At 41.5% G+C, this 121,896-nt stretch overlaps 1 protein-coding gene and 1 long non-coding RNA gene across 3 annotated transcripts; both read left to right on the forward strand.

Annotated features, from left to right (window-relative positions):
* Nucleotides 1-80,841: 80,841 nt before the first annotated feature.
* On the forward strand, nucleotides 80,842-99,895 carry LOC115355251 (uncharacterized). Its single transcript, XR_003927862.1, has 4 exons — nucleotides 80,842-80,852; nucleotides 84,243-84,248; nucleotides 98,693-98,696; nucleotides 99,827-99,895. It is a non-coding gene; the product is annotated as an uncharacterized LOC115355251 (long non-coding RNA).
* Nucleotides 99,896-102,419: 2,524 nt separating this feature from the next.
* pthlha (parathyroid hormone-like hormone a) lies at nucleotides 102,420-117,834 on the forward strand. Of its 2 annotated transcripts, none has more exons than XM_030045970.1 (4): nucleotides 102,420-102,477; nucleotides 111,244-111,365; nucleotides 115,157-115,684; nucleotides 117,049-117,834. In XM_030045970.1, the coding sequence occupies exons 2-3, from the start codon at nucleotides 111,259-111,261 to the stop codon at nucleotides 115,659-115,661; spliced, it is 612 nt and encodes a 203-aa protein (XP_029901830.1). In that variant the 5' UTR covers nucleotides 102,420-102,477; nucleotides 111,244-111,258; the 3' UTR covers nucleotides 115,662-115,684; nucleotides 117,049-117,834. The 2 variants fall into 2 exon arrangements, with proteins under 2 accessions (XP_029901830.1, XP_029901829.1); XM_030045969.1 differs by lacking the exon at nucleotides 102,420-102,477 and adding an exon at nucleotides 110,471-110,869.
* The last annotated feature ends 4,062 nt before the right edge of the window (nucleotides 117,835-121,896 follow it).

The raw sequence follows: 121,896 nt of genomic DNA on the forward strand, positions 1-121,896 counted from the left end.
AAGTACTAATGTGAGTCGAGGCTAATCTAAGCCCTAGTCTTGGCTTTTTTTAGGCTGAGGCATGCCCCTTTAACAATTTCGTCATCAGAGGAGACACCCTTTTTGGTGAGTCGGTGTAAAAAATGTAGTCAGTGTTATCTTGACCCAATGGCCAGTCTTCCCATGACATTTCATAATGTTCCATGAGGCGTGTTGTGGTGTTTCATTGTTTATAACTGTGGTTCTGTTGGCGCTTAGCCCTGCCCATGGCCACGCCCCCTTGAGGTTGATTGGCCCAAAAAGGCAATCACTTCTTTGTTGACCCTTGACCACCTTCTCCACTTGGTTTTGTTTTATAACGTGGAAGCACGTGCAAACTACGGTCCTGTTTTTACCAAGCCCCGCCCACCTCAGGCAGTGTTGTCATAGGACACATGGCAAGTCTGTCCAAGTTGTGAAGCTGAAATACACATTACGGATTGAATAGGTAATGCACGTTTTCTCTGTGATATTCATAAAGTCCTCAAAGGAGACTAAACAGTTGAAAAAAGAGACTCGGAGCTCTACTCTGCTCACAGTGTTCTTTGAAATGCAGCACTTCACACACAGAAATGGCCAAAAAACATTGGCACTGTTCACCTTTTCGCTCAGAGCTTTATTACACTGAAGTACAAAAGAATCAAACGTGGGTACAGTACTCAGAATGATTAGCTACTCAAAATACTGAGAAACATTATACTGTCATTTAGGGACGAGGCTGAAAAAAAAAAAAAAAAAAAAAACACATTACAAAATGTGCCAACTCCAGAATGTGTAGAAAGCCTTTTATGTTGGGAAATAATGCTCGCCAGTGCATTTACATCTTCCACGGCTCGTCGTTTATTTGTCTTTTCATTGCATTAATCCCGTCCCTTTTTTCATCTTTAATCCTTACAACAACACAGGCTATGAGAACTAATAAATGGAAGGGTTTGATTTCCGTCTTCGATGCCAAAGACCACAGGCTCACCTTCACAGTGCAGGGGTCAGGACGAATCACACCGGCCCCAAAGGCTGAGGCCAGAGGGAGGGTGGGCGAAGAGGATGGGGTGGGGGAATGTTTACCCATGGGGCGTTCCCCTATTGATCTTATATATCACTGCAGCGATGGTGCACCCAGGCAGGGCGGGTAACCATAATAGATAAGCAGAGGGTGAGTATCATAACATGGATCATATCAAAGGAGCTCATTTTCCCCTGTCTTTTTTTCACACGACCAGGGCGAACTCCTTGGGCCTCGGGATTGAGAGGGACTCAGGAAGGCGGTGGGAAATGAATTCTCGGTTGCCTTCCTCTTTAAACAGCCACACAAACGCAGATGCCATCTCCCAGCCGTGCCGTGTTTGCTCAGTTTTTACATAATGCTTCAAAAGCGGCGGGGACCTGCGAACGTAAGATCAGCAGTGGCCCCTGAGAACACCCTACGGAGAGGACCCGATCGAGGGCAGGGTCCCGTCATACATTACCTCATGGCTCAGCCTGCAGATTTCAGAGATGTGCATCCGTGATCCATGAAATCGGATTTCAACCAGTAGCCAAAAGTGTGCTTTGTGTTAAAGCAGGGACAAAAACCCTCTGTTCCCCTTTCTCTGACTTACATTCCCATGTGTCAACACTGGTTGGAATCAGAACTGTGAAGCTCTGTCGTTCGATGAGATTTCGGCAACAGCTGGGCAGAAATTACAAAAACAAACTTTCATTACTGAAAAGCTTGCTATCCTTCCCGAAGAGATTGTTCCTCAGACAGGTGTAGAGATATCGAGCTAACATCTTTTTGAAATCCTTCCTAGTGACTGTTTTCCTTTCCTTGAACGTGCTTTGTTTTCCAGGGAAACATCAACACTGGCAAAATTCACCGCATCACATTCTGCCATCTGCCATCAGGACTATTGCATAACCCCTTTGTATGAAAGACCCGTGAGAACAGAGCGTGAAAACACACTGATGGAACAACAGAAACATTTGAACAACTAACAAAACACACACATATAAATCAAGGTTATTAATTTTGGTGTTTATTACATTGTCAAGGCAAATTCTCATATTAGGAGCACTTCTCAATTTGCTTCTGCTGTAGAAATAGCTGGGATAAAAACATGTCACTCTTAAAGGACCATACCAGTGATTTAGATGTTCAACCCATTTATTTCAATTTTCCCACATTTTACATGTCAACAGACCATTTTGTAAATCATGTGGGGGTACTAAAGATTTCACAACACATAATTAAAATACATTTTCAAATATGAATTTTTGTTTGAAACACCCACCTTATAATGATCTGCTTCTGCGGCTAACAAAGACGTCACCATTCACAAACCACAGAACTGATAATTGGTAGTGCAAAGCAAACATTTACCCAGGGACTATTTTCCCTGGTGGAGGGAGCATTTCACTCCGCCCAATCTCAACTCATCAAAACACAACAGAGCTGTTTCGTTTAGGAAAACTAATGCGGACAACATTATTGCAGTGATGGAATACTGGTGTGAAGAAAGTCTGAAGTCTCTGAAAGTTCATTTTCATATTGTAGTGGAATGAATGGAAACCAACGTCTGGATAAAGGGGAGGAAAAATGATATCAGAGTTATAAAATAAGACCGCTTGCTGTGGGAACAGATGAGCAGAAACGTGTGATCTAACCGTGTACTAATGTCATTCACACTTGTAGTAAACACAGGCCAGGTATGGGTTCAGAGCTGTTTACATGGCACATTTTTAGCCAAACGCCGAAAGTGCCACGTCCTCAAACATGCTTCAAAGCCTGAACATCAACACAGCCATTTTGACACAATGAGTATGAAAAACATTCTCCACCTTTCCACAAGTCCCATCGCAGGATATGAAAGTTTGTTTCAGTGACTGTCTGAACCATGTTGGTGTTTACATGGCACACAGATTTATTCACTGGCATGGGAGCGCTGAAGGGAAAACTGCAAGTATTGTGGCTGATAAATGAGGCCAGAGTTTATACATCATTGGTCCTTTTACTTGTTTGATGAACATCCAAACCTCTCAGGCCAGACGAATGCATACAATGGTTAGCATCACCAATTCCTTCCACATCTGCTAAAAAAGGTGTGCAAAGTGCCAGAAGGGTCTAGCCATGCCGAGGAATTTTCCTATCCTGGCTCATCCAGGCGTCCCGTGCTGTTTTCCGGCCAATCTCGGTGCTGTTTATTTGCAAAAAGACATATCAGGAAGTGAAACTCCAAACAATGGCCAGGCATTGTAAATCTAAATTGGGTCCTTTGTGCGAGCCAACCTGGCCCGGGCTAGCTACTCCTTCAAGGAGGTGAACAGGGAAGAAAACAGAACAGTCCAGATGACTGGATGCCTGTGGACTCGTAGGTGGATGTTTGTGTCAGACTGAGGTCTATGCGAGGGCATAACAGGCCTCCAAATCCCCACAGCCCAGGACGAGGTTTCTTGGTGTTTATCATGCCACCCAGTAGGCACACCTGCTGCTATAGAGGACTGCAAGGTAGACAGAATGGATACCTTGGATCGATGTTAAAGGGATAGTTTGGTGAGGGAAAGAGAAATCAGATTTCAAGTTGCATAGTGGAGACTAAAATCTCATTAGCTGGGGAGTGCCTAATACAACCCAACACGGCCAACAAACACTCCAAACTATGGGGTCCTTTCTCCATGTGAAATCATGTAAAATGAACAGTGACAGATGTGGTTGTGGATGAACTGAAATGTAAATGCATGTCTCATTTCTACAGCAGTGTATTGGTGCCACTGTAGGGAGAAAAGGGAGGGGGAGGTGTAACATTCTGAGAAAAAAAAAGCACGACATTTACGAAATTTACGAGATTAAAATCATAAATTTAAGAGAAAAAAACTAGGATATTCTCTTAGATTAAAGTAGTACATTAATGAGAAAAAAAAAAAACAAATTTTGAGATTATAAAGTCACAAATTTGCGAGAAAGAAAATCAGATTTAGTGAGAAGGAAACCCCGTGATTTGACCCCAGAATCTCAGTCTTCTCATCAACAGCTGGACTTTGAAGAGACATTGTTGTGACTTGGACCAATTCAGAAGAAAACAATCATGTGATTCTGAGCTAAAATCAGCAGGATCTCCTTGTTCCTAAATCCCATGTCAAAGTAGAATTTGATGAGGTCATCAGCTGCAGGCCTGATACATGGCAAGCGACAGCGTCTGCAGAGTGTGGCTGATCAGCACATGTGCTTCTTATATAAGTTTAAGAGTATAAGAAAGATAATTATAAGAGTATAAGAAAAAAGATGTCCTCGTAAATTTGAGACTTTATAATCTAAGAAGTTTTTTTTTTTTTTCTCGGAATATTACCCTCTTTTTTTTTTCTCCCTACAATGGCTCTAATACACCATCATACATTACAGAGTGATCACTGAATATGTTAAAAAACAAATGCTTTGGATTAATATACTAGTAGATTTCTGCAGTTCTATAATGAAGCGATTGGTGATATTTTGGTTGAAATAATTCTCAAATGGTGAAAAAAACAGGAAAATGGCATCTACGTTAAAAATGCATGGAGTTCTGCTTTAAGTCCAGGTGGAAAAGCAGCCACAGAGGCCTGACTGTGATATACTGTTGGACTTGCTGTTGGTTAGGATTTGTTGGGACATCATGTTCCTACTCAGATGAGCATTATCACCTCAGGCTGTTTCCTATATGGTCGCAGGCCCACAGGGTTTCGTGGGTTGGTGATGTTATGACCTTTTCGTTCTCTCTGACCTGTGCTGTTCTTTGTTCACTCCAGACTGACTGTAGCATAACTGCAGTCACTGAACGTCTGTGGCATTTCCTTACGGCAACTGTTGGCATTCTGCTGCTGTTTGAATGGCATCCTGAACTCGCTCTCACTGCACACAAAATCGTGGTGATGTACTCAGAACGTACGCAATCACAGAGATGAAGCCAAGTTTCTACACATTGACGCGTGGCCAAGTTACATAACAGGTTCAGACAAAAGGAAAGAAGCTTTTTTTGAAATTTGTCACTTGGGGCATTAAAGTTTGTCAAATGTCGATTTAACAAAGAACAGGTAAAGGTCTAAATACTTCAACATATCTTTAAATATTTCCTTGATGAGCTAGTCTGAACATAGCCAGTGGAAAACTCTGCCTAACATTATGCAGTTATACATGTTTTTATGAGTCAGTAACATAAAGCAAAACCAATTGCTATCGATTTATGTCCTCTTAGACAAATCCAGGATAAGGAAGTCTCCACTGCTCCGGGCTGAGAGCTGGGTTGGCAGAAACACACTGTACAGTCAGTTTGCTCATACTTTCCAACTTAGCTGGGGAGAGCAAGAGATTGATAGATGGCATCAGTCATTCAGTAATATTCGCTCACCAGCAGAGTAGGGCCCATCGCACTGCACTGCAGCACGGAGCAAAGAAAACAGCCGCTGAAAAAGAGCCGGTCAAGCTCACCCTCATATGTGCTCTTGAAGCTGATTTCTAATGCATCGAATTTGAGTTTTCACTTTCATTTTTTCAAATCGCCTCGCAAATGTGGCTGTGGCTGTGTCTTTGGGGCTGTGGAGAGACATGCCTGAGGCTTGCTGGCTGTGTGTCACCATCAGTTTGTACATCAGCTCTTAAACAGCACGTTTACAGGTTTATAGGTTTATAGGTTTGCTCATCTGTAAATGTTATTGATTCTGCTCACTTTTAGTCTCATGTGGATGTTTGGTTTATCAGACTTCCTTCATTTCTTCTTTGAATATATTTCTTCTTTTTTGTGTGCTTATTATTTTATCTCCTCTTTATGTATTCAACTGTTCTTGTTTTTGTCTTCATGTAAAGCACTTTGTAAACTCTGCTTTTGTAAGTACCAAATAGGCCAAATTTATTGTTAAGTATTACATCAGAATTTGTATTGTAGATGTGACCAAAGGCTTATTTCCTGGCAAAAAGTGACACTCACAAATTGTGTCTCTTATTATTCTTTATATCCACAATACAACTGCATGGAAAAATGAGGCCACTGGCAGGTAGAGCCAGAGCACATCTCATTTCACGTCTTGAAATGAGATATGGCTATTCTATTCTGTGGGGCTCGGTGCTTTTTAGCTATCGACTGAGTACCATCATTACAACCAAGCCTGGAAAACCGCTCAGATGTTCAGTGTCAACATCAGGTATGTTACTTATGACCGGCAAACCAATAACGTAAAGTATGGAATACATTCAAGGCTGGTGGCTACATGCTAGACAGATTAAAGCATGCGTTGCCAAACAGACACATCTTGAGTCTGAATGTGGACAATGTAATATTTTGACAGCACACCCTGTGGTTATAAGTGGCTGCTCAGAAAGAGAATCTAACACAATACAGTCTGATATAATATTCAACATCCTCTGGGATAAGGAATGCCGATGCCTGTACGGGAGTGGAAAAGTATCCGAAACCACATTTAGACCGTCAGTACGCCCCAAACTAATTACACTCTTTTAAGATTAGCTGCCCCTTTACAGTTGGCTGAATCCCCCATACACTCTGTACGTACACACACCTATTTAATGGTGAGCTGAATTGAGCTCAGAAAAACCTTAAAGGTTTTAGGAGCTGCATGTTCTGCAGTAATCAGTTTTAGCAGGGCGGGCTGGGCTTTACTTCCCCTTGTAGTGTAACAATATTGTCTGGACCCTGAGGACCAACCTGCTGTCCAGCAAAGAGGCGCAGCTTGTAATGCATCTAATCGTTTGTGTAGAGCATCTTTGGGCAGGAGAAATGAAAACGGAGGTCATGTTCTGATTTGATTGTTCCACTTTACACCAAATCTGAATTTCAGCACCAAAAGAAATGCACAACAAGCTTCTACAAGGAACAGTGCATCTTTATGAGCTCCTTCACTCTTTTGATTTATTTTACTTTATTTTATTATATTTTCTTTTTTGTCAGAAGCTTAGAGGAAACTAACCAGCAGTCAGATTAGCTATTGGATCACGTGTCTGTTTGAAAATAGGCTAGAGATTTGACGAAAGCCATAACAGCTATACGCAAACGGAACAAAAAGAACTAATATGGTTATCAGCTGCTGACAAAATGGGAATCTATGACAGTGAGTTTGTCTGAAAACTGCCAGCTTGTATCTACAGTGTAGATTCTGCAGCATTACCAAGGCAACATCTGTCTGCTGTGAGGGAGAAGATTCAGCTCGGAGTGGACACTCAACATTTATAATTTCATGTTGTTTATTGACACGGGTTTCCGTATGAATTGGTGTTTTTGAGTGAAAGTACCCATTAACCCTCAGCAAAAACTCAAAAACTCAAAGTCAGCCAGCAGGGCCTCTCTCTGCATAGAAATGACTTCAGATTCTCAGTTTCACAAGATTTTCTACACTCAGTGATATCAAAGTACATATTTTAGTTTGCCTTTTTTTAATAGAGCTACGTTATTTTCTCATTTTTAGAATACTGATAGAGTACATGTTCTGTGCCAATCCTCTCATCAGATAAATGACCAATGGGTCAAACTGCCGAAACGTTAGTCTGTTCATCAGAATATGACCAAGAGTCAGGATAGTGTGACCTGGCTGACACACACACAATCACCACAGATCAGGATGAAGAAACAAGGCGACCGGATTCCTCCAGTGTGTGTGGTGCTTCTCTGTGAAAGCCCTATCAGAGGTTTACAGGAATGCCTCACATAGCTGTTGTTTTTTTGCACGGCGGACACAGCCGGGGTGTTCCAGTAACCTGCCACTGTTGGGAATGCTTTCCACACCTCATTAAACACTTCAAACAATTTGAGAGTATATAATGGCAAGGAGGGCAGGACACACACATTCCTTCACACACAGAGCGAGCTATTTTTAGGACTTGCCCCCATGAGAAGGTAAGGTAAAGGGTCATCTTTTCACATGCCCCCTGTTGCCCAGATGTGTGTCTCACACAGCGTCTGAGGCTGCTGTCCCGGGGCAGTCCAAACACATTACTTCACCAGACCTGTCCCTCAGATCCTGTTTTCTATTTAAGGCAAAGTTTCCAGAAATATACCAGACGTCTTCACCTCACACCTGTTTGTTTAACCAGAACCCCGCTGGATTAGGCCAAGTAAAAGATAATTGAAAATATCCTTCAAAGTTTAAGGTTTGGAGTCCTGAGTTCCTTTTTGTTCATTTTCAAGCCTGGGATTTTATTCCCACCATCCTATTTGACTGCAAGCTTTCTGGAGGCCCTTAAAATCCATGAAAAGTAAAGAAAAAAAATAAAAAGTAAATAAATAAAAAGTAAAGAAGTTAAGATCTTAAAAAAATAATAAAATAAATGCAGCTTTTAGAAGTATAATTTGTTTTCATCATAATCATATCAAGGAACTGTCAAAAAATAAGATACTGGAGACAACATATTCTTTCTATGAGTCTTAAAGTATATATCGCTTCACCAAATTACATAAATATTACCCGTAGTAACACTGGTAATATTTTCTTATGTTGTGTTACATTGCCACACTTCTAGCTGGTCACCTCAAATTTGACCCACATGCATGATGATTCTACATCCAGAAAAAGAATTAAAAGAATACGTCAAATAGACTGGACTCCGTGAAAGTACACAGAAGATTTTATAAGTTCATCATCTTTTAAAATAGCTTATTTATATATTCATAATTTGCATTAGCTATGTTCAAATTTTAGTCATTAAATTAGGTTTAAATCCAGTTTAAGCATTTCACTTCCCCCCAGCTGTTCTGTAGGACAGTAGTGGTGCTATCGTCCTCTCATTGTTACTGAGTGCTGGATTCTAAATGTAAAATATACTGACCATTCAAAGCGCTTTACAGTGCTTGCCTCACATTCACCCATTCACACACTGATGGCAGAGGCTGCCATGCAAGGTGCCAGCTGTCCATCAGGAGCAGTGAGGGCTTCAGTGTCTTGCTCAAGGACACTTCAACACACTCTGGAGGAGACGTGGATTGAACCGGTAACCCTCCGGTTACCAGACAACCGCTCTACCTCTTGAGCCATGCCACCCCATGCTCCACATGCTAACTGTTAGCCTCCTGCCATTGAGCTGGACTTCCCCCCCAGCTAACGCTCTTCAAAATAACTGCCTTAAAAAGTTTCATTTGGCTTTCTGACACGTCTTTAAACTGAAGCTCTTTTGATCACATGGATCATCGTTGACAAACAATGACTGAATAATTTTTTAAATGTGCAGCATGCTATCCTCTACTTTTAGTAACCCCACTGGCCTTTACAGTGTCATCATTATTCTATTTCCATCAGTGAAATGTGTGTTAGTTCACTGCGACCCCTCGTTTCATGTCTGTCCATCGACACCTACCTTTCAACAAGAATCACAAATTACACTTTGCAATCAAACGTCTGGGCACTGGGCTTGTTCAAGACAAACATGCGGTCACCTCAGACATCTGTGTGATTGAGGATTTGGACGAGATATCAGCCAATTATCAGCCATCTGCACGGGAGCGTGCCAATCTCTGCTGAAATAATTATAACAAAGCAGAGCTGCGGTTGACATTTACTCAAACCAACATATGTAACAGAATAGTGGCCCGAGAAAGAGAGAGAGGGTCTGGAATGAAAACAGTAGTCCCGCGAAAAAACCATTTGGCTTTGAAACCAGCCACTATTTCCTCTTCCTGCTATTACTGTATTTTGATTAATTTCCTTGTGAATTCTCTCCTGTAGTGTCCCACGAGCATCCACGCTGCTTCGTTATGAGAGTGAGATAGTGTTGCATGTCAGGTCTGGGCGGTGCACTGCTACAGAGAGTGTGGTTTCATGGGTCTTTGGAGGTTGTGTTTATTTCAAATTGCTGGACAAGGTTTAGTTAGTGCTTTCTCCTCCAGAGCAAATGCAGTGAAAAAAAAAAAAAAAAAAAAAAAAAAAACACCACAGAGGAAGGACCAGTTCTTGCTCCACTGAAAGGTTATGTGCAGCATTTTTGAACATTAATATAGCTTTGTCAGATTAATTGTGATGCTTTGGTATGATGACTGCAATGAAAAGAGAGCATGTCGGAGATGACTGGTGGCCTCTCGCATCACAGGTAATGTTCCTTCAAATTAAACCCACTTTTCCCTTTAAAGGGGTAGTTCACCCATTTTGAAACATTTGATATTATTTCGCTTATCCCTTGCTGGTATGTAGAACAGTAGTGGTGCTATCTTTCACTGAGGTTGACTTTCCTTATCCCTATTAAGCCATTTGTATCATATATGATACACGTTATCAAATAACACATTCCGTTTCAGTTTAATTACAGGAATGATGTGTGGGTTGGTTGGTATTCGAGAGCCTTATATGCATGCGGTATGTGATTGTGCTGTTGTATTGTATTATATGTTTTATGTTCGACCCCCTTGAAAATGAGATGGTTCATCTCAAGGGGCTAGCCATTAATAAATTTCAAATTTCAAATTTAATCAATACTTGACCAAAATACTGTTGTATACCTTTGAACACTTCCCCTGTTCACCCTGGACCATACCATTGGCACTTCAAGTACTATCATATATGTTACAACAGAAGAATCGTATAAAGACATATTTTTTGAAACATTTCTCTTTTTTTTTACATTTTGTTATAGGACTATAAAAAATTGGAATTTTATCCCAATTCTTTCATAGTTCAGGCTTTATAGGGTTATTCTGAAAAATTACTGCCTTCATCCTCTCAAATGGTGAAAGGATAAATTCACAGCTACAAAGATGATCTTTTCATAAAACCGAGCTGTCTGTGCAGTGGAACAGTGCAAATGTTTGTTGAAAATTGTGCTACATAATCAGATAAAACAGAGAAGAAGGTGTGTGGTATTCCCTTTGGCTCAAAAGATAGAAAACCTACAACAACCAGAGAGCACTGGATCAAATTAGGGCAGTGTATGTGCTAAACTAGTCTCATATAAAACAGGCCTTATAAAAAATGTAGACTGCTGCTTTACCGCATCTTTTTGGATGATGATGACAGGAAAAAATATTCTAATAAACACTAAGCAAAACTATCTACTGTGTGTACTATACATTTTTTCTAAATAGGTGAACTATCCCTTTGACACTGCTACTTCCTGTCCACTTTGAGATTTACTGTATGTGCAAGTTCAATATAGAAAATGTGTATTTCTTTCTATATTAGGTTAGCTACTTTTTGTGACTGAAGTTTAACAAAGGGACTCTGTTTGAGTCCCCGCAGAGGGAAATAAACGGGCTTGGAAACAAGGCTCAGCTCAACAACAATACAATGTTTGTCATGTCAATTTTTACAGCACAGTTGATGTACAGCCACAGGGAACTAGTTAAATATGGACACGTCCTCCAGTTGTAATGGAGACATGGCAACTTGGGCCGAACCTCAGTAAGCGTAGGCAAAAGACCCCCACACATGCACGCACATCCACAACCCCCCCATCTCTGGTCGGATTGAAAGAATTAAAGCAAAAACACGGAATAAGTAAAATATACATGGAACCCACAAATTGTTCAACATTGTGCATAAGGTAGTTACTCTCCTACATTTCCTTCTACTGACAGCCCCCAACACTCCTTGGAGTGACCCGAAAGAGTTATTTGTGGTTGATCTGTGAATAAAAGGCCACTCAAAGTGCAGGAGAGTTATTCCTTTGATTATAATCATTAATTCAAAGTTCACCACTTCATTAAAATTTAAGTCATAAATCATTCTTCTCACTGATAAAGAATAGTAATGTACAGGAGAACTGCCCACACATTTACCACCATTTCCTTTTTAACGGCTTCCAAAGGCAATAAAGTACTTCTGCAGGCTTGATTATAAAGCTGTCAGAAGTCCTGGGCTGGGAGCTGGTGGTGGTAGAGAGAACTCTGATGAACAGACTGTATGTTGGGTGCCCTGGGCCTGGAATAGGCCATCCATTCATAAGACAAATACCTAGCTGTCTGCACACACTTAAGCCTGGATGTATATGTCTACAATGTGACAAATGGATTGGCAGGCAGCGGGTCGGGCAGTGTTGTGTAGCGGTGACATGGCTGGCTAGGTACAGGGAGCTGACTTGTTTGACTGCCTCTGCAGAAGAGGGTGATAATAAGGCATGACGAGCTAGGAGGCTCTACAGCAGTACACAGCACCACCATCGCTTTCCTGATGCACTTAAACTTAGCTCTTTTTCTCTCAGTGCAATCAGTGCATTGCAATGGGAAATACGTGGATAGGGATAACTATTGTCTGCTCTCTATCAACAGTGGTTCTCCAACCTCACTATAGAAATGGGTACGTCTGTCATCACTGGCCGAGCTTTAGTCAAACCTACAGAACTTCATTTGAAATTCTAATTGAGATGCCAATGTTTCAAAAGATCCCAAATACATCCCACTGAATTCAAAGAAATGCGTATAAAATGATGCACAAGACATGTAGAAACAATGGCATCTTGGCTTTGAATATTTTACTCAGTCTAAAATGTGTTGTAGCTCCACTGCAAGCAAAAAACAAAACAACAAAAAATACACATTTTTTTCTAACTTTGAGGGAAAATTTAAGGGGATATTTAAGAGTTCAAGGGATTTTCTAAGTGGTGTTCTAAACTCATTGACCTTGATTTTGAATGCTTGAGTGAAGTAAAAAAAAAAAAAAAAAAAAAAAAAAACTGTTTTGGAATCATGAAAGACACACTGACTATGGTCTCCATTCTCAAAGTTTTGTTTAATAAGCACAATTTAATACAAAAAGTAGCACTTTAGCACTTTCAGAGCTGACATTGCTTATTTGAGCATGCATCATTTTTCTTCTGGTTGTAAAGGAGGGAAGAAAATGTCGTCCACATCCCAAAATATTGTCCAGTATTTCCTCAGCAAAGATTGGATTTGCCATCGTTGGCATAGCTAGTGGTAGAGACTTAAGCATACAATATCCAAAAATGGTGAAAATTGGCACAGGCACGAATGAGCCATATCTGCTCAGTCTTGTTTGAATGTCATGTGTTGATGGTGAAAAATGAACTCCAGTCAACACAAAATAATCATTTCAAACACGCCACTGTTTATTAATGCTTTGCTGCTGTGTTTACGTCATGCAAAGGCCCAATAGATTTGGACAATGTAGAGCTGTTGGCAAGAGGAATATGGAAGAACTTTTTTTTTTTTTTTCCCTGCTAACACTATTGCTGGCTGCAGGCAAAGAGGAGAAGCAGGACCCTCCCTCCATGGCATTTCTCATGGATTGGCAGATTGGTACTGCTACCTGTATATTGTAGTGCCCATTGGAATGTCTATCACATTGCCAAACTTGTATCAAGTTTTTCATCTTTTTTTTACAAAATCCAAGAAAAAGATACAAATAATACAAAGAAACTACAAAAAACGGGTATAAAGTGTGCAACTCGGCTCTCTGACTTGGTGCATTATGTTTGTGTTATATGTGTGTGTAGTGTATTTTAGAACATGGTGTTATGCCATGTGCCTCTGCAGTCATACAGAGCTCCTGAACATCAGATTATGATGTCAGGCCTCAGTTATGAGCAACTTCCAGCGGACCCACAACATCCCGCTGGATATAGTGAGACCCCCGGAGTTTCCTGGGATCGTGGCTGAAGATCAAGACTGACGAACTGGAGCTACATCTTGCAACAACCTCCTCTGTTCACAACTGCTGTGTGCGGATCATTACAGAAACTAGAAATGGAGACTCTGTTAAGAGCAGAGGAGGGGGACTATGTGTATGTTCACAATGACCGGTGCACGAACAGAGAGATCACAGACACCCATTACTCCCCCAACACAGAAGCAATGACGGTTGTTTGCAGATCCTTCTATCTGCTGCTGTTTATATCCCACCAGATGCTAACGTTAGCTTAGCTCTCGCCTATCTGCACGAAACTGTTAATGGACAGGAGCAAGGTGTCTGGATTGTGTCTATTCCAATCTGAAGCATGCTTACAGAATTGTCCCCATCCCACATCTGGGACATCCTAGACTACACGAGGACAACCAAGCCGGCCACAAGTCCTGTAAACCCCTGGCCAGAGGGTGCACTCTCCCAGCTGCAGGACTGCTTCGCTCTCACAGAATGGAGTGTCCTTGAACAACAAGATCTACAGGGCTTCACTGACACGATACTGTCTAATGTCAGGTTCTGCACTGACAATGTCACATTTGATAAGCACATCCGTGACTAGTGAAGTTCAGTAACTTCACTAGTGGTTGGAACAGGCATATGCCAGGGGTCTTATTCGGAATATGACCTTAATCGGGTTCGGTGCGTGTTTACATTACTTGTGTGCAGCCGGAATATTGAGGATATTCCAAATAATACAGGAATATGGTGTGCATGTAAACGTGCTCACTGAGAGCAAACGTAAGGACAGACATCAAAGATGCTATGATGGCCTACAAAAATGAAGGTGTGGGACCATCTGTCTAACAACAACCCACGTCAAGTGTGGCAAGGATTAAAACACCTCACCAACTATAAAGATAACACCCCTGTGACTGTTAGTGCTGACGCCTCGCTGACAGAGGAATTAAATCACTTTTTTGCTCTCTTTGAAGTAAAGTGGCCCTCCACAGTCTCACTGCCCCCAGTGACTGCAAACCCACACACACTCATTCTCCAGGAACATCAAGTGAGCCGAGAGTTCAATACTATCATCTCTGACATCCTTGTGGACACGCTGACTGCCCTGGACTTCCCCTCTGCCACCTCTGCCTGGATTACAGACTTTCTAACAAACCGCCCACAGACTGTCGAGATCAGCGCCTGCAGCTCCTCCACCCTCATGCTCACACCGGCTCTCCACAAGGCTGCGTGCTGAGCCCACTCCTATATGCCATCTACATGCATGACTGTACTCCCACCCACCAACACAATAATTAAATATGCAGATGACACTACCTCAGTAGGCCTCATAACTGGTGAAGACGCGTTGGCCTACAAGGATGAGGTGCAGCGGCTGGCAGAGTGGTGTGCCAGAAATCAATTTTATTAAATTAAATGTACTTATCATTTTAGCCAGCTAATCTAGCCATCTCGTTTTGTTTGTCTGTTTGTTTGTTTGTTTGTTTTCCTAATCTGTGAATTGTGTTTTTTCCCCCCATGTTTTGAAAAATTGAAAAAATCTTTTAACAATTAATTAATCCTGGTGTAATTTTCTTATTCTGCCTCTTCTTAATTCCAGAGCTTTAATTACTTATATGTTGTTTCTTTGTTTTGATTTTAAAATGCAATTTTATTTTTAAGTGGTGCTGAATGGAGTTCCAGGTAGATTAAAAAAAAGAGAGAGAGAGAGAAAAAAAAAGTCTTGGTTGTGGCCTGCTGAAGCCCCCAGGTGTCCTGGCACAAGGGGAGCCTTCTGGAGACAGGGCTGGTGTTGGTGCTGCAGTGATTGTTGACTCCATGTGGGACAGACAGACGGACATGTTCTCACACAGAGCTGAAGCATGCTGGAGCAGCCACTGCGAGGCCACTGCTCCAAGCTGCTCTCCATTGTTCGGCCTGTTCCATCGCCTCCGTCTCTTTCAAGCCACAGTCCCCTTGAAACCACAAGTCTAAACACACTTAGCCCCATGGCCAGCCACAAAAGCCTGCTGTTCACCTCTTCCCTGACCAACATGCACCCGTCATGTTTAGAAAATAGCCCTGCGGTCCAAAACACACAGCCAACTTCACCACTGAAATAAATCTCAATTTCCTTCAGCCACTTTCTTCATTTAGCAGTTATGTAATGAATTACTAATCAAAGCCTTCTTGAAATAGCCTCTTTCTTAGGGACTTGTATGTTGGACAGTCCTGCTCGACCCAATTACGATTATCCAAGTAAAGACAAAAAGGAAAGTCCATTTACATGTGACACTCTCTCACCAATGTAGGTTAACCATAATATTCAGATGTGGGTAATTTAGAGTGACATCCCTTCGTTAAACAGTGAGCCGTGTGGCACACAGATCATTATTCCTCAGCGCAGCACACCCACGTCAAATTTAATGGGGCTGTCAGAGGAGGCTAAGGTGTGGTCACCAGCTATTTTCCAAATAATTACCCCTTACAACAGAGACGTTATTGTCTATAACTGTGGAGCTCAAAAATTAGGTGAAGTGTACCCTCAAAAAGGCACAGAAGAGCAATTTGAACTTCACACAGCTTCCATATGCAGTTGAGAGCATTTACTTAGTGACCATAACATAGGATTTTATATTACGGCTATCTTGCTACCAGGGATGTAGTGCCATTTTACTAAAGTGTATCCACTTTTTTGAGTTTTGTGAGTGAACTGATGTAAGTTATAAGAACATTTAAGGGAAAACAAGTATAAAGTCATGTTTTCTCGCACATTTTGTATTTACCACTACATCACTGGTTGCTACTTTACCAATAACATACAATAAATCCAGTGTCAGCTACTTTCCACTGGAGAACTTTGTGTGAAAAACATCGAACATGTTCCATGGTATTTACATAACTAGGTTAAAGGGAGTGCAGGCAGTGGTCATCTCCATTTCCAGCTTGTTTTTTTTTTTGTTTTTTTTTTTTAAGGATTGAAAATTCATGCTCATTTTCCAATGAAAGGTAACAGAGCAGCGTTGGTGGAAATAACCAATTACAGGTAATCTTGTTACAGGTACGTGACTGGCTTTTTGTGTCATTTGACGTTTAGGGCTATTTTTTGAAATCAGTATTTTTTTTTTTACTTTTGAATGTGTTGACTTGACTTCACTACATGTTAAATCACATTACAGAGAGCAGATTTCCTCTCCATTAGCTCTTGAAACTCCAGGAGTTTTTGTTCCAAAACAGAGTAGAGGCCATAAAGCCAGTTTTTTGAAAGCGCCCTGGCTCAGTAAACAAGACACTGGTACTGATCAATAACCCTATCAACCACGTGCACTTAAAACCCAGCAGAATTACAGCACCTCTACTCTAGTGGGATATTTGGGGTTGTTTTCCACCCCTGAAGAAGAAGTGATTGATTTTCATGTGTTTCTGGACAGCCAGCTATAACCTGCTGGATGAAACCTCTGCTGTGATATCATAGGGCGGACAGAGGAAGTTTATTTATTTTAATAAATAAACATGAATAAACATTATTAAAAAAAAAAAAAAAAAAAAAAAACACAATCACAACTCTTTTTCCTGGGGGCTGATATGTCAATTAAATAACCCTAGATAAATAAATAAATGTAAAAATATTTTTTAAAAATACATAAATAATAAAATAGATCATCACAAGTGATAACACCCCCCAACAATAAATAAGTAAAAAAATATATATATATTTCCAAAATAAACATTATAAAACAAACATTATGCAATACACAAATTAGAATCAATGCATTTGAGGAGCTTGTAGTGGCATCCTATCCATCCTATACCTCACAGTCAGTACCTGGAAACCATGTGTATGTGTGTGACTGTGTGTGTGTGTGTGTGTGTGTGTGTGTGTGTGTCATATGCCAGTCAGGAAATGCCTTTCTGTGGTCCACCTACCTCCCAGAGAAAGACTAGACAGCTACAGACGGGCCTTGAACTTACTGTATGAGTCAGAGGCCTTTAAATGTCTGTGGAAGAACATCTTGAAGAGAATTGCTGAGCTCTAGTTATTTTTCCTGCGCTTACTTTAAACAAACTTCATGTTACAAAGAAAGAAAATATTTGGGGAGGACAATCCAGGTGATACCTTGGGAAGCGATGTGTGTCAGTGGCAAATGTTTGCAAATGCCAAGGATACGCATACAGAATGCAAATGCAAGTGTGTACCTTTCTTTTAAGATGGGGATTTTTTTCTGACCGTCATCTGTGATATCATCTGTTAGAATCCCATGGGAAAGTGCTCTGGAAAAGCCAGACTTCCAAAGGCAATATTTCACTGTCACTCTGCCTAAAAGTACCAGGGGAAACACTGAATCCATGACTTTTATTTATTTTATTTTTTTTATTTTTTGTATAAAAATAGTCATATTTTAAGATATTGACCACTAGCACAAAGTAATTGCTTTTGGGGAAAAATATTGGTATTGGTCTTCAAAAAACCCGATCTCCGCTCCAGTTTTACTGGGCGTCTTGGTGCTTGATTGTTCATTTCACCGAGCTTTATTAAGAGATCAGCTCAGCAACAAGATCAGGTAAGAGGACCATAGCAGTGATTCTGACTGTTTGGCCCATTTACTACAATTAACTCATATCATTTCACTCCGCCCAATTTCAGGTCATCAAAACACAACTGTGCTGCTGCTTTAGGAAAATTAATGTGGACGACTTTATTACAGTGATGGAATACTGGTGTGAAGAAAGTTTGAAGTCTCTGAAAGTTCATTTTCATATTGTGGTGGTATGAATGGAAACCAACAGCTGAATAAAAGGTAGAAAAAATATATCTTATTATATATCGTGTTGTAAATGATATTGCAGTTTTAAGATACAACTGTTTGCCTTAGATAACAGCACAAATGTGAAGTTTATACATTTTGTAGATATTACACTACACATGCAGAATCACTGGTATGAACTGTATTGGGTTAGAGGGTGGACCTAACCTGACCCAGGCCGGGCTCAGAAAAAAGTTTTAAAATTATGTTCAGGTTTGGGTCGGGTTCAGTCACGTCAGCATTATTTTTGTGAAAAATGATGGACCTATTGTTTACATGACAACACTGAAGACAACACGTAGGCTATTTCAGGTGCTAAACATAACCTAGTGATGGAGGACATGCAACTAACAATAGGATAAGTCAAAGGCCATAAGTAAGAATAGGGGTAATCTAAACCCACAGAATCCCACTATTCCAACATGTATGAATTTGTATGTTTTAATAAAACATTTGTCAAAAAACAGCCATGTTTTTCAGCATTGATTTTGTAATGACTTTTCCATTATAAAAAAGGTGGAGAGATATAAGAAATGAGTGCTCATGTGTGGGAGTTGTTGGAGAGAACATCTCCTCTGTGCTGAGCATGTCACCTCCCAGTCTCCACGAGGTTCTGTCTGACTCTCCCACGGGACGGGCCCGCGACTCAGGAGGTCATCCCGCCTGTTACTTTTACGGCTCTGCAGCAGCATCAGTCACTTTTTTTTTTTATTCCTGTCATGACATCATGGAAAGGGGAAAAGCTGGTTGGTTGTTGATGTCTGAGACTGGGTCATCACCAGTGTAGGTCCAGTCATACTCTTGCTGCTGAGTAATTCGGACTTGCACCCATGAAGCAAGCAGCTGTGGTGTTTCTGGGAAACATGCCTTGCTGCTGGGTTTTCAGAGTGAAGCTTGTGTGGGTGTGGAAGGCTCCTTCTTCTCTTCTGTCAAAGTGTTTAATGGTCCAAAGGCCCTGAGGGCTGCTGGCTGGAGCCTCTTCCATAGCCCTTTGATGATCATGTAGCCTGGAGCTGGGATCTTAAGTCTTTGTCCTTAAAGGGATAGTTTACTCATATTGAAAAAAATTATAACTGTTAGCCTCTTGCTATAACCACCTTAATCCTCTAAAAGAAGGTTTTATCATCACCTTACATGTGTTGCATTATGGAAAAAAAAAATGCACGCACAACTACTGAGTGTACATACACAATAGTTTTTCTCAAATTACTGTTTAATTTTTGTAACTCCTGCACTTCCTGTATCACTCCACACCAGAAGAACAGCAGCCACCACACACACAGAAGTAGATTGCCTGTTTGCCGTCATTTGTTTACTTTACTGAACATATCTCATGAAGGACAAAACTAATAATTTTCTCCAGAGTACTAAAAGATAGCTGGCAAGTGATGTTGTGGCTTCTTCTTTTCCTCCACTCCCCTCTATATTGGACATGTTAGTAGCGCAGAGAGCTTAGACCAGATAAGAAAACACTTGTACTTTTTACAACTTACAACTTTTTTTTAATGGTATTTTGGACTGAAAAAAAAATCTGTTACACATAATCAAACTCAAACTTTGTTTATTTAACAATTTGAGTGGTTTATGGTAGTTATTTTTCAGAATGTTAGCTGGGGGGAAGTCCAGCTCAGTGGCAGGAGGCTAACAGTTAGCATTTGGAGCATTCAGCCAGTATCCAGCACTCAGTAACAAAGAGAGGAAGATAGCACCACTACTGTCCTACAGAACAGCTGGGGGGGAGGTGAAATAATATCACATTTTCCAAATTGGGTGAACTATCCCTTTAAGATCCAGAGTACCACTGGTGTTCTATCCTACCAGGTAGCAGAATATCCCATGACCAGCTGGTAAAGTGTGAATGGGGAAAGCAAATGAGACACACCCTCCTCTTCTTCAGTAATTACTGCCATGGTGCCCTTGAGCAAGGCACTGAACTCCCAGCAGCTAGAACACTGTGGTCACACTGGGCAGCTCTCTGTGTGAAAGTGTGAATGTGAAGCAAGGTGTTGCTGGAAAAGAGCAAAGAGTTCAGTTTACTTTCCCTGAATAAATACAGGTTATGGAGGAAAATATGAAGATTAATCATTGTGGGTTCATAATGAGGTTGGTTCAGGTCAGCTTTCATTGGTTGTAATGTGGCAGTGGGGTTCATTTGGCCACAGCTCTTCTACCAAAGATGTTGGACAAAAACAAAGACAGCGGGCTTTTCTCTGAGAGACAAGCATCATCACCAACTGATGTCACTGTCTGATCCGGCTGCGTGTTGAAGACAGATCATCATTTGCTGCAATGACTCCATGTGTGGTTCCAAGCTAAATTTAGAAGTACCATGTAAAACTTGTTCAAATTAAGTCTTATTTCCCACTAATGATATCATTTTTAGGAGAAAGCCTGTGTTACAAAAAGTTGGAAATCAGTTAATGTGTCTAATTTTGACAGTAAATCCAGACTCTCAAATTGGTCTCTTTTATTCAAACAGTCATTTTTTGTCAATAACTATTAATCAAAACACTATTATGGGCCACACTTGCAGCAGCTGGAAAATCTGGTTTGCATTGTGCTGAGATGTTGCTCAGTGCAATATTTCCACTAATATGTCAAAATTCTCACATTTTTCCATTGACTCCAACAACCATGAACAACAAACCTACACGCGCTGAACCTTCTAGCTTGCCATACTTGTCTGATTTGCAGTTTCCTGCCTGATCAATGCTATGATATTGTGTCAAGAACCTGGCACAGAAGAGGAATAATATCCCCATGTGTGTTGATGTATATGCACATATTTTACCTAACATGCATGCCTGCACTACATATGAGTTTGTATGTATCCACTGCATGCATATGCTTCTGCGTATGTGTGTGTGTGCATGTGTGCGTGTGGGGCCAAGCCTCCACACATGGCAACCCCCTGCCTGCGCTGGCTCTCAACATGGCTGTAAAGAAACACTCACTGACATGGCCAGTGGAGGCCCTGCTGACGGGAGGCCCCCGCTGCCAGCTCAGACAAGTTCCAGAAGTTTCCATGGCCCAGCAGCGCCTTGCCAAACGGCTGCTGGCTGGCTTCAGTGGCCCTCTAACAGCCCACCTGGCCCACCAGGAGCGCTGCAGCGACGCCCCTGTCACAGCAAGACGGACAGCTCCCTTCACACATTCACCGCCTGTATTTATCCAGGCTCAGGTGGGTGAACTGACGAGGGTGTCGGGGGGAGGCGGAGGTGGGGGCGGGTGGGTTGAAAAAAAAAATGCACTTCCAAAATAATCAGCCTCCAAATATTTGTACAAGTTAGAGCAACATAATCACTCAGAGGCTCTACCTGTGGCCCAGCACTTAGAGGCGGCGTGCATCATGTTTCCTGTGCTAATCAAACCAGGCTTATATAAGGCTTCTCAAGGCTCTGACCTCCCTAGTCAGCAGACACACACACACACACACACACACAGGTAAACACATACACAGGCACACACTCACACATGCAGAGCTTACTGAAACAGTGTCTGCTGTTGTGATTTCGGCCATTGGAGGGCAGTGTGCTTAGGTGAGTCCGACTCATCTGGGGCTCAAGAAGCGATTACATAATTCCTTGGAAAGTTTTGCTCTGTGGAGGTGTGGAAAATTTAATTGAAACTCCCTCGGCATAAAGTTATTTTAAGACATGCTCAATCAAAACCAAGGTATGTGCTTTCAGTGATACAAACATTCAGCAGCCCACCTTTATGATGGATAGGATTTTTTCCTGGGCTGATGGCTAAGGATATTGAATATACTTAATTGTTCAAGCGGAAATGTTGAAAATCTCTTCAAGGGATTCGAGGTCCAAATCTCGCAAATGAGAAAATAAGTGATGCCTTGTATGCCAGACTGTCATTTTTACAGTTGGCTGTAATTTTTTTCAGGAGGATAAAATACACCTACTTTTTATTTAGTTGCTAGTCTGAGGGGGTGAATATTAAATCATACATACTCACTGTATGTGCTGGGACTATACCAGGGAATTAGTGAAATTTGCAAAGCAACTTATGTGTGCAGAGGCATGTGCTGAGGCTGTGTAACAGGTTGCACCAGGGCTGTGGGGCCCACTGGACATATCAGGCACAGTGCCAAGGGCCCCCACCTTCCCCAATATAGGGCCCCAACAACCAATCAGTATTTTTTTTTTTTGTTGTTGTTGTTGTTGTTGTTGTTCTGGAAAGCTCAAAAAACCTTTTCAAACCTGTATAAAATCCCTTCATTTCTTTCAAAAACATAATGATTTTTTTTTTTACTAGCACATTGCCCAGAAAAGACAAAAAGCAATGTTTGTAATTATTAAAATGATATATTTAAAGGCTAGGTCACTGATCAGATCAGATTTCTTGTGTATAAATGTTCAAACACCTTTCACAAACCAGTGAAACCTGTGAAACCTGAGAAAATTCACTTGGTTGCTTTCAAAAACCTGGGAAAAAGGTGACGAGCAATTGCAAAAACTGGACCAACACGGATCAACTCATTGTAAAACACAGGGGCCCTCAAATAACTTTTTGCCTAGAGCCCCCTGATGTCTAGGAACGGTACTGGGTCACTTACATCTCTAGTTAGAGCTCTGACGCCGATGACAGGTAAAGCACTGTTTCAGGATGTGGTGCAATACTTTTAACACCTGTTGATTTCTTTCCAGGTTATTTTTTTATTGCATTTCTGCTTTACAGTCATGTACAGTGAAGAGAGACAGGCAAGGTGACATGGTGAAGAGTTTGGGTCAGAAAAGAAAGGAAGAAATACTTTCCGTTTATCAAATGTTAGAATATTGAATATTACAAAATATCAGCAGCTAGCAACCTCTGTCTAAAAATACTGGTATGCTGTAGGTATTGGCCTTCTAAAAGCCGTGTTGGTCAAACTCTTGTTGACACAGGCTTTGGTATCACAAATCTTCCAGCAGAGCATCAATCACTTGGATACCTGACCTCAGCACCTTGCCACTTCCTCCATCCCCAGTCCAGCTCGAGGAGCATTGCAGGAGGGTCAGGGCGGGGGCACAGACTAATGGCTTCCATACTGGCTGTGCTGGGTCAAGGTGTAGGCTGAGAGTGGTGACAGGCCAAGTGTCGGGCCTGTCCACAGACCGACTCCATCATATCCACGACCCCCCTCTGCGCTGCAGGAGCTGGATGGGTAACATGAGCCACCCGGCTCAGCTGTAACAAGGCAGAGGAAGCAGGAGTCCTCCATCCCTCCTTCCCTCCCCTGGCAGCAGCTATTCATCATCCAGGCTGTGTACCGTACACACTGCTAATGTCCTGGAGCTTTGTTCAAAGGAAAGATCCACCCTAAAAGATCTTAACCCTTTGACACCTGAGCAAATTCACTTGATTTCTGTCAGAAACTTGAGGGAAAAAAAGAAAAGAAGGAAAGAAAAAGAAAATAGTGAATAAAAAATTAGCAAGAAATAACCAGAAAATCAGAAAAAAAGTAAAAAGTTATGATAAATTTTCCAGTCATCCCAAAAATGTGTTTAAAAAGTTGAGGAAATTATTTACAATTATTTTAAATGCATTCAAAATTTAATCACAAGAATAATACCACAAAATTATCACAAAATTCCCCCCCAAAAAATTAAAAATAAAAAGACATTTTGTTGTGGATGAGAGGTGGAGTCAGCAGGTGATTTGAGGGGGGAGGAGGTGCACTGCTGCCTGTAATATTCCTATAATATCCTTTTATATTTCTATGATCATTCCATAGCATCTGTGCTGCTGAAAATACACACACAGATTATACCACCTCTATAACCAAATATTTTTGAGGAGACATGAGCACAGACATAGTTTTTGGTGTAACGTGGGAGCGGAGCAGGTCATGTGACTGAGGACAGTCTGCTACAGTTGCATAGTAAGAGGTAAAGTTTATACCTGCTACTCTGTATTTTGAAAAATAAACATTATTAGCATTATTAAATGCTTAATGTCCACATCCAGTAAAAGACTAGGCCTACACAAAATGTGTATTCATCCTAAAAGCAGCTCTATTAAATCAAAACAATAATTGCAATTGTAACATAAAGAAATAGACTATGCCTATATGATAATCCTGCACTGCTAATATAAAGTAGCCAGACATAATTTCTATTTCTGCTATTGTTATTTTTCCATCAAGACAAATCTTTTTGCCACAGAGTGTTTATTTGGCAGCATAATGCAATAATTATTTACGAGTTTAGTGAATGCCCCTAAAATCAGCTCAAGGGGCAAAAAAATCATCAAAACACAAAATAGGCTACCCTCCCAAAAGAAAAAAAAAAAAAAAGGCACAAGGAAGCGCTCCTCCCCAGTGTTCTTTAGAAGGTGTACATGGTACATGAGTGTGTGTGTTGATTGGTGATATGGGACTCGAAGGGGGGGTAAGGGGGTGCTCCCATTGGGCCATCCCCCCTGTTAAGAAATAACAAATTGCCTGCTGGGTGAGGGTAAGTCACGTGGAAAAGGAGCAGCCTCACAATCTGTGAGGTAGAGCACCAGCAGCCAGCACAGATTACCTCCATAACAGAAGAATGGCACAAATGCAGGTTGTCATGAATAAAGGCCCATTGTTATCTCCATGCAAATACAAGTCAGCATGAAGAATGCACTCCTACACTTTCATCTGTTGTTCTGCTGCCATTTGATCAGTCCTACCCAGTCTCTCGCACACGGACAGACACCCAAAACATGTATTACAGCATACGAGGGGAATTCTGACCTGGGATTGGCTGCTGGGGGTCGGTGCGTCTTGGCTGGGATGTGTGATGTATTCAGACCACACAGGGCCTTTGCACTCACACTTCATGTCGCAGCAATTTCCTCTTGTAAATATTTTGTGCTGTTCATGTCTGCCAAGCTTCGCTTTGTGTGTATGCGTGTGCACAGACCCTGGCACACTTTCGAAAGTAAAGCCTTGGGGCCTACTTTAATTACAATGTTGCTGGTAAAGGGGATTGCCTTTTATGTGGTGCGTACCTGTCTCCAGGTATTTTGGATGGGTGCAGTATGGGGGAAGGGAATGTCAGTTAAATTAAATGTGCAGTACAGCAACCCCTCTTTATGAGCCTCTATTCAGCTTTATGGGTGTACCACTGCTTGTAATTGAGAAATTTGATGCCTACCTTGGGTTGGTATTAATTTGACATTTTAACCAACATATAGAAATGATACTAATTACACATGCTATTTACACAGTCTGTGTCAAATCCAAATTATATTTGTTATTGTGGTTTTGATTGATGTTTGAGGACAGCTTGTTGCTTGTAGACACACTAAATCTGTCTGGTCTTTGAAGAATACATGCCTCTGCAACCAAAGACATCTCACGCAACCCCACCAATAGTGACTCTTTTGTCACTCCACAGATGATGGCATTCATGATTAAATAGCATGACATCTCTTAGCTGTGGAGACCACACTGCAGTTTTGTGCGTGAGAGCTCATCCCTCTGCTGGATGTTGAATAAACAATATTTTCTAGCCAGACAGGCATATACCAGCCATAAATTATTTATTATCTAATTTGTAGGCTTGCAATGGAGGAGTTGGAATATAACCTGTACAGCAACACAGAGACAAAAATGAAAAGAAAACAGATGTGCATCTCTGGAAGGAGAAGAAAAGAACTGAGATACAGCAATGCTGTTAGAAAAAGTCTGACCCTATTTGCACAGCACTAATATTACCTGAGCGTGTCCAATGATTTTGTTTTAATAACTGCAGAGATCATCAGTGATTCCAGTCTGCTCTGTAGGGAAGGTTTTCAATGCATATTCAATGAATGCATGTAGATTTTGCTTTTCTAAACCATGTAGTGACAACGTGTTACTTCCTGACATTAAACCACTGTATCTAAGTGGGCAATCATCATTTCAGTGAATTCCATCTCCATGCCATGAAACGAAGAGGTCCTCACATATTCCTAGTCCCATGTGAACAGGGATCAGTGGAATAGGCTTCCCCAAAATTAAATAAGTATGAGTGAGTTGGCCCCTGCGGATCCAAATCAGCCTAACCACAGACTACAGAAGTTAAAGGTATAGTTTGCCCATTTTGAAAAATGTGGGACATATAAATGACAAAAAATATAGGAAATATACGACTGTAGTGGTGCTCTCTTCCTCTCATTGTTACTGAGTGCTGGATACTGGCTGGATGCTCCAAATGCTAACTGTTAGCCTCCTGCCATTAAACTGGACTTCCCCCCAGCTAACAGGCTTAAAAATAACCACCTTAATCCTCTTAAAGAAAGTTTAGCATCAGGTTTGTCACTTAAGTGCCACTTTATGAAACTAAATCACATGATTACAGAGTGCACTGACGTTGTAAGTATGACTGTATTTTTCCTGTTAGCAACATCCAGAAAGATCCAGTAACTTGTGCGCTCCTGTATCACTCCATAAACAGCAGTAGCCACCACAGAGACGGAAGCAGATTGCAGTTTGCAATTGTTCGTTTTCTTCTTGCAGACATGTTAGAGGACAAAAAGAACTTTCTCCAGAGTACTAAAAGATAGCTGGCAAGTGATGTTGTAGCTTCTTCTTTTCCTCCACTCCCCTCTATCACACATTTCACACACCTTTCAGCCACTGTTGTAACTGAGGACCAGCACAGAGAGCTTAGACTGTACATGAAAATAGGTCTATGGGTGATCAGGCTGTAAAAATTCTGCTACACATCATCAAACTCTGTGTATATTTATCAGTTTGGATGGATTAAGGTGGTTATTTTTAAGAAGGTTAGGGGTAAGTGAAATAACATCAGTTTTTTTTTTTTTTTTCAAAATGGGTGAACTATCTCTTTAATATTATCATCAACATCATTTTTACATCAACAGAAAAAAGTCGACATCCATCAAAATGTCCATCAGCTTGAACACATCACACAGCAGAATCAGTGTCTCTTGAGGCAACAGCATTGTGCAGAGGTCCCAGACTTACTGAGCTGGATCCTGGATTTTTTTTCACTAACATTGCACCCCCACCATCCACACACACACACACGCACACACACACAAACACACACATATACTACAGCACTGTGGCCCGATTAAATTTGGAAGAGAGCTCAGATGGAACCACAAGGGCTAACTCACTCTGCGTCTGGCTTTTGTACAAACTTCAATGGAGATTCGACTGACATGGGAGTGAGTGGATAATGACTTAAATTTCATTTTAAGGTGAACTATTCCTTTAAGGCATTCAGCTGGGACGTGAAGAGCCCTGATTGACATGACAGATGCCATGTTACAAGTAGTCTGGATATAAATAGCCATGACGAGGTTTTGAGTTGTTTTCAGAAATGTGCTGCTGAGAGGGTGGCTGAGGAGAAAGAAGCGTCTGGATTGGTGGATATGGCGGACCGGCCAGTGGCTCTGTGGGAGAGTTTGAAGCTAACGGGTCTGAGTTGTGTTTATACTGCATGCCTCACACAGAGCCCTGTGCCAATCATGCCTCTTAGTGCCAGCGCTACATACAGCCTTACACTGTATTTTCTTTTTCCCCGCTGAATCTTATTACTGCAATGACCTAATTTCCCCACAGGGTTCAATAAAGTTTCACGTTATCTTACACAGTTGTCTCATATTCTGAACACGCAAAACAATACTGAAAAACAGATTCATTACATGTTCTGGACATATTAAATTTCTCCAGCAGGAGAGGATTATGCAACAATAGCAGGAACTGGACGCACCATTTTCTCTTGTTTGTCATTTGATGTGGTTAAGCTCAATAAAAGTTGTTTGAGGTCAGGATTAGTTCGTTTTTCTTTTTCCAAAGTACAAAAATGTCCAAAGTACAAAAATATTATGTCACTCCCCTCCCAGCTGTTCTGTAGGACAGTAGTGGTGCTGTGTTCCTCTCATTGTTACTGAGTGCTGGATTCTGGCTGGATGCTCCAAATGCTAACTGTTAGTCTCCTGCCATTGAGCTGGACTTCCCCCCAGCTAACACTCTTTAAAATAACTACCTTTATCTCCTCAGATTGATAAATAAACAACATTAGAGTTTGATAATGTGTCGCATATTTTTTTCAGCCCAAAATAAGGTAAAAAAAAAAAAAAAAAAAGTTCTTTTTAAAAAAATCAACAGCAGAAGTATTTTCTTGTGTAGTGTAGGCTGTCTGTGATGCTAACATGTGCAATACAGAGGGGAGCTGAGGAAAAATGGGTGAACTATCCCTTTAAATCCAATTTGCAGAAACAAAGCCAGTCTCCTCCACATAGTGCTTTCCTGGTTAGGAAACAGATTTCTCTCACTTGCTTTGCACAGAGCACAGAGCACGTCTTTGAATTTGCCAATTTCACAAAATTTCCGGAGATTACAGGATACGCTGTGTAAGTGCTGGATGTGTGTGATGCACAAACACAAATACAAGGCCACACACACGTTTGCCACAGGGGCCGGACACCCGTGTGGATCCCGAAACAATCAATCATACAACTTGGATGAAAAGCATGTAGTGTAGTGGAGTACAAAGCTCCAGTTCATGAAGTTCAACCCTGGATTTCACCTCGACAGCGATGAGCTCTGTTTCACTCAAACACAATGATGGAAGCCAAACTGAAAAGACTTGAAACAGCGAGTCTTGCTTCTCAGCTGTCTTTGCTCTTAAATGAAATCTCAGGGCCAAGACTCAAGATGGTGTTTGGATTTTCCCTCACTTTTTGATTTGTTTACTTTCCTGCTGCATAAAAAGTAATCTCTCCCGACCTCTCCTTGATTCACAGTGAGGCAGCAAATGCCAGAAAAACCAATTTAGTATTTATGGGAGCTCTCCTCCCCATCTGTCAATCCTATAAATTATGAATTATGGAGAATAAGTGGAGGAAGACAGTGACTGACCACAGGCACACCACCGCAGACCAAAATGACAGTGGTCATAAAATGCCTCCATGTCAGGAAATAAAAGCTTAAGGCCAGCCTTGCCAATATCGCCGTCTAAAATACACGCCTGTGTGCAGTAATTTACTGACTTCTATATGTATTTTTCTGGCTACAACTGCATTTTGGCAAGCTCGTCTAACTTTTATTGTTTTCATATTTAGTGGACAACTGCACATTAGTGTTCAATGCCAGATTTAGTTATGAGCTTACATATCATCCAGCCACTGGGTGGGTTAAAATAGCTGGGAGATGCTAAAGTTAGCCTCCAAAAGCAGGCCAACACAGGAGAGAGCAAATGAAAGGGAAGGAAGTGACACAGATTAACCTTTGCAAGTGACGTTAGCAAAGCATGTGGAAGTACAAACAATGGAAGTGCGTGGCTGATGACCGTTTCAGATTGGTGGGATGCAGAGTATTTCCATCCCTTAGTGACAGGGATCTGTCCTCCACTGGAGGAGATGGTATGGATATGACTCACACTGCAGCAAACACTCCACAGTCAGTATGGGATGTGACCTCGGTGGAGCTCCAGATGGGTAACCCCAGACAGCACCACACCATATGGGTGACACATAGCAGTAAATTTGTTAACAACTTCCATGCCTAAGCTCCCATTCAGGGAATGTGGGAAGACGCAGAATGCGTCAGGCTCAAAGAGACGACCTTTCACCTCCTTTCCAACCCCTCCAAATATTTGCTAAAAACTGTAACACCAAAAATCTAGGCCATATACTGCTGTTTTCTGAGTGGTTAACAAATAAAATGCAGACCGTGTGGTTGTGTTATTAGATGAGCCAAATGTATGTATACCACAAAAAACATAGAGTTTCGAAGACGAACAAATACATGTGCAAGATTTCAGTTGGTTGAGTTGATTTCTGGCTGGGAAATACAAGTTCTTGTTGTAATTGTTCTTTTATATATCAAAGTGATCAGAAGGCAGCGAATGAGCGCTCTTTTTCTTCCAATTTTTGGAAGGGAGAACTAGAGCCTCACTTTGATTTTGAAAATCTTTGTATTCTTGGACTCTCAAGGTTGCCATGGGAATATTGTACAGGGCTCTCTAGACTCCCTGCCACACTACTGGCAGAGTATTTGAAATGTTTTCACGTGTGAAATGTCCAAATGTCCCATGACAGAATTAATCCTAATCCTAAAACAGCCTTGAAAGTGGACATTCGGTGACATGGCCAATAACTCCCTGTAACATAGGGCTCATAGGCCGGCATTTATTTTGAAAGGCTTTATGTCAGCCTCCAAACAGAAATTCATTTTATCATTTTTTTAACATTCTAAATATATACTTAATAATTACCAATACATTTTTTTTTTTTTTGCAATTTGTTGTTACATTTTTGCTAATTACATTTATTTTGATTTGTTTTATTGTATTTTATTTTTGTTTGTTTTGTTTTGGCAAATTGCTTGTAATTTATTCATTTATTTATTTAAATTTTTGGTGGATTTTTTTTGGCCAGTTTCATGGCAATTGTCTTGCACTTTATTTCTTCATATTTTGTGGAATTATGTGGTTATTATAATTTAACTTTAAATGATGTTTTTGGAAGAAAAAAATCAAAGTGCATTTCCTCAGGTTTCAAAAGGATAAAGCACTGCAGGACCCTCCAGATATCCAAGCTGATTTGAAACACTCACAATCCAAAAAAAAAAAAAAAAAAAAAGAGAATGTCAAGTGCTAAATTTATGACAACGTCCTTTACACCTGTTTTGTGTATATGTACACACACTCTGATGCATATACACACACCAACTGGTGTAAATCTGTTGCCCTACACATTTTGTCCAGGGCTTTAAACTTGATTTCATTGGCTCGCAGGTGTAATTGGCACTTGCCACGTGTTCACACAAGTAAAACAGAGGTGTGTATTTAGCTCACATCGAGGCTGGCATGGCCCTCCTGCTGCTGGGTAAGACTACAAGAGAGCCTGTTTGAGGAAGCCACCCACAGAACACAGATCTCCTGCACTGCCATCCAATCGAAACAGCAGATTGCTCCTCTTAGCACTTACCTAATGCCTCTGGATGGCCTATTTAAAAGTCCCATGTTACAGTATCCAGAAATATACTGTAGTATGGTTCACAGTAAGAATAGTGGCCCCTCTGTTTAAAAATGAATGGAGTTTGGTGAAAGGGTTGAAAGGCTGGCTGGCTGAGTGTGAAGGCTAACATAAGAAGCATAACAGGATAAAATGAACTGCAGCAGATACACAGCTCGCTAGTCGTGATAAAAGCTGATTATATTATTGATCAATTTCCACTTGACTGTCTTCTAATCATCATATTTGTAAGTCAGCAGCTGGTATTTATGACAGTCACTGCTCTGGAGCCTGACTAGCCCACGACAGCAGCTCCTCCAGCTGAAATGAGGTAAACCTGCTCACTGGAGGCCTTCCAGTTCAAATGCTGCAAACTGGTCTGAGTCCTCTCATGAGGGAAGGCAATCAGGACCAAGGCCAGTTATGATGTGTTTACTGGAGTAGTATTAAATTACCTGGGAAAAAAAAGTTTAAAAAAGTAGAAACTTGCCCTTTAAACACTCAAACAAAATAATTATCTATCTGTCCATCTGGCTGCCTGTCTGTCTGTACAGATAGGATGGATAGATAAAATGAAGAAAAGTTTCATTTTGAAATATTTTAAAGGGATAGTTAGCTGGTGCCTTTATATTTTAAAGAGTGTTAGCTGGGGGGAAGTCCAGCTCAATGGCAGCAGGCTAACAGTTAGCATTTGGAGCATCCAGCCAGTATTCAGCACTCAGTAAGGAGACACGACTTGAAACTGGCTTTGTTTTTGTAAAAAAAAAAAAAAAAAATGGATTTAAAGGAATAGTTCACCCATTTAAAAAAAAAAAAAGAAAAAAAAAACTGGATCTGGCTGTTATGTAGCTAGCGTCTTTTTTCCCTCCTCCCTCTTCAATATTGCACATGTTAGCATCACACATAGCTTATGCTACACAAGAAAACACTTCTACCATTGATCTTTTTTCAGTCAACTTTTTTTCTTACCTTAATGTTGGGCTGACAAAATCTGTGGCACATCATCAAACTCAGACTTTGTCTATTTAACAATTTTAGCAGATTAAGGTGCTTATTGTTAAGAATGTTAGCTGGGGGGAAGTCCAGCTCAATGACAGGAGGCTAATAGTTAGCATTTGGAGCATCCAGCCAGAGAGGAAGATTGCACCACTACTATCCTACATAACAGCTAGAGGGACGGGAAATAATATCACATTTCACAATTCACTTAGAATGATAACAGATTAGATAAATGATATGAATGGCTGTTTGTAATCACAGGTTTCATTCCCACAACCATTACCTCTGGGAGCCGGTGTGGGCGGTTCTACACATCAACACTAAATCAACAACCTCTCCCATTCCAAGAAGTGTTGGCCAGCTTGGCCTCGCTGCCTGGTAAGCTACCTGTGATATGACGTACAGATTGATGTCATGGACAGCACCAACCTTGTTATGAACTACAAAGAATCCATAAACATTAATTACATCAAAACTCTGCCAACTGGTAAGCCATAAAAAATAACAATGTGAAATGATATGCCCACAATCTAGATTCTAATTGGGATCTTCAGCTTTAATTGTGATAAATATTATACACAGTCACTTTCAGCCTTGAGGATATGTATCCTCTTTCATTATCTGTTGGTAGCCAGCACAACACTGAACAATGCCAATCATTAACACCCCAGACTAAACAACTCCTCCTGTGCACATCAAAGTGCTTTACCTGACAGCCACGCAATTACAATCTGTCTTTTCCTAGCAGTACTTTCTTTGTGATGAGAGAAAAAGGGTTTTTCATCATAACTGATGTTCCAACATGAAGGTATGAATCAGATGTAATTATTACCTAAGCCTGTAAAAGCTGGGACAATGGTTATGTAACTATTAGCAAGATATCTCAAAAACTCAAAAACAAATTTGGCTGTACTTTCTAGCTACCTGTGATATGACGGACTTTGACGGACAGGTCACTCTTGGCAGAGGGATCAGTTGGTTTGATTTTGGTGGTGATCTGCTCTCAATGCAGGAGTTCCTTCACTAGATGAGCCATTTTTTACCGCTAACTTTTAACATGTGCGGGTAGGAAGGTACCACCACTAAACTTGAATGGAGCATGGCCATGATACTGTTTTCTGTGGTCATTTGGGTTAGGGTTAGGGTTAGAATAACATTAGAAAAGAACATTAGAATAGCATTAAAAAAAAAAGTCTATGTTTCTCCGATTAGCTCCTCCCACCAACACCAGCGAGCTGTGAGCCCTCGCTGGTCAGTATCATCAGGGGTCCCACGCACCCTGGCCAACCTGAACATTTACAGATTAGTTTTCTCATCATGGTCAACGCCCGGAAAACTGATCAAATGTCCTAGAAATATTTGAAACTTATTGATTACACACTCAAATGTTTTCTTTAGCGCCCATTGCCCATTTCAGCCTGTGATGCCCCACTTCCAGTGCCCACGCAGTGCCACTTCTGACTGCTGACTGCTTCGTCTTGTGGATGAAACGAATCAAACATGCTAAACTGATGCTTAAAGCAACACAGTGTTTGTGCATAAACAACATGTTTGGGTGTTGTCAACATGTTTGGGCATGTTTAGCATGTTGCTAACATGTACATTACAACACATTGACGCACAAAAAACATGTTTACATGTAATTTGAGGCATCAGTTTCCACGTTTTTTAGCTACTTTGTCCATTTTGTATCTTTTTAATGGCCTTCTATGAGTAACAGCTACAATTATGATGTATTGTCATAATTATCAATAATAATAATAATAATTATTATTATTATTATTATTATTATAATTTGAGAATGATTGTTAACATTTTTTATGCATACACAACACATTGTGCGACACACAAAACGCATGTTGTTTTATCTAATATCTAATTTGAGATGTTAGCTGTTTTCTGTGACCGTCTGTGAGCAACAGTTAACATGTGCTCGAATCGTTGAGTCTGTCCTTGAAAAACCCTGGAAAATGATTTTCTTAAAAGACCGGAAACCCTGATCATCAAACACACTTTTTACTTCACATTAATGCCTCAAGCTATCATAGTCTGGCTGAACCGTAGTGGAGAAAAAGATTGTTTGTTAACTTTAAGCGGCTAACAGACACCAGCTGAAACGTGAGACACTTTTGCACTGCTTTGGCCCTCACTGCAAAATCTCTTGCATCAGTGATTCGGTGACTTGCCTGAAGTCGATTTATATGGAAGCTTGCCACCGGAGCCGTGACCATAAAAATGGCCACCGCTCCAAACATCCTGGAATTTTGATTTGAATGGGCTTGACTACTCCATCAAGGTCTGTGGGTATGACATCCGGGACTTCCAAAACAGCTACTAAAAAGCACTGTATTCACATGCTATTATAATGGCAAATTAAATCCAGGAGACAATAAACATAAACCTGCATTCTGCATTCTGCATTCTTGCAAGTTAGATTGTGCAGAAGTAAAATTGAATATTAACATCTTTAACATACAGCTTGCAATGAAATGCTGCTATGTCAGGCTCTGTAACAGTGTTGTACTGATCAACTGATCCGTCTATTTTTTCTTCCTTTGCCCTCCATGGGTGGTAGTTTGGGAGTATCAGTATAATTTTGCGACCCACCTCTGGAGTGTGCATATCATGGCTGGTTTCCTGGGACTGATACAAGAACAAAGTTGACACAGGGCTTCCATTTCAATAAATTAAAATAAAAAAAAGGAATGCCTCTCTGATTACTGTTTCTTAATGTAGTAAGTAATCTTCTTTGTCAGCTCTAAATTTTGAATAGACTTCAAACAATACTCTGAACAAGGGCACTGTAGCCACATGTTTCACTCTGAGCGAAAGCGGTTAGAAAAATTCCACAGTCTGCATCTAACTGTCGGCACGAACAGCCTCATGGTTGGTGTGGGACTGGAAGTTTTTACAGTTCTACATTTCAAAGGCCCAATATTCACCAAAATACTGTACAGATTCCAATATATCCAACAGTGCAAGATAAGCAAATATAGCTGGCCTCCCCGCAGCTCAAATCCTCAGGGTTAACAGTGATTCAGAGAGTGTGAGGCCAGACCTGGGGAGATGAAGTTAAGGTAGAGCCAATGTAGTGGTGATTTACAGGCTGATGAGTCTCGGAACCTCTTCTGGGACTGAAGGCTCTCCAAGACCAAGGAGGATTAGTTTCTTTCAGGAGTATTCTCTGTAATTAGGGCTACATCTGCACTTTAGCTGCTTGGCCTGCTGCAAGCAGTAATTTACTGTGTGTGTGTATGTGTGTGTGTGTGTGTGTGCGCGCGTGTGTATGTGTGTGTCTACTGGTATAAATTCTTTAGGGCCTCTGGTGAGAATGTACTGATGAAGCCAGATGGTGATGGAAAAAAAAAAACTATGTTGGTAAAAAAAAAAAAAAAAAAAAAAAAGCAGAATTTCTATAAATCTGATACACTCAGCAATTGAGAAAAAATAAGCTTTTTTTTCTTTTTTTTTTTTTTACTGTTCTGTGCAGTTGCTGTGTTGGCTTGGATGAGGCTATTTTGGTAACCAATGAGATTTACAGTTTCCAATGTCGAGTATATATATGTGTGTGTGTGTGTGTGTGTGTGTGTATCTATATCTATATCTATCTATCTATAGATAGATAGATAGATAGATAGATAGATAGATAGATAGATATAGATATACATATAGATATAGATATATATTTCTAATGAATGCCCTAAGTTGCCCTCGGTTTTAAGGTAATGACCTGGAACTGAGCAGTGTAGATCTGTTCCATTGAATTCCATTGAAAATCAAGTTTCAACCGGGAAAACTGACCCAGACTTTGCCGACAGCCTGACATTGCATGTGGCGTCTACAAACATGGAGACACACAGACTTATACTATTATTGTAATGGTAAGCAATCACAATTTTAAGGTGGAAATAAAGCATCACAAATGTAAACTATTTAACAGATAGTTTAATAGCTTAGCTTTTGAAAATCCATAATTTTATTTACCTCTTAGCTGATGTTCAGGACAGTAGCGGTGCCGTCTTCTTAACATTCTTAAAAATGTGTATGTGTCGTGTTATGTGGAGCAGAATTTTACAGCCTGAAATGGTGTAAACAGTTATCAGTGGTAGAACTATTCTCCATATCTCCCTTTTTCCCCCTTTTTCCACTTCTCAGATTTAGGTGAAAAACCAGCTGAGGAGTTAGCACTCAATTGTGGTCTGAAACAGGTTTTCCAAAGGTTTTGAATCACCACAACCACAAGAGATCCTTGATCATAACAGCCATAACTGTACTCTAGAAATATGAGGCTGGCAGGCCCAGTGGTATGCGAGATTAGCCGTGGACAGATACACACAACTAAACACATGATCCTCTCCAGGCTGCCACCTGGTGGAGATAAATGTAACTGAATTTTATGCTTTACACAACACATGAAAACAGTATAGACAGCGGCATGGGAAAGTATGTTTTGCATGGCCAGTAAGTACAGACTCTGTTTAGTTCGCTATAGAAAGAAAGCAGCACTGCCAGAAAACAGCCATATTTAATAAATCCACAAGGACACCCTAGATCACTGTGCCAGCAGTGTTCATTCATAATATGAGCCTTCGAAAAGCCTCTTTGAACTCATACTATAACAATTTGCCTATTAACACTGATCCCAAACCAAATGTTGCACATGCAGCGCAGATTCAAACTGAGGGTGATTGGTTTGAATTACAGCTTATGAATGTGGATTGTGTACACTCCCTGTGTGGTCTATGAGCCCTTTTGTTTTGTATTGCAGCAAATAGAATTCTTCTCAGACTATTGTTACCATTGAAGAAGAAATCACAAGATCTCTTTGTGTCTGCCTTTGCTCATGAATATTGAGGCCTTTTATTGATTCAGCACTTCATGTTGTGTTGTGCACTTGTTGACAGTGTGATGAACTTCAGCGGAGGGTTCAAATAGAAAGATCAGGTCAATGATGGGGAGGAGGCCAAGAGACGATGTTTCAGTCTAGAGACAATTAAGACATGGATTGTGCAAGAGGGCACAGCTCAATAGTTTTGAGTGTATAATGTGAATAAAAAAAAATCTTGGAGGATGGACAGAATACTGCTGTCAAGATTTCACTACATCATCCATTTGGCCTATGCACATAACGACACTGAGGAATTATGTGGAAACTCCCAATGAGGTACGGCAGAGACTGAATTTAATATGTCTAAAAACAGCTCTGTGTTTTGACACAAATAGACTCAGAAAATCACAAACTGTAGATACATGCCCAAAGAAAATATTGATAAACTCTCTTGTGAAAACCTTCGCTCTGGTTTACACTTCATCAGATGAGTCAGGGTGGACCAATTGGGAGCCGGCAGGGCCCAGGAATTCCCCAACCACAGTCTCTCATAAAAAGAGCCTCCCTCCCTTGTTAGCACCACCGCTACCTAAAGCACCAATCACACTTTGTTTTCCGCCCACCCCTCTGATCCATGTCTGCACCGGAGGACAAAGCGACGTCGACGTCGCTGAGGGAAGCAGCGAAACCACAGCGAGCCGTCCAGAAAGCACCGACTGCCCTTAAAGGAGGCGGCAGGGTGCTGGGGTGTGGGGTTTCAGCAGGCTCTGAATCACTAAAGCTTTATTAACAAGCCTTATAAAAACAAACTGAGGGGGAAAAAAAGAGAAAAAACTCAGACTCAGAGTTGTGTTTGGTAAAGAGGTAATGAAAGCCTGCTCTCCCAGTGGTCCACCCATGCTCTTGGTAGGCTGGCCAGGCCCGGCTAGAGATGCTGCGTGGGCCCGTCCTGGACAAACAACCCTCCTCTCACATATTTTATGAGGGGAATGTAAAAATTTAGGAGAAAAAGTGCTGGTGGTTGCACACACTTGTGCATAATGTTTTGAAAACCTTAAAGTCTTACAGTCTCGGAGCCTGGCATTGATGCATGTTTGCTCTATCAGGGGGAGTCGAGAAATCTCGGTGCCAGTGCACGATGATCTGTTAAATCGATTCAGCGCAGGTTTGCACATTAACGGATGCGTACCCTTGGAATTAGGGCAAAGTGGTGGTCCAGTTTTAGCATGAATGTGTTATTCATTCCCATCTTATTTAAAATTGAGTGGGTGTGAATATTTTTTTTCTCTCAGTCTCTATGAAGGATCCTCTTTACCTCGTCTGATGTTTACCCTCACCACTACATCAGCCTGAACTCATCATCATAAATCAGCTAAGAGTGTCAGGTAAAGAACACTTATTTATGTTCACTTTATTGGACAGTTTGCCATGTAGAGAGAGATAGATAGGGAGACGATGATGTGCTATAAAGGTCCCTGGCCAGATTTAAACAACAGTTGCAGATGCAACGTTGGTGCCTCAGCCAAACGAGCTGCCAAGACACTTCTTCCTATTTATGATCCATCCATAATCTAACCAGAAAACTAGATTCATTACATCACGTAAAGTGACAGGGAAACTGCATTCTTATGGTACTTCTCAATTTAAGTGTAGGGCATAATGTCTGCAGCCCATTTCCATCACATCAACAGTTACAGTTGTGACTAAATATCTATGAATGCTGATGAATCCTGACTTTATTCTCATAAGTCATAAGACGTAATATCTCAGAATTCTGTCTTCTCTCTAATTTAACATCTAGGATGTTTTTTCTGCAGTTGTGACTTAATATCTTAGAATCCTGACTTTTTTTCACACAAAATGTTACATTGTAAATCAAAATTATGAGGGTTTTTTCCCTTTCTCTAATGTCTAAAGGCTTATCTTGATATTTTGCGATTCCTCCTGTTAAAATATCTTTATTTATGAACCCACAATGAAAATATTTCTTCATATTATCTATCTTACATAGGAGAGGCAAGGCAAAAAAAAAAAAATTTAGAGAAAAAAAATCACACAATTTTGAGATATTAAGTCACAAATGTAAGGGGAAAAAACTCATAATTTACCTTTTTTCATTTTTCTTCATGCAGTGGAAATGGGCCTCCATAAAGGTCAGACTAGGACAAACATAGAAAACTTTACAAACTCCAGATTCTTCTAACTGAAAAATTCAAGGAAATGGAAAAACAGACTTTTCACCACTGTACCATGTTGCCACCCTGTCACCTTGACAGTTGTAAGGTTGTAGGTTTCATATGTTGGGGACGGTGACTCCTGCTTCTGAATGAAGACTCAAACCATCCAACCATCCACTCCACTGATGGCACTGACATCAAAGAAATTGAGGAATTCAAGTACCTTGGGTCATATGTAGTCAGCAGCAAAACAGACTTCCTGACAAGGAAGGGACAGCCCTGGAGTGCTTGCAATAAGCTACATCACATCTGGCAGTCAGACATCTCACAAGCTACCAAGATCAACATTTTCAAAGCCTGTGTGGAAAGCATCCTTCTCTATGGTGCCGAAACATGGACAATGAATAAGGAGCCCCAGGATTGTCTCGACGGAACATACACAAGACTTCTCATGCGTGTCCAGAACCTTTCATGGAGGAACCAACCCACCTAGCTCAGATTTACGGCGGCATTCCTCACATCTCAGTTTTTGTGGCACAAAGAAGACTCCACTTTGCTGGACATTGCTACAGAGCAAAAGACCAGGTCATATTGGATATTCTTCTCTGGAGACTACCCTGCCCATCAAGAGGAAGTAGACCACTCACATTTCCAGATGTTCTGAGCAGGGATACAGGACTGACTGTGAATGAACTTGGTGTGGCAATGAACAGCAAAGACCAGTGGAAGCAGCGCGTGTCACAGATCTCGAGGGCACTCGAACAATGATGATGACTCAAATACCCGCGATGGTGTTTTTGGTTGGAATCTTAATGTGCACCTACTGTTGAGATCAAAATGTTGTGATTTCACAATGACTTGAAGAGCGTATCAGTTACAGTCAACCTATTTGTGTTCTGCTCTGTCCGGGCTTATGCATACTTGTGGTTCTTTGCCAAAACATAGACACCTAATTTGACTTTCTGAGTGATTACTCTGATGTCACGTATTAAGCAACAAGCATCATCCAAATGGAGAACAATGTACTTTTTAATAAAATTCCGTGTATGTCATTGTTTCTGAAGGAAGGGCTGCAGACGTATCAAATACCATGTCCCTTAGCTGGCAACAAATGAGCCATTGCGGGGCAGAGAAACATTTCATCTTTGTATGGTCTGAAATTACAGCTCCTGTGATGAAAGCAGACAGATGTTACAAGAAAGTGAGGGTTGATCCTTGGCCAGTCCATCACACATGAAAGGACAGAGCACCTGATTGTGGCACTGTGCTTCCTGTTGTAAAAGCAGAGCTTGACCCAGCATAGAAGGGAACAGCAACACAAGCTCATTTTAGACAGGCTGAGCCAGGGTTCTGCTTAGGTTGCCTGCTGGTCCTTCTAAACAGTTATCATACCTTTCACTGACTTTCCACTCATATTGGCAGACCACCCTGGAGAACTGTGGATCATAAACAACTTCTGAGGAGCCTGTCTGACATTTTATGGGGACAAATAAGGATGAGCTACACTTGAACCTTGCTGGGTTCCTCACCTTACCTCTTTTCAACCAAAACAGTTCCGGTTTGTGAACACGTTCTGTTTGGGATTCTTAGAACCAAGGTGCTAACTCATGGCCCATGTTTGCACCAGTTTGGGATGGAACCATTGTGATGGAGGGGTCACTGGGTTGATAGTCACTGACTCCAGCATTGCTGTGGCTGAATATAGCCCCAGGCGGCTGGTTTGCTAGCATATAACCCAGCACTCCATCCAGGAGATCATAATACTCCCCCATATTACTCTGTCCAGCTTCCCCCGTTTGCTAGCTCCTTTTTGAAGTCTTTGTACGCCTTCATTTTTTAAATGTGTTGACAATTTGGTCTTTCGCCAACTCTTCAGCAATTTCAAGATACAGTGTGCTTTTCTAGTACTCGCTTCCATCATTTGCTGAAGAAACAAAACTCTTGCTTTCAGTTTGGACATCTCCTGAATTTCAGAGGACCACTGCACAATCCTCTGTTTCTCCATTGTTCAAGCTGGGAACCAACTTTCCAGGTTCCAAAACAATTTTTGGTCAAAATGCTCAGAACAGTTCAAACAGAAGCAGTTCCTTGTTTGTTGAACAGGCCTATTTTTGAGATTTTTGCAAAGTTTGGACTGTTTTGGCAGGTGTGAATACCTGTCAATAACTGTCACTGCCACTCATTCAAGCCTCTTGGAAATAGCCACAAGACAAACGTGTCAGATTGCTTGATTTTCCTATAATTTGTTTTCTTCACTGAACACATGAACGCATGTTCATGTTACAAAAGTAACACTGAACACATGAACGAACACATGAATGCATGTTCATGTTACAAAAGTAACAACTTTCCCCAAAGTAAAATATGGCAGGCAGGTAATGTTGTGGCTCACCTCTACTTTTCCTTCACCCCACTACCACTGGTTTTTCATTTTGTGTGCCATTTCAGGCTATAAAAATTCTGCTACACATGTTCAAAAATAAACTGTTTATTTAAAGATTTGAGTGGATTAAGTAACTTATTTTTAAGACTGTTAGCTGGGGGGAGGTCCAGCTCAATGGCAGGAGGCTAACAGTTATCATGTGGAGCATCCAGCCAGTATCCAGCACTCAGTAACAATGACAGGAAGATAGCACCACTACTGTCCAACAGAACAGCTGGGGGGAAGTGAAATAATGTCACATTTTTCAAAACGGCCCTTTGATTATTACTTTAATCCCTTCTGGAGTTTCACCTGACTGATGGTGATGACGTAAATGCTGTTTATCTATTTTCCATGTATATAGTTATGAATTTTGACATCTAAACTATTTTTCAGCACCAGTGACACCATTTCATATTCTCTACATTTCTTGTGATTGGTAAAATAAGGTGATTCTGATTTTGATCATTGTGACTTCAAATCTTTAAGCTTCATTAATTTAAAAAAAATCCACACCACATGTGCTATCCTGTTTGGCAGGCAGGCTGACACGTACATCCTGAGTACACATAGCCATGGACGTTCAGTACATACAAACTTACAAACACAGTCTTTTTTTCACACTGTGTGGCAGAGCTGCTCACACACTGCTCTAGACTGACACACACTTCCAGGCGCAGCAAGTGAGCTATCACAGCGGACTGCCCTGGTTATGGCATTAGCTCTGTGGGAAATAGTGATGTCTTTCATACCCAAAGAGGCACTGTTGAGCAGGGCACACAAACATAAATAAATACTCCCCAGCAAAAATAATGAATCTAAATGGACAAAATGGGGGCAGGCAAAGCAGGTGCTATGGTGGAAAAGACAGGCAACACTTCTAAATTTAGCAATCACAGCATAAAGATGTTTAATATGAATCCACATCTAATGGTTAAAGCAAAGGGAAGATTTTTCTGATTTGTTTTCAGCTTCAGCCTGCTTACAATTTTGTGAAGATAGATATGCTTTTTCTTTGATTCTGCATGTTTGTTGTAATCAAACCTTGCATACATGAATACATCAGGAATATTATCTCTGAAGCCAAGCTTGTGCTTACTGTGAAGGCCAACAGTGGAAAAAAAAGATACCACAGTACACTTAATCGCAAAACCCAGCCATCATATTATAGTTTCTTATTATTGAGATATGTCCATATTCAGGTTATTATGAATATAATATGCATGTCCACCCTAACATAAACCCAACCTTTCAGTGTTAAAAAAAAATATTGGTACGTTATTCTCAGTGAATATCCTGGTCAGATCAAAGTCAGATCAAACTTTTTTTCATGGGCAGATTAAACCTTTGAGACCCTTAGGTTTGATTTTTGGGGTATTTTTTTAAAAAAATATTATTAGCATTATTATTGTTGTTATTATTATTATTGGTATTAGTAAAAGTTTATTTTTACAGTTCTTTGATGTAATTTTGGTAATTTTCTTATAGATTATCAACATCATCATCAACATCATTATTATTAGTAGTAGTAGTAGTAGTTGTAGTAGTAGTATTAGTATTAGTATTTCTTTTTGCTGAAATTGTGTGGTGGTTTTCAAGTCATTTTCTTGTAATTTAATTTTAAATATATATTTCCAAAAATATAAATTGTTGTCATTCTTTTTACAAGTGTTTTGGTCATTTTTTGGTAATGTTTTACGTATTTATATATTTACTTACTTACATATTTATGCTAATTTTCTGATTTTTTTGTAACTTTTGAATAATTTTCAAGTAATTTTCTTGTTACTTTTAGTAGTTTCTTGCTAATATTAAGGTTTTTTCTTGCTTTGTAATTTTTGCCTACTTTCCCAAATTTTTGAAAGAAAATTTCCCATATTTCATAGGGTTAAAAATATTAAGTGCAGCATGACTAAAACCACACAGTGACATTCCAAACAGCACAGCATGTGCAAGACTGTGAAACAAGACATTTGTGAAAGAATGGGCCGCTCTCAGGAGCTCAGTGAATTCCAGCGTGGAACTGTCATAGGATGCCACCTGTGCAACAAATCCAGTCGTGAAATTTCCTCGCGCCTAAATATTCCACAGTCAACTGTCAGCTCTATTATAACAAAATGGAAGCGTTTGGGAACAACAGCAACTCAGCCACGAAGTGGTAGGCCACGTAAAGTGACGGAGAGGGGTCAGCGGATGCTGAAGCGCATAGTGCAAAGAGGTCGCCGACTTTCTGCACAGTCAATTGCTACAGAGCTACAAACTTCATGTGACCTTCAGATTAGCCCAAGTACAGTACGCAGAGAGCTTCATGGAATGGGTTTCCATGGCCGAGCAGCTGCAGCCAAGCCACACATCACCAAGTGCAATGCAAAGCGTCGGATGCAATGGTGTAAAGCACGCCACCACTGGCCTCTAGAGCAGTGGAGACGCGTTCTCTGGAGTGATGAATCACGCTTTTCCATCTGGCATCTGATGGACGAGTCGGGTTTGGAGGTTGCCAGGAGAACGGTACATTTCAGACTGCATTGTGCCGACTGTGAATTTGGTGGAGGAGTATTATGGTGTGGGTTGTTTTTCAGGAGCTGGGCTTGGCCCCTTAGTTCCAGTGAAAGGAACGTTGAATGCTTCAGGATACCAAAACATTTTGGACATTCCATGCTCCCACCTTGTGGGAACAGTTTGGAGCGGGCCCCTTCCTCTTCCAACCATGACTGTGCACCAGTGCACAAAGCAAGGTCCATAAAGACATGGATGACAGAGTCTGGTGTGGATGAACTTGACTGGCCTGCACAGAGTCCTGACCTGAACCCGTATAGAACACCTTTGGGATGATTGAGCGGAGACTGAGAGCCAGGCCTTCTCGACCAACATCAGTGTGTGACCTCACCAATGCGCTTTTGGAAGATGTCAAAAATTCCTATAAACACTCTCCTCAACTTGTGGACATTCGTAGTCGACTAACAAATATATATATAAATAAGTAAATATTAATATTAGTCTATATTTTGTCATAAAAGAATACTTCAAGAGGAAATACATTTTGAATCTGCTGATCATTTTGCTGTTACAAACACAGCCAAACACTAAACATCTCCACTGAAAATAAATGATGTGGCCCAATACAGGACATTTAAAATAGCTCTGTGCAAACGTTTTGAAGTGGAATAATAATCAGATATTCCCTCTAATGCTGCTGTCTTTGGTCAATTTGTGGAGAAGGACATCAAGCAAGATGTGCAGTTTTGGAAATGCACAAAGTTCCCATGATATTTATGCTTGGAAGGTATTAGTCCTTCTGGTCTGGAATATTTTAAAACAGCATGGAGCCTAAAACCTTTGGCTCTGAGCCACTGTGGGAATATGGAATATGGAAAGGGAACATAGAAACTAGCTGAATGGCTGATGATCCATGGATCAATCAATGGCTATGGTACCAGGAGGGGGATTTATATGTACCCTTGGCTTTAATACCAAGGGAAGGATTAAGATGTATCCTTAAATTACACATTCCATGATTTCAGTGCTTAGATAACCTTATTCCTTATTTAGAAGCCGAGTGAACTGAAGTATCCATAACTGCTTAAGGCCATAAGAATTGGGAAACGTTGGGATTTGTGTGTGTGTCTATCAGAATTCACGACTCTGAGCATTCTGTAAGAAGTTTTGTGTGTGTGTGTGTGTGTGTGTGTGTGTGTGCATTTTCAATATACAACAGATCTACAGTATAATACAGAAAACAGAGAGTTGGACTCCTCCTACATAAATTCCACCCTCAATAAATTGTGTCATAATATCTGAACCAGGGGCAATGACATCTGATTTGTCATTTGTTTAATCCATTTGCTTAAAGGGATAGCTCATCCATTTTGACAAATAAGAAAAATAAGCTGTTCTGTAGGACAGTGGTGGTGCTATCTTCCTCTCATTGTTACTGAGTGCTGGATGCTGGCTGGATGCTCCAAATGCTAACTGTTAGCCTCCTGCCATTGAGCTGGACTTCCCCCCAGCTAACAAAGTTTGAGTTGATACTGTCGCTGAATTTTTTTCAGCCAAAATGGTGCAAAAAACGACTGAAAGAAGTATCAACAGCAGAACTCTGTCTCTGTGGTTGCAACTGCTGCTCTGGTATGGACTGATACAGGCAGGAGTGCCGCCAGGGATCTTGGGCCCCATGAAAAGAAATCTTATTGGGCCCTTGTATAGCCAACCTTTTTATTTCAGGCCTTTCGAGGGCCCCCTCCCCCATTGTGGCCCTGGGTAATCAGTCCCGCTTTTCCCCCCACTACGACGCCCCTGGATACACGAAGTGCAGAAGTTACCGGATCTTTCTGGATGTTGATAACAGGAAAAATACAGTTTTAAACAGTAATTTAAGCACTATTGTCCTATATAACAGCAAGGGGGAGTGAAATGCTATAAAAAAAAAAAAAAAATCAAAATGGGTGAAATGTACCTTTAAAGATGTTCTTAAACATGTTTTTCCATTATTAGATAGATGGAAGTGAAGAGAGACATGCCAAACTGGGTGAGAGAGACTGAGGACCTGCAGAAACAGTCATGGACCAGCTTTGAACCCAGAATATTGTGGTTTCACAGCACATGAACCTACAGGACGCCCCTATTTCCTTAGAGATAATTAATTTGCTTGCACTGACAGATAGAATGAAAGTAGATGAAACTGAAAAGTCGCTCCCTCATCCCTTGCACCAGAACAGCAAGCCTTAGATTTGTTGTAGGTGTTTTTTTCCTCCCTTTTTATTTGCTGTTGTACAACCCAAAACAATTTGTCCAGCATTGCATTTTGTTTTTCCAAAGAGGCGTGGTTGCGTCTAGGCTTCTGTTTTATGGCCACGAGTGGAGTCAGTTAAATGTTTTTTCTCCTCAGCTCTTAAGAATACAACTATGATTACATGACAAACCACTCAGAATCATATAAGAAAATACAGAGCAAATCACCGTCATAAAAGTGCAATCTGCCCATTCAGTAAATGAACACATAGGCCACTTCCAATTTTAGTGATTGTTCCAGGCTGCCTCAGTTAGCTGAAAAGCAAAAAAAAAACCAAAAAAAAACCCAACAGAAACGCTAAAGGAAGTTAAAAAAAAAAGTGACAAATGTGAAAAAGTCACGTCATATCAACACAAACATGCAGTGAGTTAAAATAAAAATGGCCATGAAAAAAAATAGCAACAGAGATTCAGAGGTGGTAAACATAATGACCACAGAGAGAGTCGAGACCCACTCAGTCATGGCAGCAGGCCAGGTCCAGCCCAGCCGACAGAGAGAGCTGGCGCTGTGGAAGGAGTTTCCCAGTGAAATGCGTCAAATTGTGGCCAGAGAACACACCCTTCTACAGCGACGGTTGCATCACTGCTGCTGTCAGCCGCAACATCAAACGAGATGCTGCATCCCTGCTGAAGGCGTAGGCGGGCAGCCCGCACTGCATGACACATCCAAAATATCCACTTACTCCACATTCCAGCAACGGAAATAACATGATGCACGCTGCGCTGGGCTCCAGGGGCCGCAAACCAAACAAAGCTTTTACATTTTTACATTTCTTACGCATTGTTTAAGCCAAGAGGAAAGAGTAAAATAGTCAAGCTGCTGAAATGGCAGCTGTAAATTTTGACCAGAGCACAGTAAAAATAGAAGCTTGGCCTGAAGTAATTTTCTGAGTTTGTTTTTTCTCACAAAAAGATTGCACACACTAAAATGCTGCATTCTGCGTCAGTCCCAAACAAAGGAGAGCACTTCCATCCCTGCAGCTAGAGAGGCCCACACAGGAAAGGTATCATCATGTTCACCCTGCTGCTCTCTCAGTTCCCTGTAATTCCCATCAAAGCCCCAGTGTGAGTGATCGCTGCCGCACTTCCCACCCATGACCCATGACAACAACCATCTGGTGGCTGATGGGATACCTGGCTCAACCAGCTCTGCAGGGGCTGGTTCCACTCCAGGAGCCTGAGAGAAATGCGACCACAAGGTAATGGGCATTCCACTGAGCTGAGCAAAGAGCAGTGCTTTGAAGAAGCTATTACCACAATAGAACAGACCTCAGGGCTTGATCCAATCAGGCTTTCATGGGGGTAAAATAACCCAGATTTCCCTCCAGAGAACAGAAAAACACCTCTTTAGCAGTTATCCCTGAAAAAAACGCCTGGATCTCCTGGCCTCCTGCAACTTCATGAAATGAACAGTGTCTTAAAATGCAAATGCGTGCTCCGTGCACCAAAAGTGAGAGAATCTTTGACGAAAGCTGCGATGGAGGAGACACCAGTAGAAATGGCCAGTGATTTGACACTGAAACAGCGAGGTGGAAAGTAACGGTATGGAGGTCAGGCGGACAGACAGATACTTTCAGCTTAACATCCCGTAACACGGGTACAGTTCCCTGCGATGAAAGCATGTTTTCAACTTTCATCTTCAGAGGATTTCTTTATTTAACCATGACCAAAACCATATAGTATAGGCATTTTGTGACAAAAAGGGGGTGAACCTAGGAAAAATTGCAACAGAAACTCTTTCAACTTTTTTAGTCTCATAAATATGTTGGTTATAACATATCAAAAGTCCTAAGGAATCCCATTGGTGGAAAGTTTTGGAAATCACCTATTTATGACCACATATTACCAAAAAAGGTTACTATATATATATAGTAACCTTGAATTAGTGAATTAAAAGGTTACTGTATATATAGTAACCTTTAAATTCACTGTTTAAATATCTGTTCTGGCATTTATTCCTTAAATTCCTTATTAGCGCATATCAAATCAGATAATGTGTGATATGCATGTGTAAACAGAATAATTCAAAGAACTTGTAACTGACTTTTTTTCTTGTCTTTGTGTGTGTAATCAACTTGTGAATTTTTATAGTGATATCTGAAAGTAAAATTTGGAACCCCTTTCCCCTGTGTGTTAAAAACAGTGTTTTTTGGTAATATGTGGTCATAAATGGGTGATTTTCAAAACTTTCCACCACTGGGATTTCTTAGGACTTTTGATATGTTATAACCAACATATTTATGAGACTAAAAAAGTTGAAAGAGTTTCTGTTGCAATTTTTCCTAGGTCACTTTGCATAATGCCTATACTAATAATCTAACCTTGAAGGTGCGTTATGCAGATTTGGGGGTTGACTGAGGTAAGGGCCTTTTATGCAGGTTTCCATTCACTGCCGGATGTTCCAACATCGGAGCTGGAACCTCCCATCTCCATGTCGAATGTGTTTCATTGCAAACAACATGGACTTCTGTGAGAATAAAGAAAAACTTTTTATATCCACTGAAAGCAAAAGACTCTAACAACAGTCAATAACGTTAGCTGCTAAAGTTAACTAGGCCCATTCATCCACTTAAAAGAATATGAATCTATACCACCGTAATATAGAACAGATTGAAGCTGAGCCAGTTTTCAAATAAAAATTGGGCCACAGAAAAAAAACAAGCTTTCAGATGTCCGTAATTCCAAGTTGGAATTGAGCTTTCTTCGCACTTTTCAGTGTAGGAAATTAGATTTATCCTTGTTCTGAGTTCAGTGGAAAGCTGTTTAACACTCCACTGATAAAAAAAAAAAATGTGGAATAAGCATGTAACTTATCAGGTAGTATCAATAAGAACCATGTAGACTCAGCTCTCATGCTTATTCTACTTTTTTTTGCCCAGCATAGCTCGTCCTCACTTCACTGTAATCTTACATCATGCACCTTTAACCCAGTTGCTTTACTTGCCTAAACTTAAAGGCACACTATGCAAATTGCTGAGGGCTGTTTTAACTGAGGACCTTTTAGACTCAGTGGACAAATAACGTGGAATAATCACATAACTTATCACTCCGTCTGGCCAATGATGACAACCATGCAAGCTCAACTATCATAATTACATGCTTACTGTGCAGTTTTTCTGAGTTGAGTCAAAGCAGCTTCACTTAAACTGACCTGTGGCAATTTTGCACAATACACTTTCAACCATTAGGTAACCTTTTCTACAAGACGAACAGGTGAAAATTGCAGGTTGAGCTCTTGCTATTATTACATAATTAAACATTTTATGAGCTACTTACAATACCTTATCTTCCACTGAATATATTTAACACATTTGCTGTCACAGCATCGCATGCAACCTTATGCACTGAGTCAGTTCACTGACATAAATTATTCACGCACATGACATTCCCTGCTTATTAATTACAAGACCTCTTGAGGATTGGCTTTTTACAAGTGTTAGTGCTTAAACAAAAAAATAGATCCATTGATTTATTTCTTCAGACAGTTAGGTATGAGTTCACTGTCCGACCCACACTGCGCCATTAAGCTCAACCAGTTCACATTTAACTATCAGGCCCAGTGGGAATAATAAGAGGGGGTATAACACGAGGGACCTCCACACTGCCAATTACACATGTCTGCCAAACATGTCAACATCCCTGTTAATGTGCCAGATGGCTCTGCTTTGATGCAGCTTTATGTGCCTCACCTTCCTTGATTATCTCAGGAGCTGGCAGGGCTGTTTTCCTCCCGCCTGCCTGCCTGCCTGCCTGCATCCTCTTCATCCAACATCCCTGCCCACCTCCCACTTCCCCCCTCTTTCCTGTGGTAATCCACATGAATACTTTTGTTTGCTGGAGCATTTTTGAAATCCCTCAGCATTCACAACAAACTTTTCACTAAAAGTGAGTCTCGCTGAAAATGTCATTCATCAGGCAGTGGTGTGTTTCCACCGCTGAGACATTTCCCCCCACAGGTTGGAAAATACAGAGAAGATAAAATGTTACCATGATTTTGTTCGCTCCAAACAAAAATTACAATTTGTTCATGTATCATAAATTGGGCATCCAGATGAGATGTACCAAGCAAAACAAGGCCACACAAATTACTCCTGCTGCAGAAATATTCCAGGAGAAATACTGATTGTGATGGAAATATTGGAACAATAATACAACATCCTTTTTTCCCCTGTTTTTTTTTTTTTTTTCATGAGGGGGGGGTTATTTATGGAGGTACATTTCATGGAGACGTTACAAAGCAAGTATCTCTGAAGTGGTTGGGAACGGCAGCGCAGGTCGTAGCTGTGCGTAATATTTCACCATGGGAGTTGCTGGAATGTCTCGGGCGTCACTGCTGCCTTCACTCCCCTGATCAAACACAACAAAGAAAGCCACCTACTTTATAAAGCCTCCGTCCAAAGGCTTACGTTCCTTTATTTGCCATCCCAATTTGTTTTGAGGCTGCTATGGCATGTCTTTTGGTTTGCCTCAGTGAGACTGTTAACACATAGCAGATTTTTACATGCTGCCATTAAAAGCCACACTCTTTAAAAGCCCCCTTTTTATTTTTAGCATGTCTCCGTATAAAAAGGAAAAGTGACTTTGAATCCTGGCTTGAGCAAATGCCATCACCAAAAGTCACCCAAACCCTCAGAGACACTGCCAAAGACACAAGGTCTACTGAAACTACAACATTTATTGGATGGATGTGGCCGAGAAGCAAAAACCCCTACCTCAGAAAGACAATCACTCATTTCAGGCTGTTTAGCAGGCTGTAATGCCAGTTTGGTACTGGGCTTTGTAAGATTCCCACCCACCTATCCCAATTACCCCCAACACCCCCCAGCCCTTGATGGCGAGACAACGTAATTATGAGAAAATTCTTGCTAAAACTTAAAGCAGATGCTGCGCCCCAAACCCTTTGGGGTTTTTCATTGGCTGGCACGGCTCCGAAGCCCCAGATCCCAAGTGAATCCACCCGCCGACCCACCCAGAACCGTCATCTAACTCTGAACTTGTGTCATGGCTCAATGGCAGTCGCTCTGCAGACTAACATGTGGTCACTGCAGGCTGACCACAGAATGACTCAAGGGACATATTCCTGTCTTTAGATTTGACCTCATGTAAGATAGCAGAGCCACTGCTCAAACTGTCACGATGTATGAATCCTCTGTATCTATCTATCTATCTATCTATCTATCTATCTGTCTGTATTAAGGTGACCAGATTTCTCAAATGAAATCCGGGGACATTTCCAGCTTTGAGGTTAAAAAAAAATAAATAAATGTTATAATGATGAAATAAAGAAACGGGGACAATTTTAGTTTCATTTATTTTAACCAAATAGACCAGCAAAAAAAATCACCAGCATGTGCCAAGAATGCATTTTACACATTCTTCTGATCATTTAACGACCATCAGTCAGATATTAACCAGATAAACCTAAAATAAACTACAGTATAAAAAGCAAGAACGTGACCCTTGATTGGGTCAATAATTAGGCATAGTTACGGCCGCTAAGGCTTAGCGGCCGTAACTATGCCTGATGGAAATTAGGTTCAGTGACAATAATACAAGCCAATCCAAAAAAAAAAAAAAAAAAAATGGCATGGCGAGCATGCTCTGCTCGCTCAGGCTTCCTGCGCGCAACAAGACATACCATTCATAATATGCTTAAATCAGGGTCATCCAAAACGGGGAGTGTCCCCGGAAACCGGGGACGTCTGGTCACCATAGGTTAAGGTTAGGAAAGCTAATGCAATGTTCACTAACATTAGCTCGGTAAGGTTAGCGAGGTAACATCAGCGAGGTAACATCAGCGAGGTAACGTCAGCGAGGTAACGTCAGCGAGGTAACGTCAGCGAGGTAACATCAGCGAGGTAACGTCAGCGAGGTAACGTCAGCGAGGTAACGTCAGATAACTAAAAATGAACACAGTTCTTGCTTAATTTGGTTCTCAATCCTAGGCTTTGGAGTGAAGGTCCATGTGATTTATCCACCACCCCAACCACCTCCTTCAGTGACCGACTTTGTTGGTCTTCATGCTGTGTCACAGCACATCTGGCTCCAGGGGCCCATTTGACTGGTTAAGACAGACTGACAGCAGGAATAGATGCCAACAGCTTCTGAGCCAGTAGAAGGTGCAGTAGGAACCCCCCTGCTGGGAGGATTATGACTGATAACATCCACTCTGTGGTGTGATAACAATCACATCGAGTGTCACTCATGAAAATGCAGACGTTAAAACCCAATTTTTATGGTTAGTGACTTTGAGGAACTCTCACAGCTTGGTAGGTAATGAAGATACAACTTATAATACTAAATAACAAAAAACTCACTGGGTTTTCACTGGGTTTACTGGGCATAACATCCTCAGAGCTGACTGAGAGAAAAAAAAAAAAACACTACCACTATGTAATAACAGTTATTGCAGTGTTCCTGTCTAAAATTGAGTTTAAATATGGCCCACTTTGAATCCTGTGGTGTCTAGAGACAATAGACCATTTATTGATGAGAAATCCATAAACAACAAATCTGTCTGTAATAATACTTTGGGTCTGGATTGCAGCGAGCAGTTTGAGTGACTCATGGAAATAGCCTGAGCATGGATGGGAAAAATAACACACAACAAAGGGAGTAATTCACAATAGAAAAAAAATAACAGTGGGAAACGCACAACAGATGGAGGCTGTAATCAATACTGCAGCTTCACATCTGTATTAGCCTGCGGGTAATGGAAGCATCTCTCCATTGGACCGATCATGAGTAAAACCAGAGATCGGCACTCAAGGTTTATACTCATGGGGCCATTGGCTGGACCGACAGGACAGGTCCACCGCCCGCTGATATGAAAACACATGATAAATCCTCGGTAGGATTCCCTGCACAGTGGCTAGGAAAATGAACTCTACAGCTTCCTCCTCAAACCCCAGCAAGGGAAGGATGACCAGGTTATCAAATGAAGGATTCTGTAAATGTTCATTACAATAACTCAGACAGTAATTGGTAAAATATCTTGTGCTGATCCAGGGATCGGGTGGTGAGTGCCAGAGGAGCCTCGCAGAGATTGCAAAGCTTAAGGTTTTTTATGAAGGCTCTCACATTTGGGCCTGTTTTTGGGGTGATGGACTTTTATACAGCTGTAGTGTTCATTTTAACCTTTATTTTTCTTTAGGTGTCCACATAAAGGTACCACATAAACAAACAAGAGCAAAGCCGATTATGCCAAAATTGTAATTACAATTATTTGTTAAAGTGCTATCAGGTTGTTTCTTCCTGGCGTAACGCTACTATGTAGACATTTCCTGCAGACGCTACCTACCGGATCTAATTTCCGATTTGAATTAGAAAATTACAAGCAGTGAGCAGTTTAATTTCCTCAAACAAATGGCTACCAGGACTTGTTAAACACGACTTTTTTTTTTTTTTTTTTTTTTTTTTTTAACATAAACAAAGTCAGGAATTGCAAGTAAGTATACAGCAGGCATTAGGCTTGAGCAAGTTGTTGAGTCTCTATTGAACAGTGTGGCCTTACCTAAACATTACAGCTGTTTGAAATGTCATTGCCCTCCACTCTTTACCCAATAACTCCCAGTAATATGTTTGGGTTCTCGCATGTCCGGGGGACATATGGAGAAATGCTGAACAAGCTTCCTTCCTTCTTTCCTCCCCAAAAGGTTTTTCACTACTTTCACTCTCCTTCCTCGAGACATTTTAAAACAATTTACAACCACAGAGTCACAACACGGAAGTGTGTAAGTGCACTTGCATATCTATTACACCGCACATGGGATGGTATTGCCATTATAAGAAAGATGGCCCCACTACGACCCTCACTTCACTTTCTTCAAGTAGCTCTGACCTATATGACAGTATTGAAGGTGGCATTCCAAAACACCAAGAACACACATGCCAAACACAACGAATGAACTGAACTGACATGCTGTAGACTGATTGGTTCATGTGCTATTAAAGTACAATGGTCTTATCATAAACCGGGTTAACAACTTCTTTCTTAGTGAGAAGTGGCATACCACATCCTCAGGTTCGCTTGAATAAGAATCCATATTTTGCTCTCAAAATTCTTTCAAATGCGATTTTCCACTCTCTTGACTGCAAAGGTCCAGTCATTACAGCTGACATATTGCAGTACTTTGATAGATGTACCACAGCGACAATCAAATCGATACACATGGGGAAATTGTTGGAATTTTCAGCCGAAAATCAGATTAGGAAAGTAGCATAGAGTTTTGTAAATCACCCCTCCCCATTATAACAAATGCTTTGAGTCTGTACAATATGTGACTTGGGCAAATTTACAGTAGGAAACATCAGGGAAAATAATATCTACATGTCAAAAGGAATCAGAAGGGACTAAAAATAGGAAAATTCAAGTGGCCAGTTAAGGTATCTCAGTGTGGTGCACTTTTAGTTTCATTTTTTGTGTGTCAGAGAGGACATTTTTGCCTTGTTATACAAAAGCATTTTTATAATTCCTTTTATTTATTTATTCATTCATTCATTTACTGTATGTTTTAGGGTGATAGTGAGTGTACAGCATAGAGTTATAGAGAGAGATGAAGTTCAGCACTAGGTTGCAAAATAGCAATAATGCAAGAAAATAATGGTAATTGGGCAGGGAGTTGTAATTCCTTTTAGTTTGTCTGTCATACTATTTATTTGTCTTTTTGGCTGTTTTGTTTTATTTTGGTTCTTTATGTGAGGCACTTTGCAGCTTGTGTTTTGAAGCATGCTATTCTATTTTCATATTATCATTATATGTGCTTTGCTTCCTGCTTTTTTCTGGTCCTCTGTTGCTTCCTGGTGCTGCTGATGCTTGGCGATGCCCCTGAGGCAGCCGGCACGGCATGGCGTGCTCTCCCCGGTGTGGCATTGTGGAGGAAAGAGCGGGGCAGCGGGTGGTGGGCGGTGGGCAGCCTCTGCGGCTGGAACGAGGCCTGCTCTATATGAGCTGGAGGTCCAGTCAGGATGTTGGCCATTGCCCCTGCTAGCCCGCCACCGGTCGGTTCAGTTGAGGACGCAGACAGTGCCGCTGGTGTTTTTCAGGGCAAACACAGCGAAAGAAAGCAGAGGCGGCGCTGGTTACGGCACGCTGAGACAAGAAACAGTGATAAATAATTAGACTGAGGCGCTCTCCTCGACCCTGGACAGCAGACGGGTTGAAGAGACACCGCCACACAGCGCTCTATTTATTGTTTTATGTAGGTCCTGTGCGCCGACAAGTACTACAAATGTGCATAAATCTGAGTAATTAAGAGCAACCAAACTGTGCCTACATGCCCTTGGTGCACAAAACACACACACACACACACACACACACACACCCTGCCATATTTCCTGTCCTGCCTGCACAGAGACCAGTGAGATTTATAGCACACCCTAAAGCTGCATTATTCCCCTGTTATGAGCCAGAGTCCCCTTCTACCTCATACTTACCCTATCACTGTTACATTTAAAGACAGGGAATGACGTGCAATTCTGTCATGGCTGGTGCAACTACAGTGTAAACGGAGATATAAATGCAATACCATACCAATAATGTGCTGACAGTGCTCTGATCTCAGACTGCTCGCAGTACCGCGGGGGTTTTCCAAACACTGCTTTACTTTATTCATCTCGGTATCTGATTATGCGTGATTGATATCAAATATGAGGTTTGCAGTTTAGTTGAGTGTTTCGCATGCAGAGCCTCCCCAGGCCCGGTGGTTGCATTCTTTCGCCGCACTAGTCGGTGATAGGGGAAGAGGCTCTGCTGTAGTGTTGTGTCTCCAGTAGATCTGCTGGCTGCGCTCCTTGGAGAGAGGAGGAAAAAAAGGGGAGGACAGTGCATCAGTAAATCCTCACTAAGCTCTTTTCTTCACGGCATCCATTTTTGGAGAAAAAATGACACAGAACTTCCATTACCGTCTTGGCAGATCAGGCCCGCCAATAAAGAAGGAAATGAGACTAATTATTTCCTGAGTGGAAGTCAAAATTTTTCTCTTTGCGTTCAGAAAGCCTCGGCTCCAGGACTGGAGGCTCAGGACTCTGTTAGCTCTGGATAGACACCCACCTGTGTGATCCGCAGCTACCTGCAGCCAGCGGCTAATGTTATGAAAACACCTCTTTTGCAGCACCGTGATTGCTTTCGCTGTAGGTATTATAATGTAAATGTGGCATTGGCATCACCGGATACCTTGGCCTCCCTGTGTGGTGACTGGTGTCCATTTCTGCTCAGTCATCTAACTGCTGCTCGCTGGCTGTTGCTCCTGGCAAGCGGAAATCAGCACATCCTACACCCACTGCTTGGAATCCCTTCTGAATAAAACAAAAGTCTGCAACAAATTACAGGCCTGCTTTTCAATCACCAGAACACCGTAAACTCAACTAAAGGATCAAAGTAGAAACTGATAACAGAATGAGACAGCTAAGCCTTATTAGCTTGGGAGCACAAATTGCATGCACAAATTACAATGCTTTTTTTTTTTCTTTCTTTTTTTTTTTGCATAGTGATAGTGTTTCTTATCCTGAGAGAGATACAATCGGAGTTTTCATGCAGCAATGGAGCATTCATTCTCTACTGTGCAAGTAAATTTTACAGGATTTTCCTCCATGCATTTCCCTCACGAGGAGTTCTGGGGATTTCTCTCTTTTTGGCACGGGAGGCTGCCTGTCAACACGCCCCATCAACAAAGCCTGTTTCCATAGATACTCCCAAATAAGGAAAAAAGAAATGCAAACGACTAAGGCCAAATTGCATTTTCTTCTCCTCTCAAGTCAATTGGTATGAACAAGGGAGTTAGGTTAAAGGAGTTGATACTTTAAACATGTCATATACAGTTAAACAAAAAGAGCAGAGTTTTTTCTTGCCTGCCTTACAGCATAAGGGTTAGTCACTGCTGAGCTTTTGTCCGTCTCAACTCTTTCTTTCTCTCATTTGCTCCAAAAGGAAAAGGACTGCTAAGCCTTTCAAAAAAAAAACAACACCAACAACAAGCAGAGCTGTAAATTGCTCAGTCACATATGGTAACACCATCACTCTAATCAAATCAGCTGTCCGAGCGCGGTGCTGTGCAGCCTGAGGGGGGGAACTGTGAACTTTGGACTCTTCCAAAAACAAAAGGTAGATTTCCACTGCTGGGCCAGTAATGGCCAAAAGGGCCATTTGAGTTTTGGACGACAAAACAAAACCCATGCAATAACATTAAACACTGGATGAGGTCAGTGCGCTGTGCAGACAGGACAATCCAATAAGTGATTTTTGGGCCTGGAGAGGTTTAGAGGAAGCACTGAAAAGGATTTTTTTAGTATGTTCTTCTGTTTATTCCAATTTTCCCCTCGTTTTACAGAAAAGAACGGCAAATGTGAACTGAATAGGTTGAATCACTATGTTATATCAATGAGCATAGAGAGTTGCAAAATAGATTGTAGCTATAAAAAAAAATGTCTTTAACTACTGCAGTAAAGACAGGAATAGTCTTTTTTCATTGTTTCATCGCCACCTTGGATCCCATATGTCTCCTTCTGCTTGGATCCAACTGCAGTGAAGGCCACACAGCAGGGGCGCAGCGGCTGTGGGGAATGTGGGGGGCTACGTCCCCCTCACTTGTGGAACCCGCCCCCTCTGTACCCCACATTTTATTCCACCTAGAAATTGTTAGATTTTGTCCAGTTGCAAAATAGTTGATCAGAGTTTCAGTTTCTCAAGCATTTAGGTTCTTGAAACCTGAGCGAATTCATTTGATTTCTTTCAAAAACATGGGCCAAAAGGTGATGAGCAAATTAGAAGAAAAGAGTTGGAAATTATCAAAAAAAAAAAAAAAAAAAAAATACAAGAAAATGACCAGAACATTCAGAGAAAATTACAGAAAGTTAGGCAAACTGGCAAATTATTGGAAAATTATAAATATAAAAAAGAAACAAAAATTACTAGAAAAGTATTTATGATAATTATAAATATACAGTATGTTTAAAATTAACATACAAGAAAATGACTCCTGGCTCCTGGGTTTCAAGGGGTTAATAGACACAATTAAAGTGATGCAAACCTGTTGATTCATTTTTATATATAAAAAAGACAAAGCGCCTTACCCCTGAACCTCTCTGTTGAGATGATGACTACACCCCGGCTAGCCGTTTCACTCCAACATATTTACCTCAGTATCTCAGTTTCTTTGTCTCCCTCTTCCAGTTTAACTTAGCCACAGTGTATAAAACTGCAAGAGGAGCGTGGCGCCATTCTGAGGCCGCTCTCTTGAGGAAATGTTTAAAGAGGGACATCAAAGCCGAGGGGACAGGCAGGCGGACCGAGGCCACACAGATCTCTCATTTCCCAGTTTTCATTGACACATTAGAAATTTTATAGACGTAAATAAAAGCCAGTGGCAATCAAGTGCGCCGCTTCAGAAACTTTGAGTAGATGACTAAAGATTTACGAGGTTGCTGAAATTGCTTTTCCAATATTGCGCGGCATCTTGAATCTCATATCGGAATTGAATTCAGATTTTGGCTGTTTGACTGTAGAGGCCCTTTCGAGGGTTGGTGGCGTTCCAACAAACATACTGTAAGAGGGCATGGCGGCATGGTGGAGGGGCTCTGAAGTGACTAATATATTCCAAATTGACGCTATAATCCTCTTGTCTTGTGGGTGGCGGGGATTGGGTCGGGGTAAGGGTGGGGATGGGGGCTCTGTCATTATTATTGGGGGCTTGTGCAAAGTGTGAGTTTCATTGCGGCACATGGCTGCTGTGTTTTTTTGTTGTTGCAGAAGAATGTCGCCTGCGTTCCAGACGATCCCGTCCTGTGCTGAAGTCAACATGTCTGCCACCAGACCGCCGTCTGCCAGGGGATTTTCAGACCAGAGAGACGCTCTCTAGACGATTACTCCTTTTCTCTTTTTACTGTGCGGTCGAGTAATTCAATCCGAGCCCAGGAACAAGACAAGGGCTAATAAGTGGGGGCTGTACAGTAGCACCTACTGTAAGTTTACAACCGAAAGCCTCTCCACTGCTCTCCCTGTACCAGATCCAGATGTTTGGTGAAGTCTGGATAAATATAGACTCTGTCAGAAGCTGTGAAGTCCTGAGAATGTTCTGTAAACATTTTCCTTACCGTAATTTGAATTTTATTATAAACTTACTGTCTAACAAGCCAGTGAAAAAGCAGTCGTTGCAGCAATAAAGGAAAGTGTGGCTACTGAATGTGGAGACACAAGTGCTTTCAGCTCAGCAGGCAGTATGCCTTTTAGACCGCTCTCCACTGTAGAGCGAGTACTGTACATATGCCTAAGAAATTCACAACTAATGAAGGCACAGATACACACACGCACACGCGCACACATTTTCCTAAGAAGATGTCAGGTCAGGCAAGATGATGAGGACTGCTTTAATCGTTTCTGGACAGATCGAGCATTCCTCCGCCACATTTTAAGAGCTGTCTGACTTTTACAACCTGAAGCCATGAGCCTAGAATCATAAGCAGGTTGTGGCTCCCAGCTCTGGACCACTGGGATGGTGCTAGTGGAAAAAAGAGGGGCGAGGGAGGTCACATTATTAAACCCAACTCCACTACTGCTTATTATCTTCTGTCAGACTGTGCCTGTGTTTTTCAAGAGGTGTGGACATGGGAGTATTTATGAGTACTGTTTTTAATAGACTATTCCTTTTAGACTACAACGAATGCCTCTCATTATATCCCGAGAAAAATTGCCATAACTACATTAATGACTGGTGGCAATTCTATGATCCACAACTGTAGACCATTAACATCTTGGTTGTAGGAGTGTGTTAATCTCTAGCACTTGCAGCTAAACTCCCAAAGCTTGCCCTGGGACTAAAGCTACAACTGCGCTACTGCTGCTTCTTTCGCGTATGTGCAGCTGCTGTCCCAAAGCTCAGACTTTGGGGTAACCTCTTTACCTGGCCTTCACATCCAGACGTTCCATTCAAAAAGCTGGGTGGGTGAATAAATAAAATAAAGAGTGAGTTTACAACTGGGCAAACCATATGATACCCAAGCTCCAGGGCTTAGCGACCAGCAAGAGGAGAACAGGCAGGCCTAATGCCATGTTTTGAATAAGGAAAGGGAAAGTTTAAATTCATTTGAAAGGCTTTTGAAGAGACAAGGTTGAAGGAATGTTTGAGTTTTTGGTTTATTTTCTGTGATCTTGATTTTGGAAGGGGGCAAATCTCTGGCTAAGCACTTTGAGGACTACAAAGACTTTTTAGGAGTTTGGCCCGTTGGTCACTTTATTCAATATCTGATCACGGGATTAGTACCAACATCTCTTTGTTTTGTGTCCGGTGTGCATGCATGCACTTGAGCACACAGCATCTTAAAGGGATAGTTCACCTATTTTGAAAAAAAAAAAAAAAAAGGGATATTATTTCACATAATGTCATATTTTCTTGTGCTCTCTGTGCTGGTCCTCAGTTGCAACCGTGGCTGGCAGGTGCCTGAAGGACACATGAAACATGTGCATTATTAGAGGGAAGTGTGTAGAGGAAAAGAAGAAGCTAGCCACAGCATTATGCCAGCTTAGTACTCTCTTAGTACTCTGGAGAAAGTTGTTGTCCAACATGTGTTCAAGTGTTCAATGAAAAAAAACAAATGGTAGCAAATCTACTCATGTCTCTGTGGTGGCTACTGCTGCTCTAATGTGGAGTGATATAGGTAGTGTAGAAGTTACTGCATCTTTCTGCATGTTGATAACAGGAAAAATACAGTTTTAACCAGTAATTTGAGCAAATGTATCTTCTGTGTGCACTCAGTAGTTGTATCTGCATCAAAGTTTGGGAAAGTGACACTGATTTTACAGTGTTAATCCTGGCATCCTATCCTGGCAGGCAATAAGCAGTATCCAAAAGCAAATGGACCTTTTTGGTGATCCAAAGTTGGCACTGGCTTTTGGTTTGTGCAGAATATCTGCACATCAAATCTCACTCTTTATCACTAGTCTGTTACAATTTGCATCACAAAGACGTTAGCTGTCTGGCTAACTTCAAACAAAAGTTGAGGTCAAAGTCTTGCACAAAGAACGATTTTCTGCCATTTAAAGTGCATGTTTTTTGTTGAAGTTTATGTCTGACATGTATCATTAAAATAAGATAACCATCTGGCCTTAGAGCCGTTCTAACTTTTGCCTGTGATTACTTCGCATTTATGTTAAAGTGTACTAGACAGCTATTTACTGGAGAGACTCAGGCATGATTTTGACGCCATTCCTCTTGTCAAATATGGCTACTGGCTGAAGTGACCCATGAGCCAGGCTACCAAAAAATCAGTGTAGTTCTTTGAAAGGAAAACTGTCAACACCAAGAGTGATAAACTGGGCTAACTTTCACTCTGGCTCTTATCCTGTGTTGACTTGCATACTTTCTGTCATTTACTGTAGAGACTGTATCCAGGCCAGAGCCCCATTTCATCAATGAGCAATCTAACAATTTCAATATTGAATGTTAGTCATTCTGCAAACACTATTCACGACTACTGGAACCTGTACCTAAGAAAACAGAGGTTTCTTAAGCTCACAAGCCCAGGTGAATCATTCCTACTTTATTCAGCCATTACATCACACTTGCTCAACAGAAACTCACAAATGGTGCTGAACAGAAGTGCAGACAAATTTGCTAAGCTAAAATATGGTGGAGTGTGGTGAGGGGAAAGAGCTATGATACCCTGCTTAATTAGCGCCCCCTGTTTTTTTATTATTTTTTTTCTTCTTCCAATTCGAGGGCCTGCATTTTGAGGCATGGCAAGGAAAACTTGCAAAGGTCATAGCAATTATTTCACAAATGAATAAGACCAGTGTAGGTATGGCATGGAGTTCAAACATGGCCCTGGAGTCAGCCATAGGGGTGGCCAGGCTGTTTGGCATGGAGGGCGATGACGTGACACGTCAAATAAATGTCCACACACAACTTGGTCCATACAAGAAAAATGTACTTGCCTCTCAGTTAAAGTTGACTCTTTTTCTGCCTTCCTCTGTGGAGCTGAAGGGAGCAGAGTAGTTTCATGCTCTCTCTTTGTGCTTTTTGGCCTTTCAGAGTGCAAACGTGTCATAGGCTGTCACTGTCCAAGCACTTGGGCCCTCCACATATGCCAGAAGGTGGTGAAATCAGTGTAATTTTTGAGGAAACACTGACTGCAAACAAACATGTGTATGTAACTGTAATCCCACCAAAATTGGGTTTGCAGGTACTGGATGCATGCAGCAGCTCTTCAGTCCCTCAGTGGAATCTGGATACAGTCTCATCACTGTCCAAAATTCACTTTTATTATAGACAGATATATTATAGATATACATAACTGTACATCACCAAGGAATTCAATGTTATTTTCTACACTGCTGCAGGTGAGCCTTATTGATTTATCCACCATAGACAAATTTTACTACTTTGGTGCTTGGTGAGTGTGAAATTCAGACTTGGAGTCGTACATAGTATCGTAAATGCAAGCTGGATCTTGCAGAAGGGGAAAATCCATCCACCTGTTGATAGGGAATCCATGGATTAATGTGCGTGCATTCAGATATGCAAAGAAATCTAGGCCAGCAAATAAGCGATTTACCATTCCCTCTAAAAAAAAAAAAAGGCTCTCATTAAGTTCTGTATCTGAGGCACAACTCTGGATAGACCTCGGAAAAAAACACAGATGGAAGGCACTCCAAAAAATTCTGTTAAAAGCTTGCTGATAGATTCTATTTGGCTCATCATAGTTCTATGTTAAAAACTATTGCAAATATGGTTTCAGTGTGAAGAAGGCCAAGGGGCTAAAACATATCAGGTATATTTTTTAACTTAGAACCATGACAAATGCAACAGAATAAAGGCAGGTTTTAGAGCTTTGGATAGCTCTTTTTTTCCGAATGATTACCAGAGGACCCTTTTTTGATCCAAAGACTGTCCAGGCTTGTTAGAAGCCATGAAATGTCTCAGCCTGATATGTGTGTAGAGATAGAGCTGATCGACTCTTAATGGACTATACCAGTGATTTAGCATGTTTAGCGTAATATCTACAAAATGCATATACTTCATGTCTCTAGTAATCTTTTCCCTAAGCAAGCAGTCGTATTCTAGAACTTTTTCTTCCACTTAATGAAGCCATTGGTTTCTGCTCATTCCACTATGATACAAAAATGAACTTTCAGAGACTTAAAATTTTCTTCACACCAGTATTCCATCACTGTAATAAAGTCGTCCACATTCGTTTTATTAAAAGCAGCAGCTCTGTTGTGTTTTGATGACTTGAGTCACTTGAGATTGGGCGGAGTGGAACTGTCGCTTCACCAGAAAATAGTCCCCAGGCAAGCATTTACTTTACACGGCCAACTATCAGTTCTGTGGTTTATGAACAGCAACAACTTTGTTGGCCGCAGAAGCAGAACATTATAAGGTGGCTGTTTCAACCAGCATTCTAATATGAAAATTGAGGGGTTTTGATTATATGTTGTGAAATCTGTAGTACCCCCGCATGATTTGCAAAATGGTTTGTTGCAATGTAAAATGTGGGTCAGCTGTCATTTTAAAATCACTGGTATGGTCCTTTAAGCTGCATGTCCACTTGTAACAGTGGTTGTCTTTACAACACACTCCTTGTTTCATTTTTATTTGTTCCAGTCTTCAGCTGAAGTTGGTGCTGACAGCTGCGGTCAGCTTGTCTCCTGGCCCTCGCCTTGGTTTATTCCCCCAATCAAGCTTCTAACAGCACACCCGAGTTCATCACCAATGTCATCTAAACATCACCATAAAAACAACCCTGTCTTAATAGGCCGCCCACACCCTGGAGTCACTTGTTACCCTAGTCATTGTGTAAAACATAGACATCAGTTAATCAGCAGGGCGAGTGGCCTGGAGCTGAATCATCTCATCTGGACAACAAACAGCCAATAGGGGACAAGTGCCACGGCAGGGTCCGCCCTATAGGGAGACGTTGCGCTCTACATCCAGGAACGACGGTCACTTTTTCCCAAACTTAAAGCTAACATAATTATTGAAAGGTTAAAGGACCGACGCATGCCAGGGTCTACCTACTCAACAGTGGAAAAGCTGCAGCCCTGTGAAAATCAACACACTTAATGACACCCTGATTCAGGGTCAGACGGTACCTGCCCTCTTGAAAGCCAGTCTAGGATGTGGTCCCCATCCCTGCCCACCCCCCGACCTAATGCTAACATAAGCCATTGGTGGAAGAGTATAAACAACAACCTGCACATGCCAAGGTCTACCTGGGCTGGAGTAGCTACTGCCTGTGAAAATCAACAGGCTTAATGACACCTTCATTAGTCATTTGGTCAGACGCCCCCGGTGGCAAGGTTCTCCCCATTGAGCTCTGGAAACTTTGGATCACCGTGGCCAGTGACTAACACACTGTTTACATACCAGACAGGGCCAACACTGGGGGTTAGTGGTTACCGAGGCCTGTAGCTTTGGCTGCACAGACTTGTAGAGGGGTTACAGTGGGCAAATCGTCTGCATCTTCACTCACGCTTCAGAGTCTGTCCTCAGGGGAAACAGGAGAATGTTGAAAGATGATGTTTTTAACTGTGCATTGGTGCTAAAGACTATTGCTTTTAGCATTTATCAGAGGCATTTCTACATTTTGGGTGGGGTTTCTATTTCAGAAAATAGGATTTCCTTCTGTTGTCATGGTTTGTTATGAAATAATGTAGCCGTAGAGCTTTTGGCAGTGAATAATATAATTAGGATCATGGGGGTTGTGTAAATGCAACATGTTAAACAAATACAGTCTTCCTATTAAGTTGCCATAATACTACCACAAACAAACGTCTCACACTGTATCCATGCAGCAGGCCTCTCCTCTGTATACATGAAATACATGATTTCCCTTGGTTTATAAGCCGAGTTGCAGGCACAGTGTTGAGCTCTGCACCAGCTTGTGGACTCCAATGAGCAATCAGTACTGACGGCAACGAGCCAAGCCAAGTTACACATTTATAAGCAATTAAAAAACAATTTATCATCCCCTTTTTAAAGGTGCCTAACCACAGTCATACAGCCGCCTGCATCTGCGGTAGAACTTCTAAATCGGCCTTCCAGAATGGCCCACTTTTAATGGAGAGAAGAAAATAAGCAGCACCACCCTTGGAGGGGACCTGCTACTGATGTCATGCCCCCCACGGCCAGAAACATTACCCCAATACTGAAAGCATTAGCGGCAAACTCTACCCAGGGCCAAATGCAGCTATCACTGGCTACAGTTTAAAGGAACTTACCAGTGAGTTTTTATGTTTAGCATAATATCTACAAGATGTATATACCTCACATCTTCTCCTAAAGCAAGCAGTCATATTTTGGAACTCCTATATCGTTTTTCCTCCCTTGTATCCAGCTGCTGGTTTCCATTCATTCCGCTACGATATGAAAATGAACTTTCAGACTTCAAACTTTCTTCACACCAGTATTCCATCAGTGGAATAAAGTCCCCCACATGAGTTTTCCTAAAAGCAGTGGCACTGTTGTGTTTTGATAACTTGAATCACTTCAGATTGGGTAGAGTGAAACCGTCGCTTCGCCAGAAAATAGTCCCCAGGCAAGCCTTTGCTTTACACAGCCAACTATCAGTTCAGTGGTTTATGAATAGCAACAACTTTGCTGGCCGCAGAAGCAGAACATTATAAGGTGGCTGTTTCCACCAGAATTCTACTCTGATAATTGAGGGATTTTGATTAGATGTTGTGAAATCTGTAGTACCCCCGCATGTGATTTGCAAAATAATTTGTTGCAATGTAAAATGTGGATAAATTGTGGTAAATTGGCCAAACATTCAAATTCCTTTGGATGGTCCTTTAATATTCCAGCGTTTACATCAGGGGTGCTCAAGCTTATTACTCAAAGGTCCACATCTGATTTTGATTCAAGGTCAGAGGTCTGGAACAGCTGGCAATAACAAAATCATACAAGGTATGGGCCGGGTCTGGATTGACTTGCCATTTCGTCCAGGTGCAGACCATGGTCCGGACTTTGAGATTTAATGCTTTACATTATTTCAGTCGTAACTGAATCTTACATGCTTATTTAATGACTATGTCAATAGCTTCAAGCCAGTAGCGAATAGCGTCCTCCTTTATCCTGCATATGCCAATATGTAGACATAATGACTGTTTTTAATTCTGCTTTCATAATTCAGTGTATTTACGAGACTGTTATTTGAAAATGAGTATATTACACTACAGTATGTGAGTAAGACACTTTATTTTGTTTATATTAGCACGTCAAGTGATGTCAACAGCTGATGTTCCTTCTGTGATTAAGGGGTGATTGGGTTCACGAGAAGAGGCCTGTCGTGTGCACCAGACCGACTTCCTCCCCTCCACCCTCTCATCTCCACATCCCTCCCTTGCCTCACAGTAGCCATCAGCAGCCTCCAGTGGTTTTGTTAGCCAACTCATTTAGTGTTTTACACACTGCTTTAAATGACTTAAGCCTGCCCAGTTTCCTGAGAGCGGCCAAACACACCCATGGAGGCGACAGCTTAGCCCTGCGCCTGTAACCACAACAGCAAAATGACTGACAGACGACTTGTTAATATGAACTTCGCTCTTAAATTATTATTGCCATATTCAGGGAAATTTTGTCATTGCTGGATCAATCAGTAAAGCATGAGAAGATTCAATTTCAGTGCCTTGGTTATAAACAGTCTTTAGTGTTTGCCTTTGCTAGAACTGCTCCTGTTGACAGTCATATACTCTGTCTGACTGTGAGCCCAACACATTAAAGCAAAACAATGGATCTGTCTCAAATCTATTTTTGATCAAACATCTCTTTGACAAGCCCTTGGCAGGTGAGTCAGAAAGTTTTATCCGGCACTGACTGAAGAGAAATGATAAATGGATCAATGATAAATGCTGCTGTCAAAATGAATGTGTGCATGGATATTAAACAACAGTGGTAAAGAGTGCCAGTCAATTTGTAAATGCGTGAAGGCTGAGGTGTTTAAGGTGTTTAACCCCTTAGGCTTCCCTTTGAACTCCCCTTTAAAAGCTTGAAAATTATGGAAATAAACAATACAGATCTTTTTTTTTTTTCATGCAACAGTGTCATCTACATATTGTGTATCTGCTGGCTGCAGCACCTCACTGAAACTACATTACATTTATACTAAGTGAAATATTCAAAGCCAAGATGCCATTGTTTTGTGGCAGCACTGTTACATCAAATAGAAAATATCAAGATGTTGTGAGCATCATATTATACACTTTTCCCTGTAATTCAGCAGGACAACTGTGGTGATATAGGAGACCCTGAGATCTCGCTACAATTTAAATAAAGCCCTGCCACAGAGCGGTGACAAAGCCATCCATGGCATGGTTTATGTGACTCTGAACAAAATTGTCTTTATTTCTTATAAAATTAAAAATCATATTTTTAATGGTTTAAAATGATCATTGACATATTTTAAGTTATGAAGAGTGTGCATATTTTTAGAAGAAATAAAGGGAGTTTTGTTAAGCGGTTTAAATGAATCATCAAAACAAAAACCCGCCCCAGGGCTCCTGAGGGTTAAGGGTCAGGGAGCAGCCGGCAGTCTTTCTCATGGGGAACATTTACACTTGCAGGCTGCTGGCCCACCAAGGCCACTCATCCCTGGAGCCACCATTCTCTAAGTAACCCCCCGGCACACACATTCACACTCGCTCACACACACTCACTCTGCCCTCTTTCTTCTGCAGCGTGGGCAAATGCACTAAGCCATGCAGGTCTGCCCAGCTCTCCGAGGCTGTTAATTAGATGTAATTTACACACAGGTAACAGTTTCACTCAGTGTACAGACCCTTGAGTGTTTCACACCTTTCCTCTTGCACTGAAGTCCATAAAAGTTTCAAAGCACAGACGGGATGTGAGCGTGGAAGTGCAGGTGTAAGCTTTGACCCAGATTTAATCACACAATTAAAGGATTTTGCACAGGACTGAGGAAACAGAAGTGGTTCACATTAGAGGGACTACTGTCACTGTGGTCTATATACAGTCAGTGCTACAGATTAAAACTCTGAAAATCTTGACAGCGTAAGTGTAAATATGAGTCATTCTATAGTTTTACTGTGGGAAAACTGGAGAATACAGGGACACCATGCAGGAATTGAACCCATGACCCTTTGGCCATTCAGTTACAGGGCTAAACTTTGTGCCATCCGCCAAGAGAAAAAAAATACTCCATGTAAAAAAAAAAAACATGTAACAGAGTTTCTTTTCCATTGCTGTTGAATTTAAAGCATCTGTCTGGTACACTTTGAATTGTTTCCCCTCACTGTTAGGTGCACATAAGAGGACTCACTGTGCCTGCTGAGCCCTGGATCTGCTCTGTTTAAACTTTATGATTTCATTGCAGGTGTGGCATGTGCATAAGGGCCTTGCACTACACTATTTGTTTCAGCAGGGCCATGTAGGGGGAAATGCCCCATTTGTAAAGTGGCCATCAGTCATAGTGACAGGCCTGAGATCAGGGCAGAGGGAGCTAAGTGAGGGCATTGAGGCGGCCATGAGGAGAGGGAGAGACAGCCATCACAGACGGCCCATTCAGCCCACCACAACCATCTCTGTCTGAATCAGTTAAGGATAAACAACTCAGGGCCTTTACCAGGCACTGCTGGGTGACCACTTCAGACCTCACACACTAACTGATGCACACACACACTCACAACTACACAGGTACAACATATAGGCAGAGAAATAGCATGCACTCAGAAATCTCTAATAACCAGACAAATATACGTCCAAGAGTTCATAATCATGTAGAAAACATAGTGGCACATGCACGGAAAAGCTCCCAGTGATGGTGGCTTGCCAAGCTTGTTTGCTGTGGTGGCATAGTATGCTTGCAGCCCTCATTAAGGCTCTGGATTCTGCTCTTCACTTAGACTAACAGCCCGGGCTGCCCCAGCCCCATCATTAAATTGTCAAGTCTGATGAGTGTGTGGCCAGAGACTGAGAGCGCCTTCAGAGGCACAAACCCGCTGGCCCGGTCGGAGCCGCAGAGCAAACTGAAGGTGGTCCAGGCCAGAAGACCCCAAACCACAGTGGGTTTCACCCCTCCTCTGACGGGAATCCACCAGCACCTGCCACGGGCACACTAGGAAAAACTAGGCCTAGCCTATATGTACAAATAAACAAATACACACATATACAAATACACACAGGCATGCAGACAAACATTCATGTGTACTTTATACGTGTGGGTGCATACACACATTTGCACACACACAAGATTTTTTAAAATTGAAAAATTGTGTTCGATATGATGACTGAGAACTAAATCAAGGCAATTATAATCAAGGAAAGTAGAAGAACTTCAGCAAAGGTGAATGAATGGGCAAAAGAAAACCTCACATTATTAGAGTTCATTTGCGCAGATTAGGGTACTCACAAAGCCATAATAATCCATAATCCATGGCAAGGCTAAGAGTATGGAGTTACAGCCTTGAATGCAAGTATCGATGCAGTGGTACCTCTCACTTACCCGCAGTAGCCACATTTAGTTCTTCTTTCATGGGTGGATCCCTCTAACTGCTGGAGGGAGAGGAAATAGGTTAACAGGATTCAATCACACACCATAGCCAATCCAATTATGTAGTTAGCTCAAGCTCAGGTGCAACTGGCAGGAGCAAACATGGAGCACCTTGTCTCCATTTGGATGATGGAAAAAGTGAAATGTAGCAACAACTTTGTGGTTTTTACATGCGTATGAACCACAACAAGGGCTTTAATGTGGCTCTGAGTATAGTACAGCTGGGTGCTAGAGAGCTGGCACTTAGATCATACACAGGTTCCTTCAATAAACAGCCAGGCTTAGGAAACACTCTGGGTATAATTGTGAATCAGCACCATGAAAACAGTGTCAGAGTGAAATTTTGCTCTTCTGGCCCGCAGAGTAACCTTGAGGTTTACAGAGTTAAAGCCCTCTGAAATAGGAAATATCTGGCTGAAACTCTAGCAATCTGCTCTGATTCCTCATCTCCAGAGCCTGACCGTAATCATCAATGCACTGCTTCAGTTCCTCGAGACACCTGCTCTTTCATTATCTCTCAGTTTGAGACTTTGAGAGTTCATCTCATCAACCACTTCCCTGTGGTTTCTCTACTTCCTGGCTCATATATATGTCACCCTGGTGCCCCCTCCACTACATTAAACTTCCGCAAGGCCTTTGGTTTGTGGTGATGGTGGTGTCACGGGTCTGCTCATGTCATTGAAAGAAATGTCTTGTTCCTCCTCTCTCACACTTATCTTTTCTTTATTTGAATTGCATGTTACAACTGTAACACACGACAGCCCATTCACCCCTTCCTCTGGTCTTTCATGGTTTTACTCCAACCTTCGATGTCATACTTATCATGTCTTGTGGAGAGGACCTCTGTCTTAACAACACAGTGGGGTCCCTTTGGGCTCAGTGTGTCGGCCCTTTCTCTTTTCTCTCTAGACTAGATCACTTGGCTTTCTCGACTAGATCACTTGGCCCTGTCATCACATACAATTCTGATGACACTCAATTTCACTTTGCTTTCCTATCCCAGCCCTCAGGTGGAGCTGTGATTCTCACTCACATCTCCAGTTGGCTGTCTGCCCACCACCTCAAACTCAAACTCAACAAGCCTGAGCTGCTCTCTCTGATGTTGTCTATGGCAGTTCTCCATCAGTATTGTTAAGACTACGGTGCCCAGACTGTCAAGACTCACATAGGCCTTTTTGACCCAAAAGGAACAGGTTCTTTTCTGTTTTGCAAATATAATTTGAGCCATTTTGACCATTCTGGCCAAAAATAAATTGGTTCAGAGAAACTAGTTCCCAGCTGGAACCACAGAAAAAAAGAAATGTAGGACCTGAAGTGTAAACGGTGTCAACAAGAAGAGTTGGCGTGTATTATTCTACAGGGAAAGATAGTGATGGCAGAGAAATTGAAGAGCATGTAGTGGTCTGCCAAAGAAAAAAAATACTGCTCTCAATTTGGACATCTCCTGACACCCCTGTCACAATAGTCCCACTCCAAATGGTGCAAACACAGGCCTGTTCACTGGGTACCACCTTGGTTCCAAGAATCCTGTAGGGAACCAGCTCAAGAACAAGAACTGTTTTAGTAGAGAGAGGTATCACTGTAATCCCTGACAGTCTGCAGCGTTGCATTTCACAAAATACAATAAATCAGAACCCTTCAGCTACTCTTTTGTAGCCACACTCTACTTCGCAGTAAATGAGTTCCACCCATTTAAATATAACTGGGTTATACTGGCTGCCCAGTACAACCACAGTCTTCCACAGCTGCTCACTGAACCAGTTAGGGAATGAATGCCTTGCTAAGTACTTTGACTGTAAGTGCTACAGTAAGTACTTTGACTACAGTTACTGCAACAGTGGAGTATTACTCAGTCTCAGCTGGTCTGGGGTTTCAAACCATAATTGTTCCCATCACAAGCCTGTTTCTCTGACACTCCACACTTAGGTCACTATCCTCACTGAATCATATCCCGTCTCTTCTCCTGACTTTATTTGTCCTCAGAAATACCTCCTAGAACTGTCTGTTTCATTTCCCACCAATTCATCCTTCTATGATCACTGGAATATTACAATAACCCTAAGGCCCTAAGCATTGCACTTCCACCTATTGGTTCCTTGTCATTTTAGAGATATGCAAACAACATAACAGGAGCTTTTCTAATTGTTGGTTATTCTATTATAGAGGGAAATTATGAATAGAATAGATTGCAACATAGCTCTTGGCCAACATGTCATCACTGATGGGGTCAAGGAGAGGTCACTCTGATCCATGCATCTATATGTATCAAGATCACTGAATGTTCGTCAAGTTATGAAAACACAAAGCTCCAACTGTGCTGTGGCTTAACAGGGGAATGACTACTATCCCATGATTCTCTGCCTCAAAAGGCTTGATTGTTTTGAACACTATTTTTATCAATATGTATGAAATCTGAAGTAGGTCTATATAAACCAGCCATTAGCCACTAAGGAGCTGGGGAATGCTGCACGCTAATTGTTAACGCATGGTCTTGATCACATAGTCAGGGGTGAGAGTCTAAACTATTTGATGTGTGATGTCGCAGAAAATCCACTTGTGTGATGAGCTGCGTTCCATTCCTCACAGCTTCTGTTTAGAGAAGTAACTCACATACGTAATAGGAACTAATTGCGTATGTGAGTTACTGTCCTTATTCTTTACAACAAGGGTAGCCCTGCTTTCTCTGGACTTCCTGTGTGGACATGATTTCCCAGAAGTGACCATACTGACGTCAGAGTTTAATGCAGACTGATCTTTAGCATCTCAATTAAAGTAGATGGAACACTCCTGTAGCCACTGTGACGCAGGTTAATAAGAAAGGTGTGTTTTTAAAGGAAAAATCTGCTGTGCTGTTTCAAGGAGTACAGGTGTTAGAGAAGACTTGATCTTGAGACAGAGGCCTTGTGATGGCTGGGAGGCTCAAGGGTCTATTAGAGACCAGATATAGGAGGCCCTTAAATGGACCACAGGATACACCAAAAGTAAAGGACAAAGGAGCGTATGAAGGAGAGAGGGAACTCTGAAGATGCTTTGAAGGAAATCTCTTGGCAAAGGAAGCGGCATTAAAGCAGGCGTTCTCGGGAGGAGTCATTTAGCTAATTGCCACAGCAGCTCACATGCCAAGAAACTAAACAGTGTCCATTTGCACTAATTAAACAAATTCAGTTGTCAACCCTGCCAAGTCTTTTGCTGTTAAAATGAAATATTGTGGTGAAATATAATATAATTACATTTGTGGGATTCAGAAATGGCCGAGAAACAATTCATACTCACTTTTGACTTCATCACTTGGGTACAACATTAAAGGCATTTACACATTGGGTAATGCATTTATTGCTATTGTCACCAGCATCACTGTTTGTTAAAGCATACACACATATCTGTGTCTTTTTTTATTCTCAATATTTTTTAACTCTTTTAAATCACAAGATCATAGTCTGCAGTCTTGGGTTACCTAACAACTACCGGAAATTTTGCATTTGCAATCTAGAAAGCGCTCAGTGGAGTGCATACCTCTGCCAGCACAATGCACATGTCAAGATATGCAACTTACACATGTTGGATATTCACCAAAAGTATATAAACCCTTTGGCGGAGGTAAAAACATGACTGTGATGAACCAAATAGCAAAATACAGAAAAATACATAAATTATATCATAAATGCACCAATTTGAGAATAACAATTTACAATTACTCTAAATTCAGCACAATTCACGAATGATCTCATGTCAGTTATACTGAAAATAACGGCCCGAACCCAGGAGAAAAGCTGTTAGAGTGCAGAGGTAACCACCTACTTCAGCTCTTACAGCAAAACCGTTGTTGAAAATGTTATGCTTATAGTTTATACCTAGCTGCACTCAACACAGGAACATTTTCCCCCTCTCCCCGTCACTCGGAATCAGATTGAGGTTGTTTTGGATGAGTGATGGAGACACAGCACCCGAGGCAGTAGATGCTTGAACACTCCGTCACTCCTGAATCCAGTTCATGGAAAGTAGAAGTGCTGAAGTCTCCCGCTCGGACCAGTTTGATGGAAAATTAAAGATGATGTCATGGTGTGCGTTTCAGACTGAGTGGCTGTTGATTTGTGGGGCTGAAGATGTGATTGTTACTATTATCATGGGCGCGCTCTCTCCAACGTTGCCTCAATGACGTTAGTCCAGAGGTGGGGTCAGCGTTCAGGAATGACCCTTAAAATGTTTATTCATCATTCACTTAGCGAAGCATCATCTTGTCACAGTTTGATAGATGCACCGTCATTATGGTTAGCTGATACTGTCAGGGAGGTGATAAGCTGTTGAATTCCTCAAATTGTGAAACCGCTTGCCCTGTGAGCAACCTCCTGGTCCTGTAAAATTCCGGTTGCTATGGTGAAAGACTGCAAGCTTTCCTGTCCATTCCTTTGTGAGGTTAAGATAATGATTTTCCATATCATTCCAGTGGCAAAACCAGATACTATTGGAGTCATGTGCTGGTCAAGAGCATTCAATTTGCATGACTGCTCATAACAAAGACAGCTCAATCTTATCTCCTTCTCCTCTTTTTTTCAGGTCTTTCCTCAGCAACAGCATTTTTACAGCATTTACCGTGCAACAGCAGCGCAGAGGGCCAACGCAGGCCTACATAATTGTGAGGCAGAGACGTACAATATGTTAACAATAACAGAGCTGAAAGCAGAAGAACATAAAATAATCAGGGAGAGTACTTTGTCTAACCGCTCAACACAAGCCCAACCTGGGGAGGCTTTCAATCACCCGTTTAAGAAATGGACTCTGTGGTCTCAAAGGGAGAGCGAGGCAGAGAGAAAGATAGAGTCAGAGAGAGAGAGAGACAGACAGAAAACAGGCAGACTGGCTGCAGATCAATAGTAACATCATTCACTGAACACTAAGTGTTGAAAGGAGGAAAAAAGTGTGGTTTTGTGGGTCTCTTTTAAGATAAGCAATTTAAACATTAGACAGAATGGCTACAGTATGTATTATCCTCATTTTAGGAATGTCTGTGCAGTGAAAACACCAAAACACTTGCACGCACTGTCGTTAGCACTCACTTGCAGTTCACTTCCAAGTCTAAGGGTAACCTTGAGACCTTTCCAAATCTCTGGAATGCATTATTGTAGTGGATAGGATCAAGGAGGTTTTAATAAAACGTGACGTTTAACCAAGTTGTTAGTTAACCAAAAAACCTCTAAACAACATCTTATTAAAATCACAAGGATTCTTTTCTCGATTCTCATTGTAACCTGTGTTGATTCAGAAAAATGGGGTCACAAGCAACGGTGGATTTTATTTACTTTAATCTCATGACGTACAAAATATTTCCGACCCTTTTCTCAAGGCCTTTTTATGTACATTGTTGATATGGCCGGATGAAACCCTTCTGTATTTGATAGGACAATATTTTTTGAATGAACAAAATGGATTTCCGGGTAACTGACAGGTATGCTATTGAAGAGAGTGGAGCTTTTATTCCCAGACAATGACCAAGGCTGCTGGGCTGAAAGCACTTTGTCCTTTGGATTAAACATTTAAAAATATCCTGACTGTCAGGTGTGACCCCATTCTTTTGAACAGGCCAGGATCTTGCACAGACTGGTCTGAGTGTCTTGGCCTACCTACAGTGTACAGTAAGACTGCAACCTGTGAACAATCATTTACAATGCCAGAAGATCCTTGCCTTAATGTGTCTAAGCAGTTCACAGGTCTTTTTTGTTCCTTTTGGACTCACACCCATCCAAGCAATTCTGAAAGCCAATCCCAACATAGCCAGTATCCAGCAAATAAAAGATTGTTCGAACCCAACCCAAGCGTACAAACAATAAAAAGAAAACATTGGAATGAATAGAGGCAATATGTTTCTGTTGTCACATTTACTCAGAGGCTGCTTCACAAAACCTATAAAATGGCAACGGTTTTGTATTTGACCTGGATAGTTGCAAGTGACTTGGTTGATGGGCTACTGTATACTGACTGACTGAGGGTGGGCTAGCAGCTCTGATTGCATCTCTGGCCATGTCCACACCAGTGTAACAAGAGGGTTTGGTGACGTACAGCGTATCATGGATTACTGTACTGCGGCCAGAACAACAACATGGCAATACAAGGCATAATACAAGCGAAAGCTGAGACAAAGGGCGGATGAAGGGATTAAGGTGTGCCTAAATACTTTGTGCGTGGAAACAGGATGTGTACGAGGTGCGGTCTTTGTTACCGAACTTACTTATTAAACTTAATTTAGTTCCGCACGTCTGTTGAAGAAATGTGAGCTTTTGCGTCATTTTGGTGTAGTTAGCCAACCTGATGAAAACTTTGTGAAAATGCTAGAATTACTATTTGATATCATAATGGGAATGTACTTTATCTGAGGCAACTATACTACCACCTAGTGTTCATTATAGGCAGTGCAGTTTTCACTCAGCACGTTGTGACAAAACAGCTCTGTTTTACCAGTCGGAGCGTGCAGATTTTTTTCTGTATCCATACTGCATTTCTTTGGCTTTCTGAGCAACAATGACAGCGAGTATAATTTACTTTTATGACCTGAAATATATGTCTGAGAGTCTCTAATTTTTTTTTTAGTTTGTTGTAATTAGACAGAATTTGGCGGTATGTGCTGCCAAATTGAATTGATTGAACTGAACTGATTGAATATGGGCAGCTGGAAGATGAAAGTACATTACTTTGCTGGTCTGTTCCTTGGAGGAAGAGTATGAGGAAGAGTTGAGCTGACTGCAAATCCTAATACAGGACATGGTGTTGGTCCAGAATAGTGTGCAGCTACAGAGTTGTGAAGACGCAAATAGTGTATGTATCACTGCTTTGGCATCACCTTTTCTGACAAGTTAATATAGCAGGCTAACAGGCACTAATTCAGTAGCATACAGTGGGACACGCCTACTTCATCCCAGGCCACGCCCACCTCATTTTTTGTATCTTCTCTAAATGGAGGGGTCTCTGTCTCACACACGCCCACTTCTGTTCAGTTGTCTTTTACAGATTCTGCACCAGAGGTGTTAGCTCCATTAACTTTGATTCATTTATCTGTTCATCTCATACCATGTTAATTGAATGAAAATGTCTTTATCAACAGTAGTGTCTTTACGTCCAGGTGCCTCACATTGTACGGATCAAAGCTGGTGGAATGAATGAATTTTTGACCATATTGCTAGAGGTGTAAAGACATACATCGTAGAAGAAAGAAAGGGTTCCACCGCACACAATGTGGAGACTTTAATGTTATTTATTTATTAAAATTCTGGCAACGCGTTTCGCCGCATGGGCTTCATCAGGCCAAGACATAGTTTGAATTTGAGTTAAAAAAAAAAAAAATCTCACACTAACAGCATCCCATGTTAGCCTAGTCAGTGGGGGACGTTTGGATGCAGCTCCAGTGGAGAGTGAGTGCACTTGTGTTTCCCCAGTAAAACTGCAGCAAGCAGCTGAAGCATACTGGGTAGGGAAAAAAATTGCAAGTTCGATGGCCAGAATAGCAATTCAAAGTACCAAAAAGTACAACTGTCAAAAAAATAAACAGTGGATTATATTTTATGGCCCTTTTCTGAATGTTAGTGATTTTATTGTGTGGTTTCTCGAAGCCACTGTATTTTCCAAAAGCTGCAATTTGCCACAGTGAAATGAAGAGGCTCCAGATGATGCTTATAGATCAGTTAACACAGGAGGGAAAATGGGGCAATTAGGTTTAATTAGTCACAGCCAAGAAACAAAGACACATTGCAGCACAGTTTAATTTCTTCCTTACAGACTCCAGAGGAAACACTTTATTGTAGCAGACCCTCCCAATGAATATTACTGGCGTCAAGCAGGGCCACTTTATGTCTGTACTTTAAACAACTTGAGCGCTGTAAAAGAAAATACCACTTCCAGTGAAAATTGAATATTTCAGAAGACATCAACAAAAGATGACCCGGTTGAATAGGGAAAGCCAAACAGTATGAAACAGTGTGGTGACACTGCACAGTAGGCAACCGCATTGCGAGTTTCATTTTCATCACTTTGTGCAGCGTTGGGAAGGTTACTTTTGTTTAATGTGTAATGCAACTGTTTTGTTTAGTGCAGCAAAGTAATGCAGCTTATTACATTTGATTAGGTTTTTTTAGGGGTGGGTGGGGGAGGGGCTGCAGCAAAGTGATTCTTGTCTTGCAAGCCACTTAGGCTGTGCAATGATTGTTTAAAAAAAAAAATAGGAATCAACATTTTAATAAGGCCTTGGATGAAAAATACTGAACTGTTCCTGTAAGAGGTGAAATCAGTAATTAGACCTTTTATTGCAATTCACCTGAACAGCCAATAACTGAAAAAAGCAGGATCTAATATTTCATATGAGCACTATTTTTTAGTCTTATTATAAATTAGCATGCTGATACAAGAAGGACAGCAGTGCCTACATTATAATAGCTATAGGTTGATGGATGCACACAAAAACAGAAACTACAACAAGAATAATGCAGTGACAGTCAGATTATTAGTGGTGACCAGGTTCATGGTTGCAAGACAGAACATTGCAGAACATTTTTACTTTATAATCCCATGTTAAGTATGGTGTTTGTTCAAAACCTCCATAAAAATAACAGACTACATCTCCTTATCAACTAATGAAAGGGATAAGACCAGAAAATGGTCATGGGTATATTCTAAAAACTTACTGAGACCAGAGACCAGGGGAAATAAACTGTACACATACTGTGGGAAAATGGCCTCACAATCCCTGTGCATAAGAACGATTCATCATTTGGCCTAATAGGAACTATTTCTGTGTCAGTTCTCTGAGACACACACACAAATTACACAGGCTCGCTTCACATGAATACTACAATTATTCTTTGAAATTCTTCATTGCTACCGCTCTCTGCAGTTTGGGACCTCACTCAGCAGATTACATATTTATTCAGTGGACCTTCTCACCATTTCCATTGACTGAATCAGGGAGGGGGGAAATGCAGCACCCTGAACTCTTTGAAACTTGAGCAAATTCACTTGAATTTTTTTCAAAATATAAAAGGAACATTGATTAAAAAAACGAAAGATGGACGGAAAGAAAGAAGTATCACATCAGCAATGCTAATTGATGTCGGATGTCTTGTGTTTAAATGCTTGTCAAAGGTGTCTGAGTCATCACAAGCATGAAACCCTCAGAAACCTGAGAAAATTCAGCTGGTGTCGTTCAAAAACATGGGGAAAAACAATCAGCAAATGAAACCTGAAAATTAGCATGAAACCTGAAAGCATGAAACCTGAAAATTAGCCAGAAATTCATGAAAGAGAAGAAAGAAAATTACCACATCTAATTTTAGTAATGTTGTGTTTGTTTTTTTAGTTTAAAAAAAGAAAAAATGGCCCAAATATGTATGTAAATAAACAAAGGTAACACTTTACAATAAGAGTACAACAATTAACGTTAGTTAATGCCATAATAAACATTAAGAAACAGGTAATAAACATTAAGTAACAGTTAACTAACCATTAACTAATGTGTCTAAGGTATTAATTTATATGTTATTTAAGGGTTATTGTAGATATTATTAACATTAGTAAATGCCATAATAATCATTAACTAACAGTTAATTAACTTTTACGGCATTAACTAACGTTAACTAACATTAATTGTTGTACTCTTATTGTAAAGTGTTACCCAAACAAACAATTAAATAAAGTGAATTTTGTTAAGAGGATGGAATAAACCAGCCCAGTCACCATGAAAAAAATATTGGCATTTTCCATTTCTGCAAACAAATGATTTACTGAAATGTCACATTTTCACATTTTGTGAATGAAAAACGGTAGATGGCACAATCAACAGGCCCAGCTATTATTAGCAAAATGTTAGGTAACCACTAACCACGTTAACAACGGCCTTCTCCTAACTTTAACCATGACCACAAATGTCTTCCTAACCATAACCAGGTTGTTTTGGTGGCTAACAAAGCTAACGAATCAAACAAAGGTGGCTAAAGTGTCCAAAGTCCAAATGCTGACATGCAACATATTCTTGGATCAGAAACGTTGACATTTCAATGGATTTGTTGGTTTGCAGAAACGTAAAGTGGCAACATTTCATTCTGTGGACTGAGTGGAATAAAAAATAAAATCACACCCACCAGAAAGAGTTACAGCCACTCAAAATCTAATTTTAACAACATTGAAGAAAATATAGGAAAATCTGTATGCCAATAGTAGTGCAACTATAGACATAAATCTTCATTTAGCTGATCAAAAGAGCTGCGAGCAGCTGTCAGGAGCCAGGGCATCCCTGTCAGCTCCCAGTGTGCTTTAGCGATGATCAATGGCCAGGCTGCATCATGGAAAGCTACGTCTCAGTCAATATGGCGTCATGTCTCTGGGTGGAGCTGCTTTGCTGTCTTCTTTGCCCCCTTCACCATCCTAGAACCCCCATCCACCACCCACATGCAGGCGCAGAGGCACACAAACAGCCACTCAAGAAGGCACACACACACATGCACACACGCACACACACACACACACACATACAACAATCCCCTCCCATTCCGACACACACCATCCCATCCCTCAGAGCCGGTGCCGCAGGCCAGAGTGACAGTGTGGCTGGAGACAGGCTGCTTTGGATGTAAACAGTTTGAGCACAAACACAACATCAAGACTCGGTGATGTCATTGCTGATATCGATCACACTCTCCTCCCTGTGTTCAAAGCAGCAGACACACACACACACATGCACACACACACATGCATGAGCGTGCACACAGGCGAGCGCAAATACACACAAACACACACACACACACAGGTATTCTCTTTCAAAACAGACAGAGGCAAGATAAGTTTTCCACATGACTGTCAAGTGAATTTTATGCAAACTTGTGAAGAGAGATGTTTCCATCAGCTGGGCTTCCTGAATGTCAGGAAAACACACGCATGAGAGAAGTGGAAAAAACTGATTTGGCAAGTTGTTATTGTTCTTAAAGGGACGGCAAACCCAGTAAAAAAAAAAAAAACAGGGATTTTATTAGTTAGCATTATTGAGTATTATCGGTATCATCCACCAAGATGTGAGAGTTCCTGAACGTCACCAACTGTGATCAAATGGAATTTTCGGGGCTGCATTTTCCACAGTAATCCATTCCAGCAGCACTAAGTGGGCGTTCTCCCTCGAGTCACGTTATTGACACGACGCTGGTGAGACAAACCAACTGTAGTGACAATATCTCACTTGTTGAATTGGCACCGCAACACTATGATAGTAAATATTGAGTTGAAACGCGAGGCCATGCCGCCATGACTCAATAAAGCAGATGGAAGCGTTTAGCCTTGGACTTTTCTCATCTGCTGATATGATCCTCGGCGTGCCGTGCTAACAAGCATACACTTACTGTTGCTATGGTTTGCTGAAGCCAGATCGGGCTAACACAGGCTCCCAGGTGCAGCTGGACAGTCAATCAAAGGTGGGCGGGAGGAATAAAAGCAGAGGTCATCATATCACATCCTGATTGGCTCACTCCACTCTTTTGTGTGGAAGTAACTTTTCAAGCTCACTTGAATCAGGACAGATCTGCCCACAGGCCTCTCTCTGCACTGAAAGGACCTCAGATTCTTAAAGTTTCGTGATGGTTTCTGTACCAAATAATGACAATAAAAACTATTTTAGTGAAAAATTGCACATTTTAGTTTACTGTCCCTTTAAGTATGGGACATATTTCATGCTTTCATCTGAAGATGAAAACAAACAAAAAAAAATGTGTTTGGTCATATTTTAATGGACCAACTAATGTTTATACATCACAGATTGGAAGGAATGACATTTATGGATTCCTGAAATTGACCTAATATACCACTGGCATCATTAACGTTTCATCTTACTTAACAAATTGGTTTCCATTTCAATTTATTGCATACTTTCTTTGACAAAATGGTTCTGCCTCAATTGAGCATAAGCACTTTGTTGCAGTATAGCTTTAATTTTCTCATCAACATTTCCAAACACATGTTTGATTGGAGATTTGCTACAGACAGACAGACAGAGAGACAGACAGATAGACAAATTGAAACAAACACACACACACACACACACACAGTGTCTTGGCTGTAAGAATAACAAAGTCATGGTCAGTGGGTCGCCAGGCAGTGACCACCCAGAGATACGGGCTGGCGGCAGCCCCGGTGGGTGGGACAGTGCAGACTGTCAGGACAGGGCTGTTTCCAGTCTGTCATAGCATCACAGCCGGCTGGCCTGCACAGTCCTCAGGGTGGGAGGCGTCGCCTCTCCAACCTCCTAAAAGTTGCAATTGAACACAGCTGCCAGAGACTGCCAGCAGCCTCTCCCTTAATCATGTCTGGGGGGGTCCAGATGCTGCTGATACACAGGCAGTCTGTTTGATATTCTGTCTTTCTGACAGATCTAACTTCATATTGCTAGGGGGCTACAACTCGTTTGATGTACTTATTGTTGCATTTTAAATAAGTGCTTTCTCATTTGGCTTGAGAATGTGGCTTTTAGCCTTCGTAGTTGAATGCCTTGCTACGCCAGTTGCTCACATGTAGCACCGTCCTCTACTTGTTCCGCAACTGAATATATTCAAAAACCCCACAAACCCATATACTGAGCTTGATATGTGGGGGTAGGTTGTTTTCAATAGCTTAGCCTCGTTTTGATAGGCCTTTAATTATCCCATCTTACTATGCATTATTGTATTTCTCACCAACAGCCCTTACAGCCAATCAGAGCCTGCTGCATTGTACCAAGCAGTGCAAAGTGTAACCCTCATATAGTGTAAATTAGACGGTAACTCTTTAGAATATAGCCACTTCTACCAATAAATCTGTGGGAATGCTGCCCATGTAGGCCTATGAGCCAGTTAAAGGACCATTCCAGTGGTTTTCCATGTTTAGCATAATATAAACAAATGTATATACATATTTCTGCTAATATTTTCCCAAAGCAAGCAGTCAAGTTTAAGAACTCTGATGTCATGTGGTCTACCTTTTATCCAGCCACTGGTTTCCATTTATTCCACTATGATGTGAAAGTGAACTTCAAAATTTCTTTACGCCAGTATTCCATGTAATGAAGTTGTCCATATTAGTTTTACTAAAAGCAGCAGCACTGTTGTGTTCTGATGACTTGAAATTGGGTGGAGTGAAACAGTCTCCCCACCGTTTCACTCCACCCAAAAGAATCCCCGGGGCAACATTTGCTTTACAAAGCCAATTATTAGTTGTGTGGTTTATGAACACTTCCCGTCGAGGCAGATGGCCGCCCGCCCAGAGCCGGGTTCAGCTTGAGGTTTTGTCCCTGTTAAAAGGGTTTTTTCCCTCATCACTGTCACCCTGTGCGTGCTTGGGGAGATTTTGGTTCATTGGATTAGCCAGTACTGGTTGGTTTCTCTAAAGTGCCTTGAGATAACTTCTGTTATGATTTAATGCTATACAAATGAAACTGAATTGAATTAAAATTGAATAGCAACCAATGTGTTATCTGCAGAACCAAAAATTCACATTTGAAAACAGAGGGATTTTGATTTCTAAATCCTTAGTAACACCACATGATTTGCAAAATGGTTTGTTGCGATGTAAAATGTGGGTACATTGCAGTAAATGGGCCAAACATTGAGAATCACTGGTATGGTCCTTTTAAGAACCCAGATGTTAGCTGTATAAATTGTGTCTTTAGTGTGATATGAATATTGTGTGAACAGGGTGTCGTTCTTTTTCGAAACAATGAGCCAATGAGCTGTTTGATGCCTCAGCTGGATATGAAAACTTTTACTGTGTGTTTACAAGTGTCAGTTTACAGTACTGTATGCTGTTGTGTGTGAGCCAGCCGCGTTCTGATTTTACTGTAAGTTTGTAGTAAGGCCACAGGCTTCTTTTGGCAGACTCTCTGGCAGTGTTGGTAAGAGCAGGCTTACTCTGAGGCCTCTGACGTGAGCCAGAGATGTATTCCTTTCTACTTTGGTATCATAACAAGTGAAACTCTATGGTTTTTGACCGCCACCACAGACATTATCCACAACACAGGACTGCACAACGCCCACTGCTGCTTTTAATAGCCTGCTTGTCACATGTGTATGTTCAACCGTGAAAGCACCCCACACTGCGTATAGAATCCCCTCTCACAATGTCTTTAAAGACAATCAAGAACATTCAGGAAGACAAGCGAAATTAATATGATCAAGAGTGAGAATAATTCAACCAAATGAGAGCCACTTGATATTTTGGAGATGAAGTTAAAAAAAAAAATCATGTTGGCAAAGAAAGCAGTTTGCGGTAGACTGACATGAAAAGTGTGTCTATAAAATAAGGGAAAGAACAACAGATAGATGGATGGCTGTTGTTTTGCAAACAACTGGGTCAAGATGCAGCGTTCCCATAAAGCCGTGGGCCCTGTCCCACAGTTATGACATTGTGGCGTACACCAGCCTGCCCACGCCGTCGTCAGCCTATCAGAGTGGCCGAACCCACAGTCTGACACTGTGGCTGCTCCACAGACAGATGGATGACATCACTGCTGCCTCAAAAACAGAAAAACTGGGGTGGATTTAGCAGCGTGTGGAATCCCGCCTTCGTCAAACGATGGGCCGCCCCCGCCAACTTTACAACTGAGCTATGTTTACCAGGGCATTGGAAGGAGAGGCAAAAATCAGAGCTCAGACTGTGAGTTTCTGCTGTGTGTTTGTTGGCAGGGAGATCAGCTATTTGTGGCAATGCCTGAGGTTTAGGGAGCTATGGGGGCTAGGGAGTAGAAACAGAAGGGGGAGGGGGCAGGTCCCTGGTGGTGTCTAGCCTGTGTGGGCCTTAGCCCTGCTCCAGCTGGCTACAAACCGGCACCAAGGAGGGTACAGAAGAGTCTGGGAGCACTGAGACTGCATGGGGAGCCGTGGTCAGACACCCAGACTGGGCCCCCAGGGGCCCCACACCAGCTACTGTAAGGGGGACGAAAGCAAGGGCAGAGGTGTGCTGTGTCCACAAAATACACCCAACCCATGTAACCACACCTGGCCACAGACCAACAACTACAGCAACTTGTTTTTCAAGTTGAACAGTCTTAAGGTGTAATAAGTAAGATTTCTACTGCCCATGGTACAAGATGACCCTAATGTACAAGTGGGGAGTTGGTAGGATTGGTGATCAGTATCAATGATTCAACAATAACATGGCTGGGTCTTGAGATTTTTGGCTTTCAAAATGCACTTTCAGTCTGTCATATCTGTTTTTGAACAAGACTCCCCAACCAATCAAAGTTCAGCACACCGAGCACCCATTTCACCATATGAGGGCTAAAATGCCTCTCTCAAGACAAAACAGCAAATGATCAACCTGTCCCATTTCAAAGTCTCCTTCAAAGGTGTCTGAGAAACGCGGCCATCTAGCTGAATTTGGAGAACACAAATGCTGTATCCTGTGTGTCCAGAATTCACTCCGGCATTGACAGGAGGAGCAGAGAGCAGCAGATAAACAAGATTTTGACAGTTTTCGTATACTATTTCATCATTAACTTCACTTCTAATAGGTGTGGCCACCAGGTGCTTGCCTAATAACTCCCCCATGCCTGGCTCTAATCTGGGTGAGAGGCCTGTTTCCATGTGTTGACTTTGCATAGAGGCTCTGAAGGCCTCTGAAACACTGAGTCAAGCCCCTCACCCTAGATCACTTTGCCTTGAGTGACCAAGAGCTTCCAACACAGATCCCAGAGCCACAGGGGCACACAAACCATCACAATAAGATGGCAACTCCAGGAGGCAATGCAGAATGATGTGCCGCCCAGTTCAAAATATTCACAATTCATTACTTGGGCTCTTTTACTTCCCTCAGAGAAATGTTTACTCCCCTACTTAAACGCTGGTCAGTGATGCCAAACAGACCAGTGGGTGTGGGTCAGATTTATCTTCATTAACATCCCTGTCCAGAACACTTACTCCTTTTGATCATTTCAAATTATTCTGGTATTGAAAAGTTTGAAAATCAGTCAAACTGGCTCAGACTACACTATCCCACTCTCTAAATCAACATCAATAACATAGTCAAACCCCAAAGATCAATAAATAATGCCTCTGTGTTGACTATAAAATAAACCTAGCTCTTGAGGAGATCATAATTTTTATTAGTAATCTGGCTGTCAACAATGTGGGCCCATGAGAAGTTTGCTCAAAATTCCCCATCATTGCTATGAGACGGAATGAAGCCATGAATTACAAATGTCTTCTCACATTTCTGCTGGGTTTTTAAGTTGACATAAATTGATTCTTTCACAGAACATTAACTCCCAATGTCACCAACCAGAGGAGCAACTGCTTTGCTCCTCTCATTCCTCACACTCCACATACACACACACACACACACACACACACACACACACACAAGGAAAAACGACATACACAAGCCCTTTTGGCAATTTGTCTGTGAAAACACTAACGGCCTCAGGAACACTAGTTATTACACTCTCAGACAGAAAAACATTTACAGTTTTTGATTTGTACCTTGACAAAAATGTACAGCTCCAGTGACAAAAGGTAGGCTTTCAGCAGTAGATGAATAATGGAGGGTACACACACACACACACATATTGTACTGCTACTTATACTCATGAGAAGCTTGGTCAACATTCATTTCCTGACCCTTAACCTTAAGTTTAACTTTCAGCACCACATGCCTAACCTTAAACCAAAGTCTCAATTCTAAACTTTGAAAAAGTGGACTAAGCAAAATTCCCTAACTTTTCCCAAAATTGTCCTCACTCTGAGGCTCTAAGACTGAAACTGAACACACACACACACACACACACACACACACACAAGCACTGCATTTTTACTTCATTTCAGTAGAATGGTTTCAATCCACATGATATCTCGGGAGTCATTATGGAACACACCTGCATGTCGGGCCGTCAGCCTAACAATGCACAATAGTTAGGAGCAGGCCTCCAGTTTACCACGAGCTGCCATAGCGAATAAAAAATGTGAGCACTCACCACAGCTCAAGAACCAGGCTTTTCAGAGCCTATTTATTACCTATCATCGATCATTACATATAAAATCATCTGAAAAGTTACTTTTGGTCAAGTAAATGAGTCGTAGCAGGGGGGCTATTTGGCTGGGCTCTGAACAAGCATTAGGTCATGCTCACTGAGTCTGCTGTGTAGCGTTGAGCTGAAGGGTTTTCACAACTGCCTGGGCATTACATGGACATATTCAGACTCCAAGACTGGGTATTGGCTCGGTTTCCTATTCACACACGCGAAAAAGCAGAGTAAAATGAGTTTGCCATGTTTTAAAGTAGCCCGAACTTGTTATGTTTTAAAACCAGTTATTTGTCCACCTCATGACACCTGAAAACTAAGGCAGGAAGCCATCATTTAAAGTGGTAATTCTCCCTTCCTTTTTTCTATTTTGTCTTCATCTTTGGTGCAGTGCTAAGCACTCTTCGCTGTCATGTTCTTGCACAGCACTTCCCAGAGATCACACCTCTCAATTAAACAGAGCAGGCAGCACTTTGAAGTCTTCATCCTTGGATTTTATGTCGATGCAGTTTAAAGGGTCGCACCGGTGATTTTCCATGTTTAAAGGAATGCCGGCAAAATGTATTTACTTAAGTTTTCTTCTAACCGGTCGAGGCAGATGGCCGCCCACCCAGAGCTGGGTTCTGCTCGAGGTTTTGGTCCTGTTAAAAGGGTTTTTTCCTCACCACTGTTGCCTTGTGCTTGCTCATGAGGGAGATTTTCGTTCAGGAGAAGGGCCAAAATCCGTTGGGTCTCTATAAAGCACCTTGAGATAACCATTGTTATGATTTGACGCTATACAAATAAAACTGAATTGAACAGAATTGAATTGAATCAAATATTTTCTCAAAGCAATCAGTCACATTTTAGAACTCTGACATCATATTTCCTGCCTTTTATCCAGCTGTTGGTTTCCATTCATTCCACTATGATATGAAAATGAACTTTCAGAGACCTGCTTCAGATCAGTGTAGTCCAGTAATTTTAGGCCAAAATTGGGGTCAACCCAGGACAAATTGCAAGAGAAGCAAACTCAACTGATTTTGTATCCTCAGTTTGTCCTGAGTGAGGGAAAAAAGTCCCAAGGAATCCCATTGGTGGAAAGATTTGAAAATCACCTATTTATGACCACATATTACAAAAAAACACTGTTTTTAACACACAGGGGAAAGGGGTTCAAAATTTTACTTTCAGATATCTCTATAAAAATTCACAAGTTGATTACACACACAAAGACAAGAAAAAAAGTCAATTACAAGTTCTTTGAATTATTCTGTTTACACATGCATATCACACATTATCTGATTTGATATGCCCTAATAAGGAATATAAGGAATAAATGCCAGAACAGACATTTAAACAGTGAATTAAAAGGTTACTATACAGACTACCTCTTGAAGCTCATCGAGAGAATGCCAAGAGTGTGCAAAGCAGTAATCAGAGCAAAGGGTGGCTATTTTGAAGAAACTAGAATATAAAACATGTTTTCAGTTATTTCACCTTTTTTTGTTAAGTACATAACTCCACATGTGTTCATTCATAGTTTTGATTCCTTCAGTGAGAATCTACAATGTAAATAGTCATGAAAATAAAGAAAACGCATTGAATGAGAAGGTGTGTCCAAACTTTTGGCCTGTACTGTATATATAGTAACCTTGAATTAAAAGGTTACTATATAACAGTGAATTAAAAGGTTACTATATATTGACTTTTTTTCTTGTCTTTTAATACATTTTTTATTTGTCTTAAGGTAAGTAATCATCTCAGCAATTTTCATGGTGATACCTGAAGGTTAAAATTTTTACCCTATTCACATGAGAAAAAAAGTTAATAGGCGTTTGAATGGGCTATATTTTGGTCTTTTTTGAAACTTTCCCCCAGTGGGATTCTTCGGGGCTTTTTTTTCCCTCACTCAGGACATACTGAGGATACAAAATCAATTGAGTTTGTTTCTGTTGCAATTTGTTTGACGTTGACCCCTTATTTGGCTTAAAATTACTGGACTAATATGCTATAGCACAGAGATATGCTAACTGTTGCAAACGCAAGACATTTTCAGAGAGGTAAAACGGCAGCGTTAAAGCACTCTGAAGCAGCTAACTCAATCCAAATGCTGATTAATTTTTTTAAAGACTGTGCTAGAGTTGTCAGTGTTGGCCGAAGCCAGTTTATTGATGATACACCCAGTCACGTGCAGAAATGGGGATGGTCCACCAACCACCAGTTTAAATCACTTCAGCGTTTCAGGCGATGTGAATGCAATCAGAAAAAAGGCCTTTAACATTCGTAGTTCTTGGGAAACCTCCCCACTGGGTAGTTCCTCTCTAACTAGTCTTTCTAACTAGTCAGAAAGCACGCATAGTCCTTGGGAAACATTTGCTCTTCAGGGCAAATTATTAATTAAGTGGTTTATGAATGGTGACAACTTTAGTAGTAGAAGCAGAAGATTGTACGGTGGGTGTTTCAACCAAAAATTCAAGTTTAAAATTAGAGGGTTTTGATTACATTTTGTGGAATCTTTAGTAACCCGCATGATTTGTAAAATGTTTTGTTACAATGTACATTGGTCAAATATGCAAAATCACTGCAGGGGTCCGTTTTCAGAGCATACCCTTTGCTGCATGTCATCTCCAATCTCTGCCCTGTCTTTCCTGACTCTCTCTACTGTGAGTGTCTAATAAAACAGAAATGCCCCAAAAATAATATTAAAAAAGGACCATAGCAGTGATGACTATAGAAGGGCTTTTTCTTAATGCATCACCTCTGTGTGCCCCAGTGTTTTTTCCAGAAGAGAACTACAAGACGCCAGGTTTTTAGAGCAAATGTAAAAGCTTCTGTGAAATGACAACTAATTGAATCACTGTTGTATTACATGTTGACAGGGGGAAAAAATGGACGTTTATCTAGATGGCTGTGTCAACAATTACTGGCAATTTTGACTAAAGTGAACAACTGGAAACCTTGAGAATATATCTGTGGATTAAGGAAGGTTCACAGCATCACAGCTATGACACATCGCCAGACTTCAACAATAGCAACCATCTTCTATCTTTGGACCTGTTTGACATTTAGGCTTGATTTTAGTCAGGGACTCGGGGCAGAGATAGTATCCTGCCCTCTGAAAAGTCCAGGAGATCCACAAAGAGGCAAGACTGTGCGTCAGTGTGGGGACACCGTTACTCCCCCAGCTGGAAAGCAAACCCGAGAGCAGGGCTGCTAAATGCTGGGAGCTGTGAAAAGACAAACCACAGTGGTCGCTGGGCACAGATAAAGCCGCTGGTCCTCCCTGCCTCAGACCCACAGATTAGTCTGACTGCGGCAGTGTGGTGTCCCTCCACTATGACTCTCAGTCTGCTGTGTTATTATAGCATTATCCAATCAGCCTCGTCTGGCCCAGAGGGATTACCCCCCTTTTTACACAGCTTGTTCAGCTCCCCCCACATCACAAGAGGTCACGATGTGAGACAAGCTAACAGGGTGTAATGTGGACTTACAGTGCGTTAATGAGGGTGCCTTGCAAGTTTACGGGAACCCAACTTTCCACTGGAGAGACATGTCACTAATGACAAGTTAGTGAAGGCAATTCTAATACTCTAATAAGCCCTTTATGAATAAATAAATAGTTGTGGTGAAGATATTGATTTGTAGCAGCCATTTGTGAAATATAAGACCAAACTTATTTTCAAAAATTACCAATCCCTGCCCGGGCTATGAATAGTAAAAGACTCAAAATAGCATGGAAAGCACAGTGCATTGTAGCAGCTGACAGCAGCCCGGTTGTCCATCATCCAGCCTCTACCTCCCACACCGATTGCATGTCAGTGTGACATTGCGAGGCAACATATTTCACTATTTTCTCAGACAATTAAAACATACATACAAAAACATAATCCCCAATGTCTGCATATTTTACAGGAGAGAGCACGCAGGGAGCTCAGGCACTTTTCAACACTGGGCAGAAAATTCATTCCAGAGCGTACGCACTTTGTCAACTCGGTTCCCTGTAATTCTTTTAAAAGACTCGCATCGCCTGCCGAGTGGGGACTTCAAATATTCTGATTCAAACCTTCTCTCAGCAATATTTACTGTGTATGTGTGATGAACTGTTTTTCTTGTGGTTGGTTTACAGTAGTTTCCATGTGCAAAGGTGTCCGTAGAGATTAGGCTCGCGTAAGAATCTGTAATTCCAGCCTCTTTTCTTCCACTGTTTGGCTACAGCAACATGGGGACAGCCAAGCAGGGGTTGTGCTGCGGAGGATGGCGCCAGCGAGAATTTGAGTTTTCCAGTTAAAAATGAGGACATTGAGGGCCTTTAATGAAGCCCTCTCATTGCACAGATGTAGGTAATTGTATCAGTATTTTTGGTAACGCCAACATACTGATACAGTGTATGCACAGATTTGAGAAAAGCTGCGTCAAAGCCAAGATATGAACCGGCTCAGTCACAGGAGACCTGCTGATGTCAATATCACGGATTAATCCATTACTTTGACTGAGGGACTGTGGACAGCAGAGCAAGGCAAGGAAAAGCAGCATGCACGCCAATAAAATGTATAATTCTACTGTGCTGGAGCCGTCTGCCTGGCTTCACTTGAAACGCCTTCAGCTAGCTTCAATTTCCAAGTTGACTTTCTGCCACACAAAGCAAATCAGACAGATCACGCAACTATAAATAGCTCTATAAAATACCATTCACTAATAACTGAGAACAAGTGTGCCATATGTTGGTATTAGCGTGTGTGTGTGAGTCTGAGGAAGGCAGATGGAGCGTGTGCACTGGCCTGTGTGTTTCCATGTGTTGGGTCTATAGCATGCAACATCCTCACTGGAGCCGCCGACTGTGTTCATTAGCAACATGACACAATATTAAAGGCATGGGATACTTAATACTGTGACTTCTTGATTTTGTGTCATGGAAAATTAGTCATGTATAAAGGGGAAGTAAAGCAACATAGGGTAACAAGGATTTTCCTGCTTTTTCCATTGCCTGTTTACCATATTTATCACAGACAGGACGTCACATTCCAGCCCAGCATCAGATTATTACATGCAATAGTCACAAATTGTAGTCTACAGTTTCATGTCCTTGAACATAAACTTTCCAATTTTTTCGTAACAGTCAGCATGGCTTTCAGTGTATTTCAGTTAGAAGTATGCTTCCTGTGGGTACTACATACCATGAGATAGTACACATCAGGATGAAGGTGGGGTGGCAGATGAGTCAATCAGCTCCACTTTCCTAAGGGATATTGATTTCCAATTCCCTAGTCATCCTGTACTATGTAGGATGAACATTTTGTAATGTTAACCATCCTAAACGTAACCATTACCTTTTCCTAACCTTACCTTTCTCTAACCTTAACCATTACCTTTTCCTAAGATAAGATAAGATAAGATAAGATAAGATAAGATATTCCTTTATTAGTCCCACGGTGGGGAAATTTCAAGTGTTACAGCAGCAAAGTGGATAGCAAAATATGAAGCATAATTTACATTATAAACAGTATAAACAGATAATAAATAGCAAAAAGCAATATAAACATTATAAACAAGCAATATAGAAAAAAAAATAGAAATACGAACAATTTAAACAACAGAATAAAATAATCTAACCTTACCTTTCTCTAACCTTAACCATTACCTTTTCCTAACCTTAACCATTACCTTTTCCTAACCTTAACCATTACCTTTTCCTAAACTTACCTTTCTATAACCTTAACCATTACCTGTCCTAACCTTAACCAAGTTGTTTTGTCTGCTAAAGCTAGCAAATTTTGGCTGTTTCCAGTAAGGGGAAAAACAGTTCAAAGATAAACAATGAGCATGTCAACTTGGCTCATTTGAGTAACTTTTTCTCTGACTGGATTTGAAAACATGTTCAACTTCAATCTGTTTTTCTCTGTCATTTTTACTATACAGTTGTATACATTTATAGCTGTGTATTCTTTTAATCGAAGGAGGTGACTTAGCACTAGCAGTGAAAGTGACTAGCTGTTCAGACTGTATGGTATGGAAAGCTCAGTTTCTCCTGTTTTGGTTAGATCTCACACTCATTTTCGTGACAGTGAATAGTTCATTTTATAATTCACAGGAACAAATTCATAAACACCACATGTCCACTTGGCTCATCTGAGTACGGTTTGTGCCATGAAACTGAAACCCTGGCTTTTAGACCTGCCTTTTTCACATCTTTTTCACCTTTCTCTCTACTATGACAGTCATGTAAGAAATTACACATTTTAAGCAGACAATTGTGTATTCCGCAGCAAGCATATTTCAAAACATGTTTGTCATAATTAGCTGACTTCAGTTGCTTGCATTGACTCATTTACTTTAATTAGCCTTATAATTGTGAAATTAAAGTTTTCAGATTCTAATTTCACAGTTGATCACTCTTTGACTCTTCCTACAAATACAAGTCCCACAACCATACTTCCAGTCATGGTGGATAATCCACAAAGGTTGTCAGCTGTCATGTGATATAAAAATGAATATTTGCCTCAACTTCTCTGCTCTGAGATCTCTGAACTCTGTTGTGCATTGTGTTTTCATTTTGAAACTAGAAATGTAACTGATTCAAATTAGGCGTTCAAAGTAAAACCATACTGGCAAAGATATAAGTCCTGACAGAGGGGATCAGCACAGTAACATATGCTCACTGAGTCAGGGGGAAAATGGATTCTGGGAATAAATCATAAACCATAGAAGAAGAAAAAAAAAAACACAGAGGCTACTCCTTCAAGTGACTTGACTGTTTCTGATCCGTGTTTAATGCCCCACACTCATCGCAACCACTTCTATGAGTAAACATGTTTTCATTGTCAAGGAGATGAAAATAAGGGATTGTGTTCATATTTGTCGCCTTTCAAGAGACACTACAGAATCTTGTAATTCAGAGAGGCTCAATCTATGTCTGAATATCGAGCTAAAACCCCTTACCATTCCTTCCCTGTCTTAAGACCCATTTTGGGAGTGGTTGCAGGGGCTCCTCAGGGTCAGCAGTATACCAAATAGAAGTGGTATTCATCATCTGAAAGCTGGGAGCTTGAAGATTGATTGCAGATGCAGCTGAGCACTGTGTGTCAAGTTATTATAGTCATAAATCTAAGGTTGATACCATTTGTTGCACAGATTTGGTACAAAACCGAAGCATCACCATGCGAGAATTAATAAAAGTGGCCAAAAATCCCTCTGGAATACCACACTGAGACAGCAAGACTTTCAGGGACACCATAGAGTAATCCATGCTGGGGCGCCCCAGTAGCTCATGTTGTAGATCACGTACCACAAATCAAGGCTCCTTACTGCAGCGGCCCGGGTTCAAATCCAGCTCAGGCCCTTTGCTGCAGGTCATCTCCTGTCTCTCTATTGTCACTATCAAACAAAGCACAAATGCCAAGAGATTTGGTACCAAACTTTTGACAAATGAAGATTTCTGTAACAACTGCATTTTTCACTGATTGTAATGTGAGCATTCTGTTCTGGAAACTGCTCAGAAACTCCCCTTCATTATCAACATACCTACAAAGTCATGCATCCTCTGAATGGCCTCGCTCTCTAGTTTGTGGTTGTAAAGTTTCATGAAGCTGTAATTATCCTAGAGGTCACTCAAGGTCATTTTATACAGTGACGTGAAGGTTCAAATAATGGTGTCACTCCAGTGAAATGGCTGCTATGGGGGTGAACATCATCACACATGAATCAAATGTGGCTCACTGAATCCACAAGAGTCTCAGCTTTCCAGTCAAAGCCAATTGATGCAACTCCAAGACTGTTTAGGCCCCAGTCTGCACAAACACACCATTTTACAACAGGCCACAAGAACACATGTGGACTGCAGGGTTTGTGGCCCAAATTGCATGGGATTAGCAGAAGGGGAAAGGGGAGAGCCGTGGCTGCCCAGAGAACCCATTTTCATTCACACATCTGGAGGTCAGAGGTCAAGGGACCCCGCTGAAAATAACCATGCCAGTTTTCCCCTCACCGAAATGTAGCCTAACTTTGGAGTGATATTTTTATCATGGGTTTGATGTCTGTATGCCCTGTCTGTTGTGTTTTATTCTATTAAAACTGTAACTGATGTGCTATCTTGGCCAGGTCTGCCTTGGAGAAGATATTTCAAACTCAGTGGTCATCCTGGTTAAATAAAATTAAAATGTATTAACCAAGCAATCAATATTGCAGTAAAATGAACTCTTCTGTATTTATTTTAGGACGATTACAGCGAAAAAACCATAGTCCTTTCACAGCAGCTGCAGCTCGATGCAGTATATGATGAATGAATTACTCGCTCAACAGCTCATGCTTGTTTGGTGTATTTTCAGACGTGAGGATTCATTGTTTGACTCAAACACTTCATTTTTTTATTTCCTGATAAAATTATGCAGTCTCAAAGAGTAAGATTACTGAGCATGCATCAGTATGCGTTCTATATGTGACTTTTCAGCTTTACATCTCCACAATAAAAAAGACATGCGTGTGGAAACATTTTACAGGACCGTTTTCATCTCGCAGTTTCTTAATAAAGGAAACAACTTCCAAATGAATGCCACATTGGGTTCATGTTAGCACAGTGGATTATACATTTTTGACAGATAAACAAAATCCCTTTAATGACATTTCTTCTCATGTTATCTTGTCCACTGCTCCATTTAGTCTTACATGCGTGAATGCCTTGTTCTCTCAGTCTTTTGTTACTATGTATAGCCTTGATTTTGATAGAAACACCATTAGGCATCAGCCGGACATTTAGTTATGAGCAATTCTATGATCGATGACTAATTTTTTCCAAGAAAACAACAACATAAAAGGATTGGCTCTTTAAAACTGATGGCCATATGTTTTCAATATTTGACTGTTAAGTAAAGCAGGGTCAGCATCATCATTAGCGAGGTGTCGGCTTGCTTTAAATTCATAATAAAATTAGAAACAACTTTTTCACCTCGTTAGCTTATTCTTAATGTCATGCAATACATACCACTGAACAATCAAAAATACATGATTTCTTCACATTTTTATATCAAAACCCCAGTGTGTTAAATTATTTGTAGTAGGTACTTCACTAAAAACATTACAGATTTTTAAAATTTCACTCATTTTATAGAACCAGATATTTGTGAAGCCTAAGGTTATGATATGATTGTTTGATCAGACCAAACCCTTGTAAAAAAAAAAAAAAAAAAAAAAACACCAGAACCCTCTGGATAAAGAAATCACATGTTCTGGTGTACTGACTGACTTTAACCAGGGACATAGTGGACAAACACACCTAAACTCCATTCATACTCCATTTTATTACACCCACAAAGGAAGTGAAACAGGGACTTCCAATTGGTCCAACGGCCCATCATTCAGAAAAAAAAAAAAAAAAATGTCCCATTGGACCAAAAGCCCATTAGTCCAATGGCCCGTTATCCAACAGACTTAAGGCAGTCACTGAACTCCAACAACTCCATAGTGTGTATTTTCAGAATAATGGGCCTTTGGAGCAATGGCCATTTGTTTTCGGGATAAGTGGCATTTGGACCAATGGACTTTATGTCATGTGCATCCAAATAGGATAACTCAATAAGTAATGGAGGGACTGGCACCAAACTCTTTTGGGAAGGCTGGTCATGGGCTGGCGAAGAGGTCTGTTGGCTTCACATTTAGAAATGCAAGATGCCCACACAGCATCTGCTGTCCAGCCAAGAGCTCAACACCTCCATTATGACTGCCAGTAGTTTGTGCCACAATACCTGAAAGCCCTCTGTTGATTTTTTTCCCATCATGATGGTTATTTGCTTTATGATGATCACTGACTGGAAGTAAGAGTTTACCATCACCTTTGTATTTAGCACTGCAGTGTATAACCAAATATACAGTGACACAGATGTTTGATTTCTAAACGGTTTCAGGCAAATGGGCAGTCTGGGTTCAGGGTCACACAAGGCAGTGGCTGCAGTTTTTGTTGGATTCACATGTGAGAGGATCAGAAACAGTGGATTTTGGACTGACCAGATGCCACCAATCATGATAGAATATTTCTCACTCTTCAAAGAGTGTTTAAGGTTGGGCCGAGGTAGAGGAAATATTACCTGCACAAGATGGAAAACACCATCATTAACCTCCACACAGGGGAAAATGGCCTTGGACTTCAACAGACCCAGATGTTGAGAGTCCTTTATTCTTCCTCTGGAAAAGAAACATGGGTAAAACTACCATATAGTTATTGATGGTTACTTATTGGTTATTAAGTGACTCACTGTTGGCAGGGAACAGTTTATATTCCTCTAAGATGACTGGAATGTACTGACGGACCTGGTGAGAAGGTGAAATTTGGAAATAAGCAGTCACTTGTACGTTGGACAGAGTTAGCCCAAAGGTTAGAGAATCAGATTTGAAGGGTTGCCCTTTTCGATCCAAAAGATCATCTGGGAAAATGTGGGTGGGGGAAATGGAAGAGTAGTACTATTGTTGACCTTGAACAAAGCACTGAACCTTTTAGCTGCTTGAGCGGAGCTGCTCAGTGGCTAACAATAGAATAGTGTGGTTATGATGACAGCTCCCAGCAGCCAATAGTGCACAAATCAACTTTCCCTGGAAAAAAAAAAAAAAAAAAAAAGCATCATATGAGTATCATAAAGATCACACAAGTGACTAGATCTGGGGTTTTCAAACTTTTTCATGTTCTGGACCCCCCAAGTTGACTCATTAAGCCCGGACCACCACTTGAAGACTTTTTGCCCTCGGGACTCTGATATGAAAAGATATTTTGATTTGTGTTCTTTATGGAATTGTCTTGGTGTCATACGCATGTCAAATAAATTCAAAGTGGTGACATTAAAACATAATGTTCAAATTATCACTTGTACATATTTGTGTGTTGTAGCAATGTCTAGTGAATTTGAAACTTTGAAAATTAGCAACTTAGCAAATTTTCTAAAAAAAAAAAAAAAAAAAGGAAAATTAGTAAAAAAAAAAAAAAAAACACTAATAAAAAAGAAAATTGTAATCAAACACCCCTCCTCCCCACAACACCCACACACACACACACACACACACACCACCACCACCACTACAAAAAGCAAAAACATTTTATTTTAATACAGGAAAATGACATTTGATATGACCTGATATGACAAGGTCATATCAATCAACATCAGGGGCTCTATTTTCCCGGCGCAGCGCAGGGTGGCGCAATGAGGCGAACCCCGCACAGAGTTATTTTCAACCAGCGCAACCCGAGGGGCGCACAGTTTGGTATTTTGGCAGACCGAGGTGCGCTGAGATGGGAGTGGCGGCGCAGCAGGGGGAGGTGTCAACAGATTCTCACAACTCAGAACCTCACAATCAGCACAAACGGTGCCAATCTCCTTTGATCTGACATCAGTTGTGACGGGACAGTTGATATGGAGATAAATTTATGTGGCATAGTGTTTTTTGTTGGTATTTATTGCATTGTTAATGTACCTGACATTCTGGAAACCTGCCCGTGAGGTTTTGGTGACGTGTGTGCACTGTGCACCTGTCAGCCAAAGTTTCACTACGCCGGCTCCGCTCCGCCTGCGGCAGTCGACCTCCTTGTCAATTGTGTAAACGTTCATTACGCCTTCGTGCAGCGCATTTTAAAGGCAAGGACAGGGGCTCATTTGATTGGTTTAAAGTGAATCGGCTGTGTCAAACCCACTCCACGCCTTCTCTCCTCCCTTGCGCCAGTAGGAGGAACAGCGGAGTACTTGCGCCACGGCACACGGCGTGCCAAAATTGCAAAATCCACTTGGCCACACCCAGTTGGCGGAGCGCAGCTGCACTGCGCCCCCGCCTCGCCCAGTCTGCGAAAATAGAGCCCCAGATCTCTTGTTCCTCATTTTGCTGAGGACCCCCTGGAGGACCCTCAAGACCCCTGGGGGTTCCCGGACCTCACTTTCAAACCACCACACTAGATGATAACTTGAGTTTCAACTTGCAAAGAAAATAAAGTCGGGTTGACTTTGGTTTAGAATGTTAAAGAAAACAAACTACATCTCCCTCCGGTGGATCTACAGTATGCAAGATATGAATATGTGCAAAGGCACAGTGCTAAAGCTTCGAGCATCATTTCTACAGCCACTAAAGGACTAGACAGTTGAACTGTTAACAGAGTGAGCAGGAGTCTATTTGTCTGGAGTCAGTCAGCTTCGCTACAGCCAGAAGAGCAGCTCATCTGTCTGACCTGAAGGGATTGCCAGAAGCTGGGGTTCGTGATGTGCTGCTTGCCAGGACACAGACCCCAGCCAGGTTCAGATATGCAAATTTAGTTCAAATAGCCATCGCGTGGGAAGCAGTAATTCAGCTTTCTGATGTTAGAGACTAACTCTCTCACAGAAAGCCTAATTTGCCATGTTAAAATAGTGACAAAAACTCTGAGGAGCCCACTGTAATCTCCAGCAATACTTTGAGGATCGAAGATCAGCACCAATGGAACTATTTCACACAGTATTGTCATGGGACATTGAGGCTAATCATGTGTCAGTGCTATTTAACAGCTCATGAAAGGAGGCTTATTTTGGGGAGGTGTGGTGGGGGGAACAGTTTAAATCATTGGTCAAAGACCGATGATTGTTATGTCCCGCTGGGGGAGGGTCTCTGCTGATTGTTTCTGTCCTCATCTTTGAATAAATATAACAGATCAGACAAAGAATTGGACATGCTAACTAGCTAACCAGGTATTTTTATGGCTCAGCAACCAGCTAGAATAACTGTAGTCATAAATTTATTTACAAGGTCATTCGCAGAACAACAAGCTCCTATTTAAGAGAGAAACATGCAGATAAAAATAAAGTCCAAGTTTTAACACCAGTTTAAAACAGACTGTGACTGCAGTGATGATGTGAAAACCCCATAGAGAAAATGCATTGGATATGGAATTTCATACTTGGGCAAAGGATTGTGCTTAATGTTACATCTGAGTATTGAGGTCTAAATTATGATCTGTGTTTGCACTTAAGCATTATGTTGATTAGCAGTCATTAGTAGTATATATGCAAAAAGTGAGAACATTTGTGGCAGCTCTAAAGCAAAATGGTAAGAATTTTGAATAGCATTAATGGTATTTCACTATGTCGAGCAAAAAAAAGCTCGCATCTCTGGATGAAGTCAAACAAATAGTAGAAGTGCCATCATCGTCCACATCTAATTTAGCTGCAGTCATGGAGATTTTCTTGTGAACACTCCTGAGGCTACGATTACTGACCAGTTCTGTCAATATTTGGTATGGATATGGATTACAGTGAGAAAACAACACCTTTCATTGGCAGTATTGCCTGAATAGAGTACATATTTCTGCTGAAAACTATACCCCAAAGAAGCATTCATTAAGTCACAAGTTTATTTTTTTGTTTGTTTGTTTGTTTTTAATTAATTTTTTTTTTTTTTTTTTTTTGCAAAATGTCCCTTGTCTCACCTTTCCCAGATAACAACATGCATTGGCCTAGGCTATAGCTCTGAGAGCATAAACCGATTAAACAGCGGAAAAGCATTTTTCCTACATGGGTCCACTGTAGGCATTCCATTGGAGTTTTGCTACACAGACCTTACTTTAAAAAAATCTCCAGACTAGATCGGGATGGCGTACGGAGATTTAGTTTCATTTAGTTTGATTCAACAACTATTTAAAAAAATACAGTTGCACTTGAGGAGTCGTCAAGGACACAACAATAATGTTAAAAACTTCTATCAAGGATACATCGGTCTGCCATTGAACCCAGGAGAAAACTGCTCTGACCTCGGGGAGAGGTAGTGCTGATGAGAGTGTGATGAGAGTGCACTGGGATTTGGCAACAGGATTTGGCAAGAGGTAATATGGTAAAACTCCTAGGTGCTAAAAGGTTTGACAAAACTACTTTGGCCAGAGCTATTTTGGTGAAAGCTGCTAAACTTTGCCAATGCAAATTGGTTTGGAACCTTTTAGTTCATTTCTGATTTCCAGGGGACATTATCATAGACAGTCAGTGGGAGTTATCAATGCTCACAGATTAAAACGCCTCTGGACGCAACCGGATCGACCTACAACCAATCAGATCAGTGAAACGTGACGTAGCGCTGAATAACCGTTGAGCCTCAGCGACGTCAGCCAATGAATCAAACCCACCAATCAAATAATTAGAAAAAAAAAGAATAACCTGGCACATATGGATGATTTTGATGTCTGTATTCTCATTACGTTTACAGCTGAGTTGCCCAGTGGCACAGTCTCCCAAAGTCTTCTTCATCCATTGCACTGTGAGCCTGGCATGTAATAGCCATGAACCAGTCATTGAACTCTCTCAAGCCACCATTTTTTTTTTTTTTGTCTCAGGTGTTTTCGCAGCCTTGGCTATTCTTCCAAGAACATAAGTGGTACAGTAAATGCTGCTTGGCTTCAGTGAGAGCCAGTGCTGGCAGACTGGAAATGGCAGGCAGCCTCTGGCTACGACGCAGTCCCTCTCATGAAGGAGTGTATGACCCGGCATACACAAACCACACCACGACCCTCTGCTAAACATAGAGAACCTCAGACCAGACGGCACGAGTGGAAAAGTAGAGCGCTTTCGTGTTGGAGATTAAGAGGAACACTACGCAAACAGGGGCGGGCGGGGCGAACAAAACCACTACTACCACCGTTGTGTTTTGGAAACTTTTTTTTTTTTTTCCCACCTCCGGTTAGTCAAACAGAGGTCTGGCAGCAGGCGGGGGGGTCATTACTTAATAGAGTATAATTCAATTGAGACAGACAAAAACACAGACATCACCAACTTCGACTGCTCTGTCTCCAAATACTGTTTTCATAAGGGGCTTTTAAATGATTACATTAATCTGCCTAAGTAAAGTTTAGGTAGTCTTTCAACCTCAGTAATAACAGTCATTTTTAGGCTGAATTTAACGTTTAGGTTTTATTGCAGTACCTCAGTGACGCGCAAAGAGCAAAACACGGTGAGGGAGATTAATCGGTAACAAAGTGAGAGCAGAGCTAATCATCAGACACCCTCTCGACCCCAAAAACCAGAGCTAGTGAAAAACATGTGATTTGCCGCTCGAAGGAGAACACAACAAGGAGCACTGGCATGTGTCATTAATTTGAAGTATGAATTATAACCTGAAGTTGTGGTGTGTCTGTGTGTGTGTGTTTCCTTGTGCGACAGAGGGCAGGGAAGGAAGGAAGAAAGAAAGAAATGTGGGAGGGAGGAACAGATAGAGTGAGTAAGGTCATCCTTCTAATTACATATGCAGCTCATGGCTTCTACTACCATGAGGCGGTGATGATGATGATGACCGGCAAATGATGTCAGCAGGAGGGCTTAGCCTTATTTATATAGCTTTTCAAAGCCATACAAACTTCACAACCGAGCGAGGCAAGCGCAAAACACACTCCAGCACCTTCAAGAAGACAAGCTGCACCTCTGTGAGACGACTGACAGAGCAGACGACTGAGGAGTTTAGAGTTTTTTGCCGACTCCGTATTGGATAATCACAAGAAGCCTGGAACTCTGATAAAGGTGAGTACATGTGGAAAGGTTTGACATTTTTGTTTGCCTGCGCTCATGCTCTCTGGATCGTGCCCCATGGCATGTCTTACACAAATATAGAACTTGTTTTGTCCAACTGAGGGAACTTCAGAGATGCACATGGGTAGACCTGCATGTTAAGAGAGAGTTTTCTTGATCTTTTAAGTGTGTGCAATATAGAATGAGAGATCAGCCCATCTAAGCCATGTCTGGGCTGGTAAAAACTGAATGAGAAGTTGGGTGAAAAAGGAGAGGAGGAGTAAAAGGAGAGCTGTTCAAGTGGTGGAGGCTGCAGGTAGGAAGGAAAGATGCATATTAGGGACTGACAAATGATCACTCCTGGATGATTATCGGGGCCAATATTCAGAACTTTTCAATAATCGATACTGTAATTTTGATTTACATGATGGCTGATATGAATCCTCTCAGCATGAAAGACAGTGGAACAAAAGTGAGTGAGCTGGGCAATGTTTCCCATAATACGGTAACAATTTTCACGGGATTTGCTTTCAATTTAGATTCACTGAAAGACAAAGACACTAAGTTGTACTGACCTGCCTGAGGGACAGAGGGGTTACAGTTCTTGTTTACTTGATTCAAATGCTTAACACATGCTTTCACAAGCATTTAAACACAAGAAATCGGATCCAGCATCACTGATCTGAAAGTTTAAATATATCATTCTAATAATAATTATAAATATAGTTTTGTTGTTTGATTATTTTTTCCCCCTTTTTTCGTTTTTTCCCTAATTTTCTGGTAATTTTCTTCAGTTTCTTTTTTTGCAGTTGTTCTACTAATATAATAATGTCAATTTTGTCAATTTTGACACTGCAATTTGTCTTAATATTAATTCCTAATAATCTGTATCAGCCCCGAGAAGTCAATATCGGTCAGTCCCTAATGCATAAAGACCAAAGCTGAAACTGACTAGAAGCTGTCCAAGACACCGTGCTGGTCTCGACTTTTAAGGCTTATCAAATCAGAAGCCTAAACCCCGTGGACGGCACAGCAAATGAGAACTGTTCAGCAAGTCAAAACAGCTCAAAACCACTTTCTCTCCCTCTCCATATTCTAATCCAGTTTTCTGGCAGAGGAGTGCAAACCATAATCAGATCTAATTGAGCGCAGGGACTCGATTGCCTTGGTGGGATCCAAGTGTGACACACCAGTGGATTATGTACACCCATCTGGTGACATCTGCTAAAGTCACCCGGAGACAGACAGACAAGCAGTTTGCAGGCGCCTTTCCCCCTTTCCTCTAAAGCTGTCGGCTCTCCAGCGCTGGAGCTGCACACACTGCTAACACACACACCCTGCTCACAGAGAGACGCTCAGCCAACACAGCTCCTCATCGCTGCTCACCGTTGCTGTTGCTTTGTAGTTTTTTTTAAGCTGACATGATACTTTTTCATCTGATGTGAATTGGCTAGGTTAGGTTGGGTTAGGTTCAACAGAGGATTTCTTGGTGAAATTTTCTAAAATCCTCATTTAACTTGTTGAATATCAATTTGGATTTGATGTGAACTGATTTGGCTTCTGGTTTCTCACAGAATTTAAGGAACGAGGCCAGCTCCATTGAACAAATTTCAAATTATTTTAAAAGAAAAGAGAAAAAAAGGAACATTGCAAATGGTTTCCATATCAAAAATGGATGGATGCTGTTGGGTAGAGGATGTCAGACTGAGCAAAAAAAAAAAAAAAAAAACAGGAAGTGCAAAGTTGGAATCCAAAGAAAATCATCTGTCTCGTTTTCCTGCCCATCTTAACACCTCCTATGTTTTTTTTCTTCAAGGAGCAGAAAAAAAAACATTTCTGTATACCCTTCTTCCCAGCTGATGAGCCACTCACAGTGGAAGTCTCATCTTTAAACATGTCTTGTTAAAGCCATGAAACCGAATATGACAAGAATGAGAAACTGGCTGAACTGACCCCTCGCCCCTGGATCACTTGCATATTGACATATTTGTCGCACATCCTTTTTAATTTCAGTCAAAGAAGAACATAACGGAATGAATTCCCCTCATTGAACGCATTTACAACAGAGCTGCTGAGCCTCAGCGGTCTCCACTTTTTGTACATCGCCTCAAACTGTCGCGGGGTCAGGCTGGGGAGCGAAAACTTCCGAAAATGTGACCGCTGCAGCTTTTTTACTGTACTGCGCGTCTCAAAAGAATGACTATTTGTGGTTGCGCAGCAGTGGTGAGCATGTGCTCCTGTGGTGGCTGTATGGCTGGGCGCATGTTGTATAATATGAATGAGAGTAAAACAGGAGGGAGGGGGAGAGAGAGAGAGAGAGAGAGAGAGAGAGAGAGAGAGAGAGAGAACGGGGATGTTTGTTTTTGCCACTAAGAGCTTCTGTCCATCCCCAGTCCAATAAGAGGAGGGTGAACCGTACATTCTTTGGTTCCAGTGTTCAAATATGTCACCACGGAGCTAAGCTAAGGCCACAGGGAGGGAGGGCCAGAGGTAAGCCAGAGGTTAAGGATGAGAGAGAGAGGGAGAGAGAGAAAGAGAGAAAGAGAGAAAGAGAGAGAGAGAGAGAGGAAGGCCACCCCTGAGAGGAGAATGAGCAAGCCTCGTCATGGACTCTTCATCATCCCTCAATCATCATCATCCATCACACTACTCCCTCCCTCTGCACTCCTACATTCCCCCCTTTTTTTTCTCAGCACAAACACTTCTCCTCCTCTGCTATCCAGTCTATTAAATCCCATTCATGAGGATGGCTCTCAGGCCGGCTATCGGCCTGGGACGGTGTGAGGCCTCAGGACCGACAGGGTGGCAGAGTCAGGACCACTGACGGAGAAACACTAACAGTGTGTGCCTTTGTGAGGAGAATTGTTTTCACAGGGAGGGGCAGGAGCGTGTGTGTGTGTGTGTGTGTGTGTGTGTGTGTGTATGTGTGTGTGTGCTGGGGGGGTGGGGGTGGGTTGAAGTCGCAAGATTAAAAGCGGACATTTGTTTTGTGTACGTTGTGCTCTGCCAAGACGCAGCAATTTTCTATGAATCTAAAACAGCTTTCCTGGCTCCCGCCCCACATGCTGCCTGCTGCCAGGAAAAGACTTTTTTACCTGTTTATGTGCAGGTAAAGTAGCTTTTTTTTTGCAGAGTGGAAGCATATGAGATCTTTTTTTCCAGCTGAACGTCAACGTGCCTTGCAAAGTTGTGGGTGGGGGGAGGGTTTTGCTGCGACAGCAAGACAACATCAGGTCGACTTCATATTGATCCCCGGGGACTACTTTTTGTTCTTTTGCAACTGCACATCTGACGTTAGAGAGCGTTTACCTGAAACGCTTCCAACCAGAGGAGCTCATAAAATGGAAGGAACTTTACTAATTTGCAGATGACTGGGAAAACTACTCCCACCATTCTCTTGGGGACTAATCTTTCGCCGTCAAAATGTCAGCTTTTTTATATCCCAAATGATGACTGCGGAGCGAACAATGGATTCTGTTTACTAGTAGGTCGACGCAGCGCTAATGAATGAAAAAAGAGCACCTGAAAGAGATCAAATTCACGTCAGTTGCGTCACAACGGCCAGACCTCATGTGGGCTGCTGACTGATGCCATTCTTTATAACCAGCAATTTAGCTGTTTAGCAAATAATGTATTCATTGTGTGTTATTCAAGTAATACAGTGACCTTTACAGTAAAGCTGCTATTCTGGGCAAATATCAAGGACGCATCAATAGACCACAGTCGCCAAGCCAGAATGTAGTAAATTGAAAACACAGTCTGACTCAGTTGAGCCAGATGAGTTAGTGTTGAGTCAGAATGCATAGGGAACCCCTGATAAATATCTAGATGTGCACTCGCAGCCCGGGAAAGCCAACGCATGCAGGATTTCACTCTGTAAGAAAATTTGTCACCCGCCTTTGGGGATATTGGAGCACGTTAAGGAACTTTTGAAAACCCCTGGAGGCCGTCCAAGATGTTAGCTAAACTCTTGGACGTGCATTGTGGGATAATCCTCGGCCTTTGCTCTTCGCAGATTGAGCAGGACGAAAGATGATGAAGGCTGGCTCAGATCGGCCGCTGCAAGCCGCCTGATTAAAATTGCCTTAAAGCGAGCCCGAGTCCGAGGGTTTAAATATGGCCCACCAGCCTTCTGTGGTCCCTCTCTCTTCCCTTAGTTAACCTCCACAGATGGGAGCCCTCTCTCTCCCTAAAGAGCAAACAACAGTAAGTCAGACAAACACTGCGGTAGGAGCGCCATTCCCCTGCGCCGCTTTGACTGACATGTGTTGAAATATCAGCAATGTATTCCAGCTGTCGCCCCTCACAATTAAAAACAGATCTTAAAAAAAAAAAAAAAAACTCCAAACACACAATGGGCCTTATCTAGCAGGCAAGATACAGACAAATTTGTTTGGAAATCATCTGGGGGGGAAAATGTTTACGCAAGCAGTGTGGCAGTCACATTTTTGGAAATGAGACCTAATGCGTAATTTTATGCATAATTTTTCTGTGTCTCAGTGCCATGTGAATACAATGATTGGATTATTTGGAACATAGGATGCTAAAAATATCTTTGACTGTTTTTATTAGTTTTTTTTATAACGCAGGCTTGTTTTTGGAGTGAGAAATCCAGAATAGAAATCGTTTTTGACTTTCTGTGCTGCAGCATTTGCACAAAAAACAACAGCTGGCTAATACAGCATGCTGTGAAATAACTATCAAATTAGTTTCTTATTGATGTTGTTATGATGTTTTAGTGGCGCATGAAGGAATGGGATGTTTGCTGAAAATCCTTCTGAGTGCACAGTTTACCACTGAATTGATGTAATGCCAAGTGTCAACAGAATATTAAATATGTGGAGATAAGTGGAGTTGTTGTCATGGTAATGCACATTAAAGGGATAGTCTATCCATTTTGAAAAAAATGATTTTTTCACTTCCTCCCCTAGCTGACAGTAGTGGTGCTCTCTTCCTCTCATTGTTACTGAGTGCTGGATACTGGCTGGATGCTCCAAATGCTAATTGTTAGCCTCCTGCCATTGAGCTGGACTTCCCCCCAGCTAACATTCTTAACAATAACCCCACTTGGGATAAAAAAGCAGAAAAAATAAATCTTTCCCTTTTCATTCACAAAGAAAATGCATATGAAACAAGATCTTTCTGTGTAGTTTTGTTGTGCTGAGATGATAGTTCAACTGCATTTTATGCATTTGACAAAGAACTGCTAACATAGCGGCAGGCTGTGTTAGCAGTTCTGCTAAACAGCAGTGGTAGTGTTGGTGGTCTGAGGCTTCAAAGTGTGAAGGCATCTCTCGCTGTTTGATCTACAGGCAAGAGGAATGTTTCTCATAAACCCAGACCCATGCATATTTGACATGATTAGATTAGGCTAGATTAGATTAGATGTAATGATCCCCGTGGGGAAACAGCCTTTGCAGCAGAAAAGAGAAAGATATGGAGAAGAATAGAACAAACAAACAGCATTAAGTCAAAGATAATCCATCAAGTTATTACAATAACACTGAATATTGAGATGAATGCGTCTTCTCGGACAGATTTGCAGGTTCGGAGCAGATGTGCAAAATTCACTGCATTATCTGGTGCGCGGAGGTGAAGATGAAGGTTTTCCAATCATCCTTACAAGTGGAAGCAGCATATAGACGGACTTCAGTTTGGACCAGAAGGGAACAGGATTAGTGGCTACTGTCCATCTCTGTCTGTCTATCAGCAGCTAGGGGACATTTTTACTCTTGTTGCTGTCCACACATGGAATCATGACCATCAGAGAGATTTAGACCAGCAGCTGTCAATTTTGTGTCACCGTGACCCAAAAGTCTGCAGGTTTCCATTGCAACAAAACACCACAGCAGCTGGTTTCACTGGTCGGTTCCTCCTCATCAGTCACATCAGCTGCTGTAGAGTTTGGTTCGACTGAAAACCTGCAGATGCATGGATTACAATGGCAGCTGAGAACCACTAGCGGTGTAAGTGCCAGCGCCAGAACTATTAAATGCACTAAAATGAGAAATCTTAACATAAAGCAACTAAAGTTTTGAAGTCATAAAGTCAAGATGAAGCCAAAGATGATACAGGGGAGGGGAAGAGGTGTATCTCAGGTCAAACTGAGTGAGAGCTGTTAAATGATTTCCTTAATGTCCTTAATGTGATCAATTTCAGGTGAGATTGCCCAAAAATATAATGTTTTTATTGGCTGAAATTGTTGTTCATGACATCACCACTGACGATACACCGGATTTTGATATAAAAATACATAACAATTAAAATTTTAGTACATTCTTCAGCATTTACCATTAATTAGGTGAATATTCCGGCATGAGAAATTAGTCGTGCTATTGTTACATAATCGTGCCATAGCAGAGGAAGGAACGTAATCCTTGCATTGCTCTTTTCCAGAGTTTTTCATAAAGTTTGGTGAAACTGCGTGGCATGCCCTCGCAGGTCCTAGCGTCGCTGACGTTCTAGGTTTCAGCCTGCCAGGCCGTGACCCCGTCTGCTGGGAGTTCAGCGTCGTGGCCAGAGGCTGAGAGCACAAAGGTAGCACCGCAGCTACCTGCCTGCCTCTCCACTGTCAGTGCCCTGTGGGTGGGGGAGCGGAGCAGGTGTGCACTGGGTGTCAAAGGCCAGCGATGGCCCAGAGTCACTGCTCTGACATCCAGCCTGCTCCTCATCAGACATGACACACGGCGAGCTCTGGACACAAAAACACCTCCAGTGCCGATACTCAGATGACCGTCATCACCCGTGACATCTGACAACCAGTGGCAGCCTGTTGTCATTTAGTTTTAGTCTTTTGACCCCAGTGCATCATAGTTTTAGTGGCACTGTGCTCATTTGAAAGTTGTTAGTTTTTGTTGTTTCAGTTTCATCCTGGAAAAAGTTTCATTCGCTTTTTCTCATCACTTTCTTGAACAAAATGAACACAGCTGGAAGACGAAAACCTGAAAACAAAAATTTTTCCCTCGTCACCTCCTCATTAAATTATTTGTTAGTGACACTTATGCACAGATTGATCTACATTCCTCCTTATAGCGTCTTGGATTTTGCATCTAGCTTATCAATATCAATATTTGTGTATTGTGTGGAGAAACATTTGGCCAGTGTGATATAAGGAACAAACTACTCCCAAAAAAATTGGCTGTTGCCCCCAGAGGCTAAATTGTCATCAGATGATAGCTGATGAGTTCCAGTATTGGGGTCATGATATTTGATGTCATGATGTCATGCTATTTCATCACAGTTTTTGGTCGGCAAAGGCTCATTTTTGTTTCGCCGTCGTCTCGGCTTCGCCCTGGAAAAAGTGTCGTTCGCTTTTTCTCATGGCTTTATTCGACAAAATAACGCTGCTAGAAAACAAGCCAAAACAAATGGACAAAAAAAAAAAAAAAGTGTCAGACAAACGCGTCATCGATCCAATGGAGGAAACCGTAGCGTTGCTCAAACTTCCCAGCACCGTCTCAACCTAAACAGTTTATCTTGTTTCTTTAAATTGCTACTTAGAAGGTGTAAAGAATGCTGTGAATTTCCCTCAAGCATTTTGTTTTGGGTGTCAGTAGTGGAAGAAGTTGTGTGAATGTGTGTGTGTGTGTGTGTGTTAGAGAGCACACACACCTCTCCCATACTTCCTGCTCTGATCTCTTGCTGGGTAACTTGGAGTGCTGCTTGGGCGCCACCTTCTTGCCACCACCGGCCATTCTTTCAGCCCCCCACCCCGCCTCTACTGCCTCTTCTGTCTTCTGCTATCTCACTTTTTTACACCACCACACGCATGCACGCACTCACTCACACACACACACACACACACACACACACACAAACACACACACGGGAGGCTGACTCCACAGAAGGGGGCAGAGGCATCGTCGGGGCCCTGCCTCTCCCATAAGTCCTCCCCTTCCTTGCCTGTGACCTGCACAGGCAGACAGGCAGCATGCAGCAAACTTCCCCATCAGTGCTCGTAGTCCAGCCTCAGCCTCAGCCGGTCCCACCGCTGCCCTGCCTCTGTTATAACACGCTTCAGGTCAGCTTCCTGCTGCACATTCACTAGAGGATACCTGGAGGACTGCTGCCCTCGCTGCTGGACGTCCCTCTTCTCTAAGACTTTTAGCTCACAGAGAGAAAAAAAAAAAAAAAAGCAGTGAGTGGACTGAACACAAGGAGCTCCTGGATGTCTTCTCTGTGGGGATTTTTTCACTTCCCACTTGTTCTAACGAGGGTTTAATCACCTGGATTGACCTAGATCTTTTTTTGTTTGTTTGTGCTTTTTTTTTTTTTTTTTTTTTCAGACTGGAAACTTTGAGAGAGTTTTCTGGCTTGTAGAGTCTGAGGACATCATTGACTTTTGCATACTTTTTTTTTTCCCCCCTTTTCTTTCTTGCGGGACTGACACTTCTTCTTTGGGAAAGTAAGTTCCCACTCTCTTCTTCTTCCCTTTGGCTTGTTTTATTTCAGCTTTGTTGTGGCAAATTGGGCTCGGTGGAATTTGTGTTGTGCTCTCAAACATGCTGGACTGGTTTCAGTTCAATAAGGGCTGCAGTCATCCAGTCTGTGCTGGCATTACTGCCTCTGTTTGCAGGGGAATAGTATGAAGCAGGGTATGCTAATCATTTCAACTCCAGCTCAAATAAATACTTACGTTGTCTGCTGGCACTTATCAGCCTGAAAGTTTACTTTTAAAGGCGAGAAGTGGTTCAATATGTATTTATGTTCTGAATCCAGTTCTTTCAGCAGTGCATTTGACTCAAAGTTGTTCGTGTGTTTGTGTATTTTTCTTTACAGAAATCTATTTCCAAGATGTTCTGCTCTAGGAGAGTACTACAACAGTGGTGCTTAGCTCTGTTCTTATTGTGTTCTCCTGTGCCACACTATGGGAGGCCAATTGATGCCCTGAGCAACAGAATGTAAGTCTGACTTTTTTGTTTTATTTTGTGTATGCTTTTGAAAAGAATGCCTTCCTTTTATCTTTCTGTGACATGTTTCATTCCGTCAGCCTGTGCTCCTCAGCATAAAGCCCAGAGATGTTGAAAAAGTCAACAAACAGAATCATTACTTTTGGAAATCTTTCTGAAGTTGAAGAGAAAGTTTTTTTGTATCATATTTTCCCCATTATTTGCTTTTTTATTTCGATATTTATGCTTGGTAGTGCTGGAAAATGTATTCATTTGTGAAGCGTGCCGGCAGCTGTTTAGATAGTCTTCACCCACCTGCATATTTACCTATGGAGAAACAGGAGGGAGGGAGACACGGTGTGTGTGTGTGATAAAGTACTGTGAAACAACTCTGGAACCCTTTTAGCCCCAGTCCCGCACTCAGAGCTGCTTGGGATGCTCCTCTCTAACACCCCCCACCCCTTCAGACCACCAGCTAAACACAGAAATATGCTTGTTTGTTGCCCCCCTTCACACCTTCCCTGCCATGCCAGCTTTGTAATCCTCCCTGTGGGCCGCCTGCTTTGGCGTCCATCCGGGATTGAAGACGAGTCTTAGGGAATAGCGCTGATGTATGGCTAGGCGGTGCACCAAGCAAAACCTCCCACTGAAGTATATTATGCCTAGCAGAGTAAATGTTCTCTCAAGTTTTGAAGGCCAGAATGCAAAACAAGAGAGCTTTTCCCTTTGGACGGATCCCTGAAATATGTTTTGGTGTGTCTATGGCTGCCAGTGGTGCACTTTGGGCAAATCAGTTTTTAATGAAGCAGCAGTCATTATGACAGGATGTGGCAAGGAGCTCTGCAGGCCGGTCAATATTTTGGAGCAGTGGGACATAGCCATAACATTGACCCAATCTGTAAGGCTTTGTTCTCCCTGTGTTAACATCACATCACCCCAGAGATTTTCGGGCCTCTCATGCTGAATCAGTATCGGGACTCCTCTGAAATGCATCTGGCGGCAGCAGTCTCAGTTTTGAACCTCGTTTCTGAGGCAAAATGAGAGTGACTCTTTACATTTATAAAAACCGTGTGTCATCCCAGCCGCCCGGGTTCACACAGGCGCACAGAAAAACGGAGTGTTAACGGGCTGCAGCAGTTTCCAGCCTCCAGACGGCACGCCGCTCACTCCCCGCACCAGTGTGTGGGGGCCTGTTATGCTTATGTCAGGGGAAATGGAAGTACACCCGTTGTGTGATATGCACTTAATAGGATTTCGGGACTGAGTTAATGCCACCTGAGTGGAAAGGAAAACATTGGCGTGATGAAAAAGGTGTGGTAAAATCACACAAGGCTGACACGCTGTGGTGGGTGTGTGTTGGAGGGACGCTGGTGATGAGGGAAATTTCAATCTGACCTGTGACACTTCGTCTCCTGTGGCCCTCAGTCAGAAAAAAGCCTGTTCACTTTGACAGCTAAGTTTGTTTTAATTGAATTGTTTGAAAAGGCAGATGAAAGTCAGGAGGACGGAGGCATCGCATTAGCGTGGGAAGCATTATTAAGCAGTATCAGTCAGTAGGGCTATGCATTATCGCAGTATACATCGAGGAGAGATCTGAAAGCCTGGGAATGAGTGAATTTTGAGCAATCGATAGCACTGGCTCGAAGCCACGGAGTCTTAGGAGGTAAACCGACGTTTCATTTGACTTGGAGCCAGAGCTGGGCTTGAAGTTCAATCAGCCAGCACTGGGAAATGACACGCTGGTGGTTTAGAGTATACAGTCCTCCTTTCATTCCCCCCCTACATTGCAGAGAGAAACAATTAACATCAGGTGGGCCAAGAGAGGGGTGTGTTGGACCAGTGCCACTTCAGGATGTATCAGGGCCATTTTCTCTTTTTTTTCCCCCCCTGCGCTCTTTTCCTCCCTTCCTCGCTCTAGCCGTTCCTTGGGAAGCGTTTGATGTAGGCTTATTAAAGGTAAAAACAGAGTGAGATCAGTTTTCAAAGACTGTGTACTCTGAGTTTTTTTTTTTTTAGGCCTGAGATTTACAGGAAATATCTGTATGCATATAAACAAAGCCACTCTCTAGAGCTTCCTCCGCATGGGAGACAAATTTCGTCCAGGATATTATTTCATTCAGGAGGAAAATACACTTCAGCTCGATACGCTTTGGAGGAGCAAAAAAGAGAGGGACGGAAAACTGAAACACCCTGTTATGCTTGATCTCATGTTAATCCTTCTCAAAAGGAAAATTCAGAACGTTGCTTTTGAGTTTCTGCGCAGCTTCATCGAGCGGTTAATTTTCATTCAAGTGGAACTCCAGCCACCAAACAAATCATAACAAATGTGCATCAAATTTGTGGTTTTTAATGTCCTGCTGGGCAACAGGCTTCGAAATAATTCTTACCTCTGCAACAGCACAAGGCCTCTATGGCCATTTAGCTGTGTGAACCCACTTTTTAAAAAAAAAAAAAAAAAAAAAAAGATGTACGTGCTATCCTTCTATCTACAAAACTACATACTTTTGCACTTTTCCAGACTTTTGGTAAAAGCAATCTTGCAAGAGGTAACCTGGGAAAATGTGACAGCTGAACAGCCATGCTGTGCTCCCAGTAATCAGGTGCAATATCTTCCATTGAAGCCTTTTGTTTATGTGCTCAGACACTTGAGGCTGAAAAAGGTGTTTGGCTGAGGTATCCACCAACGTTTGGTGTGCTGTCGTTCCCATGCGCTCGCAAGCAGCACTGAGCCGTGTCCTCTCCCCCTCTATTTTTCTAAGAATTAAGGCCTGGGTAACAAGACACCCCAGCAAAGCAAAGCATGAATCTTTGCCGCTCATACAGTATCTGAAAAGATAACAGCTTGGGCACTGCCCTATCCCATCTGGTCAAAATCAGGACGACAGCAGTAAGTCCTGACACAGCGTGATTGGGAGCTAGATTTCTCTTTTTCGGTATTGTGAGCCACTGTCTTTCATGCCTTATGCCTATGCTAAACTCTAGTGTAAACGCTAGATTATGAGATTCATGTATTTTAACAACAGTACTGTATCCAGACTCTTCTCTTTTTTTTTTTTCTTTTCAACCACAACTAATTGACTTGTAGCGTTTGTGGTACCAATTTGTAGACACTGGGATCTGCCAATGAATTTTTTGAGTTACTGGATATTAATGAAAAGTGAAGAGCCAAAGGTTTGCCCAGTGCAACACAAATGGCATGGTGATCAGAGGAAAAACTAGCATTTTCCAAAAGAGAAGAAAAGTCATCTCAAACCTCCTTGGCAGGGTAGGATCTTGTGTATCAGTTTAATAACACTGGAAAAGACTCCTGTGGTTCTATGAATCATGTCATGATGATAGCCAGTGATTTCAGTGCATGGATGCAGGGGCAAATTTTTGGAAGACTGTAAAGTGAGAACAGTGTTGCTCAATCTATTTAACCAAAGAGAAGGAGGATACCATTTCTAATGAAGATAACCAAATTCTTTCAAGCTCAATGTTATATATTAACATATAGAGCATTATAACATATAGAACAAGCCAAACAAATTGTCTCTGCCTCACCTCAAAGATTACTTTTAGTCGGTGGCAAACCTATACTATTGGTCTCTGTGAAATGGTCCATTCATTTGTACATTAATACTGACCTCTACTGGTGAATTAAGTGAACACCCAAATTCTACAACATGAGTGACTACCCTGAGGCAACTTCTTCAAATAATGTGCTCCTAGATTCAACATTTAACTGTAGCAAATGCACTGCATGGTTTTGTCTTTTCCTCAGTTTTAACCTTCCAGGCGTCTGATCTTCCCCTGTCCCGTAGGAAACGCTCTGTGACCCATGCCCAGCTGATGCACGACAAAGGCCGGACGCTGCAAGACTTCAAGCGTCGCATGTGGCTGCAAGAGCTGTTGGATGAGGTCCACACGGCCGAGATCCGGGACCTTCCTGTCCGGACCGGGGCGAGCAGCGGTGCCGGCGTGGGCCTCCCAGGGGTGGGCGTGAGCATCAACCTGAGCACCACTGGCAGCACCCTCCACTCTAAGCCCCCAGGAGGAACTAAGAACCTCCCTATCAGCTTTCGACTGGAGGAGGAGGAGGGCACCAACCTACCCCAGGAAACCAACAAGTCTCAGACGTACAAAGAAGGAGGGGTGCTTAAGTCATCTGGCAAGAAGAAGAAGAAGGGGAGGTCCGGAAAGAGGCGAGAGGGCGAGAAGAGGAAGCGGCGGGCACGCTCCTTGGGATGGCGGCTGGAGGACGAGCCCGGAAGTGGCTTCCACCTGGAGTGGCGGCCTCTCCTCGGCCTACAGGGGGCGCTTCACTAAAACACTGTCAGTCTCTGACAAAGGTGAGTTAAAGGGCAGTTATCAAAATCAAAGCAGTAAATATCTAGGTCCTTGTGGAGAACGAGCTTACAAGAGGGTTTACAAGACGTTTGTTCTCAGAAACGTTTCAAGAACATGAGCAGAGCACAACTTTACCGTTTGAGATGGGCTGTGGGCCACACAGGATTCTTTTTTGAATGTTGCTTTTAGTTGTCTTCAGGTTTGAGCGTGACAGGCATGCATCTTCAAAGTAGATGCCTTCAATTTTAGAGGTGGTGCATTTCATGGCACTGCCCAAGTTGAACATGACTAAACATTCGCCACTCTATACTTTACATGAGTGTGAAACTAGTCCTTGAAATAGAAGAACTGTTGGACAAGATGTTGTCCTGTTGTCCTTAGCAGGACATCAGGACTCAAGATTCAAGAGCAAACAGTCACATTACTAGCATTCACCTGTCAGATTTTTTTTTTTTTTTTTCAACATTATCCACTTTGTCATGTCAGGTTTGCTATAGCTCGCAAACTGTGAAACTTGATGACAGGTTGATTGTGTCCTTTGACCTTTTGCTCTCCATGTTACTCATGATACTTACAATTCAGCATTTGGACAAGAAAAAAATCCCCTATGTGACTGCAGTCTAAGACACACAGCTTTGGACTTTGATGTCTTATTTTGACCATGAATCTCCAAGATGAATCTCCTAAGCCAATCACTATCTGCTGCATGTTCAGCTGGTCTGCAAACCGTACTCGCCCATCCTCAGCGCTCCCCTGTTTTGGCATCAGCCGTGACATAGCAAACCATCAAAGACACAAGAAGACACAGATTGATAAAGACATGCTAGAATTTCCACCGTGGCATGTTACCCTGCAGCATGACTGACAAATTCTGTCCAAAACTCCAAGTTAAATCCCATAATGCTACTATACAGACATCTGTGTAGGAGAGCAAACATCTTTTGATCAAGCAGCCATTTGTGTTAAATGTCAGTCACTATATTAACGTATATCAGTCATTTCCACCCACACACACACACACACACACACACGGCTTTCATCCTCTCGCGCCCTGCAAATGAACTCCCTCAGCCTCCCAGCTCTGTTTACATCCACAGAAGCCCACTGTTCTCTGATGTGGGCTTCTCTGACCATTGGCTCATGCTATGGGGATCAAGATGAGACTGTGCAAATAATAACATATACTATTACACAGTCAAGTGCATGTATACGCATATATGTGGCTGTTTTATTAGAAGCATCCTCTGTGACCTGTTATCTAAATCTTAATATGTGTTATACTTGTGTTACAAGCCCTACATAGTGTAAGACCACTGGACACAAGCCAGTAAACTGACACATTTGTCTTCTCTTTCTTGTCTTTCAGAAACCTACGGACAGTTCAAGTGGACTCCTAAATACTCATATTACAGTCTTCTGTAATAGTGATTGTTTGGAAAGAAATAGGAAAATATTTATTGTCTGTAAATATTCTAAATATAGCAGAATAGTGATAATGATGACAGTAAAAAAAAAAATATGATAAAACCTTATTTGATGATCTGTGGAGCAACAGATTTTAACCATTGTGAATCCTTGCTTTTTTTTTTTTTTATTCCAATTATAAATGTCAGATTTGCGGTAATTTATTTTGTTCGAATGGTGTATTTATTTTGTAAATGTATCGAGGTGCTGCTGACCTTCTATATTTTTGTACCATAATGCACTTTAGATATATAAATATAAATATATATACCAGTAATTTTGTTAATTGACTTTTTTGTGGTTGATTGAAATGAAGAAAAACAATGGTCACCCTTCTGTGTGTTACTTCTCAGTTTGACTTTAGGCTCGTACGATCTCTGTTCAGCCGCGCAGTCGTGTTACTTTGCTGCTGTTTAGGATGTCTTCAACATGACCCCTCCCCGACTCCCCTCCACCCCTCTCTGTGTCTTTTGGGTAGCCGTTTGTAAATTGCGCTATAGGATGGAATGTCGTCATTACACCCCCCACCAGTTGCCTTTTGGTGTCTTGTTTCTTCCATGGCCTGCTCTGCTTCTGAATGCCAAAGTTCACTTTGTACATAAACTGAACACATAACGGCTCGATATTGTTGTTTGGCACTTGCACTGAGATAACACCCTGTACTGAATGGATTAAACATTTGACAGTATCCTCCTCGGGTGTCCCGTGTCTTTGGTGTCACTTCCTGCTGTTTTACCATCATGAAACCAGGGAACTGGGATTTGTCTCTCCTACATGGTTCTCTACACATGCCCATCCACATATGTTTCAGAAATGAGATTAGGTAGTTTGAGAGGTTTGAGAGAGCACCAATGCATCTGTACCAACAAGAAGTTCAGCTCAACATTACAGAGGTATTTGGCTAACAAGTTTGCCAGTTACATTCAGTTCATATCAAAGCTTTATGAGCTTGGTGGGATTTTCCACACTTTGCCAAAAGGTGTTACACAACAGCAAGCTGCTGCTGTCCAGAGAAAAGCACGTATCTCCAGAATGTCCCTGTTCAGAAACTGAGAAAAAAAAAAGTCTTGTTTTTAGCTTGATGAGTGTGCATTTTTCAGTTTATGCAATTGGTTGTGAAAAAAACATTCATAAACCTGCGGGTTGTAGAACTTGCTGCACCCATAAAGGAGCAGGTAAACCCCCAAATTCAAAACATGAAAATCAACAAAATTTGAGATACATAATTTTCACTGGACAGCGACACTATAACTAAACATCCTGTTCAGGCAGAATATTGTTACTCTGCTGAGTTTTCACTTAAGTACAAGTACCGTTACACACACACACACACACACACACACACACACACACACGGGTATCAATCAAAACATAGTAAAGTAAAAGTAAAATTTACTTTAATACTCAAAGAAGTGCACATATACAAAAGTGTTACCCAGTTACTGTAACCAGTGACTTCCCCCCTTGACATTCTATCCCCTTTAAACCCACCACATTTTTTTTTAATTTCACCAGTTTTGGCATTCCCGTGTAATGAGGCCTCATTTGAAAGGCAACATCCTTTTTCCTGTTTTTTGTGGTTCTCCTCATATTTGAATACCAATAACTAGGCCACGCTCCATATCAGAGCTATCTAAAATCTAAAAGCACCAGATACCTTTCACATTATGTCAGCTACATCTGTGTAAAATCTGAGACCTCCAGACCAAACATTCTGGGAGCTAGTGAGTTTCTAGTTTTGTGGTATCGCTGGTGTCCATAAACCCTAAGGATAATAGATGAAACATCATTCAGATGAAACGGTATATTAGATGAAATAGCATTCGTGCCTGTGGAAAAAGAGAAAAAAAAGAGTATGAGCTCAAACATAAAATCCACAGTATGCAAAGAAACAATAAGAAAAACAAAAAAACAATAAAGCAAAATAAAGATAACAGGGATTATATGAAGATTTACAGCTAATTATTCCAACACATTAAGAGGGGAGCACAGGAAGAGTTTCTGATTTGTATAGACTACCTCCAGTCAAGGCCAAACTTCAAGCCTAACCAGACTCCTAAAGCCCCTCTCCGGCTTCACACAGCAAATTAGCTTTCATTATTCACATTAAACCCTCTGGAAGTCAGTTAAAGCAAACTGCATGCATTAGGTTTCATTAGGCTGAGTCACGTTAGTTCAGACACATGTTTGAAACAAGCAGCTAAGAACACACACCCTGTAAGTTTCCACTGACAGCTTCCTGAGGCTAATCAAAAACTAAAACCTGGTTGGACCGACTTCCATTTGGATGCCTCCAACATAGACTAAACAGTGTAAGTAACAAGCTCTCAGCAGCCGTTCCTCACTACAGATTCTATTATGGAAATCCACCGATTGCTGATGTCTGAGTTTGAGTTTTTCCACATCCCTGCATCGGTCACATTCTGTGTGCTCAACAAATATCACAGGTAAAACCTCATAAAAATGGACTTTTAAAGGAATTGCCCCAACAAATGAATTCGTTACTACACATGTAAGTGCAACTGCAATGTCAAATAAGTAACCCAAATGACAAAAACTAAATAAAGTGATAAAAAAAGAACCTCTTTGTGTAGGCAGAAAGTCAGATGGTGTATTGAAAAGAGGATCCTATAACCTTTTGGCAGTGTGAATTCTGCACACCCACATTTTGAGCACTTCAGCAGAAGCGAGGGGAAAATGGGTGGTACAGTAACACTAATAGTCATCATTTTCACCAGGCTGATTGCTCTCTGTTTAGAGCAACTAGCATTTCCATCCTTCACACGAGACTAGAGTCAAAGAAAACAGAGCGGCTTCGTAATGCGCTCTGGCACCGATCAACCAGCTGACACTTACCATAAAGGTCATATTTGTGTCATTGTTGAAGATTCTTCCAGAAACATAACTAGAACTGAATAAAGCACATCTTTAAAGGGGCAATACGTAATATTTTTACTACCCCTAATACAAAATTGCCATAATATATCTGTAGTGTGTTAATACCAGTGACTCAATGATTACCTCATTACATGAACTTTTTAATAGGGATAAGTATTTAAAAATAAAAGTTCAGTGTGAACCCAACTTGTGACAATTACAGTGTACAAATTCATGTTAAATCAGCGTTGAAATCTGTTTTGAACTGATGTCAGGAAAATGTTTAGGTCCTGATTTTACAACATGATGCAAGTAGCATCATAGCAGTTATGGATGACGGCAGATGTCATCTCAAATTTCATCCTTGCACAGGTTTTCAATGTTGATGCAGGCCGTCATATCAAAATCTATTTAATGTCAATTGCCCCCAAGGAAATTGCCCCCATCAGCTAAGAGATTTTTCTTTTTCTCAAGGCCACTGCAGCAGTTATTCTACTCTAACACATACAGCAGGAAAAAAAAAATTACAACTTTCCACTCAATAGAGCAAAAGTGTCAACAAATTGCCATCCCTCATCATAAATTCCATCCAAAATTCAATTACAAATGATCAACAGCTCTAGGCACAAGAATGTGGCAAGAAGGACTTGGCTTCTTTAAGAGCCATTAAAATAATTCCCACCGCTGGGCTTTGCAACATGACAAGTTTGGCTTGGCGGGCTGCTGGCAAGCTGAGAGACATCTAGCAGAAGGAGTGGAGCAGTGTTGATGTTATGATTCAAGCACCAGCAGAGCGACAACTCCAAGACGGCTTCAACATCCAACCAACAAAAACAAAAGTGTTATAAATACCCAGAATCTTAGCGGCCCAAGAGCCTCGCTCGGAGTCCCGAGCCCAGAATCCTCTGGAAGCGAGTCCAGGCCAAAGGCTGCACGAGAGGACAGCGCAAACCCACTGGACTACATCGCCGCTGCACCTTATTTTTACCATGACACTTGGCACAGCGATTGTGCAGCGCATTTACTTTGGTAGGATTAACATTCATTACACAAGATTGACCTCAAGAGAGACAACTGGTGGCAGAGCCTGCCAAAGTCAAAATATGAGAAAAGGCAGCTAGTCTGTAAGCCTAGAAAACTCAAAGAAGACCTTCTTGTTCAGATGGAAAAGCAGCTTATGAAATAAAGTTTGGTCCGGTTTCCAAGCTGGCTGGAATTCAAAGGAAATGTTGACCCTCTTCCCGCGGTAAATAAAGAAGGATAAATAATTGCTCACAGGGTTACCCATAACAAAGCTTGACCGGCATGTAAAAACGATCACAGTCTACTGTAACGTCGTGAGGAACATACACACTTAACAATTCTGAACAGGAGTCCAAGGGACAAGTCAACCTCCATTCATGTTGTGTCAAAGATCATTAGCACTGTCATATATTCTTTTAAGGATTTCTGGATCGCTCAGCTGAGTCATTTGGTTCATTCATGGGAATGATTTCAGTCCAGCTGACATGTATCTGGAGGCAGGAAAAAGAAGCCAATTATTGTGTCAGGTCCTTTTATTGTTATGGGTAAATCTTAACTCCTGCGGTGAGTGGATCTGATGAGCGCATGGCAGTGACGAAGGCCTGCAGTGACTGCGACTGCATTTCACAGCTGAAGTCAAAGGCCAGATGTGCAGACAGACTATCAGGCCTATAACATAATCTAGTCAGTGGCAGAGCTGGCGTTCCTGGTGGCGGTTTCCCTCCAGGAGAATAGAGAGGCATGAGTCAAAAGCCATCAATACTCCCTCTGGGTCTTTGGGAACAAGGATAAGTGAAACTGTATGAGAGCAGCCGGGACAATTAAGCAGCAGGGAAATCGATCGGCCACA

Source organism: Myripristis murdjan, chromosome 23 (assembly GCF_902150065.1).
Source record: "Myripristis murdjan chromosome 23, fMyrMur1.1, whole genome shotgun sequence".
NCBI lineage: Eukaryota > Metazoa > Chordata > Actinopteri > Holocentriformes > Holocentridae > Myripristis > Myripristis murdjan.

Bases quoted from the DNA above. Each gene is read 5' to 3' on its own strand.
- pthlha (XM_030045970.1), top strand. From the start codon at position 111,259: ATGTTCTGCTCTAGGAGAGTACTACAACAGTGGTGCTTAGCTCTGTTC. The intron at 111,366-115,156 runs GTAAGTCTGACT...CCTGTCCCGTAG, and splicing joins GATGCCCTGAGCAACAGAAT to GAAACGCTCTGTGACCCATG.